Raw genomic sequence first — 107,255 nt, forward strand, 5'->3', positions numbered from 1 at the left:
GTTTATCCATCATGACTGGATTTAGCTACTTCCTCATTTAGAGATGTCAGTTAATCAAAACTGATCATTTTCATTCACTAATAATTAAGCTTGACTTGGGTATATCACAAGCTATGGCTACAGCGTTCTTGTAACAACTGAGCGGATGCAATTGCTTAGCTTAGAAAAAGGTGAACAAACTGTACAGTGACTACAATCAACGGAATTGAACGTAACACTTTAAATCAGCAAAGCATTTGGTAATTTACACCTCTGGAGTGTAGTTACTGCAGCTTGGGTGACAACACAAGAATGCCGTAACTTCACAGACACAGTTTATTTACTGCTATGTAGCTTGATTTTTAGCTGTATGTTGTAGTTACTGCAAATTTAGACATTATACATTTCTATAGCATAATAATTTTTTCTATATTAAATCAGTTGTCAAAAAATCTGAATTCAGGTCTAAACAATTTGCTTTTGTAGAGCAGGTAATAGAAAGATATAGAACAGCTTCCTCTGAAGGATTCACAGGATGCATCATTGTCTCTGAATTTAATAGTTTGTTTTATATGCAACACATTCTATGAGAAATTGTAAAGTTATTGTTATTGTAAACCAGCTTGATTTACACATGGGCAAGGCAGAACCAGGTCTTGGGATGGTAACAATGTGAGTATACTGTAGGTTCCCTTTTGGGAGTGGACGTCATTGTTTTGATAAAACCTTGCAGTCAGAGAAGTTAAATGTTTGGCGCATTGGCCTCTTTATATAATGTGTTTTTCTCCAAGGGGAATTTTACCCGTACTTTATCTGCAACCACCATCCATATAAGACCACAGCCTTGTGCTCTTTAAATAGAGCAGCTTTGTGTACGAGAAATGGCCAGAGCAAAGGTATGAAAATGTTCCCTTCCTGCTGCCCCAATCAAAGAGAGTGAGAGGCCACTTTGGAAAGGGCTGACTTATTTCCTGCCGTGTTGACTCCTCTCACAGTTTTATACAGTGTATAGTTAGAAGAGGTCAACATACAGAAGGAGAAGAAAACCATGAAGGCTTTCACTGTCTGTCTGTCGCATAGCTCTATTTATAGATACATTTACATTTACATTTACTCATTTGGCTTTTATCCAAAGCGACTTACATTTGAGGAACAACATACAAGCATCAACAGAGCATCAAATACAGATCTACAACTGACAATACATACTAGTAAGAGCAGCAATAAGTACTAGTAAGGGCTCATAGTACATATCACATCAATGGGGTAAATACCTAGGGAAGGAAGTAAGAGTTAACAAAAAGTGCAATCAAAACAAAAAAGTGCAATCAATACAAGATAATTGTAGGGGATAGAAGAAGAAGAGCACAGGAAGTGCATGTTAGAGGTTAGGAGTTAGAGGTGTTACAAGAGGAAGTGTTCTCGGAAGAGAAGAGTTTTCAAGAGCTTCTTGAAGTTAGAGAGGGACACTCCTGCTCTGATGGCGTGTGGTAGCTCGTTCCACCATCGTGGTGTCACAGATGAGAATAGCTTGGACTGGGATTGTTTTGTGTGAAGGGATGGCAGAGCCAGGCAGCATTCGTTGGAGCAGCGTAGCGGCCGAGAGGGAACATAAGTTTGTATTATGGAGTTTAGCTGGATGGGTGCAGACCCAGTAGTCACTCTGTATGCAAGCATTAGTGACTTGAATTTGATTCTGGAGGCCACGGGGAGCCATTGAGTAATGGAGTGACATGAGTCTTTTTGGGCTGATCAAAAACCAGATGTGCTGCTGCGTTATGAACCATTTGTAAGGGTTTCACTGCACAAGCTGGATGCATTGTTAGGATTGATTTTGATTGGCTGTCCTGGAAATACCTGCCCAGATTTCTTTTCATCCTCACTTACAACTATTTCAAGGTCATTTTAAGTGAATGTTGGTTTAATTTCGCTTGACAAATGACCATATGATCCTCATTTTGTTCTTTTATAAATTACGTGCTGGCCAGTTGTGGCCTGGCACACAGGACAGGGGTGCCTTAGCACTCTGGTTTATGGTCAAACGTGGGCATGAGCATATCATTAATCCAGCACATTGCTCTATTTTTGTCACTGACCCATATTTAAATGATCACAGTATAGTAAATATAAAAAAATCTATTTAATGTTTGCTATGACAACACCAAATTCTGAATCCCACAACAGGAGGCCACAGTCTATAATTATTGCTCAGCTTACATTCAAAATAAACTGTCTCGGTTCCTTGGTTAGTGGTGCATGATACGCTATGAGTGATATAATGATTAGTTGTTTCTGTAGCTTCTCCTTTTTGAATTAAAGACCAACTTCAAAGTGAGGGGAAAAGGTGGGAATTAAAGCCCACAGTTTAGATTTTTCAAATGACTTTCTCCACCATCATTTCCTACATGTATAAATGGACACTTGCTGCCTGCTTCCGGTGGTCACCCTGGTCTGCTATACAAACATTTTTCAGCATCTATATTGGATCCTTTCATCTGTGGTAACCATGCAACAGCATCACACGGTCACCGCTCACATGGTGTCTGCTACGTCACAAAGGAAAAGGTCTGTCATCGCACTGTTGAGACAGGAGATTCACCCATAATTTGTAAATGCATCAGCACCACATCTTATGGCAAATGAAGACATTCTCTATTGATGCTTAATGTTTCTCACCAGCCATCCTTGCTGCTCCTTTTAGCCTTAAACTGTAATGCCTGTTTTATTGTGAGTAATAGTGACAGTAGAAAGGCACTTACTCTGTATTTGGAGCAAAGCCAGCAGCGTGGGACAAATGGAGCAGCCCATTCAGTAGTTCTAAATTTTTTTTTAGACCCCTTCGCTCTAGCTTGGTGCTGACACAAAAGGAGGTATTGATGTAAGGGAAGACTGAAGCTTTGTGTTATGCCCACCAGAACTGGCTGAGGAAAAAGTTCTTTCTCAAACCTTAATTCAAAATGCAAATGGTGGCACATCTTGTACTCAAGGAACCTACAGTAAGCCTATTTTGTTTGAGCTATGCAGTTGCTTTAGTAACACAACGCACAAATATAAGAAATTATGCTGTTTTGTAGATGATGTTGGCATTTAAGAAAAGTTTGAAGTATACAAAATACATAGCTTCTTTTCTTTAAAATTCTAGTTGTTAGCAGTTGGCAGTGTTTTGTGTATACAGTATGCTGTAATGTTAATGTCCCTATACACTCCTGTTGTCTAACGGGCCCAAAGAACCAAAGAAAATAAACAAAAAGCATAAGAATGTTTCAAATTGTAAATGTGAAGTTTTCTGGCATGGCAGAAATTGAAGGAATGTGTGACTGGGTTTGAAATGTATGCACGGTGAGTGTATTTAGATGTAAAGAAAAATGAAAAGAAAGAAACGGTAAGTAAATATAGGAATGACACCTATTCACCGAGAATCACAGTGGTGCACTGTCATCTTGTTTTCTTTGCACCACCTGCTGACCTGATCCCAAGTCTTTACTTAAACTCTCCCCTCACCCACACAGCCATTGTTTGTACTGCAGAGGGGGTGACTGAAACTAAATGTCATTCTACATAGATAAAAAAAAAAATTGTCACAAAATATAAATAATAATTGTCGCGAAATTCGTTCTCTGCACTTCAACCCGTCCCTCAAGGGAGCAGAGGGCAGCCGCTGTGCAGCGCCGGGGGACCAACTCAAGGTTTTTATCAGTGCCCAGTCAATGGCACTTTGGGTTTTTTTGATGGTGGGGGAAACCGGAGCACCTGGAGGGAACCCACACAGACACAGGGAGAACATACAAACTCCACACAGAAAGGCTGGGATGACCGGGGTTTAAACCCGTGACCTTCTTGCTGAGGCCACAGTGCCATCCACTGGACCACCGTGCCGCTGGTATTTCAAACTAGAATAGATATCTAAATTTAGAGCGGGAGTAATGCTTTATGTTTTCTTGTGGGACTGGGTAAAGTGGTTGGCAGTATTGTGCATAAACACCAAGCTCCTAATCAAAATGAAGTGAAAGATTACACTGTATTTGGTTACAAAGTCCCTGGTGTTAATCACATGTCACATGCCTTCTAATACTTTTAACAGTCCTTTTCTTGGGATGAGGTGACCTTCAACCCTAAAGCATCAACCATATTCAAACAAAAAGTAGTCAAAACATAAATGCGAATAAATTTTGCACGTTTATCTTTGTAAGAGTTGATTATTTTTCTTAAGAGCTAGGATTTAATAGCACATTTTTGCCAATTTTTGGCAAACACCTGACAGAGAACATCCAGACTTTATGGTAAGGACGACAATTCGTAAGTGCATTTTTTAAGCTACCACAGTCATCACACTTACTCTCATTCTGTTTCTTTATGCATTTTGGTGGCTGTGATGGTCAGACAGCTTGGGTCTCTGCCCATGTTTTGGAGGCACTTCTCACATGTTTGGCTGGATCTAAATCCAGAGAAAATGTGCATCCGTTGCCGTTCTGTCAAGGGTTTTTATGGTGCGGTCAGCCGCAATGGACTACTCAAAAAAAAAGTGTCATGTGTCATGTCCAAAGAAATACCAAAGAATTTTAAAAATGTTACTCAATAGGTCAGTGAATCATTTTATTAATCTACTGATATCGTCGGCGCAGAGTTCCCCAATTGTGATTTCAAAAGTCTGCTGTGACACAGCATAATGAAACAGTAGCTGACTTCCTGTTGAGAGATGAATTGACACATACAGTAGATAATGATAAAAAGACAGCAAGGTATGTATATGTAGATGAAGTTTTGACACATTAATGTGTTTATGCTTACAAATTACTGTAATTTGTGTGGGATACTCGGGATACGTTTGTACACTGCTTTGAGGGACCATGTTGACAGTAAACACATCACAGTATAGCTGTGGCAGGGAAACCAAACCACATCAGATCTTTGATGTCTGTCTATGGTTGTATGTGAAAAACAGCTCTCATAAATCCTCAGGTTACCATTTCCTGTTTAAGAAAATTATAAAAATGTCTGGCCTTAATAACAGCTAGACAGCTCATGTGACATTTGATCCCATGTCAATAAATGCCTCTTTTATTGCAAGCATTTTTATTTGAAGCAGCGTGATATTTTTCCAAGAAGTGCTTCCTATGCAAAGTTTGCCACAGAGCTTTATACAACTTCTGTTGATGCACTGGAAAACTGCCCATGTGAACCTTATGTATAGCTCGGAAATGGTCAAAGATGAAAGAAAACTCGATAATAGGGACATTTTCAATTCACCGGTTTTATGTGACAGATGAAAACTGCTTCATTTGTCTCCTCATCACTCATCAGCTGTGTGAAGTGGGTTTTGTGCATTGAAATTCTGTGCCCACTCATCGCATTATCACATGCAACAACCTGAGTTTTATGAATTGCATTCCTCAGTGTGAGCTAATTTACTGTCTATTTAGATTTATGTCTCCTCCTCAGCCATAATTATCGCCTGCAACAGCACGAGTTTTGCTCTGAGACCCGTCTGAATTAACACTGGTTTGTGTCTGTTTATTGCAGATGTTACAGCACAGTATCATTCTGATCCTCTGTTTTGCATATTTCAGACCCCTCATGGTTGATGTGGCAGGGCACCATATAACAGACCAGGAGGGTGGAGTTACCTAAATGCCCTCATTTTACTGCGCAGGGGGGTGGGTTGGGGGGTTGAGAAGGCTTTAATTCACTGGAAAGTGGTTATTCTATATTTGCTCCAACCATACAGTTACTCCACCCTCCACAATTCCCACATAAAGCCGGTCCAATATAAGAGTTTATGAATGCTGAATCTCTCCTCATTAGGTTTAGTCTCAGGCGATGCAGACCTGGGATCACTTTATTAAAATACAACAATCAGCCCAAACTAACCAGATAATGATCTGTTGATATGAGGAAGTACACTTCAAGTGCTCTGAGGGGTTTTGTGTAAGGGTTCAAATAAATGACTTAGTAAAACTTTTTTTAGAGTTGCTTTTTTGTATTTAAAAGAATGACTGAGGCAAGAAGAGAATGACTGCATAAACGACAGCTTCCCTGCATTTCTGTAAGCGGGTGGGGTCAGGTGGACGAAAATGACTTGTACCACATTATATGTAAAGTTGGAATAATTACTAGGTTTGGAGACTTAAATAGCTGGGACCACAGTGGTAAACATACTGGAAGTCAAGGCAGCTGCCTCCACAGGGCCCTTCCTTCTTGCCTCCTGAGAGACAAACCAGTCAGTGTGCAGAAAGCTTAAACATTAGGTTTAGGTAGAACAAAAAAAAGTCAGGGACACTTCAATTATCTTTTCAAACAAAAAGGCTCGGAAAGCAGTGAGTGGTTGTGTTTCACAACTAAAACAATGAAATGAACTGCCAGTGTTTCTTTTAATTATTTCTTTTTTTGCACAAAGCAAAAGAACAGCTCAACAAACTAAATGTGAACCAGCCATCATAAGTCGTACCGGTAACAGACCAAATAGCAGGGATAGCTTGAGGTGCCAGTACTCTATCAGAGAGTCAAATAGCTTCGGAAACCCCACATCCAAACACACAAATGCACGCTTTCCAACCACAGTCCCGAGGAGGGTGGGGACAACACATCATACAAAGTTGTTATTTTCTAGTATAACCCAGCCCTCACAGTCTAATGCAATGTAAGACGACAACAAAAAAAAAAAAGCTACCTTTGTGAACTTTGTTTAGCCACATCGGCACAGCAATGTCATTCTGTTGGTCCACCACTTTGGTCTAGACTGAAATGTCTCAACAAAATTTGGAATTGCCGTGACAGTTCGTACAGATATTCATCTCTCAAGGATGAATGATATCTTTAACTTTTCATTTACGCATCACTACTTCTTCGCCAGTACTGGAACATTGACACAGATGCCAGATTTTAAAACTCTGGTTTCCTGCAAAATACAGGGAGATTAAGCTGGTGGCTTAATCAGCATTGTGTGAACTTGTTTGTCGAGGGCTTGAATGTAACGGACATTCATTTATATGTCCTCCACTGTAGCTTCAAGCAAATAATCGGTGAAGGCTCTTTCAGTGTTGATGGGTCTACTTGTGCCCATTGTTCCTCTTTGCTAATGTCCTGCAATTAGTATATCTAACATCCAAAGACAGGCTGTAGTCATAAGCATACTCCCACTCACACTGATTGAAGGGCACTCCATAAGATGCTTTATGAATGTAATGTGTATTAGAGTCGCAGTCTAACACACTTCTCTGCCCTTCTAATTCAGCAGTTACCCACCCAAACCCTACACAGAGTCGCAGTCTAACACACTTCTCTGCTCCTCCATTTCAGGAGTTACTTAGTGAAAATCCTATAGTGACGGTGTCTGTCCCCCGACCATTGAAATTATTTAAATCAAAGGTAAACAGAAGAGGAGCTGTGCATAACCTCATAAAAATTAAAACCACAAGAGCAATAGCGCAAACTAATAGGAAAATTAAATGTGGACTCTTAAACATCAGATCTCTCTCTTCTAAAGGTGTACTAGTAAATGAACTAATATCAGATTATGATATTGATTTATTTTGTCTTACTGAAACCTGGCTGGGTGATGGAGAATATGTTAGCCTAAATGAATCCACCCCTCCCAGTCATATTAATACTCACATTCCTCCAGGCACAGGCCGAGGAGGTGGAGTTGCAGCTATCTTTGACTCTAGCCTACTAATCAGCTCTAAACCTAAACTAAACTATAACTCATTTGAAAGCCTTGTTCTTGGTCTTTCGCACCCAAGTTGGAAATCACTGCAACCAATTCTTTTCGTTACAGTGTACCGAGCACCCGGTCCGTACTCTTATCTGAATTTGCAGAGTTTTTGTCAACTTTAGTCCTTAAAACGGACAAAGTTATTATTGTAGGGGATTTTAATATTCATGTAGACGTTGAGAATGACAGCTTTAGTACTGCGTTTATCAGTCTGTTAGATTCCGTCGGCTTCTCTCAGAGTGTTCATGAACCGACTCACTGTTTTAACCACACCCTCGACCTTGTTTTGGTGTATGGTATTGAAATTGAACATTTAATAGTGTTCCCACAGAATCCCTCTTTGTCCGACCACTGTTTGATAACTTTTGAGTTTGTATTCCTGAACTACACGCCATTGGGTAAAAATTTCTATACAAGATGTCTGTCTGATAGTGCTGTAGCTAAATTTAAGGATGCGATTCCATCAGCTCTAAATTCATTATCAAGTCACAAAGTAACGGAGGACTCCTATGCTAATTTCAGTCCCTCCCAAATCGATCATCTTGTTGATAGTGCTGCAGACTCACTGCGAATGACACTCGACTCTGTAGCCCCTCCAAAAAAGAAAACGGTTAGCTCCATGGTATAATACTGAAACTCGCAAATTAAAGCAAATATCGTGGAAACTTAAGAGGAATTCGCATTCCATTGTTTAATTTGGCAAGATAGTCTTAAAACTTATAGGAAGGTCCTCCGTAATTAAGTCTCACATTAAGCAAATTTCAAGGACCGCCTTTTTTCACCTACGTAATATTGCGAAAATCAGGAACATCCTGTCTAAAAATGATGCAGAAAAACTAGTCCATGCATTTGTTACTTCTATGCTGGATTACTGCAATTCAGGCTGCTCGAAAAGGCTGCTCGAAAAAGTCCATTAAGACTCTTCAGCTGATCCAGAATGCTGCAGCACGTGTTCTGACAGGAACCAGGAAAAGAGATCGTATTTCTCCTGTTTTAGCTTCTCTGCATTGGCTTCCAGTAAAATCCAGAATAGAATTTAAAATCATTCTTCTTACCTACAAAGCTCTTAATGGTCAGGCACCATCTTATCTTAAAGAGCTCATAGTACCTTACTACCCCACCAGAGCACTGCGCTCCCAGAATGCAGGGTTACTTGTGGTTCCTAGAGTCTCCAAAAGTAGACTAGGAGCCAGAGCGTTCAGCTATCAAGCTCCTCTCCTGTGGAACCAGGTTCCAGTTTGGGTTCAGGAGGCAGACACCATCTCCACATTTAAGAGTAGGCTTAAGACTTTCCTCTTTGATAAAGCTTATAGTTGGGGCTGGCTCAGGTGAGTCCTGAACCATCCCTTAGTTACAGACTGCCAGAGGATTTCCTATGATGCACTGAGCTCCTCTCTCCTCTACTTTCTCTCCCTCTGTATGCAACCTCATCCCATTATTGCATGTTACTAACACAACTTCTCCCCTTTCTGGTAGTCTTGTGCTTTCTCGTCCCTCTCCTCTCTCCTATCACTTCCTGCAGGTGTTTCTGGCTCTGGAGCTGTGGAGTCTGGATCTGTGGCTGCGGGTCACCTGCTGCTCCCGTGTTCCTGCTCGACACCCTCTGCTACAACAATTATTGTTACTAGTCCTATTGTTATTATTGTTATTATAAACATTAACATTACGATTGTTATCATTAACACTACTATAAATATCTGTACCATTTTTCATTTAGTCATTTAGTCTATAGCAACATCACCTTTACTGTCTGTACCTCTGTGTGAATATTGTGTAGGCTGCCTCCCTCCCCTCTCTCTCTCTACTCGAGGTTTCTGCCTCTTAAAAATAAGTTTTTCCTTGCCTCTGTCGCCTAGTGCTTGCTCTTGGTGGGAAATGTTGGGCTTCTGTAAATAACATCATAGAGTACGGTCTAGACCTGCTCTTTCTTCTTCTCTAAAATTGAACTGAATTGTATTGCAGAGGATCCGTTTACTGTATACTGTATTCACAGGTGTATTTATTTTACACCCCATGGGTGTCATTTATACTGTTCTGCCACATTTGCTTCCTTTAATGCTGTTGTTGCTTAACCTCTTTGATCTTTAAAAAAGATAGCTGACTAAGATGACAAAGGGGGAAGTTGTGCTTGAATGTAAAAGTATTTCAGACAGTGATCTACAAACAGTTTTGCCAAAGTGGAGATGTTTTACAGTTAATGTAAAAGAATTTTTATTGCAGCAAACAAAATGCAAAAGAAACAGACTGAAACATCAGTTCTCTGCCAGGCCAGAGTATCAGGGCCTCTTTTTATCACCAGCCAAGAGACTTGTGTCAACAGACAGAGACCTGCCGACAAACCTCACACAATCCTGCAAACCAGCTGCAGTTGGAATGTTTGCATACAGTGGCAGCGTAAACATCTGTTTTTACAGAATGGGTCCTTACAGTCCCGAGGACAACTTCAAACAACTTTTTGCCAATTACAAACATGCATGTACAGCAAACTACAGTATTTGTGTGCAAGAAAGCAAACCTGCAGAGGGGGAAAGAACCTGAGGAGCACATTGAGAGCTGGAGTCATTATGAATTTAAGCAAAGAGAAGAAGTAGCATGGGACATTACATCTAAATCTCTTTAGTCTTTGTTTCAAGTTTTTTTGGTGTAAAAGCAGCTAATGCTGCTAACTCAGAAGTTCTTCGACAAAAATAACTAATGGAAGGTTCTTGGAAGTGTTTGAAACAGCTCATTGTTGGTCACAAACCTTCAACTATTTCCCTTAGAACTTGGGTATATTTGCTAAGGAAATATATTTGGAGAGACTTACAGGACAAGCCAACCATACAGTTTGCTGTGGAGAGAAAACAGTCCGAAACAGTGCAAAAACAAAGAGAGCTTTCTATTTTCACCATGCTATATGTAAGTTTCAGCATTGTTTCGAACATTGTTTCAAATACCCTTGTTTCAATAGCAAAAAGCTTTATATGAATTTTCCACTTAACAATACGTTTTCTTCATAAAACTATTTTAAATAGTAAAAAACTTTAAACAGAAAATAGCAGAAAATACGCCTCTCTGTATCAGAATAAAAGACCCTCATAAACATCAGAATTCCAGAATTTTCCAAAAGGTTAGTTTTTCCAAGGTTCAGAGTTCATGTCCATCAAAGTCTATAAAACGTTGAACACTTTGTCCTCAATCAAACTAATAGATTTATCTTCAAGCATTTCTTTAGTGCTAACAAATTTATACCCAAAAAGCTTCAGGGCTGGCCCGCAGGCCTTTTGTACAACCAGGGCCAATTTGAATGGTAAACTGAACCTCCATTTCTGTACTTGTTCGGCTGAGTTTTTCTGTGTGGAGAAAATGCCACTGGTCTCCTTAGAGGCATGGGTGTTCTTGAGGATCCAGGATTTCACTTGTTTCGTGAACGGGATTCCAGTAAAGTTGTACATCTCCATTGCCTTCATCATGGGGAAGCGAGCAATGTCCTCGTACCGCACCAGCATGTAACGCCTGCGCAGCCATGGTGGCTGGCTAAGGCCGATCTCAGCGGACATCCTGATGTTGTCGCAGTTCCCTTTCAGCTTCCTCACCTCATTTTCATCAATTGCCACATCTACACCCATTGCCCACTGCTTCCAGTTCTTGTAGTTGTCCTCAAAAGCCACTATGCGCGAGGCTAGTACAGCCCGAGGATCCCGAACCAGATGAATGAACTTCAGGTCAAGGCGTGGGTCCTCAGCCAGAAGACGGAGGTTCTCCAGGTGGTGCGCCCTCACTGTCTTGATGACCCTGTTTTTCTTATGGAGGCAGGACTCAGACGCCATGGTCAGGTTCAGGGGCCCACAGCGTCTGGTCCTGCATGCATAACTCTCAAAGACACCTTTAATAAAGGGGCTGCAGACTGACTTCTCACATAGAGAGCTGCTGGACTCCCTGCGGAAGAGGGCTGGAGTGATGTGGTCCACAGGGCGGGGTTTGATGAAGGTCTCCAGCAGGGAGAAGTCACAGAGGAAAAGCTGCTGGAGCACATCACGGTATGCCTTGGCTGCCACTATGGCATTAGTGCCACCGGTCTTCAGCGTCAGCTGCTTCTCCACATGCCAAAGCGGCTCAAACAGGTAAAACATGTTGTCAACCTGCTGGTTGAAAAGCTCCCCCACAAACGAGGAGCCCGTCCTGGTGGTGGCTAACAGGAGGATGTGTTTCCTGCCACTCGCCATTACCTTTTTGTGCTTGCTGTAGGTCTCCAGGCGCTGCTTCTTTATTGAGAAGCGAGAGTCCATCTTGCTGGGTGGTGTTAAAGAGCCATTGTGCTTCAGTGGTATGCGAGAGAAATGACTGGGCTGTAGAGGGGTCTTGAGAATCTCTTTTAAAGTGAGCTTATCTGACACCCTGAAAGTGCGAGAGGAATCATAGAGTTATATTATCTTTCAAAGTTAAGTCAAGTCATAGCCTTGTTATTTTTTCTCAACATTTGCAGCAATTTGTGGCTTTTGGAGTTTTTGTTTTGTATCTTAAAATGTTTAAAGAGATAAATGTATACAAACCTGCTAGAAATCACAAAAGCACACCACTGATCAATGAAATGGACTTACCGTGAGATAATGTTGTTTTCCTTCTCAATGATAACAAGTGTCACAAAAATGGCGACGGGTATTGTGTAGAGGATCCTCATTCTTGGATGTAGCTGTGACTGGATATGCTTTTACAGACTTCGTCTTAATAGGTTCTGCCAATCTTACAAGTCTCCAGTCTCCTTCTTAAAGAGCCTTCCAGTTATTTGTATTCCCTGTTGCAGGCGATGTTTCATCCTGTAAATGAAATGAACATCAACCTGTCAGCTACACATTTTGCGCATTTGAGCACGGCTGTGAGTAACTACTTGGGTCTCAATTCTTTCTGTCGAAACACTTTAAGGTATTTGTTTTAACTACTCGTGGAAATGGGGAAGTTGTCAGTCAATTTTTGCATATGAAAAAATGCACTAAGATGCCAAGTTAGATTAGTGGTTATATAGAGCGCTTCTCCTTCCCATTCCCCTTCTCTTCCTCTATTTGTTAGGCGTGCACAGCACCAATGTTCAGTATAATGCAAAACCAATGATGGAGCCATGTACTTTACACAGGGACAAAAAATATCATATCTTAAAACAGTAAGAGTAGAAAAAAGCTGAGAGTGCTGTACTGGAATCTAAGCCAGTTCTTCCCACACGGAAGACATTGTTATCTTTAAGTGCACCAGAGTATTTCAGGAACATGCCCACCCACCATGCAAGACTGGCTGGTGCACATAGACAAACTGTACTTACAAGTCAGTCTTTGAAGACTTTATTCCAAAAGTGAGCAGAAAAACAACTGAGGGCACAAGTGAAAAATGAGTCACAGACTGCAATCACGCACAATTTTGTAATTAAACTGTAATTTCCACAACTGCATAGCTGCCTGCTTAAAAAACTCAGAGTTGTCTGGGTTAGCGTGATGATCCTACCTCCCACTGATAGTTAGGAAAGCAGCCATACTGGCAGCTGCTCCTCCTTGTCAACACTGGGTGGAGATCTTTTCACCAGAGGCCCTCAGTGACATGGGCTACTGTTACAGTAGACAATCTGGTGGTGGCTACTGGCTAGCTGCTTCCTCATTATATACCTTTATGCTTCCAAAACACTGACTGATGGGGATACATGTCCAAACACTGAGGAATATAACTGCACAGTGCTGAAATTGAAGAGGAAAGCCTGTTTGTCATGGAGCCATAAATTGTGGTGGCCTGAGCCTGCAGGCCATTCTGTGCACCTGTTTTGGGGCAGGCAGTGGGAAGTCAAATGAAATTATTTGATAATGGCAGCTTGGCTTGGATCCCTGACTTTGTATTTTAGCATAATCCTGCCTGACCTGCCTTTGAAAGGGTCAATAACACTGCAAAAGTAAATGAGACAGTCCCACTGTGAGGAAGTTGGGAAAGTGCCCACAAAAATGCTCGAGTTAGACATTTAAGTAAGCAAGCACACAGAGGGTGTACAGTCTGTCTTATTAAATCCTAAATCAGATGTCTGGGATTGTAAAAAAAAACAACATTTGTTTACTGAATATGTCAGGTGCTACATCCTGAGCGTGTCTGATTTCTTATGTATCACAATGTTAAACGATTGCAGGTCTAGCCACGGGGCAGACACATCAGTGAAACTGCTGCAATTAATCAGCAGAGCCACGAGCAACATACCAACCTTTTCACTCACTTAGTAGTTATGTGTTTAACATGACACAAGAAGGACTGTGGAGGAAGTGAAAAGCCTGACACATGACTACGTCTGGAGGTTCAGTTCTCACATCTGAAGCGACCTCTGTCCCGGGCTTTGATCCAACGAAACTTTGACCAAATGACTTCAGTCTAAACACAGGGAATGGCTGGACACTGCTTGTGAAATTCTCTGAGAATAAACAGGAAGTTTACAGCTACTATAGAAAGCACTGCTGACGTGGAACCGTGTGTAATGAAAAGGGGAACAGCCTGTCTACAGAGACACATTTTCACCGGGAGGAAAAATCGGTTCTGTCATCGCCCTGCCGCATGCCACAACCACAAGGATCTCTTTACAGGGGAGTGAATATAAACCTCCTATGGGCCAAGAGTACAGAACATGAACTTCTAGGTAACTCACACATCACAGGGTCAGTGACAGATTAACAAAAACACCAAAATGATTTGGCCTAATAAACCAAGACATGGTGAACAACATGGGTAACAGTGTAGTTCTGTGGGATTGAGTATGTATTTAAGCAGTTTTAGTTCTCTTCCATATGTGATTTAAAATAAACCAAAGAAATGCTACATTAACAATTCATCAAGAAAACAAGTGGTCTGAGATTTTGTCATGTATGTGGTAAATTAGATGAACAATTATCTCAGCTTATTGCATCTGCTGTGTAAAGTTTAAAAAAAGCACACACAGGAGCTGACATTCTTGGATATTCACAAACCACTGAGGCGTATGACACTTTTGATCATCTGCTCATAGCAAAGCCACACTGCACCATTTATCATCTTGCTACAAATGCTTTTAATAACTGCCTATTTATGTAATGTAAATCTTATGTGAAGACAAATGAAACTCCACCCAGCCAAACCTACTTTGCCTGAGATATTGCAAGTGCCCGAGTATTGCACATAAACACTATATATACAGAACATAATTTTCATTAGTTTTATTTTTTTTTCTCTGAAGTGCAGTATGTAGGCACGATAACCTAATTACAGGTTGATGTGTCTCAACGTAATAAAAATAACATATTAATAGCATTATAGAAAAATAATTGCAGAGAAAGACAATATGGCACAAAATTTCTCATGGGGGGGAATTTATCTATACCTATTGTACTAAGGTATCTATCTTTGTAATATTTCTGGGGTGGGGGGGGTGGGGGGGGTTTGAAGTCATTGTGAGCAATGTTATAGATCAATTAAGGAAACACTGTACCTACACTACATTTATTTGATTCTACTGACTTTTCAAATGTAGGATTTTAAATACAAAACACATCATCAACAAATAAAACAGGATACATTGCTATGGATTAAAACTATATGAAATAGGTCCTTTTAGCTACTTCAGATATTCAATTCACTAAAAGTGTCCAGACATTCCCATCTTGTTGTTTTATCTATAAACTGTTTCTGAATTGACTTTTACAATTATCATATTGGCCTACACAATATCATGATTGTAAATAAAACAAGGTGGGCTGTATTCAGTCATTATCCATTTGTCTTTAAAAGCTTGTTCTTGGTCAGATTAACTGGTGGTAGAGGTACCTTTCATTGATGGTTATAAGGCCTCTCTGGTAACATTTTAATGAGTGAACTCATTTAGGAAGTTAAACTTTTGAACAGGTTTTTGTTAGAGATGGTCATAAATACTTACTATATGGATTTCTCATAACATTTTTTTTTTTAAGTGTGACTACATCAACATGGCAAATGATCGCAATACTGAACTGCAATTTATAAATTCAGGAGAACATTTCTGGGCAGGGATGGTGGTGGGGAGAGGAGCAGCTTACGCAGTGGAGCATTACGGAGATGGGAGTATAGCCGAAATTCCTCCCTGTTGATAAAGGGACAATGTGATGTAGGCCTAGCACTTGGACAACAGATGAAGCGCAGCATATTTATAAATTAAAGAAATGAACCACATGTGGTATTTCGCAAAATCCAGGGAAGTGACCTGGCGAGCACATTTGCAGTCATACTTGTTCATGAACAGGTTGGACAGTAGCCTTAATGCAGAAAAAGTTAGACTTCTAAAATGCTGAAGCATGTGCTACATTTAAAGGTCACAAGGACAAACCGGCCAAGTGAACTCACGCGCTTTGTGAGAGAGATTTTGGGGTGAATTCATTGAATTTTATGATGTCACTGATTTTTAAAGTCCTCACTTGTGATATTATTAATTTATAGGTTTTAGTTATTTATAAAGTAGGCTGTCATTCAAATGTATGTGGAACAGTTTGTCCGCTCTCTGTACCCACCCTCATGATGAGCTGCGGTGTCTAAAGGCGTCCTGGCTTCGGTTAACCCGTGAAGTTGCTCAGCCTTTCCTCAAAGAGCGACTCCGGATATAAATTAATTCCATCACTCCCCGAGATCTACTTCACTTGTGTGACGAAAAACAATCCCGTCCAAAAAAAGTAGCTTGACCAGTTTTGGTGAGTAAAACCTGTGGATCAGATGGAGCCATGTTGGAGGAGGCTACAGGTCAGGGTGCCCGGTTAACTGAATGACAAGTCTCAGTGAATCACATGCGAAACTTTGGTCCGAAGGAGCGGAGCTTCGGGCAGGAGGCGCACTGCCACCATCCCTCACATTGACCCTGTTTCAGGTAATAATAGATCGCAAACAAACGTTATAGGCTAAACACTGTAAACGACGGGGTACCGGGCTGATAACGTTATAAATCTCTGCTGTTATTTTTGTATTTTTGTTATCTGCTGTTACTTTTGAAATTTTTAAAAGCCTTATATATTGATGTTGTGGCAAGAAAATAAGAGGCAAGCACTCCACCTAGCGGTTTGGGGAGGGAGGCATGAGAGTCAGTGACAGTGGGGACCCGGGCGTTGTTGAGGAAGCCCACTGAAAGAAACTGCTCTTGTGGTGAGGGGTTTTGGTCCTGATGGACCGCAGTCTCCTGCCAGATGGGAGTCTCTGAAACAGTTTGTGTCCGGGATGGGAGGGATCAGCCGCAATCTTTCCTGCACGTCTCAGAGTCCTGGAGGTGTACAGGTCCTGAAGAGATGGAAGTTGGCAACCAATCAACTCCTCTGCAGACTGAATGATGAGAGATGAGCCCAATTTTTCTCACCCATGTACAATGGAGAGAACTCACCTAATCAAGTTTTATTTTTATCTTCAGAATGTCATACAGTGACATTTTTGCTGCTCTTGCACTTCGACATAGTAGTGTCATGAGATGGCAATGATAAGATTTCTTTTGTTGGTTTATTTTTGTAGATTTGGCCTGAGAGCTACACCTTTCTCACGGGTGTTATCATTAGAAAATCACCTTTTTGCATAGTTAGATGTTTAATTTGAAGTAGCTTTAAACACTGGGCCCATTTAGAAATGCAGGAAGTTTCAACTGCATTAAACAGCCATTGCTTGACAATATTTGCTGTGAATTATAGAAAGCTATGACTATTGTTAACATAACTGTTACATCACATGACAATCATTTCTGTATAACTATCAAGAACACCATCTGGTGAGTCAATTTGAAAATACTTTGTCATTCAACACTTTGAACACTTAACTTGAAGCTTTATGGAGTTGCCTGTCTATGCAAACCTAAAGTGGGGTTTTTTGCAACATATACTGAAGCAGTAAAAAACTGACTGCCGTCACACATTGCAGCTCTTTTCATAAATAATTAAAAACTGACACCTGCAACAAAATCATACTTGACACTAAAACTGAATTCCTAACCTTTTATTTAAGACTGACAGATAAAGGGTATTTTTAACAAAATGTAAATTAAATGAAAACAAACTATACTTTTTTGTCCACATGTGTTATGTAAACAGTAATGTAATTTACAGTACAAATTGTTGTTCAGGGTTTTTGTCAAGTGCAGAAAGGAGACAAAAAAGAGCAGAGTACAGTTAGTGATCTTCATTTTACACTTACGGAAACTTAAGCTGTACGCGAAGTGGTGCAGGTGATATCCAATATCCATACAGTGCAACACATAATACACAGCAGGCAGAGACGCAACAGTAGGAAATACACAAAGGAACAGGACATACGACATAACACAAGGAAATTATCTGCCAAGTCCCTCCCCTGGATTGAACTGAACATAGGCATCCACATGTGTTTGGATGACACTGAAATATGCTGGCTTCAATAAAACCAGTTCCCCAGCATATCTTTTAAGGTGTGTGGCCACACAGCTATGTGCTGCATTCATGGACAGTGGGAACTTCAAGATGTCTTCCATGCGCTTTGGTGTTGTCAAAGGCCAGCCTTTGACAAGTATTTTTCCAATGGCTTGCCACTCATGGGTTTGGCACTCGCATCTGAGGTAGGGGGCCTTTACATTGGCACCCACAGTGCATCTGCTGTAGACCTCATTTCAGAATTTCAGATAAGCACTCTCGGATGACACCTGAGCCTCTTTTCAAAAGCTCCATTAGGGAGTTTCATTTTCACTTTGTTCATAATTTCTGGATGACCAAAAGCAGCCAAGACAGCTTCACTCTTGAGGAATCTGCCAAGTCCCTCCCCTGGATTGAACTGAACATAGGCATTAAATACCACAGCAAATGAGTGGGTCAGGAACACAGAACAGGTATAAGTAAAAGTCATAAAACTGGCCACCACAGACTCATAAAACATCCTCAGCATCGTCCTGCAGATGTTGAAGGACCTCAGCCTCCTTAGAAAATAGAGACAGCCTTCCTGTAAAGGGCTTAAGTGTTCTTGGCCCAGTCCAGTTTATTGTCACTGTGTACTCCCGGGTATTTGTAATCCTCCACAATGTCCACACTGACATTGGAAACAGGGGTCACTGGTGCCTTGGCTCTCCTTAGATCCACAGCCAGCTCCTTAGTCTTCAAAGTCCCCCACTACAGCTCTGTCCTCAGCCTCGTCACCCTTGCTCATACATCCAACCACAGCAGAGTCATCAGAAAACTTCTGAAGATGGCAGGACTCTGTGTGGTAGTTGAAGTCTGTGGTGTAGATGGTGAAGAGGAAGGCAGAGAGAGGACAATCCCCTGCGGGGTCCCGGTGTTGCTGACCACGCTGTCTGACCCACAGTGTTACCAGCGCACATACTGTGGTCTGCCAGTCAGGTAGTCAACAATCCAGGACACGAGGGGGGCATCCACCTGCTTCGCTGTCAGCTTCTCACCCAGCAGGGCCGGCTGGATGGTTTTGAAAGCATTGGAAAAAAACATGACCCTCACAGTGCTCGCCAGCTTATCCAGGTGGGCGTTGGTGCTGTTGAGCTGGAAGATGATGGTGTCCTCAACTCCCAGTCAGGGTTGGTAGGTGAACTGGAGTGGGTCCAGGAGAGGTCTGACCATGGGCCGCAGCTGATCCAGAACCAGTCTCTCCATGATATTCATGATGTGGGAGGTCAGTGCCACAGGTCTGTAGTCCTTGGAGTCACTGGGACGTGGCGTCTTTGGCACAGGCACGAGGCAAGATGTCTTCCACAGCACAGGGAACCTTTGGAGACTCAGGCTCAGGTTGAAGACATGGTGGACTCCACATAGCTCTTGCAAATTATTGCATCAGTAGGAATAAACAACAATATAGTGTGTAATTAATTCACACTCAAAGTTGCCATTGAGCATTTTGAGTGTCATACTTTTACTTTAGCTTATATATAGGTAAATAGCTTTACCTATTTTAAAAAACTTTTGCTGATTAATCCATTAAACATCTGTACTATTACGTTACTGAATGCAGGACTTGTAAAGGAGTATTTTTGTTGGTATTGTTATTTGCTAGGATATCTGTATATTTCTTCAACCACTTATTACAGTAGCCTATCAAAGGATTATAAAACGCAGCCCGACTCAGAACGACAATTCCCATCAAACCTGTCGCTTAATGATGACGCACTAACAGAGAATTTTCACGAAGGTTGCAAAACAATTGCGTCAGAAAGCTGCGCACTTGTTTCTAGAAAGGTGAACGACGAACGTTGCTGTCTCGGTATGTAACATCTAAGCTTCTTGAAAAGAGTAGTCGTGTATCAGAAAGTGCATTTAATGGTGATATTTAATTTAGTTGGCTATACTAAATACAGCTAACGTAATGTTAGTCCCCAATGACTTTTTAGTGAAATAAGTCTAACGTTACGCAGTTGTGTCGTGCTAGCTAATGTTAGCCTGCTAAGTTAACTAACCTGAAATATTATTATATCGATTATTTGTGTAACTAACTGGACAGTATTATTGCTTAAGTACTTTTACGTTGTTGCTTTGTGACTCTCATCGTAACATATACTTGTGTTCAAACACTGTGTTACATGACTGTCTCTCAGTTACTGTAACGTCAACGTTAACGTTACATGACGATCATTTTATGTTTCAGACTGCTAAAGTTACAGGATAATATATTGTTACCATGTTGGTGGCGAGGCTAACGTGTCTGAGGGGTCTTCCTCTCACCGGGCTCCGTCCTGTGCTGTCACAGGGCTCCCCAGCCCTGAGAACACCCACCCTGAAAGCCTGTCCACCTCTGCTCAGGCCGCACCAGGTACCATAAAGTTACTGGCATCCTTGGCTCTCTCACATTTCTCTAAGCTTAGATACATTCACGCTTCATTATGACCCTACCAGTGCCACACACATCCTACTTGCTTTTTACCACTCTTACTAATAGTAGGCTATGTTAAAAAAAAACAACTCTCATTAATCTTTGGTAACAGAAGCAGATATTGAAATACAAATAAGCTACATAGTTTTAAAGGTTCAATTTGTAAGTTTTTTTTATGGCATCTAGTGGTGAGAGTTGCTAATTGCACCCCCCTCCCCTATCCAAGCGAGTTGTATAGCTATGGTGCCTGAGACAGGACAAAATATGGCCTATGTGAGATAGCGGAGAGCTGCCAGTCAAGAAAACAGGTTTCTTTACATTGATATATTAAGAAATTATATTTACTTGATTATTCAGTAAAACCATTAGTATTGTAATATTATTGTTACTTGTTCATTAAACAACAGAGACATCAAGAAATGAAGTGTTACATGAAGTTTCATTCTCTTGTAATACATTATTTTACTGTACTGTAATCATACTTATTGGCTCACCTGGACTAACAAACCAAAGTAAATGAAGAACATCTCAAAAACTATCACATCTTGTACATCGAGTATGACCACTGACAGATAACAGGAAAATGGAAGCCTCACTGTTTCTGCAACACAGTCCATTATAAACCACATAATACATGAAGTTTACAAATGCATTGTTAGGTGAGGATTAAGGCTCTTCTCGTTTTGCTTAATTAATAACATAAGCAATCTGCAAATCTTACCAAAATGTCTATTTTAATTTTTTTAAATACAACAGAAACACAAAGCAGTATTGACAGCCATAATTTCTGCTTGTGGTAAAATGGTGCTATGTTTTTAATGGACATTTAGCATGTGAAAGTACAAATTACGCATTTGTGTGCACAGTGGCAAAGCACTATCCAAAAAAACATTTTTTTTTTAATGCAAATTCGGGAAAGTATTCATTATTGGTCACTTGATAGGCACACGGTCATGTTATGTGTCACTATTAGCAGTAAAATAAATATATGTTTTCCACCAGGGCAGAAGAAGAACGCCGTAATGACGAAACACGCTCTGTAGCGCTGTTTGTCCGTTGTCGGCTATTGTAGAAACATGACGACACAATACTGCGACCTCCATAGAAGGGGGTGACCGCGGTTATGTAGATAAAAATGTCTCATTCTAAGGTAATAAAAGCATAATGGTTCATTATGTAAGGTCTTTATACACCACTGAAAACATAGTGATAGATATTATATTGCATTTCTGTCAATAAATACTCAGAAATATTACACACTGAACCTTTAACTACAAAATACATCACATAGTGAACACTGAATGTAAACACCCCAAAAAATTTTGTATTATACACTAACCCTAAAATCCCTTTGATATTTTAATAAATCCAATTCTGTGTTTCCTTGACAAGAGATATTAGGAATTAATCATGCATATTTTTATTGTTTATGTATCTTTTACTGGTGAAGGCAGGACACACCATCTATAAATTGGACAGAAACATCCTAAATGCCAGAAAAGCCCTCATCTCCATTTTGTTATGTAAACTTACTTACAGAATTAGATTAGATTAGAATTAGATATTTTGGCAGCAATTTAAATGTCTGACATAAGTCAAGACAAAAAAGTGTCCTGTTGTTGATGGGTCACAAATTTGAACCTTATTGCAAGCGTCTTGTCCCATCAGTCCCTTTAATTAATCTGAACACCTTTTGTTCTCAGTTGAAGTTTGTCTCAATAAAAAGGCAAGCAAAACACTTTGACTGTGAAATGGTAAAAGAAATTAAGTTCAATAAAATTGTGCATTTAGTTTGTAGGCAAATTGACATTGGTCAAATGCATGTTCACTCCCTGATTGTTTTCAGTTTTGATTAATAAGGTTGTGTATAAAATACTATCCACCAAATCAACAATTTTAGTTTTGTGTAAAATTTATTTTTCTTTCACCAGGGTTATTCCTCTAAGGCCAGATTTGGTTTCCGCCGTGGGAAGATGGCTAGAGACCAGCTCCAAGAAGCAGCTTTTGAGCCAGCAACAGATACCGCCATTAGAAGTAATGTACTATTACATACTATTTTAAACAATCCGCAACATATATTTTATTTAGTTTGGAGCCTTATTTGATGGTTACCTAAATTGTCATAATGCCAAAATGTCTTTGAAGCACAAATCAAAACTTGTACAGGTGACAGCCACTGTCACATTATTAGTACGATTTTTTGAGTGTTTAGGTTTATTACATATTGAAGTGTATCTAAAAAAAAAAAAATGCATCCACAGTTGACAGCATGGGAAGAATTTTTCTGGCCGGAGGTGCTGCAGTTGGCCTTGGAGCTCTGTGCTACTATGGACTCGGCATGTCCAATGAAATTGGTGCCATTGAGAAAGCAGTGTGAGTAACAGCTTTTTGTTCTGGCAGCTCTTTGCCACAGGTTTATGGAAAGTGTTTGTTACCTTTCAAGAGCGTCATAGTCAACTGGGTCTTCCCTCTCTGTGCAGCATCTGGCCTCAGTATGTGAAGGACAGGATCCATTCCACGTACATGTACTTTGCAGGCAGTGTTGGACTGACAGCTTTGTCAGCTGTAGCAGTGAGCAGGACCCCGGCACTTATGGGTCTGATGATGAGAGGATCCTGGCTGGTAAGCTTTATAACTCAAGTGGAGCCAACAGAGATAGATGTGGGGTTTTTTTTAGTTCTCACTGCAATGGAACATTTATTTGATTAAATTGAAAGTGGTTTACTAATATCAGTACACTTCAATAGCTACTCAAGTGTATTTACATTTTTAGGTGCATTTACAGGTTATTAACCTGAATGTCTGTTTTAACTCAGGCTATTGGAGCAACCTTCGCGGCTATGATTGGTGCCGGCATGCTGGTCAGGTCCGTTTCATATGAGCACAGTCCAGTGCCCAAACACCTTGCTTGGATGCTCCACGCAGGTTTGTAGGACAATGTCTCGTGGGAAACAATTATTCTGTTACGTTCTCCCACATGTACTTGCCTAAACTGAACACTGGAGGGCAGTCATGTAAAGGCTGTCTATTTGAAATCTCTGTCTAAATGTAGACATAAGGCACAGGTCTGTTTTGTTACTGTTATTGTTTGTTTTGAATGTAGTATTCAGTTGTCTTTTTGCTTTGTTTATTGATAAGGTGTGATGGGCGCTGTCATCGCTCCACTCACTCTCCTGGGAGGGCCTCTGATGATTAGGGCTGCCTGGTACACAGCAGGTATTGTGGGAGGTCTGTCTACTGTGGCCATGTGTGCCCCAAGTGAGAAGTTCCTCAATATGGGTGGACCATTGGCTGTCGGCTTTGGAGTTGTCTTCGCTTCCTCTATTGGTTAGTATAATACACTAACTTACACATCACAAACCCTGTCTCAGATGCACTACAGACAGTTTAAATAAGATGATAAAATATGATTGAGAGACGCCACATTGAATGAGATGTCGATGAGGATGAATGACACTCATGACACTTAAACCCTCCACAGTACCACAAGCCTGTTTTATTTGAGACTGACTTGGCCTATAATACAGTCAGACCTTGTGCTACTGCTAAATGCTGCCGAGTTATTAGCCCCTCCACTGCTGTTAAATTCTCATCCGCCTTTAGCCAAAAACGCGTCCTACTGGACTCTGAGAAGTGATCCAGAGGGCTTCAGCAAATGGTTTGACTCCACCTGTCAAATGGTAAAGGACAGTCGCTCCACTAAAATTTAGACAGCCCAATGGAAAAAAAGAGCCCTGGTTAGATGACAAGGCTCGCACTGTCAGATGTGAATGCCGCAGGGCTGAGCGGAAATGGAAGAAGGACAAATTACATGTCTCTCTCAAAATATTAAGGGACTGCTGGCGCCTATATCAAACAACCCTGAAAGAGGCTAAAAGAAAGTACTTTTTTGAAATCATCATGGCAAACTATAGCAAACCTCATGTTTTATTTAAAACCATTGATTCTGTTCTTAACGTCCAGCAAATTCCTAAATTTCTTTACTGACAAAGTCAATACTATCAGAGCTCATATCACACCCTCAGCTTACGGTCAGTCTTTCTTTGCTGAATGCCCTGCCCCTTTTTCTTTTACAAAATTTGAACCTGTTACGCTGTCTGCATTACAAGAAATTGTTGGGCAGTTGAAACCCTCATAATTCTGGTTTCTCGTTTAGAGGGCATTACAGGCATAGCCCTAAAATGGTTTCGATCCTACTTTAAAGGTAGGACATTCAGTGTCAACTGTGGTGACTCTGCGTCTACCAGGGCCCATCTCTCCTGTGGCATCCCGCAAGGCTCTATTCTGGGTCCTCTTCTCTTTTCCCTTTATCTCATCCTTAGCTTTGCTAAATAGGAAACATTAGAATCAGAAGACTCATAATCAGAAGGAGCTTTATTGCCAAGTAGTGTTTTACACATACAAGGAATTTGCTTTGGTGATGCTACACGCAGACAGACATATAGCTGACATAAATAAATGTAGAAATATGTAATAAACAAATGCAAGTTATTTAAGAATAACAGAAGAATAGAGAAAAATAATACAACAATATACTGAAAAATAATGATGATTTATAAACGATTTACAAATAACAACAAATATGTGCAATGTGCCAGGTTTGTGCATGGTATGACATGAAGTGATATTTACATGTGCAGAGACGATTGTATTATTTCAAAGGGGGGAGTGTTAGTGGGGAGCCCGGGCCTTGTTGATGAGGCTAGCTGCAGACGGGTAGAAGCTGTTTTTGTGGTGAGAGGTTTTGGTCCTGATGGAACGCAGCCTCTTGCCAGAGGGGAGAGTCTGAAACAGTTTGTGACCTGGATGGGAGGCGTCAGCTGACATCTTTCCTGCTCGCCTCAAAGTCCTGGAGGCATACAGGTCCTGGGCTCTTCCTGAAGTCCACGACCATCTCCACTGTCTTCAGAGCGTTGAGCACCAGGACACCAGATGGTCGGTCTCCCACCTGTAGGCGGACTCGTCCCCACCAGATGAGCCCAATGAGGGTGGTGTCGTCCGCAAACTTCAGGAGTTTGAGAGACTGGTGACTGGAGGTGCAGCTGTTGGTATACAGGGAGAAGAGCTGAGGGGAAAGAACGCAGCCTTGAGGGGAACTGGTGCTGATGGTCCTGGAATCTGAGACCTTGTTTTCCCATCTTCACGTGCTGCTTCCTGTCTGTCAGGAAGTCAGTGATCCACCTGCAGGTGGAGTCAGGCATGTTCAGCTGGGATAGCTTGTCCTGCAGCAGGGCCGGGATTATGGTGTTGAAAGCAGAGCTGAAATCCACAAACAGGGTCCTGGCGTAGGTTCCTGGGGAGTCCAGGTGCTGGAGGATGTAGTGAAGGGCCATGTTAACCGCATCATCTATAGAACTGTTGGCTCTGTAGGCAAAATGCAGGGGTTTGTGGTGGATTTAAGGTGGGACAACACAAGGCGCTCAAAAGACTTCGTTATCACAGAGGTCAGGGCGACGAGTGTGTAGTTGTTTAGTCCAGTGGTCCTTGGTTTTTTGGGGACAGGGATGATGGTGTATGCTTTGAAGCAGGCTGGCACATGGCATGACTCCAGTGAGGTGTTAAAAATGTCTGTGAACACCGGAGACAGCTGATCAGCACAGTGCTTCAGGGTGGATGGGGAGACAGAGTCTGGCCCAGATGCTTTGCGCGGTTTCTGCCTCCTGAACAGTCTGTTGACGTCCCTCTCCAGGATGGTAAGAGAGGGGGAGGGGTTGGGGGATGAGATGGTGGACTGTGGTTGGTCAGTGGTGTGACAGGGGATGGTGTCAGGTCTGTCCCATTGTCTTTCAAAGCGACAGTAAAACTAGTTCAACTCGTTGGCAAGGCGTGAGTCTTTATGGAGTGGGGGGATTTAGGTTTGTAGCTGGTGATCTGTCTGAATCCTCTCCAGACAGAAGCAGAGTCATTCCTTGAGAACTGGTGTTGTAGTCTCTCTGCATACAGCTGTTAGCATCTCGCACTGCCTTGCTAAACCTGTTCTTTGACTCCTTAAACCTGGCCCGGTCACCACTCATAAATGCCTCTTTCTTTTCCAACCTCAGCTGCCTGAGATTAGCTGTGAACCAGGGTTTGTCATTGTTATAACTCACACTGGTGCGTGTTGGAATGCAGCTGTCCTCACAGAAGCTAATGTAGGACGTCAAAGCCTCTGTAAACTCATCCAGATTATTTGTAGCAGTCCTGAAAACATCCCAGTCAGTACAGTCCAAACATGCCTGAAGTTCCTCTACAGCTTCACTGGTCCATTTCTTTGATGTCCTCACTACAGGTTTACAGAGTTTTATGACATGATCAGAGTGTCCCAGTGGAGCGCGTGTAACGGCATGATAGGCACTGCTAACTGTGGTGTAACAGTGATCCAAAGTGTTCCCGTCTCTGGTTGAACACTTTATAAACTGTCTGTATTTGGGGAGTTCTTGGCTGAGGTTTACTTTGTTAAAGTCACCAAGAACAAAAACAAGGGAGTCCGGGTTTGTCTGCTCCACACACAGTATTTGGTCAGCAAGCATACGCTGTGTGTCGTGCACGTTGACGTGCGGCAGAATGTAAGCACCGATTATGATTAAAAATTCCGGATTAGGAGAACAGTGTTGCTGAATCACTGTCACGTCGGTACACCAGCCATTGTTGATATAAAAATGGATACCTCCACCTTTTGTTTTGCCGGAGAGCTCTGTGTCGTGATCCACTCTGTAGAGTTGGAAGCCAGCCAGCTGCAGCTGCAGTACGGTATTGATCCACACAGCCACATCTCAGTGAAGCACAGTAGATGAATAAAAGTCTCTGTTTTTCCCCACCTGAAGTTTTTCCAGTTTGTTGCACAGTGAGCGCACGTTGGAGAGAAATATTGCCGGTAGCAGTGTGTGGAGTCCCTGCTGGCAGAGGTGCACGAGCGACGCGGCTCGTTTCCCTCTCTTACGGCGCTTCACTCGGCAAACAATAACGAGAGAGCCCTTCACCAAAATGTCCAATAATTCCACTGATGACGTGATAAAAGTGGGAAATAAATACACTGGAGTTGTTCCCCTGATGTTTATTAGCTCTTCTCTGGTGAAAGAGCTCCGGGAATCACAACCGAACACACAAAAACAAAACAAAACAAACTGCACCTAACACTGAGGCAGCAATAGACAGCGCCATCTTGGGTAGACCATACCAAACATGGCATCTCTTTCCACTGTTATGCAGATGATAGCCAGATCTATGTACCTTTGAGTAAGGATGACACTCTGACCATTGTTTGCATGTCTAGAGAACATAAAGGCTTGGATGGCCCTTAACTTCTTAAGTTTTAATAAAAACAAGACGGAGGTGTTGATGGTGTGATAGAGGTCTCACCTCGATCTAGGCCCCCTAGCTCAGTATGTCATGCCGACCATTACTGACCTAGAAGTCAAAATTGATGCTGATATGAAACTGAATAAACACGTTGGGTTAGTGGTTAAATCTAGTTTCTTTCAATTAAGACAGCTGTCGAAGTTGAAACCTATTCTTTCTAAGCAGAATTTTGAGACCGTTATGCACGCCTTTGTGACTACTAGACTAGATTACTGCAATGCACTTTTTTTTGGGGATGAATGGATTGTCTCTCGCCGTCTCCAGATGGTGCAAAACACTGCAGCTTGTCTTCTAACGGGAACACGTAAATATGAACACATCTCCCCAGTTCTACGTTCACTCCATTGGCTACCCATTCAATTTAGGATCGATTTTAAACTTCCTTTACTCACTTTTAAATCCTTGAATGGCCTTGCCACCCCTTACTTATCTGAGCTGCTTCATCCAAACTTCTCCTGAGAGTGCCAAAAACTCATCGCAAACTTAAAGGGGAACGTGTTTTTGCGGTGGCAGCTCCGAAACTGTGAAATGCCCTTCCTCTTACCATTAGACAGGCTTCCTAACTGTCTGATTTTAAAACTTTGTCTTAAAACCCATCTCTTCCATCTGCCTTTTGACCCTTGAGGATGATGACACCTGGAACTCATTTGTTAGTGTTTTTAACTGTATACATTATGTGATAACCTGTAAACCTGTACAGCACTTTGTGCTACTTCATGGTTGCTGTTAGTGCTCTATAAATAAATTGTGATTGATTGATTGACAGTATTACATTATGGTTTGAGACAAGATTTAATACCTCTGAAAAGTTACCGCAATGTCGGTAACTATATCCTCCAGTTCCACAGTCATGAGGTAAACCATAGAAACACACTGACGTTCACGTTACAAAGTAATTCTCCAGGATTGTCTGCACTCAATATTCAGACTAAACGTTGAATGTGTAAACCAGATGCGTTTCATTTGCGTTACAGTGGCTCTGTGTTGTGGTGTTATTTCTTGTGAGTTTAAATCTTGACTTTCAATATTGAAGAAACTAGATGGTTAATTGTGGTTTTAAACTATTCTTTATGGTCAGAACATGACAAACACTTGGTAGAACATTTATGATAAAATCTTTTCAGTCTCTTTTCCTTAACAAAATAAATATCTTGATGGAACGATTAAGTGCTAATTTGTTAATTATTCAAATGAACATTTGTTGAACTTTTGTTATATTGTTATTGAGGAAAATTATATTGCAATCATTATTGTTTTATTGCTCAGCTCTAAGCCCAAGCCTAAAATACAACTCTCAGCGAATGTTCCTTTCTTCTTCAGGCTCAATGTTCCTCCCACCCACTTCAGCGTTTGGAGCAGGCCTGTACTCAGTGGCCATCTATGGAGGCCTGGTGCTGTTTAGCATGTTCCTCCTCTATGATACACAGAAGGTCATCAAGAGGGCAGAGACACACCCACTCTATGGCGTACAGAAATACGACCCCATTAATGCGTAAGTCACTCAAGGAAGTATTCAAGTAGAATTGAAATGCAGGTTTCTGCAAATTAATGTTAGTGATTTACTTACAAGGTATAGAGCTCATATCCATTTTAATCTTACAGGTGTATGGGGATCTACATGGACACATTGAACATCTTCATGAGACTGGTGATGATTCTGGCCAACGGCGGCGCCGGCAGAAAGAAGTGAACCGCAACATTCTGACTTCAGCTTCAGTATTACCTTCCACAGAGTTGAACAAAGTCATGTTTTATTACTAGCAGCATATGCCAGGTATTAGGGACACTTCTTATATAACTGGTAAATAAACATGAATGCTTTGCAAGTGTGCGAAGAAGAAGATTGCACTCTGGTACAAAGAAGAAAGACAGATTGTTGTACATTGAGAACACAGTGAGTGGTCTTACCTTGATTGTGTAAGTATCTGGTTTATCCTGAGGATTACAGACGCGTTAAATCGGTCTGCATAATTTCATTTGCACCAGATGTCCTATGTATCCTTTATGGTTTCTATTTATTTGCACTTAGTTGTGTTTCTGTTTCTAATAAGACAGTTCAAGAATATTTGGGAAATGCAACACATGATGTATGTCAACCATAGACTGTTCCAGACTCAGTACAGTAAATGAGTGTGCTGTATGCACTTCCTCCAGAATACACTGATATTGCACTTCTTCTACAACAATTTCAACAATGGAATCATTCAATAAACAACTCAAAAGTGTGATGTTGCAGTTGTCTTTTTGGGGGGGGGGGGTTACTTGTCTGGACTTATTGGGACAACACCATTGTTAATATTAGTAACACCTGTGCTTTTGCTACTTTACCTTTATTCATTTAGCTGACGCTTTTATCCAAAGTGACTTACAATTGCTATATATCAGAGGTCGCACACCTCTGGAGCTCTTTATACAGGCCTACAGTCTATGCTCTGGAGCAACTAGGGGTTAAATGTCTTGCTCAGGGACACATTGGTGGATGTGTCACAGCAGGGAATTGAAACTGGGTCTCTCACACCAAAGGCATTATGTGTCTTATCCATTGCGCCATCGCCACCCTTACTACTACGGCAAGTCAAAATAATGTGGAAAAATCCTATTGCCATTTATAAACAGTTACAAGAAAAAGCATGTGAAACCACTGGAATACCTGGATTTCTGTATAAATTGTTCATAAAATTTGACCTGATCTTCATCTAAGTCACAACCAGTGCTTGAAGTGGGCCGGAATGCCCCGGTAAGCAGTGCCGGCTTTGTGACATTTTCTTGCGTACCGGGACTACTCCCAATCTTCCGGTACTCTCCTCTGCTCTCTCCATATCAGGTTCTCTGGGGGCTACGTTATGCTCACCTGTTCCCGTTCTCGCCTGCCTGCTAATCTCTGTCGAAGGAGAGAGACGAGGGAGATTGAGAAGCTCTGGTGCCTCTCAAGCAGCCGTGTGCTGAATGTACAGTGAGGAAAATAAGTATTTGAACACCCTGCTATTTTGCAAGTTCTCCCACTTAGAAATCATGGAGGGGTCTGAAATTGTCATCACAGGTGCATGTCCACTGTGAGAGACATAATCTAAAAAAGAAAAAAAATCCAGAAATCACAACGTATGATTTTTTAACTATTTATTTGTATGATACAGCTGCAAATAAGTATTTGAACACCTGAGAAAATCAATGTCAATATTTGGTACAGTAGCCTTTGTTTGCAATTACAGAGGTCAAATGTTTCCTGTAGTTTTTCCACCAGGTTTGCACACACTGCAGGAGGGATTTTGGCCCACTCCTCCACATAGATCTTCTCTAGATCAGTCAGGTTTCTGGGCCGTCGCTGAGAAAGACAGAGTTTGAGCTTCCTCCAAAGATTCTCTATTGGTTTTAGGTCTGGAGACTGGCTAGGCCACGCCAGAACCTTGATATGCTTCTTACAGAGCCACTCCTTGGTTATCCTGGCTGTGTGCTTCGGGTCATTGTCATGTTGGAAGACCCAGCCTCGACCCATCTTCAATGCTCTAACTGAGGGAAGGAGGTTGTTCCCCAGAATCTCGCAATACATGGCCCCGGTCATCCTCTCCTTAATACAGTGCAGTCGCCCTGTCCCATGTGCAGAAAAACACCCCCAAAGCATGATGCTACCACCCCCATGCTTCACAGTAGGGATGGTGTTCTTGGGATGGTACTCATCATTCTTCTTCCTCCAAACACGGTTAGTGGAATTATGACCAAAGAGTTCTATTTTGGTCTCATCTGACCACATGACTTTCTCCCATGACTCCTCTGGATCATCCAAATGGTCATTGGCAAATTTAAGACGGGCCTTGACATGTGCTGGTTTAAGCAGGGGAACCTTCCGTGCCATGCGTGATTTCAAACCATGATGTCTTAGTGTATTACCAACAGTAACCTTGGAAACGGTGGTCCCAGCTCTTTTCAGGTCATTCACCAGCTCCTCCCGTGTAGTTCTGGGCTGATTTCTCACCTTTCTTAGGATCATTCGAGACCCCACGAGGTGAGATCTTGCATGGAGCCCCAGTCCGAGGGAGATTGACAGTCATGTTTAGCTTCTTCCATTTTTTAATGATTGCTCCAACAGTGGAACCTTTTTTCACCAAGCTGCTTGGCAATTTCCCCGTAGCCCTTTCCAGCCTTGTGAAGGTGTACAACTTTGTCTCTACTGTCTTTGGACAGCTCTTTGGTCTCGGCCATGTTAGTAGTTGGATTCTTACTGATTGTATGGGGTGGACAGGTGTCTTTATGCAGCTAACGACCTCAAACAGGTGCATCTAATTTAGGATAAATGGAGTGGAGGTGGACATTTTGAAGGCAGACTAACAGGTCTTTGAGAGTCAGAATTCTAGCTGATAGACAGGTGTTCAAATACTTATTTGCAGCTGTATCATACAAAAAAATTGTTAAAAAATCATACATTGTGATTTCTGGATTTTTTTTTTAGATTATGTCTCTCACAGTGGACATGCACCTACGATGACAATTTCAGACCCCTCCATGATTTCTAAGTGGGAGAACTTGCAAAATAGCAGGGTGTTCAAATACTTATTTTCCTCACTGTAGCTTGTCAATCACAGCCTGGATGGGGTGGGACATTTAAAAATATTGACTGATAGATGTCATTTTTGCTGGGGACAGGTCAGAATCAGAATGTCTCCATCACTTATTGAAAGCTTTTGTTAAAAATGTTCCGAACAACAGCAACTAGAAATGTTAAATAACAAATGAAACAATGCACAATAAGAAAACATGCAATGCAATTGAATAGGATAGTGCGGTTCAAGCACTGGTTACAACAATAGACAAACACAGTTTGCTTAAACTAATACCACACAAACAATTGTATGTTTTTACACCATGTAAACATTCACAGTGCAGGGTGGGTAAAGTATGTGACCCCTTGGATTTAATAACTGGTCGACCCTCTTTTGGCAGCAATAACCTCAAACAAACGTTTACTGTAGTTGCAGATCAGACCTGAAACACGGTCAGGAGGAATTTTGGACCACTCCTCTTTACAAACTGTTTCAGTTCAGCAATTTTCTTGGGATGTCTGGTGTGAATTGCTCTCTTGAGGTCATGCCACAGCATCTCAATCAGACTGAGGTCAGGACTCTCTCTGGGCCACTCCAGAATGCATATTTTGTTCTGCTGAAGCCAATTTGTTGTTGATTTACTTCTGTGCTTTGGGTCGTTGTCCTGTTGCATCACTCATCTTCTGTTGAGCTTCAATTGGTGGACAGATAACCTTACATTCTCCTGCAAAATGTCTTTATAAACTTAGGAATTCATTTTTCCATCAATGAGATCAACCCGTCCAGGCCCTGGGTCAGCAAAGCAGCCCCAAACCATGTTGCCCCCTCCCCCATACTTTCTTACATTTGGACAGCAGTGGCTTCTTCCGTAGTGTCCTCCCATGAACTCCATTCTTTTTTAGTGTTAGCAAAAATGTCAGCATATTCCAGAGATTTCTGTAAGTCTTCAGCTGACACTCTTGGTTTATTCTTAACCTCATCGAGCATTCTGCACTATGCTCGTGCAATCATCTTTGCAGGACGGCCAATCCTAGGGAGGGTAGCAAAGGTGCTGAACTTTCTGCATTTATAGACAATTTGTCTTACCCTGGACTGATGAACATCATAGCTTTTAGAGATACTTTTGTAACCCTTTCCAGCTTCATGCAAGTCAACAATTCTTAATTTTAGGCATGATTCACCTCAGACAATGCTTCTTAATAAAAGCAAAATTAAAATTGCTGTGTTTTTATAAGGCAGTGCAGCTCTAACAAACACCTCTAATCTCATCTCATGAATTGGACTCAAGGTTGGCTGACTCTTAGCTTAACTCTTTTTTTTTACTTAGTTTAGCTTTTCGAGTCAGTCATTAGCCTTGGTGTTCACATGCTGTTTCCACCCTACACTGTGAATGTTTCTGTGGTGTGTTATAGGCCTCATCATTAGGTGAATGCGTATTTATATTTGTGGGCTCTATAATAAGAATATAATACATAGTAATAAATCATATTCTCACCCTGTGGTTTATTTTGTTAGAATCCTTTTACAGAGGAGTTTTGGTTCTCCTAATTTCTTCTTAAATCAATTATTAAACTGCTTTCATTTTCTAGTCAGTGAACTTCTTGGAAAGGCACATGATGAACATTTAAAACAGAACATTACTTCATAAAATTACAATGACCCTGGTTGAACATCAAATATAAGTATGCCGTTGACGTGATTGTAGACTGTTTTAATATGATAATTTTGGGCAAACAATGTTTGGAAAGAATGTAGTATTCCAAACAATGGGATAATCTATTGAATTAGTTGAAAAACTTCTAATAGTAACAATAATTGAGTTTAAGATGTCTACTATAAGAAATGTATTTGCTAGACTTTGCATGAACATTACAAAAAAGTTCAGTTACCTGCAAAAACAACCAATGCATAAGCAACTCAAGCAGCAGCTGACATTAATTGTGAGCGGTGTCTAAAATCAATGCCAGGGAATGTTGGTGTTAAGTTTTCCTACAAAATAAGCCAAAACCTGGTGAACATATTTCACCATTGGTCATCCACATTCGCTCTGACCAGACTATGAGGGACCGGTGGGAGTCCACCTTGTATTTGCCTGTAAACAGCCAGTGTGTAGCAGCAGATGACAAAGGCTTAGCGTAGTAATCCTCTTGTCCACCATCTGGCTGCTCCTCTAAAATTAAACCTCCAAACCAGAGCACTTGCAACAGATGCTAACATCTGTAAATATGCAGGTGCTTCATTAAAGCATGAACACGTGGCGCACACAGCTCCCAGTCAGTGTTTCAATCTCTCAGATCATGCTCACGTTTAGGACATGTATGATTCATATATACTGTGGACTGAAAAACCCTGCAGATGGGAGGGATAAAGAGGGCAGTATTGGATGAGATTGGGGAAAGCTTCAGCACGTGGAGATCTGCCATTACTGGGGATAAAAGTTCTTTGTCAGTCATTTTCAGATTGATGACTAATATTTGGTTATGGTCCAAGGTTTTTACTGCTTAATGTAGGTTTTACGTGATATGTGTGTGTGTAAGGCTTGAAACTAGTTCAAATGACAATAAATAATGGTATGGGTAGCCTATATTAGTTATTGCTTCATCGCTTTAACCCACAATACCTGAAAAACTCATCCTTCTCAAGCACTTTGACATGCATAAGAGATTCAGGTTCATATGTGCCTGAAACCGTTACTTTCCATGCTTAAAGATTATGCTCATTTTCAGGTTCAAAATCTTAATTATGGTTTTAGCAGAACAGGTTTACATGGTTTAATTTTCAAAAAACACCATATTTTTCTCATACTGCACATTGCTGTAGCTCAACTCCTTTTGGGCTAGACTTTTGGGCTTTTTCCCTTTGCAAACCTGTTACATGCACAAAAAGGAGGGAAAAAGCCAAAAAGCATAATACCACCTCTTTAAGATTATTTTCACATTTTGAATGGATTACCTTGAAATTTTGAACAGACATTCATGGTGAAAGTTTTCACTCATCCTGTGAAATATCTTGTCGACTAGATGGACTGGCACAAACGTTTTTACAACATTCATGGTGCCCAAAGGATAAATCCTACAGAGTTTGGCGATCCCATGACTTTTCATCTAGTGCCACTGTGAGTTTTTTTTTCATTTTTGTTTTTGTAGGGAAATGTTTCAACAACTACAGATGTTTGTATGTGTGACTGGACACTCACACTTAAGTTAGCTCAGTGTGTTATGTTCAGTGCTAGTTAGCAAATGTTAGCATGTAAACCCACTACATTTTTTAAAGCTATAGTGTGGGACTTACATATTAATGAACGTCCGTTACATTGAAGTCTTTGCCAAAAGAGGTCACACAATGCTGAGCCTCTTGTTGCCAGGTCTCTCTATTTCGCAGTATACCAGAGTTTTCAAATCTGGTGTCTGTAGTGAATTTCCCACGCTGGCGAGTGATGTGTTTTATGGTTTTATGTAAACCAGTAGTGACTATGCATGTGTAAACAGTGTTTATTTATTAAAATGTTTACACTGTTAACAGTGTATTTGTTTACAAGCAACTTTACAGTTTTAAAAATCTGTCATCCATCTCCATCCTGCTGTTGCCCATAGCTGACCCACAGTTTACACACACACTAAACTAAGATGGTGAATATGGTAAACAGTCTACTAGAATGCTAAAGTTATCATTTAGCTGAAAGCACCACTGTGCCTAAGTAACTTACAGCTGCTAGCATGGACTCAGTCTTGTTCTGCTAACTTACCTACTTCCTAAACTATTGTTTTTCCAATATCAACTTTAAATAGCAGCTAAGTACATTATTTAAGTATTTAAGTACATTTTGAAGTAGCCTACTTGTAATGCTACTTTACACTTACCTTAACTCACTACAACATTAAAAGTTTGCTTACATGTTAATGAATCAGTAGTAATATTCCAGTTGTAAAATGTATATTTTTCATACAAATGTACTTTTACTTCTTGTGAAAGTGAAGTGTTTATTTTTGTGAGTAGAGCAGATTTTATCATTGGCTGCCAACCGGTATGATGTATGAGTGTGTCAATGAACGGCAGACTCTATTTTTATACTTGTGAATATAGGAATAGCACAAGTGTGCACCTCAAAGTGAGTAAGTCAGTACAGTTAACACACCTCACTGTACCGGCAGGCAAACATGCACTCGCATGACACCTGCATGTAAGATTATCTGATTAAAAAAAAAAAAAGGTGAAAAACTCTCCCAGGGAAATTATGTGTGGAAGTGGGAATTATGTTCAAAAATAGAAAGCATGGTGTTTCGGGCTCTTGGCTCTCATCAGATATGGGCAAGGTTGCAAGGTCAAAATGGAATATTCCATTTTCCATTTCGGCCTTCACAGAGTGTCTCTTTTTTATCAAATCAGCTGTTTTTTAAGGCTATATCTAAATTTGAGAGCAGAATTTTGGTTTTGAGTAAGTAAGTAAGTAAGTAAGTAATTCATATGGGAGTTTTATTTTAATTTAGATATATATATATATATATATATATATATATATATAGATAGATATATATATATAGATAGATATATATATATATATATATATATAGATATATATATATATAGATAGATAGATAGATAGATAGATTTTAACAATTTAACATGACATACTTACATTAAGCTGAACTAAAAATGTAAAGTAGGCTTGCAGCTTGAACATTTTTAATCACACACTGTGACTGTATTGACTATTTGTAAAACCTTTGTTTTGTATCTTGTGATTGACAGATCATGGGGTTTCCTGAGGAAAGTGGACTGCAAAGGCCAAAGAAAGCCTCTTGGCTATAAGCGCATCACAGATCTAGAAGTGCTGCTCAGTCTTGTGTTGGTCAGCGAGCTGCCAAGGACAGCAGCCACGGGAAACTTAAGCCAATGGGACTCGCTACATGTGACTAATGAGTTTGTTGATACACTTTAAAACTCCAGCAAGAGGAGCCAAATGTGCCATGTGTCCATACAAATAAACAAAGAGAAACAAATGTGCAGCACATGACAGAAAGGATGTTTGTTTGCAGTTCCCACTGTGTAAGCTTGAGTAAATTTACATAAGCCTCATAGATTTCAAAAGTCTTAGGAAGTATATTATGTTACAAAGTCTTTGATTTAACATTTATCATGGCTGCAGTGCCTAATGTGTGCACTGTCACATGTGTGCAAAGGTGTGATCACACCATATTGTGTGAAACCTGAACTCGCTTCCCCTTGGGTAGTTTTTCAGGAAAATTTGGAGCTAGAGCAGTGTGGTAGAAGATGTCTGCGGAGGGAAGGGATGCGTCACTGGATTAGTGCCTGAGAATCTGTCCCAGCCTCCTGATCTGCTGAGACGCCTCGAGAAGGGCACAACACTCGCTGCTCGCTTTCCCCTCCATCAAGCCTTCCACATGAGCCAGCCAAGCCTTACCTCCCCACCAGGATGAAGAAAGAAAAGAAAACGCATGCTTTACTGTTTCTCCTCCTGCTTCACTTCACCTTGGGTAAGGCACTGCTTTTCTTTTTTTGTTCTTTGTGTGTGTGGTCAAGGCTTCTTCCTTGCTGCCTTGCTCTTATCTGGTTAATCTTCTAACACACCGAGGGCATGTCCATCTTAGCGTAGACTGTTAATGCTGCCTGTACTTCATTGTTGAATGTGTGATTATTTGTTTGTGTCATCCTTCTCCTCCTTGCTTTCGGTTCCTGCCCTTTTTAGCAAGTGAGTGCAACAGTTCACTTAGTTAAATAAGCATTTAAATTAGAAATAGAACAAAAAATACAAAAAATAGACAAGCCTGTATGATTTATGTGATATTTTTTACAAAGAGTAGCTAATCAAGATGTTATGTTATTATTTTATAATTTCTTCTCTGCTAAAATAACTTGGAACATGTTTATTTGTTTTCCTGTAAAGGACAATCAGATTATGCTCCACATTTTTACGATAAAGGACCCACCAGTACAAATGGGAATATGGCCTTGTTCAGCATCTCAGAGGATACACCAGTTGGTAAGTCTCAATTGCAATCTAATGATGATTTGAACAATCAAAGATCCAGGTGATTTCAGTATGAGATAATGTTTAGTGTAGTTTAAAGGTTTTTTATTTCACATGTGTAGGTGTAACAATGAAATTATTACACTGGTGTTGAGGCTCCAGCTAATCACTGTAATACCTTTTGGATTGTGACGTACATCAAGACTTACGGGAAGAAAACAATATGGGTGGTGGCTCATCTGACCTGATTATTAAATGTACCATTCACGCTGAATAACAAACCACGGCACTTGTACCTCCCCTGTATGATTTTAATGAACATAGCAAAGTTTTGTGCATTTGACAGTTTGACACTATTGTTTCTTGTCATTTTTACCCATTAGGGACACAGATATACATTCTTAACGGTACAGACCCAGAGGGAGATCCGGTACGATATGGTCTGACTTTTGAAAAGGGCTCCAAAGAATATTTTATGGTGGACCCCAAAACAGGGAACGTGACTCTAATTCAGGAGCTTGACAGAGAGGTGAGCCTCTTCGCGAGACTCTTGTTATGAAGAAACCTGCTATGGCTCAAAGTGACATTTACCTTTTCTTTGTAGAAACAACATGAAATTTCAGTGCTTGTAAGCATCACAGATGGTCGCAATAAAGTAAGTATTTACTTTATTTTGTACTTTATTGTCAATACACTGCAATAATCACACTAGTGCTGGTTTCATAACCTCCAATTCATTATATTTTTACAGTGGTGACTATAACACTACAATCTAATTGTGAAGTACAACCAAAAATAATGTGACGATAGAAAATATGATATCTACTCCTACAAAATAAGTGCTGTGATAGAATGTAAACAGCAGAAAACCTACAGAAAACAATGTATTTAAATGCACAGAATAATTTTTTTCTGGTCACTTTCAGTTTATTATTTCTCCAAAAAAGGATATAGCCTTAAAATCCAACTTCCAATTTGTGCAGTTGTTTTTATTTGCTATTGAGAATTTTTTTCTTGTTGCTTTCAGGTGGTTGAGACCGTGAGAGTGTTTGTCACTGATGCCAATGATGAACCACCTGAATTTCAAAACCTACCTTTCATCATTGATATCCCAGAGGTACATTATAGAGAATAAATATACTTCTGTGCCACAAACAACTTATAAATCTGCTGTCAGTCAAGCAATTAATTGAGAATGAAGTGGGTTTTAGGGTTAAAACATCTCTTGTCTCTTCACTAGGACACTGCTCCTGGAAGTAGCATCTACAGAGTTCAAGCAGTGGATAAAGATATGGGCTCAGGAGGCAGCGTCTCATATTATCTACAGGTAACCCCACAGTTTCATTATTACGCAGATGATGCACAGTTGTGACCCTGGAATCTCTGAAGCTCTGTCTTGGTGAAATTGAGTACTGATCTTTTCGCAACTGAATTAAAACAAGGCTGTCCAATGCTGTTCTGTTTTGTTTGCCCAAGTGTACCACTAGATTTCAGGAATACATTGGAGGATTGGTGTTAAAGTTTAAGCACTACATCTCAGTGTTTAATTTGACACAAGTGAAAAGAGCTATCAAGATGTGTCTCAAACATGTCCTAAAATGCAATCCAGGCTTTTATTTTGTCTTGCTCAGACTTCTGTATCTATCTTAAGTCTGTTTATTAGGCGGAAAACTCTTTCTCCAAAATACAGCAGCCAGACTTTTATAGTAACCCTATCTGGAATAAGTGACCAAAAGTGACTAAGGCCAACGTTTTTTTTGCGTCCTTGCACATGGCATGCAGTTGAATTCAGAGTTGACTCAAAGGTTTTACAAGGTTTATCAAACATAGAGCTGTTTATAGCCTGGCTCCAGCCTACATCTCCAGCCCTATTTACTCGTACACCCTGGAATATAACCTGAAGTCTGCCAAGAAGTTTATCCTCTCAGCTCTCAAAACCTTATTTGAAAACCGGCACATTTCTGTTTACAATTTCTTAACATTTTTTTAAATTTTGTTTACCGTTTCACACTTTTTATTGATGCTTTTCTGTTGCTTGGTTCAATTTCCACTTTGTGATTCATGCAAAAAACATGTTATTTTTATTATTGGCACTGTACCATTCTTATCTACATAGTGACACTGCTAACAGTTTTAGGGCCATACCGATATGGCCCAAATACTCGGGGGGTAAGACCAGAGGTCGTGCTGACATCATGAGATCTGTGCTGTTGTGTGGAGGGAGGAAAAGGGCATTCGAGGGATGGGACAGTGTGTGGAGGGAAAGATTAATCTCATACCAGAGCGCAGTCTGGAAATGGTGTTACTTTAGTGGATTAAATTTCAATTACATTTGAGCAAGGCACTGAAGGCTTAATAGGGGCTTAGGTTTGGTCTGGGCTGACAGCACAGTAGTTGTCACTGTTCATGTATCAACAGAGAGGTAAAAACAACCCTAATGGAAAATATCAAGGTTTAAGGGAGGGAGGTGAGCGTTATTATCCATTGGAAGCATCTTTGAAGATGTTAAATTCAAGTATATATAAAACCTGTGTCTGCTGTTACCCTAAACACTGCTAACTCTGTGGCTTTTTACATTATCAGACCTCACCGTTTGCCAAGTTTACCATCGATGGGCACAGCGGTATCCTTAGAGTTAAACCTGGTGAGACTTTGGACTACGAGACCACGCCCACCCACTTTGTGACAGTCGTTGCAAAGGTGAGAGGTCGCTATTGCCTTTTGCCCCTTGATTTGTCTTCTCAGGTGCCCTAAACAAACAATTACACTGCAAGCAGTTCGGCTAGCAGGTTTCTCCTCCCTGACCAAGTGCTCAGACTCATCCATGTTGTGGTCTTGTAGTTTTCAACATTAAGTTTAAGTAATGTATTTGTGCTATCTTTTGGAGTTCATTAGATTATTTCTGAGAGTTAGCATGGTTAGAGAGGAAGTAAAATTAGAAGGATTAGTCAAATCCAAGCAGAGAAAATGTATGACATTACTAGAGTTAATCAATAACCTCACCAACCTGAGCGTGTGTTTTTGACATGTTTATTCTGGTGGTCAAAAAAAGCAAATCTGTCTGTGACACTGTCAGCAGAGCAAAGTGGCACAGGCCAAAGGTCAAATTCAACTATGACTAAGCTTTCTGAACACCAACACTGTTGCTCCAAGTGTTAACCTGAAGTGTAATCCCTACAGTAAGTCTGTGGAATAATGTACATGCACATACAGCTTCTTAAAAACCTGATTTAAATGACAAATCGAATGTTGATTAGTTAAATCTGTGATAAAATATATGAAGTTGTAATATTTTTGGTGCAACCAGTTCCATCAATATGATAGTAGTAGTACATGTAGTAAAATAACATCTCTGTATCGGGATTTGGTAACTGTCCTTTACCAAGACTGTTATATCATAACTGATGGATGGAATGAAGTATAATCCAAAGCTAGATAAAACCTTATAAAATGTGGTAACTCTGCCTTCTGCCTCACAATTCATTTCCTCAGGATGGAGGTGGAAAGTACAAGGGGAAGCACCAGGTGTTGACCTCCACAGCAACCATAACAATCAATGTAATTGATTCTCAAGACATGCCTCCATCCTTCATAGGAACCCCTTACTTTGGCTACGTCTACGAAGTCTCAGTTCCTGTAAGTCCTCCTGTTATTCTTACACACCAATGGAGGTGATCAAGGCACTGATTTTGCTTACATGCAGGAAATATGTAGGAGATTAATAGTATTTGTTTTTCTTCCAGGGTTCTGAAATATTCACTGTGTACGCTAAAGATGGAGATCAAGGCAATCCCAACCTAATACATTATTCCATAATAAATGGTAAGAACAATACATCAGGAAATATATTCCATCTTGTTAAATCTTTTCTGCTTGTTTATGAGTTACATTTACAACATTTCCTTTATCACCTTTTAGGTAGTGATGGTGTCTTTGACATAAACAGCACCAGTGGATGCATCATCCTGACAACTTATCCATCTCTGCTGAAAAATGAATTATATGAAATTAAAGTCAAGGTAAGTTTTTTTTTTTGCTTTGTGTCTCCTCCTTGTTATTTCTTAGGAATTGCACTAATCTCTTATAAATTGAAGTGACTATAACTATTGAATGTGTAAATTAGTGTTTTAATTTTTCAACCCAGGCGTCAGAGTTAGGACCGAACGATCAGCTACTGGACTTTGACGTTACCACTGTGACGATCCGGGTGGTGGATCTCAACAACCATCCGCCGACCTTTTACGGAGAGAACGGTCCACAGAGCAAGTTTGAGGTCACCATGTATGAGCATCCTCCTGCAGGGGAGATCCTCCGAGGCTTTAAGATCACCGTCAATGACTCTGATCAGGTACATTTATTCCAAAATTTCACTCTTGTCTCAGTGACCTCTACGCATTCTTTGCTTCTTTGCACAGGGTGTATACTAACTTTTATTCATCAAGACATTCACTTTTGACATACAGTAGTGTGCTGTTACCTGTCAATAAGTGTGACAAAAGCGTGTTTTCAGAATTGATGTTTCTCTCATGTTGAGTTTGTTCCTCTGCTGACGGATACACTAATACCTCTGGGTACAACGTTGCATAAATATCTGCCAACCAGACTCAAAGTATGTGCAGTTATGCAATACCATTTCAAAATGTCAGATTATTTCCCTTTTTTTTATCCATAGTGGATAAAATATTTGCTTTATATTTGCAGAAGTCATCTTGAGTCTGATGAACCTTCAATTTCCTTGTTTCTCTGGGCAGCTACATTCTTATTTCCTTTACTAATTCACTGTATCTACATTCTGCTGTTTATTTGTCTTTGTAGGGAGCAAACGCTAAATTTAAACTCAGACTTGTGGGGCCGAGTCGAGTGCTGCGAGTTGTTCCCCAGACAGTACTCAATGAAGCGCAGGTGACCGTCATTGTGGAAGACACATCTGGCATCGACTTTGAAAAGGGACCAACACTTTCTTTTAAGGTTAGACTTTAATTATTAATTTGTTGTTTTTTTGTTATTATTTGTTTTAATTATTGAAATGACACCAATATATAATATAGGGCTGCAACTACTTATTTTTTACTTAGTTATCTTTTTCTCTTGGTTATCTTTTTGATTGATGCTTTATTTACTTTGCTCAGAGCCCGACATAATACAACAACAACATAAAACCTAAAATGTTCAGTTTACAATGATATGAAACAGATGTTTTCTAAGTAACTAAGTGAGATGATAAGCTGGGACTAGCAAATGTTCATCATTTTTTTCTTGATAAATTAGAAACAATTAATCGATTATCAAAATAGCAACATAGCTTTGAAGATGGCAAAGGCAGTCTGTGTGTCCATTACTTTGGTCTAGAATGAAATATCTCAAAAACCTTTCGATGGATAGTTATGATATTTTGTACAAACATGCATGGTCCCAAAAGGATGAATCCTACTGACATGACATGATCTCCTTTTTTTCCTCTAGTACATTTGGTCCAATCACCTATTATTGATTATAATAAAATACTTTCAAAACAAACATGCCCATTAATATCTGCTGTGTTTGTATAGTGCTAATTTGCATGTTAGAAAAAACTAACTTGCCAGCACACTAAAATGAAATCCTAATAATAAATAATATATGAACAATAAAAAAAACAACATTTCATTTCATTACTTGAATTACCGTTTATAAGAATTCACTAACAGGGACTGTATTTTGAGGTTAAAAAAAGGGTATATATTTTAAGATTTATTCATGAGATCTGAACAATTTGTGTTGGTGCCATTATTTGCAAATTATTTTTGTGTGACTTTTAACAAATTATTGCTAAATATCAAAAACTAATTTTGATATCAGTCTGGTTTTCTATCGAACAGTTTGTTTTACAATGAGCAATACAACCTCATAGATCTGCTAGTGTGACTGTAGACTCCTACTCTTGTTTGTCAATAAACTCAACTTAATTAATGGACTAAAGGTTTCAGCACTAATTCCATCACACTATTCATGTGTCTCTCGACAGCTCCTGGCGGTGGAGATTGACACTCCTGAGAGGTTCAGCGCCACAGCTGACATAGTCATCAACCTGCTGGACACAAACGACAACATCCCCAAATTCACGGCCGAGTATTACATCACCAGGATCCCTGAGAACTCTCCTGGAGGCTCCAGCGTTGTGTCTGTAACAGTGAGTCAATCAAGATTAATCTCGAGATTTAACCTGACCAAAGTGATTATATAATCCATCAATCCTCAAATAAATGCATATTACTCAGTGCAGTTCATTAGATGAAAGCAGATTGTCGCCAGACAAAAAAAAGCTCAGCGGTCCCTGGCTTTGTTTTTGTTGGTCCTTGTTGTGAAATTCATGTCTCCATGTGACATTCTGGCATTTTATCTCAGAAACATTGGCAGAAATATTTGTCTCTTCCTTTCAATTGAACAGTATGTATCCTGCAACCAGGCAACATGTACAAGCTACACAGTGTGGAATAAAAAGCTTAATATTGCCTCAAGGTTAATCATGCTGGCCTATACCTCTATCCCCACACACCACAGGAAGACTTAAAGCCTGCCCCATCCACTGTGCATAAGCTTAAGACCCTAGCTGGTTATCCCCAACCAGCACCAGTAAAAAATAAAAAACATCTAAATGGACCACCTATAGTCCCCTTGGTTTCATTTTTTAGCTTAACTAAACTAAACTAAACTAAACTAATAACTACATTTAATTGTTGGCTTCTTATCGCTATACTGTTTTTTTCTCCAGGCAAATGATCCAGATTCAGGGCCTTGGGGTGAAGTCAAATACACGATTTATGGATCAGGATCCGATTTGTAAGTAAAAACCTTTCACTCCTGCCAGTTTGGGTTTGGTCTAATCAGATACTTAACTCTTGCACTTCCACAAAACAAATTTAATACTTAAAATATTATTTTATATGTACATATATGACTGAACACTGCTCAGAGGCTCAGGGTGTTCAGTAAAGAAGGACACCAGTCTTGATTCATCTTTGTCTCTTTGATAGAAGCGGTAAGCAAGAAACCAGTTTGATTGCACAAACAGCTCGCTCTAAAATGGCTGCAAGAAGCTGGCTAATCTCCTAATTGGATTGGAGGGTTAAAAATAGACAGCCTGGTTTCACGTAGAGAGAGCCAATTAACATGCAATGTGACAGCTGGAGCCCCAGAAATGGCAGCTTTGAAAAGCAAGGCAGCATGCAGTGCAGGAAAAGTGAGAATTTATGCTCGTCTTCAGGCAGCAACCTTAGTGAATTGTGTGAAAGTTATCAGTTTCAAGGCAACTGTGAAATTTCACAGTGAAAAACGAGACAGAAAAGATGTCTGAATAAAATGGCAGTAAGCTTGATGTTGAACGAGAAAGTACTCAGGAAGCACAAGGCAGTGTCAATGCTGTAAATTAATTTTGTATGTGTAATACTTGTGTGATTAAAACATCTTTGAAGTTATTCTGATGGCAAATGTTTCTGCTTGTAGAAAAATGACACAATCTTGAAAATTGCCACAGTGTTTGTTTTAATACCACCACTGGAAAGTCACAAAATCTTTAATAATCTGTTGTTCCTTGGCCTAACCTACTACCTACCTAATGTCATCTGTTAAGTAGTTTTTGAATTATCAGACAAAGAATAATACACAGTATGTAGAAATGAACCTGAATTAGAAATGTACATAGCTGACAAGGGTAAAGTAGAGTAGAGTAGAATGATAATTTTAGTAAAGGCAATACAATTTAAAGTTAATCATAATCAACAGGTAAACATACAAACAAATACACAAATATTCAGGACAAAACACACATTATGATTGGCGGAGATAACTTCATTGATCTTGAGAGAGGAAAATCACAAATCTTACAGTAGAACAAGAGGCAAAGACAAAGGATGTAGGAAACTCAAGAACTCATTCAAATGAAACAAATAAAATTAAGATATTAAAGAAATTTATTAGAACAGCTAGAGGACATATTCATTTATCTTTGTGATTTCTGAGACAAATGCTACATTAACATAAGCTTTTTATAGACAACTATTTGTGTGAGTCATGGAGAAATTCACAGGATGTGATGTAAATGTCACAGCTGTGAATTAGGAGGCCAATATTAGAAACACCTGGTTGTTGGGACAGACTGTTTGACACATGGACAGCTGTAGTGATGACTCACACGCTGCCTGAACTGTTCTGAACTTGCAGGTTTACCATCCACCCGTCATCAGGCCTGATCTCCACGCAGCCCTGGACCAGCCTGGACGCAGAGGTCAGGTCTAAATACAACTTTTATGTCAAAGCTGAAGATTCGGAAGGGAAGTACAGCCTGGCTGAAGTCTTTGTCACTGTTCTTGACATGAATGACCATTCTCCGGAATTTGATGAAAACCTCCTGGAAAAGACCATGATTATTGGGACACCTGTCAGAATAGAGGTACATAATGTCAAATCCTTTACAAACAAAATCTAAAATTTAAATCAATATTAGCTGTTTGTGATCACACTGACATTTAGAGAGTACTGTATGGAAGCCCAGGACTGCAGGTATTAAAATAATGCAAAATGATTAGAATTTCAATTTGTGTGCACAACATAACCCTAACCCTAACTAATCTACTGCCAAAACTAGAGGATACGGCTAGTGATATTCTATATTTTTCATTACTAAGATTAAATCTCATGAGAAACCAGGGGTGGCCAGATGGGGCCACTGAAAATCCTGGGGTGGCACACTAAACCAAAAGCCATAACTGAATTTCAGGAATTCTATTATGCAGTAGACTAGTTGAATTATTATTCTTGAAATATCCCAGTTTTTAACAACCGATTTGACCCATGTCATATTTATATGTGAAAATGGTGGGGCACCAACTATTTCAAAACATAAATACCAGTAAAACTACAATACTTTCTCTTGCTTCTGTGTTTTTTAACATGTCAACAAACAGCATGGCTCCACAAAACACTTAATATGAGAGAGCGAGAGAGAGAAAGAGAGAGAGAGTGCTTTGACACAAGTTACAGTACCACTGTCACAAACCTAGATTAAGAATGCAATATTTAAGCAGACACAACCAAGCTCAAAACAAATGAGCCTATAGGACCATAAGCAAAGATCAGTGAGCTCAACACCACTGAAGTCAATGACGCGCACAGACAACGTTTTAGGGATCCAGAGATCCTGCGATCATAATGGAAAGAATGTCCGCCAATATATATCCCATTCCCAGCTCCGTACCTTTCATACAGCGCAGCGACCCAGCATATTGGCCTAATAACCACAAATAATAAGGCAGTATGAAAGTGGCTGTATGACAACAACATCATGACAACTGAAATCCGTAGCCTAGTCTCAACTAATCCAGCACAATAATTTACCCATGCAGGGACCAGCAGCAGAGTCAGGATGATAAAAGATGCTTTCACTCACCACAGAAAGGCGGCCCGGCGGTTTTTCCTCTGGGCAAACTTCTGGGTGACTGAAGTTTTTCAGACAGCCCGCCAACTTGTCATGGCGGCCCTGCAGTGTTTGTTGTGCTGCTCACTGGACCGCCTGTTGGGCGCAAGTAACGTTGAGCCCAGTTTCACAGGATCGTCCAGATGACTCCCGTTCTCATGTTTTCCAATCCGCTCAGAAAGATGGAGATGAAAACAGGCACAGGACGGTCTCCCTCGAAGCAGCACGTTAACAGCACATGGCGCTGTCAGGGCTCCAGTGTTCATACGCTTAGCTAACGATGGTGCTAACCTGTTGCTACCTGCCGACTATTAGCTCTCACACACAGTACAATACACAAACTATGTAGCAGTTTGACAAACTTATTATAAACTAGCCAGGCTACTAACTGTCTCTGTACATTATTTAAATTAGACTTTTCTTTCTTCTGCAGCTTATTGCTGCCTCCACAGAAAACACACACACCGGTGTACTGCGCTCTGCTCTGCCTGTTAGTCCCTTAACCAATCACAATTTTAGAAACGTGATTGCCATCTACATGGACGAATCGGAGGCCTCTCCTAAAATAATCATCACAGTCTGTCACAGCTCAGGGTCAGAGGTTACCCTCTTAAAGTGACAGAGCCTAATATGAGAACACCTTTTAACTCAAACAGGGTTACATAATATAAACATTATATAGCATTTCATGCATATGCTCCTTGCCAGGGGGGGCCACTGGGGTGGCCACCCATTTTCTTAGGGTGACTGTGGCCCCTCCTAGCCCCCCTGGCGGTGCCATTGACCTGAAGTAGTATAACCCTCCATAATCCATCCATCCATCCATCATCAACCGCTTATCCGGGTCTGGGTAGCGTTGGCAGCAGCTCCAGCAGAGGACCCCAAACCTCCCCTTCCCGAGTCACATTAACCAGCTCTGACTGGGGGATCCTGCTTTCGACGCAAAAGGAGCAGCAGCTCTAGTCTGAGGTGAGGGTAGGAACGAAAATTGACCGGTAGATTGAGAGCTTTGCCTTCTGGCTCAACTCTCTTTACGTCAAGTGCGGTATAGCGAATACCATACCCCTCCTCTGCACCTGCCATAATTGTAATGTAAAATACAGATTATACAGACAATATGCCATCTGAACTGGAAAACAAAAATGAAAACTGGTAAAGTTAAGTCATAATGTTAGCAAACATACAATGAATCACTGCAGCATTCTACCAGGGGTTCTTTTGTGGGTACAATATAACAGCTTGAAACACACTAGTCAAGGGACACTGCTCCACTGCTTGCCATCTGGCAGTTATTTTGGCCAAGGTTGCTACATTTGCTATTGTCTTTGGGCCTTTTTGTGTTAAGTTGAAATATAGTGTACTATCCAGTTCACTATACATAATCTCCATGGCCATTTATTTGTGCGCTTATGTTATAGAGCAAATACTAGGCTTTCGGTTAAATAAACTGACTCAAAGATAGTGGCCCAGTATGCAGGTTCTTAAACTGATCAAAATATGCAACATTTAATATTATTCTGCTAATTTTTACAGGCAGTAGATGAAGATGCAGAATCTCCAAACAACGTCATCGAGTACTCCATTATGACAGCCGATCCTGACAACGCATTTGATATCGACGCTGACACTGGGGAGATCAAGCTGAAGCCGTACATCAAGTCCATGGAGATTGTGCAGAACATCACCAAGGAGAAGGACTGCAAGTGGTCTCTGGTGGTCCAAGCCAGGGACAGAGGCTCTCCATCCTTCAGCACAACAGCCGTGGTCAATATCGATATCACTGAGGCGGTAAGACCTGCTCTGATTCTCAGCATTCTTGCAGCGCTTTCTATTTCAAGCCTGAGCTTTAGGCAGCACCAGCCGTTAGATATGATATATGGCATTGTTGTGCCACTGCTAATTCAACATCCTTGTTTCAGCCACATTTCATTGATGACATCTTAAGGATAATGCTGGTCATTTTTATGCTTTTATCAGTATAACAAGTCATATGAAGAGACCACAATCAGTGATGGATTTATCCTACAAACAAAGTGATATCTGTGTCTTCACAGTCTGATATAGCTATGCCTCCTTAAACTATTAAAGCTGCATTAACTGATTTGGAATACTTATTATGGCTAAGAAATAGCTAGCAAAGTTTATTTACACATTCAGTAGGAACAACAGAATAAAATATCCATATGTATTATTTGAAGAGTTTCACTCTGGCAACACAAGAACAACCACACAACTGTGTAAACAAAAAAATGTTAAATAAAATCTTCAGACTTTGGTAGAAAATTGTGTGTGTATCTTGAACCACATTGCACACACTGAGAACGTGATAGTCATCTAGTTTGCAACTATACATGTTAAGAAGTCATTAAAAAGGGATCTTAATCCATCAAGTCCACAGTTGTTCATGTTGTTAATAAATGGATTTTTGTCCAACCAAACTGTCCAACTAATCAAAGGGATTTTTTGAGTATTTGAGTTATTTTTAGTGACTTTCAGTTATAATGGATCTATAAAACATTAGTAAATTATATATTAACCTCTGGACAAAAGCATTGATCACAACCCTTTATAAAGGATGTCTTTTTAGAAAACCATACTGCTTTCCTTCATTACAATGAAAGCTGACAGTATTCAGTATTTTATTCATCTTAGCTTTTCTGATAACATAAACACGTAAACACTAAACTTCCCAAACACAGCTGCATCTTTTTTATATAAATTACGGGGGCCATGTTCATCATAATGAATGGTTTGGTCTTCTAGATGTTTTTGGAAAATAATGGAGTTCTATAGCACAAAGGAATAAATTATATGGCTGTGTCTATACAGATACACAGACTTGTTAGTATATATAAATTCATGCTGTTTGTCTCTTAATTAGATAGTTAATTAGATTAGCTGAGACATAAAAATATAAAATATAAAATAACACACTACATTATCCTTTAAAGTGTTCAGTCATTTACATTAAACATTTTTCTGACATGTTTTCACCATGTATTCATTCCTTCACGCTACATGATGAGATGACTCCATGTTTTTGGTGTTGTTTCTGTGTTGTGTATCGTGCATTTCAGGTCAAAGGTCGAATTATTACATACTTCATGGGCCTCAGCAAGCGTCCTCTGACTGTTTTTGGAATTTGTCTCAGCATTGTCACTTCCCTCATTTTACTAACAATATGCATATCCACAATCCTTTACTGCAACGCAGTGAAAAAGTCCCGAATCCATCCTGAGAGTAACTATGTAAAAGTGATCCGCAGAATCAAGTGAGAAGTATTTGACATCTTCATTGTTCATAGAAAATTTTTTACTGATTAGCTATTGTCTGTAAAAGAGTCCTGGAGCACATCTGAAGGAATAACAATAAAATGACTTGTCCTTTTTTGATTGGAACATATTCTAAATGCAATATTTTTCTAAAAATGTTGTCTGGATTTTTACACTACCAATGATTTGATCACCTAAAATACTTTTAAAGTGACTGAGAGGGAGCCTTTTACTTTGGATTTTCTCACATAATCTAAAACTTTTCTCACACAAACATGCACTTCACTCCATTTTGGTCTCATGAACCATCATCCTTCTTCTTCAGTCCTCATCAGTTAAATGCCAAAGAGAAATCCTAATGCACTGCACTGCCAGACGCATTCCCAACAACTAGTGTTGTGCATAGTTCTTAGCTTTGCATCAGCAGACCTGTACTGTAGGACAGAGGAAGACAGATGACTGAGTGTGAGTGTGGGAGCGTCGCAATGTTGTTAGACATGTTGTTTGGGCCTCCTCTGTCAGTGCTTTGCGCATCCATCTCTCATGCTTGCATGCTTCAGAGAAATGCTGCATTGACGCTTGGATTCAGTCCCTTGGACTTGATTTAAACTATTTTATTTGTGCTCTTTTACAGACTCCTCTCAAGGGGCCTATGGCGGCCTTTTTAATGAAAAGTAGGGACAATCCAATGAGAGCTCTAGGCATGGTCACTGTTATCGTTAGCGTATTGGTAGGGGTGACTGTCTTGATCTCTACGGCTTTGTACATGCGCAACTCCAAGTCAAACAGGATCATGCCGGCTCGTCGCATCATTAAGAGGCGACCCAGGGACCAGCGGCCCTGGACCTTCAGGGTGCCTGTAATAAAATTCAGCGACCCTGCAGATAAGTTCCTCGTCGGCAACCCAGAGAGCGGCCTGCAGCAGAACACCAACAAACCCCGGCCAAAGCCTCCTCCTCCCAGTGCTCCTTGTCCCCCTCCACCCCCTTCTAACACGCGGCCCATTGAGAGGCTCCGGGCAGTCCCGACAATATCTGGTGCACTGGCCTCCAAAGGCTCCAAGAAAGCTAAATCTAGTCGCCGCAAAGAGGGGAATGTCAGCTCTGCTTTAGTGTCAGAGCTTAAAATGAAGCTGGAGCAGAAAATCATTGAGAGCAACAAAGGTTATTATTAGCTCGGTTCCTCGGCCCATTCTTTGACGACTGTATTGCTCTTAGCTCATCTACTGTCTAAGAGTTCTCACCTGAACTTTATGTGAGGATGTAGTCTGTAGACCTTTAGATTATTCATGAGTAAAGGGTAAGGTTTACAGATATTTATGTCTTAAGACGAGATATTAAACGAGTGGGGCCCATTGCATCCTCAGCTGACCTGGCTTAGGTAAAGAGAGGAGAGAGCCCGAGTCTATCACTGGTGCAGTTTAAGATAATTCCCCACACTGCCATCTTGAGGAAGATTACGTCATCTTAACAGTAAGAAGCACCAGTGTTGTCCAGGGAGAGGATTAGTAAGACTTACTGTGTATACATAAGTCGCATCATTTCCTGAAAAGTGTAAAGTTCATGACCATGTAATGTTTTCAACTCAGAATAAGGATGTCACTCAATAAATCCTACTAAAAAACAACACGTCTTCTTGCTCACTGGAGCATGCAGCTTAATGACGCGGTCATGAAAAAACAACACTGCTTCTTATAAAGTGCTAAAGGGCCTGTGTGTTAATACTTTTATTGTGTTACATCAGCCACTTGAAAGCTGAGAAGTTGCTCTTTTGTATGATTACAATGTGCCACTGTAGGTTTTCACAGTAACACAAGCTAACAGAGTTGCTTTTATTTATTTGAGTGTGTCATTCTAGAAACAATGCTTTTATATAAATAATATGATTCCATTTTAAATGTACAGCGTTGTGTTATGTTCATTATTTTGAGTATATGACAAGATATGAACATTTCCCAGTTGTATCTTGTGGCACCATAATCAAATGCTTCGGATTTTCACACACAGATCACCATGTATATAGCCTGCTTGGTCATTTGTTTTAGAGATATAGATACAAAGAGTCTGTGAGTCTGTGTCTACGCACACCTTCCATGTTATTCTTCAATGCCTTCAAATATAGGCAAATAAAATTTAATTTAATTGCTGTAATACGTATCTTGTATTTGACTATATCTTAACTTACAACTATCTTAAATACTTTGACATCAACTATATATCTTAACTATAAATTACACTTGCCTGGTCCTTCGAAGTAACATATTTGTATCGTCTTTGTACTGTTTTGATTTTGAATAAATATTTGAAACTCATTTGGTTTGTGCTCCATTTTTTCGAGAGGCTTTATTGATTGGTATTAGTTTAGTTTAGTTTGTTTGAAACATGGGTGATGCATTAAAGGGAGAAACAACAGCATACACTGTTTTGTAAACAACATGGTAAATCAAAGCCAACATTTATGAATAAATATTACAACCAAACAAAATGTGATGATGTGCAAAACATTGAAACCACGTATATTTCATTGACAATAACACAAATACAACTTTCAAATGTTATAACCGAGAAATTTTAATTGTTTTTGAGAATGATATGCTTATTTGAATTTGATGCCAGCAACACATTTTTAAAAAGTTGTGACTGGAGAAGTTGTGCAATACTAAAAGAAATCCCTTAGTGGAACATCTCGCAATGAAATAGGTTAACTGGCAAAAGGTTTGATTGAGCATCCCAGAAAGGCTGAGTCTTTCTGAAATAAAGATGGGGAGTCTGTGCTGGCAAATAGTGCAACAAAGAAAGTGGGTATTTCATTGTCTACAGTACATATTATCATTAAAAGATTCAGAGAATCAGAATAAATCTCTGTACATTTAGGGTCAAGGCTGGAAACCAAAATTATATAATAACAAAAGTTGAAACTCTATCATGCAAAGAGGAAACCATATATAAACCAGATCTAGTAATGCTGCAGCCTTCTGTGGGCCCCAAGCTCATTTAAGATAGACTGAGATTATTGCTCAGAGTTAAAGCCAGGATCTGTGATGGTATGGGGTTGCATTAGTGCCTAGTGCACATGGCATGGTTAACCTGCATATTTGTGAAGGCACTATTAATGCTGAACAATAACCAGGGGTTGTCCAGGGACGGCTTTGCTTATTACAGCAAGACAATGCCAAACCACATTCTGCATGTATTACAACAGCACGGCTTCGTAGTGAAAGAGTCCGGGCGCTAAACAGGCCGGCCTGCAATCCAGACTTGTCATCCATTGAAAATGTTTGCCGCATTATAAAACCTAAAATTCAACATACGAGACCTCGAAGTGTTGAGCAGCTGAAGTATGGCAAAACATTCTACTAAGATTACAGCAGCTGGTCTCCTCAGTTCCCAGACGCTTATAGTGTTGTTAAAAGCAGACGTGATGCAACAGAGTGGTGAAGACAATTTTTCCGAAATGTGTTGTTGGCATAAAATTCAAAATAGGCATATAATTTTCTAAAAACAATAAAATTTCTCAGTTTCAACATTTGAGAAATGGTATTGGTTATCTTTGTGCTATTTTCAATTAAAAATGGGGTTTCATTGTTTTGCACATTATTGCATATTGTTTCTATTTATATTTTACACAGTGTGCCAACCATTTATGTAAAACATATTAACTGGAAAATCTCACTGTGGGGGAAAGTAAGTACATATACTCAAGTACTGTACTTGTGTTTTACTTGAGTAATTCTAATTTATGCTACTTTATACTTCTACTCTACTACATTTAAGAGAGCAGTATTGTATTTTTTAATATTATCATTAATTACATTTATTTAACAGCTATGGTTACTAATTACTTTGCAAATTAAGATTTTACATAAAAACATATGATACATTTATAAAATGCAATGCATTATTAAAGAATGTCACATAACATAATATATCATTTACAAGGGCAGAGTGAGTGATTTTACTTTAAGTTCATTTTGCAGATAATATTTCTTTACTTTTTGTAAATGCAGGATGTTTTTCTTGTAATGGAATATTTTGTGTTATTTGCACTTTTGCTTAAGTAAAGGATCTGAGTACTACTTCCACCATTGCTCAAAATATATACATAATGCAGAATCATTCTAATTATTTATATAGTTTACATAATCATAGTTAACAATAACTAACACCTTATTATTTATCTGTTAAACAAATCACAAATTATATATATATGTGATAACAGATGCAGTGATTCCTTTGTGGATGTGATCTGACTAAACATTTATGTAACACTATCAAATTAGTATTATTATTACTATCACAATTTCTTTATATTCATAGAGTCAAATATCTGTTGAAGTGTGCGTTTAACTAGATAAAAAGGAACTAAATGTTTTCAATTACACTGAAAAAAACAATTGAAAATGTACACATACCCTTTATTTGCCTGTACAATTGATGTACAGACAGAGTGAGCTTGGAGCTGTCATTAAATGGAAATATCATGTCCTGCTGACTACGATAGAAAATCACTTTAATCTGCTTAAGAGTGTATGTATAAATGCATGCATGAACACAGCTTATGTAACAAATCCTCTGAGCGATTGTGCTAAAAAAAAAAATCAGAGTATGTCTCAGCATTCGTCTTTGACGTCTCTTTAATCCACATCAAACATCATTTTATTCAGTTACAAGATTGTAAATCTGGAGTCAGTAAAAGGAAAGACAATAAAAAATACATATTTTTCAACATAAAGTGGATTCAAATTATCTCAGCAATGAATCAACACACAATTTAGTTTAGCGAAGTTAAAAACAAAGAAATTTATAAAGTATTAATTATTTACATTTTTCAATGTTCATTTAGGATTGTAGAAAAAATAAAAAGACCCAAAAATATCAAATGCATTTTAGCACAAACTTTTTCTACATGTATATTAACACTTGTAACAAAAGGCCCTCCTTATAATAAGGAAGAAAGGCATCTCCACTTTGAGCTGATAGCTTGAAATTTACAGGATATACTCAAAATAACAAAAGTTTGTGTCTCTCATGTATTAGTATTAAATGTGATCAAAAAAACTAGAAGGCCATTTAACAAAATGGTCTTTTGGTTTCCAGGATTCTTTGAGGACTCCTCAAGACTCTTCTGATCTTCTGGATGTCAAAATATTCAGTTTGCTGCACGATAAAAAATAAGATGCTACTGTTGTCCACAGCGGTGACTCTTTCCTAATCTAAACAAAGATGGTAGCCAGAAATGACATATGTGGTTGCTTGGTTTGTAAACTGAACCAACATTTTTTAAATATATATTTGTCTGTAATGATTTTACTTTCTGTCCTTTAACAGTTTAAAAAAAAACAATGGGTTAATATTTTTCCTGTGTTGTACAAAAAGAGTTCATTTCCATAACAAATAGAGTCAAAACTTGGGAAACAAGTTAAAAAAATACAAAAAGAAATCCTGCACCAGTAAGAATATTTTGTCACCGAGATGGCGTCTTTGAGAATCTGAGAAATAGCATCTTAATAGCGTTTTGTTAATGATCCTTAGTTTTTTAAAGATCAAATATTTTATTTTTCAGAAAATGAGATTCTTACTGTAGCTCTTTGACTGAAATGTTATTACTATATTATTATTATTATTATAACACATGAGAAGCACAAACTGGGGCTACACTCAAAACTGACAATATTTACAAAAACGCATGCATGTACATTTCTTAACTTTAATGCTAGTACAGATGAGCTGCATTTCCTCCCTTGCTCCTGTCCTCAGACTTCCGCCTCTTTTTCATCTTTTCCTCTGAGACCCTGCACAGGCCCTCATCGCTGGCTGACTGCAGGCTGTCGAAGGTGCCCTGCCTCTCCGTCCTCTGCAGGTTCTCTTCACGCAGCCTGCGCATCTTCCACAGATCCATGCAGCGCTCCACGCAGCTGAACCTGGCCTCTGTGGTACAGGCGTACATGCCAGCCGGCACTGCCAGCATCATGGCGCACACAATGACAATAATGTGGATGAGCCTCTCTCTTTGCTCAAGCTCACTGATGTCACTTCCCGTCACGAATACGATGCACTGGCCTTCCCTCGGCTGATGGTTCTTCAGGGTCACACACACCTCGTATTTGGTGACAGGAAGCAGGTCGCTGACAGAGTAGCTGTTGATGCCTGGGCCAATGTAGATCATCTCCTTTTTGGGTGAATCATATTTGCCAAAGTGGATGGTGAACCAGGTTTCTGCTGGGTTGTTCCTTGCTGCATACCACTCAAGGGTGATACCATAAACTGTCTGCTTAGCTATGCGGATGTCAATGTAGGGATTCTCGTCGGTTGACAACATGGGGACATGTGGAGGGAGAGGAACAGAGGAACTGGAGGAGCTGATGTTAACCTTGATGCTGACAGAAGAGTTGCCAATGAAGTTGTTGGCTATGCAGGTGTAGAGTCCTCGGTCTGCCAGCTGAAGAGAGGGAATCACCAGCTGGGAGGTGACTGTGTCCCCGTCTATGTAAGTCTCTTTAGCTGCAAGGAGAAAACAGAGCGCACTGTATTTAAATCAGTGGCTTGTTCACATCTGATAAAAACTTGGGAAGGTAACCCTAAAGGGGGCATTGTTCCTGTATGTTTTCATAAAACAGATGCAGAGAGTTCAGCATATACAACACTAAGTACTCCCAGAGCAGGTTCACAACAGTTTAATGGATGGTAGTAATAAAAAAGAAAATCTTACCAGCAAATCCTCTTATAATCTTCAGACTGTACATCCACTGAATGGTTGGGCCTGGCCTGGCCTTGACTAAGCATGTGAGTGTTGCATTTGCTCCGAGAGGTAAAGTGATGTTAGTCTCTGGGGCAGAGGCTACCGGCTTCATGCATGTTTTTAACTGGATCTCATTGAAAAACTTGCCTGCTTTGGAGGCGGGGCTTGAGCATGTCAAATAAGAGTTCATCAGAATGATGGGAGGGCTCACCGCCCTGATGAACTCAACAAAGCCTTTGAGGCGGCAATCGCACAACCAGGGGTTGTCATGCAACGCCAGAACCACATTGGAAACCAGCCCTTCCTTCTCCCACTCTTTCTCTGCTGTACGATAACGAGGCCAATTAATGAAAACATCTTTTGATATGACAGTAAGCTGATTGAAAGATAAATCTAAGTAAGTCAGTGCAGGTAAGTGTCTCAGAGCGTGTTCAGGCAGGACGTCCAGTCTATTGTGCTTCAGGTCCAAAATCTTCAGTTTCGGTGTGTCCTGAAACACCATCCATGGTACTGAAGTCAGCTTGTTCCCTTGTAGCCTGAGCTCAGTTAGGTTGGCCAGCCCCTCCAGGCTTTTTATGTTCATCAGGGAGATCTCATTGAAATTCAGCCAGAGGAACTCCAAGGCACTAACTTTAGACAAAGATCCCTGAGGTAACTCAGTCAGGCGGCTGTTTTCAATTCGAATTTTAGTGAAATCATGTGGAATGTCCTCTGGGATTCGTCTCATGGAGGTTTCCATACACAGCAAAGACCTAAGGTGAGATTAGATATGCTCAGACAAGACAAGTCAAAGGCGAGTGTATATTTTATCTTCACAACTAGTCATGTACATGCACCATTTGCACACATTTTTGGAGTAGTGTTTGTCTTTATATTTCACAACAATTTAGTTAGCAGGTTACATTTTAAAAAGGGTTAAGGCTACCATAACCTACTTTTTTAGTTTGTAAGTTGGTCACTTACCTTTCCAAGTTATCATCTGTGCAGGAGCAACCGATCAGACAAGTTGATTTCCCAGGGGTGATGAGATAAAATACCAAAGCGATATGTAATGTGACATAAAAGGTGTCCATATTGCTGGAGGAGCTTGTGAAATAGGCCTGTGAGGGCAGGACATGCACCGTGGGCTGCATGAAAGAAAGCCTATTACCTTAATCTTCCTTGATGTAACACTTAAGACAAAGTGACATGTGAGACACTCTTAGTAGAGGTGTATTTATACCAATGGTCTTGAAATGTCAGATCTCCTCAAAAGCATGAAAACGCCACAAATGCTGTTCAGTCAAGATTCAGTGATTATGTTGCAGTTCGACATTCAGGTATGACCCCAAACTGGTTTGCATCTATCTAATTTAATTTATTTGTCCCGAGCCAAAGCACAGGCGTTGACATAACAGGAGGCCCTTCTGTATTAAATGGGCCGAAGCCCGTCGGGCTTAGCAGCACAGAGTGGGAGGGCTGCAGAAAGAGACAGATGTCCGAAGAGGAATGTAATCTGACCTCAATAAACTAAACGCTGATTGTCTCACAGGTTGTTAGGCCAACTCAGCAATAAAGCAAGTGTGAAAAAAGACAGCACTGTAGATTCAATCTTCAGTTTTGAGGAAATGTTCCTATAATGTCCAAGCTTTTTATGGTTATCAGTGATCATACAAGTTTTAAGTTAAAGATATAGATACTGGTGATTTCTTATTGTTAGTTTGCTTACAAGGCACTACATATCAACCAGAGATATTTTGCCAAATGTCTTTTATAAATGCCTTTTAACGTCTTTAGTTTAGTGTACCTAACCTGCGTATATTTGTCCTAACAGGATTAAACATTTAGCATTTTCATTGACTGGAATTTTTGAGGATGAATTAGTCCACACATCTATTCTAGGCTTCTCTGAATTGTGTCATTAAATCTTTGAGAGAACACTGGTGTTATTGATGCTTCAACTTATGTGTTCACAAAACAAAAAAAATACGGTAGCTGCTGTGTGAGGCTACATTTAAAGTAGGCACAGAAGTGCTTTGAGCAAATTGCTTAGGTTAGCATGCTACCACGGTCAAAATAACAATGCCAATGTCCATGTTTAGCAAGCACAATATTTACCATGTTGACCATCTAAGTTTAGTATGTTGCTAACAACAGCGCATGCTAACAGTTGCTACTTGGTCATACATAGAAAGTGTAGCAGAAGCTGATGGGAATGTCAGTAGTTTTGCAGTTTATTTGGTCATAATCCAAAGAATTGGTCAACATTTCATTTTGAGCTGATGGTGACACGGAATAAAAAGTTAGGGGATCACCAAAATCTATAGGAAACATCCTCTGGGGACTATGGATATCTTTCCCAAATGTCATGGCAATACATCTAATAGTTGCTAATGTGTCAAAGTCTTGATCGAACAAAGTGGTGGACTAACCAACAAACATAACATTGCCATACACAAGGCCACACTGCTAGCATGGCTAAAATTGAAAATTTTACTGGCACTTTTTGTTAAGAAAATAACTATTGTGTAATTTATCCTGATAGGGCTCACCCATCTAGCCTAATACTTCAAGCAGATTTTACAAAGCATTATTAGTTTTAAGTGCTTCTCGACCTGGCTCAGATTAGCTCATAGGTGTCATTTACACTGGGAACACATTTTGAAATGGCTGATTTTGTCCCCATCACTTTTTGAAAGCATTTGATAAAAATGTTCTGAAATGTAGCACCAAGAAAAGTTAACAAATGAAAATGATTTTAGAAAAGGTTTATTTGCACAATAAGAAAACATGCAATGCAATATAGTTTCCCTCATATAAGAACAGACATTTCCACCGTAAATTGAAGCAGAAAATATCTCCAGAATGCAGGAAATTACGACCCCCCACACATATATTTCACCATCACAGTTTCATCTAAATAGTGTTAAAAATGTTTTTGTCTTGTTCTCGTGCATCGTCACATCTTATGACCCAAATGTATCATCACACCCCTAATCTGAGCCCTTATGTCCCCGCCACTTTTCAACACAAAGTGATGCCATTGGATTAGCTGTATGTTTCCCTACAGCAGTGTGACTTTTTCAGTGAAATAGTTATCTGCATCTATTCAAAAATCAATATGCTGAGATATAAGAAAAAAGCTTGAGAGCATATGTAAATATAAAAAAATATTTATTCTTATACAGTACATTCATACATACACATGTATTTCAGGTCACAAATATTTACACGTTATAAAATGTACTGTATTAGTGTAAACAGTAAGCCCGGCACGTTAACATCATACTGACATAGAAAATAGACTAATAACTGCTGGTTCATATTTTCTCTAAATACTTTGTTTTAAATAAAGACAGAGGTTGCAGAGGTTACATCTTGGAAAAAAATTAATTAATTGTTTTTTTTGACAGTTATGGGCAACATTTCATGACTTTTCCTCTGCAAAATATGACCTTTAAAAGTGCATTATGAATTAGAAAACCCTTATTTTTACACATTTACACCACATGTAAAATATTAAAACCGTGTCTGTATATTTTCCCTTTTTTGCTGTCCACCAAATGAATGGTGGATTAATTCCCACAAGGCTGTAAAACAATTTCATACATCCAATGCTGACAGAGCAATCGGTGTCCTCTGAAGATCCCTAAAAGGGAATAGTTTGACTCTTTTGAGTCTCTGAGCACAGTGGTTTATCTATTCACATCACAGGCTGTTAGAAAACAAAGTGCATCCTCTGGAGGTTGTGGTATATGTTTGGTTTTAGCAGAAGTACTCATTAGGTGGCCCCTCAGTCCTGGCTATGGCCTCTGAGTCAACACTGGACCTCGCTGAGAGCAGCCTGTTGGATTCATCAGGATTTAGCCTGGTCAGATACTCACCCTCCATCCCTTTAGTTTTTGTCCCGGGGGCGAGGGTCTCAAACGTGACATACGAGTCCTGCATTTCCTTGGACTGCCGCCCCAGTAGCTTTTGGCAGCGCTTCTTTAGCGCCCCGCAGCACACGATCAGTGTCAGGGGGACAGCAATCACACACGCCACAGTTATCACCACCACATTAATAAGCTTCTGAGTACCACTGGCACTGGCCGCCTCATCTGTTGAGAAGATCACACACTGCTCCTTTTTCGGGATCAGGCCCTTGACGCAAACACAAGCAATGTACTTTGTCTTTGGCACAAGGCCGTCAATTGTGATCCGGTTCTTTCCAGCGCCTACATTGATCCGGCGCATGTCTCTCTCACCAAATATAGCGTATAGAACACTGAATTCTGTGGTGTTTGTGGCTGTAGGGGCTCGCCAGTTGAGAGAGACAGTATGGTCAGTGTCACCAATCACCTTCACCGAACGCACTATCCTTTTCTCCGGAGCTTGCTGCAAGGATGAGGCATTTGCTGCTAAATTACTCAGAGCATCCTGTTCCACCTCCACCGGCTTCTGAGGGTCTGACGCCTTGCCTCGTCCCTGAGAAGCACCATCGGAGATGCTGTAGCTCTCTATCTCATACTTGCCGGTTACGCCTTTGCCATTGAGAGGTTCGATGATGGGGCGGGCAGCAGCACTGGTTGGTGGAGGAACATATCTGGCAATAAGTTTTTCCTGGTATGCCGCTCTACCAATGCCACCAGGTTTCTTCCCTCTGGTTCTCTTAGAAACACTGCCACCTGTTTCCTCTGACCGAAAGGAATCTGTGATCACCAAAGAGATGATTGCGTCAGCAGTGCCCACAAAGTTGGTTGCTTTGCACACATATTTCCCAGAATCTCGGTAGGCGACCGCAGGCACACTCAGAATTGACCAAATGATGCCCTCCTTTGAAATCTCTTCCTGAACTGAAAAATAAAAAAGCAGACATCCACAGAGTTAAGCTGATTGCCACAAAGAGAATAACTTTAATCTCATTGACACTTTGACTTGGACAGAAATAGATACTGTTCTAATCCAAGCACATCTGGAATTAGTTCAGCAGAACTCACTGGTGCCGTTCATTTTCTTGCCATCAGCGCGACTCCAGGACAGCTCGGGGATAGGGACTCCAACTGTGCCACAACGCAGCAGGACATTGTTGCCCAGTGAGCTTCTCACACGAGCCACGGCCGTGTGCACCCGAGGACCCTGGCACCTCTGCAGCTCCGCTTCAGTAAAAAGAACTCCTGACAAGCTTTCTGGATCAGCGCACCTCAGCCTGGTGTCAATGAGAGCCACAGATGAGGATGGGGATTTCTGAAACTGGACCAGATCGTACAGCCGGCAGTCACAAAGCCACGGGTTGTCATGAAGACCTGCAGAGGAAACCAAGTGTGACAAAATGCACCAGCAAGACATATAAGACTAAGAATGTGTGGCTATGAGTTAAAATGAATAGAATTAGTCTGACAGCTTGACACAAAATAACTATAATTAGACTAATCCCAAGCTTTAAATACTTCTGATGTCAAAGAAGCAGTCGTCATGCACAGCAGCTTAAAAAGAATATGTTCTGGGATCCTAATATGGCACAGCTTGATCCTCACCGAGAATTAGTTTGGAATCGGTGTCCTGGGAAAGTTTCACACTGAGCCACATTGTTAGAACGTCTGCAGGTATGGTAGTCAGACTGTTGCTGGATAAGTCCAGATAGGTTATATTCTTAATGTACATGGTGGCTTCAGCAGGGATGGTGGAGATCTTGTTGTTGTGTAGGTCGAGAAGCCTCAGGCTTGGCATGTCAGTCAGAGACTCCCAGGGAAAGGAGGTGAGGGAGTTCCCTTCCAGCCGGAGCTCATCCAGGTTGGAAAGACCCCGGAAACTGTCAACATTCAGTGAATTCAGTGAATTGAAAGACATCCACAGAAACTCCAGGTTGTTGAGGTAATGGAAGTTGTCACTTAAAATCTGCGTGATTGCTGTCTTTTCAATGCGTAGCTTCGATGTGTCAACTGGAAAATTTGGAGGAACCACACTGATCTCCGGATCATTGCAAAGTACACTCCTGCAAGAAAAACAGAATAGAAATATGATTAATAATAACATGACATTTAAGAGGAAACTTGTTAAACCTTCAAATTGTAGGGGTCTGAATATGTTGATTTAATAACAAACAAAATACATGTACTGACTCCATTTTACAGTAAAAAATAAAAAAAAAATACAGTTCGGGTCTTATTTGAGAAACACATAATAGCCTGTTGTTCAGTAACAAGCAAAGGAGATTAAAGGCCAACTCCAAGTTAATCCTCCACTACACAGAGCGACTGAAAAGAAAGAAGCTGCAGTGAAAATCTCTTTTGCACGCTAGAAAAAATAAAACACATGTACCGAGAAGGAAATTCAGAGAGAACTTAATAATTGCCATATTTACCTTGCTTTTGATCCGTCGCTTAATTTGTGGAAGAAGCAGCTGCATTGTGCAGGACACGAACTGCTCAGCAGAGGAAGAAAAAATAAAGCCAAAAAAAAAGCAGCAGTAAAATGTCGACTCATTTTTTCTCCTACAAGCTACTACACGCTATGCAGCTAAACTACTTGTAAAAAATAGGCGCTACAGCTCATTCTAACGGGACATCGGATGCATGGTGGTGGTGGTCAGGCTCACAGCTCCATTCTGCTCCGGCTGGTCTGAATCCTGAGATAAAAAGGATGGGCAGGGATTAGCAAGGACTTGGGTTATTTTCATTCACACGATTAGGCTATTGCTTCCTGGACGCTCATAGGCTGCATCCTCTTTACTTTCATTCTCGGGAATTACTTTCCAATAGCTGTTTAGATGGTTAATTGTGGACACAAACTGTACAGCACTTAAATGAAGCGAGAGGCTGCAGGTAGACACAGCAGAAACCCAAATCTACCAACATGTAGTTCCATGTATTATTTTTCAAATAGTAGAACAAATTTGTGTCAATACTTTCCTGTAACGTCGCATCACATACTGCCAAATGCTGGAGTAAACACTATAAGAGTGATATGCCAAAATTCAAGGACAATTAGTCACCAAAAAAACAGATTACAACTCTGGTATGAACGCACATGGATGGCCTTTAGTTTTAGAATATTTTAACAAACTCCTGCTCTTGTTAGGTTTGCCTGTCCTTAAATTGTGGTAATTCTTTAACATAATCTCTGAAATACTGTATGTAAAACATTGACAGGCTGTAGTTTGCATGGTGGACTGAATTTAGCAACAAAAGACCACTAGATGGCAGTGTAAAGTTGCTAAGTGTATTGACGGTGTGTTACTCACCCTCTTGTTAAACCCAAACTTCAAACCAGATAAAAACATCATGTAACCCCATGCAGTTGATCACTGGGTTTAAATTACAAATAAAGACTATTTTAAAAATATATATTTTATGAGATTATTGAGATTATTCTCATCTTCGTAAATGCAAAGTAGAAGAACAAAGAAAGAGAAATAATTTTTTAACTTAATAGTATACTATAATTCTGTATCATGTAGCTATAATTTAGTATCCTGCAGAACATGTTCATATTTTGTGTGTGACGCACTTTGCGGATGACAGACGTGTTGTCACAGTCTGAGGGTTTTTCACAGGAGCAGAGGTTTAAAGAGACGGCTGTCCAGTGAGATTTCAAATCCTTTAATCCAGCTATCTCTGTCTCTTATTAATACATCTTTGTTCTATTTCTTCCTGAAAGCAGGGGTGGGGAAGGAAATGATATAATGTCTCAAGGTCCTACATTCACAAATGTCTTTGTGGTAAAAGTTTAAAAAAATGTAAGAATAAATATTCTCCTAATTAAGAATACCCCCTGTCAGTGTTTAGTTAGTGACATGTTGTCTAAAATTTTGCATATCTATTCTAAGAAATGTTAACTTATAGAACACTTTGCATTATGTAAAGAAATTCTAAACAGGGCTGTGTTTTCATTCCTGCAGTGGTGGAAGAACAATTCAGATCCTTCAGGCAAAGTAGAAATACCATAGCAAAAATACTAAAAGTTCTTCATTCAAAATGTTAACCAGTACAAAAGTATTACCAGCTAAATGCTGGCTACTTAAAGTATCAAAGTAAACGTACTCATCATACAGAAACACTCCTTTCTGAGTGTTAGTATTACATAGGCTAATAGGCTAATTGTATCTGACACTAAAAGAGAAGCACAACATCCATTTTAGGATTTTAGGATCATATATCGAAAATCTTAATCTGAAAAGCAACTAAAGCTGTGAAATAGATGTAGTAAAGTAAAAAGTACATTTCCCTCTGAAACAGAGAAGTAGAATATAAAGTAGCATACAATGAAAATATTCAAGTAAAAGTACCTAATAATTGTAGTAAGTACAGTAGTTACTTTCCACCACTGCATTTAGCTGTATCATATGTAAAATGTGAATGTAGTATCTAGCATCACATAAATGCATATCCCTAAAACACAGCACAGTAATTAAGTAAATGTACTTAATTACTTCTTATTTCTAATGTTATCACTTATTACTTCAACAGGGATAAATACAATTTTTCATCTTTGCTCCTGATCTTCAGATTCTGTCGGTACAAATGCAATTTTAACACTGAGACCTTTGTTTCATTGCGAAACCAGCAGATTATGATGGTGTAATTAACTGTTAGCCAGTGCATTTATGTGCAACCACTACAAGAGTGTAAGCACTTTGGAAAAAAAATATTACAGACAGGGCATTTAGGTCAGTTACAGTCATGGGTTTTATTCACAAATTTTCATTTGTAGCTAGCCTGCCACTGACATAATATTAATTAAGAGGAACTGCTGCATCCATCCAATAAGCAAAGGCTTTATGGTGTTGACTCTTGTATGAAAGATTACAGCTTTTTGGTCCACTGTCTCTCAATTAATACTGCAGAAAAAGAGTAAACATCTGCTGCACAGTGGTCCCATCTGCAAATGTTGTTGGGCTAAAAGGTATTTAAATTAATTTTTTTTAGCATTTCATTGCATTGTTTAACTTTTGTTTCACCCTTGATCAAAAATGGTGACATATCGATAAACCAGAGAGTTAATAGCAACACACAACAAACCTCCTGAACAAATATCCCAATTCATCAAGTCACTGCATTCATGTTCTAGGCTCTTGTTTCACCACACTCAGCTGCAGTAGATTAACAGATTGTTTTATTGAATCCTTTGCGTTGTGAAATTGGCACTTTACATTCCTGTATGGCGTCATGCTGCACTTTGATAGGCCTCCTGTTGGATATTTAAGGCAGCAGGCATACATCAGATGCTGAAAATTAACACTTTATCTGAAAGACATCAACAGATCTACTGCCACATTTGAACCACATGTATCAAAGCAGGAGATACAATGATACGCATCAACACCGCAGTTGTTTTGGGTGTTTTTTATGAGGAAGTCTGTAACTGGATGGGCCGCTGAGCTTACAGTCAGTACAATATGGGCAGTTTGAGAAAAGGTTATTATAAGTCTATTGGGACACATCATTACTTCATAGTTAATGAGTTTGTGGTAATCTGTGAACAGATTAGTGGTGCAATCAGATTCAGCCCAAATGTTACATTTTAAAAGGTTCAGACCGCTGCGACTCACTTTTCTGCTGTCCTTGTTTTTTTATGGGGCATTTTGGTCAACAGTTCAAGACAGATAAATGAGTAAATGAACAAGGTCCTGACTCTTTCACAGACTTTTTAAATTACGCTTAATGTGGCTACCCCTTTTTGAGTTTCTGTTTCTGTTTGACTGCATGTTCAAAATAAAATAATTATAGATTACATTTGTTTAACCATTGAATTGAATGTGTAACCTCATCTGTAAGTTTTGTTAAAAGATAAAAAATTGATTTCTTCATTAAACAATAACTAAAGTTATTAGTGTTTGCACTTTTGTCACTGCAGCTAAGCATGTTTAATCCCCAAACTTCTGATTCAGATTGGGAAAAGCTTTGTCTGTCCATCACAAGGCAATGGAAATTTCTCTTTGAGATGGTTTATAAGTAAAATAATACAGTACACATATAAAAAAAATAAACAAGGTAAGTACTGTGTGGCTGTAGAAGAAGAAGAAGCAATGTACAAATATGTGCAAAGTCCTTCTCTGCTTGTTTATAATGGCAGTTGTAATCTAAAGAAGGAAAAATGGAGGAAACTTCAGGAAGAGCAACAGGGAGTAATTCCTCTTCCAGGAGGATAAGACATGCATGTGCTACAGCACTCCCTGTTGAGTGAAAAACACGTTTAAATGACAAAAGCAGTTATTATTCCATCATTGCCTTTTAATTTCAGAAATGCCAATTAGCTAAGCATGTTATATAGGAAAATGTGACATAGCCTAAATAAACTGAATTTAAGATACATTATAGCTAAATACCCACTGACTGTGTGCAGTAAATTTTACAGTTATGTGTGGTTTGCTTTTTGTTTGTGTGTGTGTGTGTGTGTGTGTGTGTGTGTGTGTGTGTGTGTGTGTGTGTGTGTGTGTGTGTGTGTGTGCTCAGCTCAGAATGATCACATCTAACATTCAGTCTATCAAACAACTTTAGTTAAGAACAACATTTCCCATGTGTCCATGCTCTGTTCTTATCACCCACATCAGCATAAACACAGTCAGCTGAATTATGTAAACCAGCTGAGAGGAAAGTTTGTCTGTCCAGATGTTTTCTTGCAGAAGCCTTACTCAGTTTTACAAGAACTGGCCCTGAATCGATAAACTTCAGATCAAAGAGTTCCCGCAGCAGAAGCACAAACTTTTGGCGATTCCAAACTTCCAGGGAGTTTGAAGGAAGTTGCTCGTTAGGACATTCTTCGAGGGATTGCAGAAAGGGGGTTTGTTAAGATTAGTCTCTTTGTGCTTTTTCACGTGAAAGAGCCTTTATAAGGCGTCATTTTGTTGGTGACGGTGGTGCGCTACACAACACGAAACGGACTGCAAAGTTTCATTTGTGCATTTCAACATGGCAGCGTATACTTTACCTGAGGGATTCACGGACTTTGATATGTTTACATTCGGCTCAGCGCTTCTTGTTGGGGGTAAGTGGGCCATAAGGCAAGCCGTTTGGCCGAGCTCACAGGAAGACATGTTTCTGCAAGAATTAACAGTATATTAAGAAAGCGATTCTTTACACAATAAAAGCACCTTCAATTGTGTAAATCCCAACTATGCATCCTGCTGTTTATTTGTTTCTCACTGTGATGTTTGAAATTTAGCAGTTTTTGAGTCCCAAGCTTAGCCTACTCCACTTTACTTGCTGACTTATCATAGTAAAGCTATAAATAAAATGAAACAAGATTTTAAACTATTCTAGGCACTTGATGTTTAGAAACTTGTGATGTATGAGTGTGAGATCAGGGTGATATGACTGTGCTGATAAATTCCGGTGTTATCAGAAATTAAAGGGACATTTAGCCTATCTCTTCTTCTTTTATTTAATTATTTTTTACACTTGCAGGCGTGCTTGGATTCTTCCTCAATGCCATCAGCATTGTGTCTTTCCTCACAGTGAAGGAGATGAGGAATCCCAGTAACTTCTTTGTGTTCAATCTCGCTGTGGCCGACATCTGTTTGAATATTAATGGGCTCACAGCTGCATATGCCAGCTATATCAGGTATCAAACAGAGTGGACAGTTATTTTCCTTATGCAGGCACTTTTTTATCACTGTGATGCTTTGAGCAATCAAACAAAAAATTATATTGTTAGTATATAATATTAGCCAGTGGGAAGCACAAGCATCATAAGCCTTTGGGTTTCGTAATCCAATCCACATTCAACTTTATTCAGTGTGTAAAGTTCACAGTTTTCAAGCAAGCCTATTGGAAGTGACCTAACAGGCTCTTAATTGGAATGTAGCAACATTTAACTCAGATTTCTATGTCCTTTTTTAACTTGCATGTTAGAAGGATCAGATTTACCCAATAGGGGGGGGGGGGGGGCTGTTGACCCCCCTTTATTTCTCCCATGCTCTGTGCATGGTGCATGTATTGTGTGTATTAAGCATAACACCCTAAATCTAGATTTTAAAACAGGTCCTCACGATCAGGTGATGTTACAGGTGTCATTTTGATAATACAGCCTTGTGCTTTGGGAAAATAAATCTCAGGGGTTGCAAAATGATTAAATTTAATTTGTTTTGGTGAAACACTGGAGAGGTTTACCTCTTCAGGACGTTGACAATCTGAGAAGGGCATATCACTCTTTGGATTACCTGCTCACAGCTTGTGAGTAGGCATTGTTTGGATATAAAAGGTCACACTCAAGAAAGGTTGGAAAAGGTGAAGTTTTTCAAAAATGTAACCAACAGGCTTTTACAGCCTTATGTAGTTTTATAATAACACAGCTTGTGATAGTGGGTATAGGCTACATTCCTCTGCATGCTGGAGTATGATTCAAATTTTGTTGTCTTTTCTAGATATTGGCCATTTGGTCAAGATGGATGTGCCTATCACGGTTTTCAGGGGATGATAGCCGTCCTGGCGTCCATCAGTTTCATGGCTGCCATCGCTTGGGACAGATATCACCAGTACTGCACGAGTGAGTGCAGTAAACTCACTCTCTTAGAGGAGCAAAATAAAGTCCATTAAAAATTAGTAATACTCCCTTTAAAAATGGTTAAAGTCAAATATTAAAAAAACAGTTTTAAACATAGTGGTAATATCCACACAAAACTAAAGTTATTTTTAATCCGAGGGCTAGCAACACAACTCCAAATGAAAGCAAATGTTGCTCTGTGTCTGCTATATGACAAACTGAATGCCTTAGAATCAGTCACACCTGCTTTTGTTTCTGGAGAAAAGCAGACAAACATAACAGAAATAGCAGACACATGTCAACACACGGCATTAGATTTAGAATTAATATTATTTATTTATTGACTTATTCTCTTTAAATCATAATTAAATGGCTACTCACATCCAAATGACATTATGCATATTTTAATTCTGTAGAACAGAAGCTCTTCTGGACCACTACTCTGACAATGAGTGGCATCATCTGGATCCTTTCCATCTTCTGGGCTGCTGTTCCTCTCATGGGATGGGGCGTCTATGACTTTGAGCCTATGAGGACCTGCTGCACACTGGACTACACTAGAGGGGACAGGTAAATAAATAAATAATATAGGAATGACACTAAAATGGGAATGGACAGTCTATTGTTGTTTTCATCACTATCAAATGGTAAATGGCTGCATTTATAATTTATATAGCCATTCCACCCATAGCCCTTTTTTTCATTCACTCATTCACACACACACACACACACACACACACACCCACTCATATACCGATGGCAGCAAGCTACCATGCAAGGAGCTGGTCTGACCACCTCTATAGTCAGCAATGAATGATGACTTATTTTGACAAAACAACATCTACACTAACAAATACAGCTATCCATATCATTTTTACACATATATTTACCATATTACATATTATTTCTTACTATTTCTCTCTTTCCAACAGGGACTATATGACTTACATGCTAGCTTTGGTGCTGCTCTACCTGATGTTCCCAGCTTACACCATGTGGTCATGTTACGATTGCGTCCACAAGCACTTCAAGAAGATCCATCACCACAAGGTGAATGTGCTGCAGTAGCCCCTTAAAATCCCTTTCAAAGAAACACTCCATTTCTTTTTGTTTTGTTTTGGTGTTACAAAATGCACTTTTCTACTTAGCCTGAACATAACTGACTTGTTTCAGCCTTTTCCTCATATACACAGCGTCCATTGTGACTGTTATATTTGGACACACAGACACATAGTGATGCCTCCAACATGTCACCAGCTACCTTACTGACATCAGTGATCAGTGGCAATGTATAATGTAACATATAAATAAATAAATTGTCCACAACGAATTCTTTAGATAATCCCGAAAAAGGACACACAAAATTTAATGCATCTATTGTATAGCAAGTTTGACCTCAACTGTTACCACACCTACTGTCAATATATTTGATTCAAGCCCTGTGTGTTCTGCACAACTTTGTCCACAAAATTGGAGAAAGTGGATGCCACTCCCTCTGCTCTCTTACAATACTTACTTACAACTACTTGCTACTATATAATGATTCCCATTATTTGACTAAACTTCAACATGTCACCTTTCACTGTTTTATCTTGCCTTCCTCAGTCTCTTAACATTAGGTTAAAACTTCTGACTTCAGTGTAACCTATCAAGCTCTAACTGACAAAAGTTAAATGTTGTCTTATTTCCAACTGATTATTGTTAATAATAATAAGTTATACATCCACTATATTACATGTGTAAAATCGACAGTAACACAATGAAGTTTGTTTTCCAGTTTAACACCAGTTTGCCGTTGAGGGTATTGCTGATGTGCTGGGGCCCCTACGTCCTCATGTGTGTCTACGCCTGCTTCGAGAACGTCAAGGTCGTATCTCCAAAGCTGAGAATGGTGAGCACTTATTAAGATTAATTCAGTCCAACAGTCTGTGGGAAAATACAGTCACAATTATGAAAAAAGGAAGGAAAGAAGTAATGTCACTGCTGATTTAAATATAAAGTGGGTGGGATAATCTGGCTAAACTGTTTGCTTGTTTACAATCTGTCTGATAATTTGACCGCTTATGTTTCTTACTCTGTTGGGACTCTGTTGCTGTCTTCTTACATCAGCAATTACTTTGTTGAATACAGTGTTTTCATAACCGACATCATGGCCAAAACTGTAAATTGTAATAATCTCAAATCGCCCTTTAATCAAGTATTTAGAAAAATTATTAAATGAGGAAATACTTGTTTCTGCTCACAGGTTCTTCCAATTGTTGCAAAGACAAATCCCATCTTCAATGCTCTCCTCTACTCGTTTGGAAATGAGTTCTACCGAGGCGGCGTGTGGCACTTCCTCACCGGACAGAAGATTGTTGATCCGGTTGTTAAGAAGTCAAAATAAAAGGAAATTCAAAATGTTCTAGCTCTTCTCTCCAAAACCAACATTTCCTCTCAAGATAGGTTCCTCGTGCTATTGGTAAGGTGTTGTAAACATCAATGAGCCATTTAGATGTGTGTACAGTTATATTTTCAGACAGGGACAGTAGCTAAAACTTAGGACACTCTCTGCATTTGGAGCCACCAGAGCACCACTGTGCTGGATTTGTGTAAATCTACAAAATGTGTGTGGCAGGTAATTTATTCATTTTCAAATGATTGCATTCTTTCTACAGGAATTTGTGTTTAACCTGCACTGCTCCTCTGTCCATGTTAGACCACTTACAATAAACATGTTGCGTTGCTGCTCTTTCTCTGTATGCTCTATCTACTTTAAAGTGGTTTTTAACCTGAATAATTGACCTGCTGTAAGTAAGAAGCCCAATGTCAACAGTTGGCCAGCGTCCAGAGATGTCTTCTAATGACATGGCTGTCTGAAGCTAAGCAGATCAGTCTTTGTCTTGTTGTTAAGAAGGCAGTTTCATGATGTAACTTCTACATATAGAAAGTAAGCATTCACTGTGTTAAGACTGTATTATGCAATTATACTATAGTCAACACCTGCGCAAACATTTCTAAGTAGCTTAAATGCAGAAAGAGGTAGATATTTTTTTTTACCTCATATTCCTTATCTCAAGCTCACTCATATTAAAATACTATGGCGTATTCTACTCCAGATTACTCTTAAAGAGCTTATTAAGCAGTTTTTATACTTTTTACATTGTGTTGAGTGCATACGTACATATACATAGAAAATTCTGGTAAGACAAATTGCAGATGATAGTTGATGAATTAAGATGAATCTTAGGAATATAGGCAAGTTGAATGACATAAAGAGTTATGCAGGTAAACTGAGTAATTTGAGGAATTCAGTCTCTGCTGTTACTGACTAGTCATGGCAGCTACATTAATAATACCAGCATTTAAATGTATTTTGCCCTGTTGCACCCATTTCCATGCATGCCATTCAGTCTTTCCTAAATATAAGCCACATTTTAAGGCAAGAAAACACTGCAGCACTCTGATCTCTGAGCTGCTAAATCAATTGCCTCAGTAAGACAAAGTCTGCCACACTAACCTCAGAGGCGCCTCACACTGCTAGTCAATCGTCAGCAGGTGAAATCCTCTCACTGTGGATGGCAGCCCGTCTTAACCGAGGAGTCTGGCCCTAATGAGCAACAGTCACGCAGCTTCAGAGCCATCCACAAATCCATACATTACACTTTGTGTTCAACTCAACTGAATTGCAGTGTTATCAGCATACAGGAGCCATAATACATTATCTAATTAAGGAATCACTTAAAATGACCATAGCACAGAGAAAAACAAAGAATGGGACAAAAGACCCAGAACCAAACTCAATACCAATTAAACTAGAAGCCATTCATTGTAATTTAAAGTAACTCTTCTTTCATTGTAAAGTTTTTATTACGTATGCTAGCAGTCGGTCCACCGCTTTGGTACAGACTGAAATATCTCAACAACTATAAGAATGATTCCCATGGAATTTTGACATTCATGATCAGAGGATGAATCAGACTCACTTTGCTGGCCCCCCTTTCCCTGTTTCTGAGTGAAATGTCTCAAGTTATATTGAAAAGATTGCTATGAAATGTGCTTCACATGTTGATGTTACTCTCATTTGTCCAAGACATTGGTTTATGACCGAATACCTGCAAATTTAGCACCAACACATTATGCTAATTAGCAAACATTAGCATGCTAACAGCTAAACTAAAATGGTGAACGTGCAAAACATTATACCTGTTTAGCATGTTAGCAGTGCTCATTTAGCCCAAAGCACTGCTGTAAAGTACAGCCTCACAGAGCCATTAGCATGGCTGTAGACTCTTAGTCTTTTTTGTGTGTGTGATGCAACATCTATATTCTTTTAATGTTTCCCAGAGTATCTTATGTAACTTTTATCATTTGTTTATTAAAAGTCTTTTAACATTTTCTTTTATCTGCTGGTTTTATGGATTGTTTGTGAAGGACAAGAATAGCCTCAGCAGCATTGTTAAAATATGCTCCAAGATCACTGGAGTTCAACTGACAGACCAGAGCTCCTTATGGGAAAAACTTTGCTCTGGTGCCCAAATGCTATATGATGTCATTGACAGGGTTTCTGAATGCTTTAGTTGTTGTTTTTGTCTTGTTTGATAGACTGGCACGCTAAAACTCAATTTCCCTACAGGAATAAATAAAGTTGTTTGAATTGAATAATTATTACTTACTTTTACAAATTCTGTCACAAAGTGAGGGTAAACTGAAAAGTTGAACGAAACACTGTTATGCTGCAGACTCTGTCAGATGTCCTTTTAACACATGAACAAGCTCTTGTCATTAGCAGGTTTTAAATATGTGCTTCCTCATAAACTCTACTGATCAGGGTTTTTCTCAGGGAATCCAACAGATTAGCAACAAATTCTTGGAAACAGTTGTCCCTTTGACAACTGATTACAACAGTGTGTGTGGACTAGTGATCTAATTCAGTCAGAGCTGTAGAAAGAAGCAGCAGTAATAGCAACAAGATCACAGGTAGAAATTAGAACAGCTTGTGACAGACAGATATAGTGTCGCATGCAACACATAGTATAAATAACTAAATCTAACTACAGCCCTTTTCATTTGGGAGGGTCAGGATTTAGATCACCATCTACCCACAAGGTGAGGTGAAGGTGTTCCTGGCTGTGCTTAAATGGTAAGAATGGTAAAAACAGTGTCAGACAGATGGTGTCAAAAAGAAAAACATCTGTGATGAAAAACCTTATGCATCACAAACAGCAGCCCCACCACACATGGGTGTATACACGTGACATTTAGAGAGATTAGAAGTTAATCACAGACAGATTTTGACCTTAAGAGCAACAGATCGCCAGGGCCAGAGCCAGAAATTTAGAAGTTCTAAGGCCATGAGGTCTCTCAGAGCAACCCCAACTCACTAAGAAAGTGCTGAAATAGGGTCCAAATGTTTCCAATCTTTTAATTATCTTATTACCAGTTCTCTCAAATATTCTCCTCTCTTCTTACCCCCACCCATGTCACAGCAAATATCACCTGACCATAATAGTTTAGTAGCAAAATTGTCAAACCTCAAGAAGCACTCTCTGAACCTCCAGCGGCATTTGAAGCTTCGGACGTCATCAGTCAAGCTCTGATGTAACATACCTAAATAGTGCACTCTGCAGGTTGATGCAAGCTTCGGTGCCTTGGTATGGTCCAGTCATCACTAATAAACACCAAGCACTGTAAATGTGAAAAATGTCTGACCATTTCACATTTTTCTTTTAAATTTTATTTAAAGCTGGGGTAGGCTATTTATTTCAAAAGCATTGTTTAAAATATCAAATCAAATTCTCTGACTTCAAAAATGAAAACTATCAGTCTATCTACTAGGTTCACTCTGCTTGTGCACTCATTGTGCATGAAAATGTGTTTTGAGGGAGGCTTGAGGGGACATGGTGGGATTTATTTGGTTGGATACTTTCAAAATCTAGCTGTCTCTTGCCATTTTCTCCAATGTTGCTTACCGTAGCTTTAATTCAGCTGTCCAATCATACAGTTATTTCTGTAAATTTCATCTGCCCTACATGATGGCCTAAAAGCTGTTTCCAGGAATTTGGCACACAGCTAGTAATATAACTCAGGTGTAGAAATATTGAAATTCAAATATATATAGTTTTTTTGCCTAAAATATTCAAATTTCAAGATAAAAAATCGGCAATGTGTAATTTGTGTATGACCGTAGAAGATAAATTCTTCTTCAGAGTGTTAACCCCTCCTCAAATTACTAGATTCCTGATATTGAGGACATGACTTCCTCGGTGTTTGCTAATGCCCCAAAACACACAAAATAAATTTTCTTCTTTTTTTGTAAGTACAGCTTTATCATTCTGAAACTCTAACTAAAGTTATAGCTTTTGTATTAGGCATAAGGGTGTAGGACAGGGGAGGGAAAGGGGTCTCATGGGAGGATGTGGATGCTGCAGCTAGAACAGATTTCTACAAAAGTCAAAATGCATAAGGACTTTTAAAACAAGGATTATGTTTGAAGAGCACTTTATCTTATGACAACTGATGATCTGTTTAAGTGCACAAGATCCACTGCTGAGTTCAAATTTGGGAAAGAAAAACATAAACAGAGAATAACTACTACTACTACTGAGTAAAAGTTGAAGCACAGGGGTCAATTGAGGGGAACATTGTTTGCATAAACTCCAAAGTTAATGATCAACTTTGTATTGGCCAAATAAGCGCAATGGTGGATGTTTATGTGAAATATTACTTTCAGAATCATGATGACTGCATCCTCTCAAACTCATGTAAAAGACAATCCAGGTGAGAGCTACTTATCAGAAAAGAAAAGTAATGGTGAGTAGATCCTACATTAAACGTTACACATTATACAGTCCAGATGTCAGATTAGAAGACAGACATGACAAAACAAAGCTCTTAAATAATACTGTCTAATTATAAGCCATAATACTTTCTTAGTTATAACTTATTTTAACTTAACTTACTTATTTTGATTTTAACAAAACCACAAATGGTGGTAAAAGATATGACATATTATCTCCTGTTTGATTTTTCTTAAAATCATTTACAAAGGACTGTTGTGAGAGTATAATCTGGATTAGATGACATTTGCGTCACTAGCCTTTAGACAGCCTTTCTTCTGGTCTCATTTATTTAAGGTCTCTCATATGGTCTTCACAAAATAGGCCAAGCCACCATTATCTCAACCTAGAGGACAAAGCTGATACAGATTATCCACACAGTCACATGTCTGCATTTTGTATAAAATCTGTATATTTAAAAACAAGCCAAAAAACTGTAGCCTGGTTGCAGCATAAGACTAAACTATAAAAGTGTTTTGATGTCTGCTGCTTTGCAAAGCCTCACTCATTAGTGAAATTGGACAGTTATTTCCTGTGGTGTGTTAATCCTCCTGTTGGTGTATTTTCTGCATCAAATTATCCACTGAGCACGCTGGAAACACCCCTCCACTGTCACTGTAATCATCATCAAGTGCTGATATCAACAACTACACACAAAAGCTCTCTTGCTGTTACACATACAGTACCAACATGTAAACTAAGGTCACATAAAGTAAATAGCATGCAGGGCATCATTGAGTGTGGTGATCTATTTGAATCTTAAACTCCCAAACTTTTTTTTAAAAATGTCTTTATTTTTAGGGGAGAAATATAAACAATAGTAAGGTTTATACACTCTCCATCCATCCATCGTCAACCGCTTATCCTGCGTACAGGGTCGCGGGGGGCTGGAGCCAATCACAGCTGACATCGGGCGAAAGGCGGGGTACACACTGGACAGGTCGCCAGTCCACCGCAGGGCCACACATAGACAAACAACCACTCACGCTCGTTTAGGGTCAGCATGTCTGCATGTCTTTTGACGGTTGGAGGAAGCCGGAGCACCCACGCAGACGCTGGGAGAACATGCAAACTCCACATCAGGGCCGAGGAAACCGGGGTTTAAACCCACAACCTCCAAATTCAATTTACAGTGTCCTAAAAATAAGAGTTACCCCAGTTAATCATGATTAAATTGCTGTTTGCTCAAATATTACTAATGTTAACAAACATTTTATAGCATTTGCCACAAAAAAAACATGATTTATTCATTTCTAAAGGTAGGTCAGATCAATTAGATTAATTTTAGATTTCATTACTCTGTCGTTGTCTAGTGTCAGAGAAAGTCAGTCCTGTGTTTTGAATATGGGTGGGTGCAACCATTTGCTTCACAGTTGGATCATGGATTACACATTCGCTATTATTTGAAAGTCTTCGTCGCCCTCTACTGGCAAATAATAATAGAGATAGTTCCGAAATGACACAAATAAATAAACAGCTCTTTCATACGTTTAACATGATTCTGATTTTATTATGGAGATTTTTACATCATAACCTCATATAATAAACTCATCCAAAATTGGAATGTAACTATAAGAGACAAAAACAATAATAAAAAGTAAATAAAAAATACTTTTTATCTTAATGTAAAAAAACACTAATTGTAAGCAGTGGGATGATTGAATGTGTATTTTTCTTTTGTGTATACTTGTAGATTTTCACCACAAGGTGTCACCAGTGTCTCGTGTTAAATCATAAAGCGACCCCACATTCTCCGTGCTTGTCTGGCACGATTCTATCTCAGGGCGTAACATGAGTTGCCTGCAATCATTTTCATATCAATACAATGTTTTATCCATCCATCCATCGTCAACCGCTTATCCTGCGTACGGGGTCGCGGGGACACCGTTTTATCATTGTTTTGTGTGTGTGTGTGTGTGTGTGTGACGGAAGCCTCGTCATGCTGTAATCGCTTCGTGTCCCGTACACAGATTTGTGGAAATTCAAAAATTTAAAAAGCTCATATTGTCATTTACAACCTTCAGCGGCTAATACTTGCACTTACTTGAATATTTGTATTAAGCTTTAACACCATGTGACTAATATTTGAATATCCAAAAACATCTAGAGCTGTGGAGACTGGATGAAGAGTAGTGACTTTATAGTTTTTAAAGTCGTACCTAGATGTATATAGGCTAAGGACGTGTGCACGCATGCCTATTTATGAATGCTGTTTGTGTTTGGTATATGTATCCTATTTGGAGATTAATATTGGATAGAATTTCTTCAGTAAAGTTTTATTACTGCAGATATCTCAGTCGTGCGTAAAAATGTCTCTGAATGTATATAAGAACACTGAAGAATGTCTCCCTTAACACCCTTAAATCAAGAGGCACACACTGGACATTAAGAATGTCTTTTTTTCTTCCAGGCTCTTGTAGAGGGGTCGAGATGTTGTGCTCACTGGCTCTTATTGGTTGAAGTGACTGCTGCCATAGTTGGAAATTAACATAAAAGAGGCATGTGGCAAAGGGATCCACTTGGGGGCAAGCTGGTGGTGCGTCATAGCTCTTGGTAAAAAGAGGAGACAAAAAAGAGACTAAAATAGCGCCGAACCTGCGGGTTAATGTGAACCAATGGCAACGAAGTCACTCGCGGTCTCAGAGCGAGCGCAAAAGTGCCACAGGTGATAGGAGGTATGGACAGCAGAGAGAGTTTGAGCGTCCCAGGTGTTGCAAATAAGTAGCAAATAATCACTCCAAACTAACTTTGCCATGTGAGATCAGCGGCCGAAACCTCTGCACGGTGCAGAAATCCTACGATTTCACCACGTCACTTCTCGGGAGATCATGAAACAACATCGGATGTGGCTGAGGCGAGGACAAGTTGAGGAAGCTGAGAAAAGCCATCTTCACCGATGAAGCAGCCAAGTTCCTCTTCGCCTCTCCCTTTACGCACAGGCGAGGTGAGGACGGAGAGCGCCACATCAATGTAGAGAAAACACCTATGAGTCATCCGAGGTGTTGAATAGTCGGAAGCAGACGGGAGAAGCACAACTACAATTTTTAAATCGAAAATCTTTTTTAAAGCACACCATGGATGGGGAAGGAGGATCGTCCGGGCTGGTCAAATCAGCCGCCGTAAAACTGTCCGAGATGGGCCAAAGAACCAAACAGTTAGGAACCGCGATGAAGGATCCTCACCAGCAAAGACGGATCATATTAGTGATTGTTTGCGTGGCTCTCCTGCTGGACAATATGCTCTACATGGTAATCGTGCCAATTATTCCAGACTATCTTGCCGAGCTGGAAAGTGAGCAGTCAGAGCACGTCCATTTAGTGATGCACCCCAACTCTTCAGCCAACAGCACAAGCCAAGACAAAAGCATCAGGGACAATTTAGATGTCCAGATAGGAGTACTTTTTGCATCTAAAGCCATCCTGCAGCTGTTAGTTAACCCGCTGTCGGGAACTTTCATAGACCGGGTTGGATATGACATTCCACTTTTAATAGGACTGACTGTTATGTTCGTGTCCACCTGCATATTTGCTTTTGCGGAGAACTATGCCACGCTCTTCGTGGCTAGAAGTTTGCAGGGTCTGGGGTCTGCTTTCGCGGACACCTCTGGAATCGCGATGATAGCTGACAAATACACGGAGGAGTCAGAGAGAAGCACGGCGCTGGGCATCGCTCTGGCGTTTATCTCTTTCGGGAGTCTGGTGGCGCCTCCTTTCGGGGGCATCTTGTACGAGTTTGCGGGCAAGAAAGTGCCCTTCATCGTGCTCGCCTGCATTTGCCTGGCGGACGGCTTTCTGCTGCTGACAGTGATCAAGCCGTTCTCCAACAGGACTAGAGAGAACATGCCAGTCGGCACCCCCATATACAGACTCATGATTGACCCGTACATAGCTGTGGTGGCCGGGGCGCTGACAGTGTGCAACATCCCCCTGGCCTTTCTAGAGCCCACCATAGCCAACTGGATGGAGACCACCATGCACTCCACTCAGTGGGAGATGGGACTCACCTGGCTCCCAGCCTTCTTCCCTCATGTCCTCGGTGTGTACATAACAGTTAAATTGGCAGCAAAGCATCCGAATTTACAGTGGTTCTACGGAGCTTTGGGTATGGTTATCATAGGAGCGAGCTCCTGCACAGTCCCTGCATGCAAAACTTTTGGGCAGCTCATCGCCCCATTATGCGGCATTTGTTTTGGCATTGCACTGGTAGACACTGCCCTCCTGCCGACACTTGCGTTTTTAGTTGATGTGCGTCATGCTTCAGTGTATGGTAGTGTTTATGCTATAGCAGATATTTCCTATTCTGTCGCATATGCTATGGGTCCTATAGTAGCCGGCCAGATAGTGCACACTCATGGGTTTGTACAACTTAATCTGGGTATGGGCCTTGTCAATGTGCTTTACGCACCAGCCCTACTGCTACTGCGCAACGTGTGCCAAATGAAACCGTCCTACTCAGAGAGAGATAACCTGTTAGAGGAGGCTCCGCAGGGGCTGTACGATACTATCAAGATGGAGGAGAGGAGAGCTAAAAAGAAGGGCTACAGTTCGGCAGGGAATTGCTTGTCGGTAGATGAAAATGGGTTTGAACCCTTCGGAGCACAGCGGTCCTTGTCAGAAGAGTCGTCCGGTCCTGAATACACTTAGACCGACCACACTCTGACCGCCCCCCAAAACATTCCCCTTGGAGAGATGAGACAGGCAGGTTATAGTCTAGTAATTTAAACTTTTATGTAAGTACCGACGTGCAATATAAACACCCAATCATCAAACTCAAGATCGCGTGATTCGTTTTCCAAAGTTTATCTTTTCTTTTTGACTGTGATTTCATTGTGTCGAACAAGTCTATGTAGCGTTTGTCATGGACGTGTAACTGGAGTTTTGTGAGAGATTTATCAGCTACTGTTGAATTTGTGTGTATCACTGAGTATTGTAAAAAGATATAAATAGATAAATGTGCGTACAAGATTATATGGGACCAACTATAAGCAGCACATTTCCCCACCTTACACAAAAATAGCCTATATTTTTAGTCTGAGGAAACTTTTTTTACTTGCACATCAAAGGCCTGATTTCCTTTTTTTTGTTGTTAAAGATTTCGTGAATTTCAATTTTGTAACACGTGGGCCTGTTTGTTATTTGTTTTTCTTTCAGGCGTATTTTTGTTGTTTGAAAATTAAATGTATCATAAATATATGGATTTTGTACATATGTGGATACATGCACAATGTAAATTGTTAAAACATACGTGGACCTCTTCAAAGTGTGTGTGTTTGTGCGTGTGCGCGCGTGTATGTCTGAAACATTTTGTCAAGACGTAGCCAATGAAGTCAGTCTCCTACAGAAGAACAAATATGTATTCATTTATCAATTGTGGTTTTAATAAATCTCTGTTTGGATCTGTGTGACGGTGGTAATTTCATTCTTATTTCAAGCTTCAAACGAATACAAACACATTAAGTGTGGAACTTCTTTCGTTGTAAATATAATAAATTCAGAACATAAAAGGGATTAAAATTCCACACTGCTCTTCAAGGAGTAATTAAACCACATTTTAGGAAAAGACTAATCTAATTTTACTCTACATGTAAGGTAAAAACGTTATAAAAAACACTGATTAATGAAAAAGAATGATTCCAAACTGTAATTCATACTTTTGATTTCCAGGTTGCCACTCTCTTACGCTGCAAAATCAAGCACACCCGGAAAGGACAGAGCACATTAGCCACAATATGAAAACGATATGTGAATGAACAGATTCAATGCGCAATACTTAGGCCACAGCTGCAAAACATATTGATTTCCTGCGCAAAGGCATCCTGTTTTGTGCAAAGTCAGTCTGACAAACTCTGCAGAAAGCGTAAGACTTCAACCTGAACAGCAACTGTTATCCCCGTCGACCTGCAGGACCACCACAGGACCCATGTGACCCACCAAAAACCGACTCTCACTCCTTTTTTATATATGAAAATTATTATCAGATGTGGGCGGCGGGGGAGGGGACGGGGAGCAAGCTGTTAGATAATATGTTCCTCGAATGGATTTCGATGGGAGGAGTTTCTTGCCTCAAGGGGGTAGGTGGACGCAAACACCTTCAGCATCTTTTCCAAAGCGCATGTGGAGTCACAGCCTTATGGCGAGGCGAGGGGACGGGGGAGCGGTCCGGCGCCTGCACGGAACTTTACAGTAATATGGGATCTGACGGCGCGAACGTGGGAGGACTTCCATGTGAACTTCCACAGACTTCTCTGACCTCCTGAGTGGTGCACTGATCAGGTAAGGTAACTTTTTTCACTTTCAAATAATACAATTGCCAACGTAGAACTTGTTTTTACCAACTTGCATTCAATAGTACAGATTTATCTACAATTTTATATCTATTTTTTGTTTCAAGATATTGGCACTATTTTATTAAAATGCCTTTAAAAATCTAAACCGAAACCGAAAAATAAGTACATTTTCTTCTTTTACTGGCTAAAATGTTTATTTGTTTAAGGTGCAATTGAGCATTTAAGACTGAACCAGATGTTGAATGAGTTTTTAAGATGCATGTCTATTTGCAGTGGTGAGCGATGAGGCGCAACTGGAATCCAAGGACATGCAGGAAATTGCATTAGGCTTCAAAATGATGAAGAATGGAAGCCTGTTGGTTCACTTTCAGAAAGCACGTTGTAGCTCCATTGCTCAGTAGGCTTACCTCTATTTACTGTATTTATTTTTCTTTCTCACATTTCCTAACATGCTCTGTGCAGGGGAGGCAGAACTCAGACCATATCTAAAGGGTTTCTACACTGGAATGCAAACATGCCAATCTTGGAGAAAGAGACGGCCACAGACCGAGACCGCCAAGTAGGAAAACATATCATTGCTTCTATGATGAAAGGGTTTTTCTTCACTTTTAGGGTTGCCCATGGTCCTGAAGTTGACTAAGTAATTGTGCTGAATTTCAGCACCACGGACAGCGGCAGATTCACTTACGCTAACTGACCGCTAGGGGTGGAAATTATAGCAGGCCGTTTATCTTTCAGAGGTGTAAAACCTCATGCCAAACATTGACATAGTCAGTAGTTAAATTCATGTACAGTAAATGTACTCAAACACTTTACTTAAGTACAAGTTTGAGGTACTTGTATTTGTATACTACTTTATACTTCTAGAACTACTACTCCACTACATCTCTTAGACAAAATACTTTACAGCCAGTTACTAGTTACTTTGCATATTACCTACTCTTTACTCTTTTTCTACTATTACCTACCAGTAAAAGCATATATTTCCAAATTTGGTGATTTTGAATCAGAATTTTTCTTTTTATGTGTTAAGAAATAAACAATTGAAACAATATATAAATCTAACTTGGTCTAGCTGAAAAATGCACAAACTCACAAAGCTGAAAACAGGGCTGTTTTTCTGAGCTCATGAAAAGTTGACTTTTTAGAGATACTATAGAATATGATGCGTGTCTGTAGATTAAACGACCAAACAAAATGAACATTAAACATTTACAGCATTAAAATGTAGCATAGGCTACGCATGAATGCACCAGTAATATGAAAAAAAAACAACATATATGATAGTGAAACACTGACAAGGAGAATGTTTCTGCATTGAATTATTATTGGTACTTTAAGTGCATTTTACTGATAATACTTGCATATTTTTACTTAAGTAAGGCCTTGAATGCAGGACTTTTACCTGTGGAAGAGTATTTTCACAGTGTGGTATTAGTACATTTACTTAATCATAACACTTATTCCACAACATAGTACATGTCTTTTTTGTGTGCGGTCATTTAATCAACATTAAACTAGTGGTGGATTATACTGCAGTATGCATTTTGTTAACTAGGGTTTGATCATTTCTGAACTGAATATTATTTTTTGTTTGTTTGTTTTTCCGGGGCAACATTTTATATAACTTGAAAAAAAAAATGGAAAAAAGAAATTCTGCACAGTCCCCATTTCCAGGAATCCGCCATCAGACAACTTATTTTACAATTCCTATATACTGGTCAATATTAACATCTTGGGTTACTAAGTACCATTATGCAAATGATCAAACATCAGATAGAAAAGATAATCAATTAGAATTTTCCATCTTTCAAAAGCAAGAGTGTTTTCAAGTCCCACGAGGCTGTGGGACTTGAAAACACTCGAAGCATTTAAGATGAATTATTAACTGAGGTTCTAATAATATGAGCATAAAGAAAAGATGTGAGGGAATTATCCCGTTAACTAATGAACCCTCAGTGAATTGGGGGGAAGGACATAAAAAACAGATGCTGTTCTTTTATTACTTGTAAATCGTTACGAGGATTTTTACCACATCAGGTGCGTTTTTTATGACATCAGGTGTTGCCAAAGGTCCCTGTGCCACCACTGAAACAAACCCTCGACACATACTTGAAGTGTGTCCAACACCTGGTGAAAGAGGAGCAGTTTAAGAAAACAAAGGCCATCGTGGAGAAGTTTGGGGCTCCCGGAGGTGTGGGAGAGGTTCTCCAGAAAAAGCTTCTAGAGAGGAGGGACAAGACGACCAACTGGGTAAAGAAAAAAAACACTGCTGCTCTTTGCCATACATGCATTAACCGGGGAAAAGAAAAAAAAACACATATCCTACTCAATTTCCCCCTGTGTCTAAGTGTCTAATGAATTTTTCTTCAAGCAATATACTTTTCGTATCATTCATTATCATTTTAATCTAATTTATTAAATTTGACCTTTTACGATACAGTATTTTCACTCTGTATCTGCTCTATTTAGGTACCTCAGATTTAGTCTCAGAGACCATAAAGTAATACGTAACCCGTAAGAGCTGGAAAAAGTGAAACACCTGGCGATAAAGATTTATTGGAGACTCTGCTCGTCCTTTGTTGCTTCAATCTCTCCTCCTGCGCCTGGGTGATTGGTCAGTCCACAACTCATCCAGCTCTGTGAAATCTATCACGCTCCCACTCTTACACCAACTCTCTCCTTTTTCATCTGGCAGTGATACAATGTAATGGTTCTTTACCCCACTGCACACCAGTCTCAACTCTGAGAGTAATAACTTGAGTCCAAAACGCTTAACAAAGCACCATTTCTCAAAAACCATCCCTGTGCTTTTGTTTAGGTCTATGACTACTGGCTGGAGGACATGTACTTGAACAACAGGTTAGCTCTACCGGTCAACTCCAGTCCTGTCATGGTGTTTCCGAAGCAGACATTCAGAGATCATAAAGACGCCCTCAGGTATGTGCTGGACTTTTGGTTCTGCTATTGTTCATCCTGTAAAACGTTCACAGTTTTTCCCGTTCCCTCGTTAGCTGTGATGCACCAGAGACTGTGATGAAGGTGTTTCTCTTATAGACACTACTCAATGAAAAGTAAATTAAAAAGAAAACTATATCCTAAATCACTTTCTACTGAAAAAAACAGCTATTGCAATATGAAAGATAATATGAAAAAGATGTATATACAACAGAACATCTAGATTTAAGCAGAAATTCTTTCAGCTGTGGAAACTTTAGAGGGAAAATCAGGTTTTGGATTGAGACACTTTTTTTTGAGACATCAAAGTGAAATGGCTTCCTTCTCAAGTTTTCATTATTGATTCATCTCATGATCCAGGCTGACGTGCTCAAGCTGCTTTTGATTTTGTCTGATCAACAGTCCAAAATCCAAAGATAATGAATTTACTTTCATGTAAGACAAAGAAAAGAAGCAAATCTTCACAACTGAGGAAACTATAACTGGTTTGCCTTCACTTAAACAATTACTTGATTATCAAAATAGTTGCAGATTAAATATCTGTGGGTCTCCTAATTGTTTCAACACTGTTGGAAACCCTTCTCCTCCAATACTGCTGTTACTCTGCACCCGGAATTTAAAATCAATAAACAAAATGGTTATGGCAACTTTGAAGCAATTTCGGGAAAATGTAGAACATCTCAAACTTCAGAAGAAAGACATAATAGTAACAAGGTTCTACTGAAAAAGTTAATCACAATACCAATAGTATCACATAACTCCCAGAATGCACTGCAGAACGCAGATTATTGGTTGCAGATTGCTTGAGAGCATCTGACAATCTGTCAAGTTCTCAAAGCCGCTTTAAGTGAAAACATTAAACACTAAATGCCAACAGTCAAAAAGGTTGAATACATATTAGTGTTCCGTCCACAATGCAACACCATCATTAACAATACAAAGTAGTACATAGTACACTATGCAGTTCTGCAGTCACTGACAGGGTTTATATATCTTCTTAGCAGGCACGGACCCAGATAAAGATCTGAACAACAGACATGAAGTAAATCACTGGCGTCATCATCTGGTCAAATCTCTGCCTGTTATTAAATGAACCGTGGCCCACCAGACATTACACCAGTGCATCCAGCCTTGTAACTCAACATTAGCTTTTGTCAGATCGTGTCACACTAACTGAATATTTCCAGAGCACCCCAAGCTGGTAATCTACTGACACAGACAGTTATTAGATTGGGAGTGACAGGACCAAGCTCTCCGCAGAGACTGCTAGTCAGGACTCATTTAGGGGTGTGGTGCACTGCGGCTGCCTCCTTTGTATTGATCTGGCTTTGAACGTAATAACACCAAGACAAATGACATACAACATAAGACCTGACAGGGCTCTGTGTTTTCCCTATTTGCCCACACCGCCCACTCACACATACAGACTGGCTCTCTATCACTAACACAGATAAACACACACAGCTTGCCCGCTGTATCCTAGTAATTTACCATAAAGTGATTACTGTTAGTCCTTTGAGAGATGAGAGTACATGTAATTATAATCACTGGTCAGTCCACTGTGCATGTTCAGTGTTTTATAGCAAACTGTGTGGCCTGTTTTTTAATGTACCTTCTCACTCTTTTAAGATTTGCAGGTCGTCTCATCAGAGGAGTGCTGGACTATAAGGCTCTCATTGATGCGTAAGTGTAACTTGTAATGGATTACCTGTCACCCTGCATGTACCACACCTCATGTATGTTATCTCCGCAATGGAAAGTCAGTGGATTTAAGATTGAAAATAAATATAATAAGTGATAAAGTGAGTCTTCAGAGATAATCTGATGAGCGTAATAATGTCTCTCAGGCGAGCGCTGCCAGTGGATTTTGCTCGAGGCCAGCTAGCTGGGACCCCTCTGTGCATGGAGCAGTACTACCGCCTCTTCACCTCCTACCGCTACCCGGGGTTAAAGACAGACACACTGAAGGTCCAGATGAATGTAGCCTCCTCAGCGCCGGAGCACATCATCGTGGCGTGCAAGAACCAGGTCAGGACCCCGGTCTCTGAGAAGATTTTTCACACTCCATCACACTTCTAACTGGAGACAGTGTCCCGTCTATTTGAGAGAAAATATAAGTAAATGTAAGTTTTAATAGTATATTCAGCTTCTAGACAGATGCTGAAAGGTGAGAGTCAGTACGTCAGACAAAAGCATGACTTGTTTTTTGTTTGAATGCCTTTTTCTTAACACCAGAGATATGGGTGATTTATTCATGCAGCAATACTGGCCTCTAGTGCAGATAAACTATTCCTTCATCAGATTTCAAAGTACAGGACTATTCTGAGCATCTAAACTGTCTACAATAAACATATTAGCATCTAGTCTGTCTAGGTGCCGTCTGTGAATGTAATGTATTACTGATATATCATGACCATTGCTTTCAACCCTTTTGAAGCTTATCTGTCCTGAATATAAGGTTTGTTTTCCTGTAACAGACAGTAAGAAATGTAAGGACATTAAATGTATGAAACGCTTAACTATAAACACGTCTCACTTTGAAGAGATGAGAGATGTCTACATTAAATAAATAAGCATATAATCACAAAACAAATAGTTGTAATACAGTTTGCAAAAAGGGGGAGAAACCATACTGGAAGACACAAAATACTACACTGAAAAAGTATAGAAACAATATGACTTATATTAGTGAATAATTAGTTGACTGATTTTATCTATAATTTACATTTTTAAAGTGACAAGAAAGCAAAACCAGAGTATGCATGGCTGCATTTTGTAGTTCAATTTGAAAACACTGTTCCTTTATGAAACTGCACAAATAATATAATATGTAGGACGTTAGCGTGTCTATTTGAATATTAAAATAAAAAATAAAAAAACAGATAGTGTACAATGGCCATGTTTTTGTCTTTTCTGTCTTTCTGAGCCACAGTGAAGCTGTACAAGCACAGCAGGAGCTGAGAGAGAGAGAGAGAGAGAGAGAGAGAGAGAGAGAGAGAGAGAGAGAGAGAGTCTTCTTTCCAACCAGACTCTCCCAGCTGCTTTGTGAATTTAAGTTGTAGTACCCCAAACATAATAGGATGAAGACTATGTTGCTTTGGTCTGAACATAGTTGCTTTTCTGACAGACCAAATCAGACAAAAGACACCAATATACTGTTTTATTAATTTGACAAAGCAAAGTAGCAAAGCTAAAGATTGCAAATTGCTGACCTTATATTTTTAAGGTACATCCATATACAGTCCTAATCCTAGTTATAGATACAAAATCTGAATTTTGTGTGTTTCTAAACTGATGCATCATTAAAAATTGTGGTTGTCTAGTTTGGTCTTGTGTTAGTTTGTTTCTTTAAGACCACACTAGCCGCTCCCAAATTCACTAGTACCAAACCAGCCAGTCTACAATCTGTAGTCTTTGATTATCTTTGAGTCCTGACTGCTAATGTACATTTATCTCACAAATTGTGCCTTTCAATTACCATGGAAAAAGGCACAGTAGGAGCTCTCACCTGGAAATGGTTCAGGGAACTATCAATCTGTAGCATTTGAGGGCATGTCCCTATGGAGATACAGGCAGTTAACTAAATTACTGTTAATTGAATCTCTCTCTTTGAGAGCTTCCTTGAGGCGCATGTTTAACTGATCGCAGTGGAGGAGCCATATTTTAAGTCGCAATTGGCCATATTTAGTCCCTACTATTATTAATAGCCTCCTGTTTATCTCAGATGTTCAAATACTATACCACCGTAACAATAAGCTCAGATATAAAGGACTGTTATCGAGCAAAAATACCATCTAAACACAAGTTTTCACTATAACAGTACATACTGGAATAGTTAAGAAACACATCTGTAATTTGTTTTTCTCATTAGTTTTTCGTGTTGGATGTAGTCGCAAACAGCAAGCAGCTCAACGAGACGGAGATCTTATCCCAGCTGGAGAAAATATGGAAAATGGCAGAAAATGCTGAAGAGAGATTCCCTCCCTTCGGTATCCTGACATCTGACGGGAGAACAGAATGGGCACAAGCTAGAGATGCACTAACAAAAGGTCAAATTTTTGAGCTCTCTTTAAACAACTGTAAACAACTTTCAGACATATAAACCAAGACATTTCTTACCTCCTTCCCTGCTCTACCCAGATCAAACAAACAAGGACTCTCTTGCCCTGATTGAGAGCTGTCTGTGTGTGGTGTGTCTGGATGAGCCCAGTGGCCTGGGGCCTAGTGATACCAACAGGGCTCTGCTGATGCTGCATGGTGGAGGCCGTGAGAAGAATGGGGCAAACCGCTGGTACGACAAGTCAATGCAGGTAGGACTACGGTAAAGGCACTTCCATCCTCCATGAATGCAGAGGTTTGCTCTATTAGCTAATCCACCTTCTCTCAGTTTGTTGTAGGAATGGACGGGATATGTGGAGTTGTGTGCGAGCATTCAGCATTTGAGGGAATAGTTCTTGTGCAGTGCTCTGAATATGTGATGAAATACATGTAAGTCAGCCCATCGCAGCAAGATATAACCATACACTGAATATTGTTGTCTCTGAGAGTTCTGCTGAGGCCAAAAGTGAAGGAAGTGCTGTTGTTGTCCTGAACAGAACAGGGAGTCCCTCCAAGATGGCGAGAGCGTCCAGTATCAGAGAGCTTCCCCCTCCGAGAAGGCTGCTCTGGAAATGTAACTCACACATGCAAGGACTCTTAGCAGCATCCGGAGACAGACTCCAGAGGCAAGACCAACACAAACTAACACATAAACATATCAACAAATAATTACAGGTCTTTCATAGCCTCTGTGCTTTCTCCTTCAGGTTGGTGAATAATCTTGACATGGACGTTTTCAACTTCAAAGTTTATGGGAAAGAATTTATCAAAAACCAGAAGATGAGTCCAGATGCGTTTATACAAGTTGCCTTACAACTTGCATTTTACAAGTAAAGTGTATTCATGATCTATATCTTAAAATTTCATGAAAGAACTTTTGGCCATTAAAATGCATTTTGAAATATGCTGATATTGCCGTGATCATGTCTGTCATATTCTCAGATGCGGTGGAAGGCTCGTGTCCACTTACGAGAGTGCGTCCATTCGGCGTTTCCAAGATGGTCGGGTTGATAACATTCGCTCTGCCACCCCTGAGGCCCTGGCCTTTGTGAAATCCATGACTGATGAGAGGGCCACTTTCACCGTGAGTCATTTTTCTCACTTTGACCCCAATTACTGAGTAACTCCCACATTGCTGTTCATCACGCCTGCTTAAATGAAACAGGTGCAACCAGCCACATCGGCCGGCCAAGTCTAGTGTCCCCATTCAAACAGATGATCTCCCTGCAGATTTAACGGGTCTATAAAAAATGAATTTACTGGCTGTACTGCTCTATTTTTGTACATTGTGAAAAATGCCTTGTATTTAATTTTTTGTTATTTACTTTTCTCCAACAGGATTCAGAAAAAATTAAACGACTGAGGGATGCAATTAATGCCCAGACAAATTATACAATTGCAGTAAGTATTCTAAAACTGTTTATAATATGACAATCATAATTTAAATGTGTAAAATAAATAACTAAACATAATGGTAAAATGTTGCATTGTCAATTGTCAATGTTGGGGCGGCTGTGGCTCAGGAGGTAGCGCGGGTTGGCCGTTAATCGGAAGGTCTGGCTCCCCCTGGTTGCGTGTCGAAGTGTCCTTGGGCAAGATACTGAACCCTGAATTGCCCCTGGCAGCTATTCCGCCAGTGTATGAGTGAGTGTGAATGTTAGTTTCTGTTGGAGCACTTAGGCTCAGTGTATGAATGTGTGTGACTGGTGAATGCAGATGTAGTGTAAAAGCGCTTTGAGTGGTCGAAAAGACTAGAAAGGCGCTATACAAGTACGGAGCATTTACATTGTCTAAAATGTATCTTTTGAGTATCAAACACTTAACTCCCTGGAGACTTAAAGGAATAGTTTGACATTCAGGGAAATGCACTTACTCACTTCAGAGTTTGATGAAAAGATTGATACCACTCTCATACCAGGAGACAGTTAGCTTAGCTTAGCACAAAGACTGGAAGTAGATGGAAACTGCTCACTAAGCCAAAAGGGTACAAACATCAATTTGTGGTTTTATAGACAACTTCTTGGCCAGCTGCAAGGACAGTGGAGTATTGCTCTCACTGTGACCTTGCCAGGCCAAAAAGGAGACTCCAGGAAGTCACTGCAAGACCAAGAGAGGGTCTAGTATACAAGCCCCCCACCCACACAGTCTTTATGCTAAGCTAAGCTAAATGTCTTCATATTTAACAATATAAGTTTGTTATCGATCTTCTCATCTAACTCTCAGCAAGAAAGACACTAAACTAACTAAACTTTTTTCCCAAAATGGCTGTACAAAGTTTGTTTCATCATCCTTCACAGAGGGAAGCAGCTGCGGTCAGCTTGAATTGATATTTGTAACAATAGATTCCAATAGTGACCACATGTAATGGCAGGAAAAAAATGTATATGTTGTCCACAATAGGTGTCGTATTTCTATTCCAACCATCAACAGTTTCTACTAATCTACTGTACACAAAACAAGTATGTACTCATACTGAGGTCCTAATTGAAAATACTTTTAACACTAAGCAAAAACATAATTTTCAGGCCATTACAGGAATGGCAATAGACAATCACCTCCTCGGGCTTCTAAGGATGGCACAGGAGCTCAACATGGAGAAGCCAGAGATCTTCTGTGATGTGACATATTTGACCAGTAACCAGTTCATCCTCTCCACCAGTCAGGTAACATGTAATCTCATTATATTCTAATATATAGTGTTTTCTCACTTGAAATTATTGCTTTAATTTCTGTGCCCATAACTGACAAATATTAGAAAGTACAGTATATGTACACATACATATACACATACATATACACATTTTTCTTGCCTCAGGAAAGATGCTGTGATGAAACAAAGGTAGATTCTTCCACAGGGATGAAAAGAGAAATTGGCTTCAGAGATATTGTTTGAAGATGGAGAATACAGAGATACTGTTGAGAAAATGCTGGTGCTATTTTGCTGCTTTTTAATATTCCATCCTAACCTCCTCCTCTTGTGATCAGAGATACAGAAATGGGAAACACCGTTAGTCACTGCAACAGAAATAGATACATACTGTACATACAGAGATTAGAATTTGAGGCTGATTAGGCTATGAAGAGAGATATCTTGGAGCTCATGAACATCAACTTCCTCTGCTTTTTCACTACCTGACCTTGAATTTCAAGAAGGTGGTGATCAACCAAGTTCTCTTGAAAGTCCACACTGACCTTTAAACTGTTCTAATTGTACATGTTGAGAAAGATAACCTGACCGCCATCTGCAAATGTGTTTCTACCTAGCCTACTAATGTTGTGTTTCCTTCAAATTTAACACAGTTGTGTGTATATATTTTGAAGGTGAGAAAACACAAACCAGTGCAACAAAACTCCACAAAATGCAGAAGACGACAAAATTTTGTCAACAAAAATTTTTGTTTATGCTGATGTTTGGGATCCTCACTAAGGGCGCTGTGCTTCCTGTGAGAGTCTTTTTAATTGGAGACCCTACCACACTCTCACTTACTGCCCTCAGCAGTTTATTCACTTAGACCATCTCTGTATTTAGCTTTAACGTTCCCGACAGCACTTGAACCCCACACTTAAAGTAATTTAAATTTGCCACACGTCATATGGAGTACATACAGTCACTGCACTTCACATTCACAGAACTTGACAGCTGCATTGATATTCAACTGACTAAGAAGTACATAGAATTACTATAGTATGATATGAGATTCCCTCCCTTCCTAACATAGTTCAACAGCACTTTGACCAAGTGAAAGATTTTTACCTCTGTAACACCTGCAGGGTTAAACCAGTAGTCGCTGCATGTGTTGGGAGGTAAACTGATAAGAGTGATAAAAATCTTACTTACTGGGTAGAAAATCTAAGTTAGAGCTTAGTTAATCAGTCAACATATGATGTATATTTTGGGTAACTTCTCAACAAAAAATGGCAACCATTTGCTCGTCTGAACTTGTCAGTTTGGGGATTTGCTGTGTTTTCTGTTTAATATCATTGCAAATGCAATATTGTTGTGTTATGTCTGAGCTCTGGGAACTTGTAATGAGAATTTGTCTCTATTATTTGTCAGTTTATAGACTAAATTATTCATTAGAAAAAGATTCAACAGACTGAACAATAACAAAGTGTTAGTTGAAGCCCTTTTATGATAGATTTTTCTCAGATTCTAAACTGCTCATTCTCATGACTAGCTAAACTGGTCTAACCCAGACTGTGTCTTCTTGTTTCCAGGTCCCTACCACAGTGGAAATGTTCTGCTGCTACGGCCCCGTGGTGCCCAACGGCTATGGCGCCTGTTACAACCCGCAGTCAGATCACATCATCTTCTGTGTGTCTAGTTTCTGGGAGACCACAGAGACGAGCTCAGCCGTTTTCGTCAAAGCCCTGAACGAGGGCCTGCTGGAAATCAGGGACCTGTGCAATAGAGGCAACACTGCAGCTACCAAACTGGCTTGTAGCAGCCAGAGTGCTGGCCAGCCTCATAAATCAGGGAAGTAAGCAATACTGAGAGAGCACGCCCACTCAGCTGCTCCACTCAACACTCTTAGACTTAGACTTTAGCTTTAGACTTAGTAGTTGAGATGCCTTTGTGTGTCTTTGTTGTCAGTGCAATAGTGTTAGTCTTTAACAACAAAGTGCAAAGCCTTAAAATTGTATGTAAATATAAAAAAATGTGAATTAAAACTGGAAAACATTTTTTGACGCTGAATCATTTGGATGTGTGTACACATCAGAATGATTTCGGGTCCTACTATGACCTCGCTCGACTCAGTAGACAGAGACTAACTGGTCTGCTGCCTTTAGGAAACTAAAGCCATGCCTGCTTTGTAGCACTGATGTGGGTGGTAACTCCTCAGTCATAGTGAATCAAATGAGTGATCCCAATGTATATCTTACACATATAGAGTTGTCATGTAATCTACATAATAGGATTCTGTAAAAATACCTGCAGTATATTGAGGTGACTTATAAGAATCATGACATCCTGTAAATGTGATCCTGCCAAACTGTTTCACTTGGTGTATCCTATTACGTTAACAACAACAACAAAAATGGATCATTCATACTATAAGATCCATTTTATTGTGCTTAAGCTATTTTTACTTGATTCCATTGACACCATATGGTTGCCAAAGAGGTTGTGTGTATGCAAAGTCTGTCTGATGAGGCACTTTAAGATATTTATTTAAAGATATGAATGAATTACTGCATTGTAAATGTAGAGGACTGCTTATAAATAATGTGTTTAGAGGGAAAACATAGGTGATATGGTTTCAGTGACACATTTGAAGTCGTCTAGTTGTACTGTATGTATGTTGTTTTCTAATAGGTTAATAAGTGTAGGGTGTAATAAACAGTGCTACTTTACTATATAAGCAAAATATAGTCCAGTGGTGACTGAGGCAAACCACTGTGTTCATGTGTACATAAGTGCTTAGATAGGTAGAATTCATTGTGCAATAACAAAATAGTAAGTGCAGTGAGGGTACATGTGCAATTTACCACCTCATTTCATTAGATGCATGGCACTTATTTAATATTAAATTAACTATGGTTACTATTTTTGATACTCAAAAATATTGTAAATTATTGGTAACATTAGAATGGCTTACGCAAATCTACAACATGCATGCCAGTTTGGTCAAAAAATGTCCATTCAAAGATTACGGTCTTGTTAGGGCAAATCGAATCAGTGGTCTTTAGCTGTGAAAATGTGAGGATACTTGTTCTCCTGTGTCCAAATCTCTTTGTTATGTATCTATCTATCATCAGCCAAAGTGAACGTGAACCATGTGATTTCAGAATCCATGTCAAGAAACAAGTAGGAAACATACATGCATGTTTATTCTTACATACTTACTGTATTTTTATATGTTTAGATGAAAAGCTTATAAAATTACATAGTGAAATACTAGTGAAGGGTACACATATAAATGCCTTAAAATAAAGTGATGCAAACTGTTTTCCACCATTCCTGCCAGATGTTATATTCTATAAATGTTTAATGTTTTACCTCTGATGTTAATATTTCTACTTGGTGTTTGCTGTCTAATCTCAGTGATACATGTAGAAGAATGTAATATTTGTCATGTTTTATTCAGTCAGTTTTCTCTTCATCTCATTCATAAAAAGTAACTAATAATAATCCCTGTGAGTAAATCCAGCTGCTATATGTATTGTACCATGATTGTACCATGATAAATTAATGTTACACTCATCCATGATAATATTTTTGTGAACTGTAATTAATGTGTAACACGTCATTGATAGGGAGAATAAATATGTTTTAAGGCATTTAATATTCAATGAATGTTCAATGAAAACTATTACGTTTATAATTATAAAAAAGAAAAGAAAATGCTCATTTATTTTTTTAAGGCTACAGTAATATTTTGTTGGTAGAAGACATTGTAAACTGTAGTTGTAATGAAAATGAAAATGTCGTGTGGCAAAAACTGACACAATTACAGAAATAAAATGAACTTAACACCATTATATCTATTAGTGTCTGTGTTTTCTTTTCAAATCAAAGCCTTGCCTAGCTAATTTTCTAGCTAATATATTATTCTCAAATTAGTTTGGTGGCACAAAAAAAGAGGACATCACAGTAAAAATGAAATGCTGTGTTGTTGTCTGGGTGTTTAATCAATTTGTGCCATTTGGTGGTTTACAGCACATAGAGCCTCAACTAAAACAAAACGAAGTTGATATGCTCTACTTATGCTGGAAACAATTCAACACAACAATTTCAATACAGTATGGCCTGATGGTACCTTCCACCTTCCTGGATTTAGTTTAGTTTTGTTGTTAACAATTGTAAAAAGTCACATCCAGAATTAGGATATCATAAACACAAGAACAAACTTACTCTCTTTAAAGCAACATTGGTATTCTCAGTATGGATATTAAGGCAGAGGTTGTGAAGTGACCGGAGAAGACGTCAGAAGAAGCAAGGAAGAGAAAAAGTGAGAGTAACTGAGCAAGAGACCGGACAAGAGTAAACATTGGACTGGTTTTTCCTCATTGGCATGAGCTAAAAGAGCTGATAGAATGCAAGATAGAAGCCGAGCTGGCCTTCTTGCTGTGGACTAGTCAGTAACAACTTGTTAGCCGGCTTGCTATGTCTTATGTTGTTGCACTTGCTTGATGTGTTAGCAAAGGTGTCGACTTGGCACCGGCGTCGAGCAGGCACTTACAGTAACATTACCAATATCAAGTGTGATATCTAGTAAGTTTGCTAACATCAACTCGAGATTTATAGCTAGCGGCAAGTGATCGAGCAATATTATGTAACTTTTCTACCATAAAATAACAGCTGGTGGAGAGCAGCGCCAGTGTTGTGCCGGAGCAGGGCAAGTGGCCAACATAACCAGCAGCCTCTTTGGACAAAACACTAGCTAATGGCAGAGGTGAAGAGACCAAAGAGTGCATTGACGGGAAAAGCTAAGAAGAGAAAAGGACAGTGACCAACCAAGAGGCTTCTGGACATTGGCGAGAGCTTCATGAAATAAAATGCTGCAAGACTGATGCCGAATTGGCATTTTTCTGTGTACACAGTTGAATAAGTAAGTAATATTGCTATGTCTTGTGTTGTCGCAATGTCTTAATGTTTGGATGTGTTAGCAAAGTTGGCAACTTGCTAGCTTTTGATCATAAATGTAATCATAACAAACACACATATACAGCTGTCCTTATATACAACAGCATTGAATCACGGGGGGCACCAAATCGCACAAAAAAAAAAAAAAATATTAATAATAATAATAATTTTAAAAAGGTTGCTTTATTTATGTTTTCAAACATAATGCTAAGCTAAAATGGTTGTGAAGTAAACCCTAACCATGATGAACAGTCTCAAGCACAACTGTAAATGGAGAAACAACTGGACTCATTTGCACAGTGTTGTCTGTTTTTAGCATGGCCACTTCACTAACACAGTCCCCAACAGATGGCCTCAATTCACTGGCATCTGATGAGGTCTTCAGGGAGAACCCCGCATTTATTTCTCCATTGGTTAAACCACTGAACTAGGTTGACCAAGTGGCCAAAAAACACTAACATTTAGTCAAGCTTCTGGGAACTGGTCCAATTAAATTTGGATCACAAATTTGTCTGCCAAATGAGTGAATGTAAATGTAAATGTAAATTGGGATGAAACCATGAATCATGCAGACTCATCTGGATTAAAGTGTGTTGGTGGTAACATGCAAAAACTGTTCCATGATATTGCTTATCATAGTCTCACAAAGAGTCTAGCTGAACTAGATTTGCACAAACTATATTTGCATTAAAGCACACAAGTAGGCAATACACGTCAATACATCAGCAAATTAATTTGCAAGCAAATATGATAAACAGCAAGCATGCAGTTATACGCTCACCATGAAGCATGTAGCAGACTCTAATCCATTTGTATACAGTCGTAGGGGCAGCAAGCTAAGTAAAGCAAACAAAGTAGCAAATGGGACATGTCTCCAGCTCCTTCTGTGGGATTGAAGGCCTTTTCAGAATAAGTGCAATCGATCTTCGCCAGGATTTTCTCCCACCTGGACATGCCCAGAAAACTTTCACAGGAAAGCGTCTAAGAGGCATCCTGATCAGATTCCCAAGGAACCTCAACTGGCTTCTTTTAATTCAAAGCAGCAGCATTTCTCATTCTAGGCTCCTTTCTACAGTGGGTACGGAAAGTATTCAGACCCCTTTAAATTTTTCACTCTTTGTTTCATTGCAGCCATTTTCCAAAAATCAAAAAAGTTCATTTTAGTTCTCAGTAATATACACTCAGCACCCCATCTTGACAGAAAAAAACAGAAATGTAGAAATTTTTGCAAATTTATTAAAAAAGAAAAACTGAAATATCACATGGTCATAAGTATTCAGACCCTTTGCTCAGTATTTAGTAGAAGCACCCTTTTGATCTAATACAGCCATGAGTCGTTTTGGGAAAGATGCAACAAGTTTTTCACATCTGGATTTGGGTATCCTCTGCCATTCCTCCTTGCAGATCCTCTCCAGTTCTGTCAGGTTGGATGGTAAACGTTGGACAGCCATTTTCAGGTCTCTCCAGAGATGCTCAATTGGGTTTAAGTCAGGGCTCTGGCTGGGCCATTCAAGAACAGCCACGGAGTTGTTGTGAAGCCACTCCTTCGTTATTTTAGCGGTGTGCTTAGGGTCATTGTCTTGTTGGAAGGTAAACCTTCGGCCCAGTCTGAGGTCCAGAGCACTCTGGAAAAGGTTTTCGTCCAGGATATCCCTGTACTTGGCCGCATTCATCTTTCCCTCGATTGCAAACAGTCGTCCTGTCCCTGCAGCTGAAAAACACCCCCACAGCATGATGCTGCCACCACCATGCTTCACTGTTGAGACTGTATTGGACAGGTGATGAGCAGTGCCTGGTTTTCTCCACACATACCGCTTAGAATTAAGGCCAAAAAGTTCTATCTTGGTCTCATCAGACCAGAGGATCTTATTTATCACCATCTTGGAGTCCTTCAGGTGTTTTTTTAGCAAACTCCATGCGGGCTTTCATGTGTCTTGCACTGAGGAGAGGCTTCCGTCGGGCCACTCTGCCATAAAGCCCCGACTGGTGGATTGCTGCAGTGATGGTTGACTTACTACAACTTTCTCCCATCTCCCGACTGCATCTCTGGAGCTCAGCCACAGTGACCTTTGGGTTCTTCTTTACCTCTCTCACCAAGGCTCTTCTCCCCCGATAGCTCAGTTTGGCCGGACGGCCAGCTCTAGGAAGGGTTCTGGTCGTCCCAAACGTCTTCCATTTGAGGATTATGGAGGCCACTGTGCTCTTAGAAACCTTAAGTGCAGCAGAAATTTTTTTGTAACCTTGGCCAGATCTGTGCCTTGCCACAATTCTGTCTCTGAGCTCTTCAGGCAGTTCCTTTGACCTCATGATTCTCATTTGCTCTGACATGCACTGTGAGCTGTAAGGTCTTATATAGACAGGTGTGTGGCTTTCCTAATCAAGTCCAATCAGTATAATCAAACACAGCTGGACTCAAATGAAGGTGTAGAACCATCTCAAGGATGATCAGAAGAAATAGACAGCACCTGAGTTAAATATGAGTGTCACGGCAAAGGGTCTGAATACTTATGACCATGTGATATTTCAGTTTTTCTTTTTTAATAAATTTGCAAAAATTTCTGTCTTTCTGTCTTTTTCTGTCAAGATGGGGTGCTGAGTGTACATTACTGAGAAATAAAATGAACTTTTTTGATTTTTGGAAAATGGCTGCAATGAAACAAAGAGTGAAAAATTTAAAGGGGTCTGAATACTTTCTGTACCCACTGTATATGTCTATGTTACTCACACCTTCTCCCTAGGGGAGAGCCCATACACCCTGCCAAGGAAACTCATTTCAGCCACTTCACATCATATGTCATAAGGCCTCCCCAATTATACAAAAGTTAGATAAATGAGAGAAGGTTTTTTTCACGCAGAAATACTTTGTTTGAACATGGCCTTAGAATCACAGAAAGATTTGTCCCATTTCACTGTATTACATGGGTCCATACTAACTAACTGAAATATTATATAGATGTTAATTCTCCTACTGAGTGATGTCATGTGAATTCACTTGCTAAATGAATACAATTACAGGAGATTAATATCTTAGTTTCATAAACCTATGTGTCTTATTCTGTTTGTCCAGGCTGAGTTTAGGCATTGAAGACTACTGCACGGAAAACATGTCACACTGCTGTGCAAGTCAACTCACAGTTCTAATGCTGGCTGCCCAGCTGCGAGTCTATTGACAGAACATTAAGCTGGGTCATCTGAAGCCAGTGCTAGCGGCGACTCATGCTTTCACTGCGTGAGGAGCAGCTAGTGACAAGCCTTGGCGTTGAGATCAATGGCGGAAGCCCACCTGGAGATGGATGATGGGAGTACATTACCTCTAATAAGTGTCTGCCATGCTGCAGACAGAGACAGAGCCTTACCTGCTGGCTGCTATCGACTTAAGAGGGGAGCAGAGCTGTCGATCCAGATTACCTCCTCCCTGGTTAGGGGTCTGCCAGAGTCCAAGAGAAATGAAAGGCCACTGAGGCTGGGTTTTTACCTCAGCTGAGAATGACAAAAGCAAAGCAGAGGCAGTGGCTATGCACGTTAAGACCCTTGTACATAGAAACATTCCCCTCAATAGGTAGAATCCCTAGGAAGGGTGAGTTACAAAGAGATCCACTGCCATACAATGAGACCTTTAAGATGATCACAGCAGGAACAAGGCCATGATTTGAGTTGGTATACTCATTCAGAAGTGTAATTTGCTTTTAATCATGAAATATGGAAACAGCAAATACCTTTAAACAATGATAATAGTTCTGAAAGAGAATTTACAAGGCAACAATTAGTAAAAAAGTAGCTTACTACGCTTACAGCTGACCAAAGAACATGCTCCAAAACCCATAAGCACGTCAGCTCTCACAAATCACCTCATGTGCTATAATCACTAATTGTAGTGAGACTCTGTAATTGTACATGTGCACATTAATCAAAGAAAAAAACTGCTACATGATTACAATCTGACTCCATTTAAAAAGCAAATTAGTTACAGTGAACCTGTCATCTAAATGTGTCCCTCACATTATTAATATTTTAAGTAATTCAGAAGCCATGTTGCAGCCATCTTTGAACATGAAACTGAGGTGACAATTTTTCTCTAAAATGGAACAGGAAAAATGTCTCATTATCTTGTGTTTCAAATGTTGACATTTAAGAGGAAATTCAAAGATAGCACTGTCATTCTTACAATCTTTCAATTAAAGCTGAATCTTTATTATAACTGTCTGTTTTCACTCATAAAGGCGTTCTGATAATGGCCATTCTGGCATTTATGAGGAAACTGCTCCCAGGGCAGAAGTTACATTTACACACCATCTTGGAGCCTAATTGGCCAAGAAGCAAAGCCCCATTAAATAATACGCCTCAAAGCAGTATATGCCAAGAGCTGAAATGAAGTACTTCCATAGAGCCTGTCCTATTTAAGTCAGGTGTAGATAAAAGCACTGGTACGGCCATGACAGAATCTTGTGCATTTCAGTGTCATATAGTGACTGAGTGTCTTTTTAAATGAGTCAGAATTAAGAGGTATGTGAAGAATTTGTTTCCATCACATAAGAGAAGAATTGCCAAAATACAGCATGAACTGGTCATACCTTCTGAAGAACTGCAGTATAATAATTTCATAGGAACTGGAATTATTCTCAAATGAAAATATTAAAATGACTGCAGTCATAATCACACATTATTGCTTATCACCACAGTAGAATAGCCAACTTCAAGCTCTTCACTTTAGCGACTGTCAACTGTTTCTTCAGCTGTTTTGAAATCGTATAATGAGGCTCTGCTGTATGACAACATGACACCTACTTATCTCAAAGTCGACTGCTTCTAATTTTTTTTCCTATTTACTCCCTGTTCAGCGCAGGTACTGTTTTCTCATGGTTTCTAAACAATAATCCATCCCCGGGCCGCATATCAGCAGTGGAACAAGCTACACTACTGTAAACATAGTACCTAAACAGTGTTGGCAACGTATGATTCATTTTCTGATTGGAAGATCAATAACCAATTTGAAGATGACCTGGTGGAGAGGATCCAGATTGCGGGGCTGTGTTTCAATGTGCAGTGTAAATCTCGGGTGGTGGATGTGCGTCTAGGCCTGCCACAGCTCCTGCTTTGGCGAATGATTTATGCCCCCTTCCTGCGACATGTTCTGTAGCGGTTGGGCTCTCACCGAACGGCCAGAGCTAATTGGAGTGGCCTCAGTGTGAATAGTGGGGATGGTAAGCGAAAGGGTCAGGGTGTTACACATAGATAAAGCGCAGAAAGTCATGATTGGTATGGAGGACAAAAATCTCAACATTAATCATTAGATTTATCAAGCATTATCATAAGCACACTGTTCATCTGAAAGCTGTAAAAAAGCCTCAACTTCTCTTAGGCACACACATGCACTTACTTGATCTGAGCGGAGTCAAACAAAGAGAAAAGGAGGGAGAAAGTGAGAAGTCATGGCTGGATGTGAGTTGAGAAGGTAAATGGTTGTGCCAGGCAATCATCTTAAGACCAGAGTCAATCATCCACAAAAGCACTGCGAAGAGACAATCGCTTAAATTCTCTCCTCACATCGGAGTAACAACCCCTCGTCCGCCTGCACGGCCTCCCAGTTCACATTGAGAGCAGCTCTGAGAGCCAGTTGCATAAGTGCCAAATTTGAATGGATTCAAGGCGACAGGAAGGATAAAAGTTAGATGGAAGGAACTCATTAAGAGCGCTGCACTCTCCTCTCAAACCCCATCTTGGTAATGCAGAGAAATTTGTCAAATGGCCATGAGTTCTGAAGGGTATCTCATAACGCTTGACAAGTAAAAACAACCACCAGGTAGCTAATAGCTACACAAGGCAAATAAAAAGGAATGAGTTTGCATGCATGTAGGCTTCATGGCTCTGGTCATGTGAGACACATACTTTGCAGAAGGCAATTCTCTCACCCCCTAAGTTCCCCAAACAGATATGTTCTGCTGCCAGGCCAGATGTGAGATGGAGGGATTGTTGGTGCTAGGAAAAGGGGTTGATTGAAGAGAAGATGAGTGAAAAAAAAAGGTGTGCTTCATTAAGTGCTCAGTTCCCAGGTGGCCATCTGTCCCAGTAGCGTTGTCCCTGTGGAGCAGAGCTGTGTGGGGTGGAAAGGAGATGAACAGAGGCCTGCAGTGAGCAGCAACAGCATCCGCGAGCCCACAGCTGCCACAGACTCCATCACTCTCAGGACTCCAGTAACTAAACCACACGCCATGGAGGAGTGCCCGCTGCCTTTGGTCTCCTTACGGTTACCAATTAAGAGGAACGAACACAGCTTCAACAGAAGGGAGAGCTGAGGTGTATTTATTCACTTGTTTGGTGAAAGAAGAGACAAAGGCTATTTTGATGCTGATGGGCTTTTTTTGCTTCTGCTCTAAAGGAACAAAAAGAGACTTTTTAAAGTTTTATATGGTTATTTTGCCAGAGTGTGGTTCACAGCTTTTCCATCCTTGTACCACATTTGACTGACCAGAGCCACCACAATCTGGCCTATGTGAAAGTCGTCCAAATCCTGCCGCTCGCAAATTTTTCCTGCTTCTAACATTTCAGCTATGAGGACACTGTTGACGGTCACAAGTGAGCTTTACTTGTGTTATGGCTGTAATATATATAATGTTCACTTGCTGCCTAAGAAATCCCACCCACATAAAGGTGCAATGATAATGAGATAATCAGTGTTATTCACATTCCCTGTCAGTGGTCATAATGTTATGGTAGTAATGTTATTTCAGGAGAGTTAAAGGGCATTATGCATTCCCTCATACAGAACATTCAAATCATACACTATTTCAATATCAGAAACAATAAGACAACAACCTACCCCTACTGGTGAAGCACAGTCGAAATACAAACATCATCATGGGGACCGCACACACTATGATCAGCAAACGCATTATGCTGCATAGTTCACAGAGGAGTTTCTTCTGAAATAAACTTACTCTGACATGATATGATAAGAGGCATTATGAACTTAATGGGCCACACAGCTGTGAAGTAATATGGTATGGCCACATTTCGCGGGTTTGGCTCATGTGCTTTCTGTGCATTCCTGAGCTCATTTGTGTTTATATACTTCCAGGGGACTGTAAAGGTAGACAAAAAAAGGAGCAGAGGAGAACGCTGGAACTGTAAAGTAATGGTCCATCTTTAATGAGCGGCTGGGGACCGCAATATCTGGTGATTGAGAGGGACCCTCTGCTGAGTTTCTGTCACAGTGGAAAGGCTCATCCTAAATCTCGCTCTTATTGCTTCGAGCAGTGCAACAGTATTTCACTTCAGAGACAGAACTTCAGGTTTTTATGGGTGTCTGGGTAATTGAACAGCAGGAGGAAAAAGGTCTAATCCACTTATCCTCAAAGGAAGTGCATCCAGAATAAATGACTGGTGAATTAATACTGGTATTCTCTCTTTACCCCCGCTCTGTTGACTTTCACTCGTAGCAGTTTCTCAGTAAGATATGTTTGTGGACCAGCAATGTTAGGCACTAGAGCAATGGTATAATCAAAGATACATGTGTCCTGGTGCAAATAAGCCTGTCAGTTTGGCTACAAGATCATATCAGAGGACAGGACTGAGGAATGTTGGCACTGCCGCTTTATGGCCCCTGAAACCACACTTGTCAGGGAAACTGGCACACAAGACAGTGCTGATGGGCACGACAAATAGGCTTTGTCTCTGTAGTTTACAATTCCCCAACAAAGAGACAGACTTTCTATCATTACAGTCTCTAAACTGACTCGCAATATATCAGCTGACAAAGACTCACTATTGCTTTTGCCAGTGGGAAGGCAAAAATACAGCATAACATAATACAACTGCAAAATCAAACAAAAGTTTTAGCAGGTGTATGAAGCAACATAATTATTCAGATTGTGGCAGAGATCACAATATGGACATCAAGGTGCTTGGGCCACAACATGATCCTACTGGACACATAGCATAATATTACCAGATTTTCATCTGAATACAAAAAAAGTCTAAATTGCTATCCCAGGGAGGTGTAAAAAAACAAAGCAGTTATTCCTCTAAATGCAAATATGTTCAGTTTGGAATTATCAATGTGCATTTTCACACAGGCCCTAGCACCAAATCACTTACTTTTTTTCTTTCTTAATATATCCTCTTTATTCAAAATTAAGTACTCGATCACAAGTAAGTGCAAAGATAAAAGAATCTATCTATGCACTTCTCATCTCAATTAGAAATCACAAACCCCCCAGAGTAATGATACTTGCAATCACTTTAGCATGTCTCGTGTATGTTTTGATTAAAAAGGATGTCTCTATAAGGACTGGAGGGCTCTGACAGATGAAATCCAATTAACATTCAGTAAAAAAATGGCCCTGCAGGGATTCCCTTTCTAACCAGGAAATCCTCAACCCCCTGTGCAGCCTTGCTGACGAATCAACTGTGCTTTCAACACACTGTAATAACAGTTTTGTCACAGAAAAACAGACAAATATTAATAGATTGGTTCCTTAATTCATCTGTGAGTAACAGTCAAGGACACACAAACAGCGGTCTTAAAAGAACTCATTTGCTCGTGCCTTTCTTTAATGCTCCACATACATCCTGTCCAACTTCTAGGAAAGGGGCCGTAGCATTGTGTGCTGCCACCCTAACAGTGACAGCTCCATAACAAACCTCAATGCACGACAGAGCCTAGAGGTCCACTCTGCCAAAGCTACTCAGAAAAGCACTAAAGGCACATGCAGACAGCTCCCTCCTCTCTATGGACAGACACACACAGAGTCGACCTGCGACACGTGACAGGCCCTTCCCTCAAGCCGCTCGGTTCTGCTATTCCCAACAGTCCACTGTCACAAAGTCCTCACATACATGAAGCAAACAACATATCAAGTGCTTTGAGACTTCAGACTTCAGGGAAAGATCCTGGTTGAGCGTGACCACAAAAGCATTGATTAATCCCTTTTTTTACATTTACATTTATTCATTTAGCTGACACTTTTATCCAAAACGACTTACAATTGCTATTTATGTCAGAGGTCACACGCCTCTGGAGCAACTAGGGGCTAAGTGTCTTGCTTAAGTCGTGTGTCAAGTTAATGTCAGAATAATGAAGAAAAAAGTCCAGTGCCAACAGTTGTTTAACCAACAGTCCAAAACCAAAAAGATATTCAATTTACAATGATAAAAAAGAAAGGAGGTTTGGAACAAGTCACTGGCATTTCTGCTTGATAAACAACTACTCCATCATCAAAATAGTTTCCAACACCTGACTAATAAATT

General features: G+C 39.8%; 8 protein-coding genes across 15 annotated transcripts; 5 read left to right on the forward strand and 3 right to left on the reverse strand.

The window, feature by feature from the left end:
* Positions 1-9,857: 9,857 nt before the first annotated feature.
* Positions 9,858-18,008, reverse strand: LOC119915820 (carbohydrate sulfotransferase 3-like). 4 transcript variants are annotated; one of them, XM_038735572.1, is made up of 4 exons: positions 17,852-18,006; positions 16,733-16,954; positions 12,271-12,486; positions 9,858-12,067 (listed from the first exon to the last, which is right to left on the reverse strand). In XM_038735572.1, exons 3-4 carry the CDS (start codon positions 12,348-12,350, stop codon positions 10,840-10,842), a joined length of 1,308 nt encoding a protein of 435 aa, XP_038591500.1. In that variant the 5' UTR covers positions 12,351-12,486; positions 16,733-16,954; positions 17,852-18,006; the 3' UTR covers positions 9,858-10,839. The 4 variants fall into 4 exon arrangements, with proteins under 4 accessions (XP_038591500.1, XP_038591499.1, XP_038591498.1 ...); XM_038735571.1 differs by lacking the exon at positions 16,733-16,954 and having other exon boundaries at positions 17,852-18,008; XM_038735570.1 differs by lacking the exons at positions 16,733-16,954; positions 17,852-18,006 and adding an exon at positions 16,201-16,700.
* Positions 18,009-19,783: 1,775 nt separating this feature from the next.
* On the forward strand, positions 19,784-30,060 carry ghitm (growth hormone inducible transmembrane protein). Its single transcript, XM_038735574.1, has 9 exons — positions 19,784-19,891; positions 20,273-20,437; positions 22,429-22,531; positions 22,759-22,870; positions 22,978-23,119; positions 23,314-23,422; positions 23,636-23,824; positions 29,156-29,327; positions 29,438-30,060. The coding sequence occupies exons 2-9, from the start codon at positions 20,306-20,308 to the stop codon at positions 29,523-29,525; spliced, it is 1,047 nt and encodes a 348-aa protein (XP_038591502.1). The 5' UTR covers positions 19,784-19,891; positions 20,273-20,305; the 3' UTR covers positions 29,526-30,060.
* A 7,523-nt stretch (positions 30,061-37,583) lies between these two features.
* LOC119916394 (cadherin-related family member 1) lies at positions 37,584-53,390 on the forward strand. 2 transcript variants are annotated; one of them, XM_038736392.1, is made up of 18 exons: positions 37,584-37,865; positions 38,078-38,080; positions 38,276-38,371; positions 38,743-38,888; positions 38,964-39,014; positions 39,387-39,476; positions 39,600-39,686; positions 40,943-41,059; positions 41,852-41,995; positions 42,103-42,181; positions 42,278-42,378; positions 42,504-42,707; positions 43,175-43,327; positions 44,364-44,528; positions 45,111-45,178; positions 46,559-46,787; positions 49,344-49,598; positions 50,888-51,208. In XM_038736392.1, the coding sequence occupies exons 1-18, from the start codon at positions 37,805-37,807 to the stop codon at positions 51,083-51,085; spliced, it is 2,247 nt and encodes a 748-aa protein (XP_038592320.1). In that variant the 5' UTR covers positions 37,584-37,804; the 3' UTR covers positions 51,086-51,208. The 2 variants fall into 2 exon arrangements, with proteins under 2 accessions (XP_038592320.1, XP_038592319.1); XM_038736391.1 differs by lacking the exon at positions 50,888-51,208 and adding an exon at positions 51,717-53,390 and having other exon boundaries at positions 37,605-37,865.
* Positions 53,391-55,808: 2,418 nt separating this feature from the next.
* On the reverse strand, positions 55,809-58,565 carry LOC119916396 (leucine-rich repeat, immunoglobulin-like domain and transmembrane domain-containing protein 2). The gene is made up of 2 exons (XM_038736393.1): positions 57,791-58,565; positions 55,809-57,582 (listed from the first exon to the last, which is right to left on the reverse strand). The coding sequence occupies exons 1-2, from the start codon at positions 58,557-58,559 to the stop codon at positions 56,795-56,797; spliced, it is 1,557 nt and encodes a 518-aa protein (XP_038592321.1). The 5' UTR covers positions 58,560-58,565; the 3' UTR covers positions 55,809-56,794.
* A 2,400-nt stretch (positions 58,566-60,965) lies between these two features.
* On the reverse strand, positions 60,966-65,328 carry lrit1b (leucine-rich repeat, immunoglobulin-like and transmembrane domains 1b). The gene is made up of 4 exons (XM_038734963.1): positions 64,143-65,328; positions 63,316-63,773; positions 62,779-63,084; positions 60,966-62,634 (listed from the first exon to the last, which is right to left on the reverse strand). The coding sequence occupies exons 1-4, from the start codon at positions 64,262-64,264 to the stop codon at positions 61,565-61,567; spliced, it is 1,956 nt and encodes a 651-aa protein (XP_038590891.1). The 5' UTR covers positions 64,265-65,328; the 3' UTR covers positions 60,966-61,564.
* Positions 65,329-68,336: 3,008 nt separating this feature from the next.
* On the forward strand, positions 68,337-73,000 carry rgrb (retinal G protein coupled receptor b). The gene is made up of 7 exons (XM_038735936.1): positions 68,337-68,764; positions 69,184-69,340; positions 70,143-70,264; positions 70,678-70,831; positions 71,194-71,311; positions 72,039-72,152; positions 72,507-73,000. Exons 1-7 carry the CDS (start codon positions 68,689-68,691, stop codon positions 72,645-72,647), a joined length of 882 nt encoding a protein of 293 aa, XP_038591864.1. The 5' UTR covers positions 68,337-68,688; the 3' UTR covers positions 72,648-73,000.
* A 3,978-nt stretch (positions 73,001-76,978) lies between these two features.
* On the forward strand, positions 76,979-82,747 carry slc18a3b (solute carrier family 18 member 3b). The gene is made up of 2 exons (XM_038736179.1): positions 76,979-77,053; positions 79,490-82,747. The coding sequence occupies exon 2, from the start codon at positions 80,154-80,156 to the stop codon at positions 81,720-81,722; it is 1,569 nt and encodes a 522-aa protein (XP_038592107.1). The 5' UTR covers positions 76,979-77,053; positions 79,490-80,153; the 3' UTR covers positions 81,723-82,747.
* A 466-nt stretch (positions 82,748-83,213) lies between these two features.
* LOC119916239 (choline O-acetyltransferase-like) lies at positions 83,214-96,904 on the forward strand. 4 transcript variants are annotated; one of them, XM_038736175.1, is made up of 16 exons: positions 83,293-83,351; positions 83,639-83,720; positions 83,828-83,924; positions 85,427-85,618; positions 86,187-86,305; positions 87,953-88,006; positions 88,171-88,351; positions 90,195-90,372; positions 90,464-90,633; positions 90,711-90,811; positions 90,919-91,047; positions 91,129-91,251; positions 91,364-91,505; positions 91,760-91,822; positions 92,947-93,084; positions 94,640-96,904. In XM_038736175.1, exons 2-16 carry the CDS (start codon positions 83,674-83,676, stop codon positions 94,904-94,906), a joined length of 2,001 nt encoding a protein of 666 aa, XP_038592103.1. In that variant the 5' UTR covers positions 83,293-83,351; positions 83,639-83,673; the 3' UTR covers positions 94,907-96,904. The 4 variants fall into 4 exon arrangements, with proteins under 4 accessions (XP_038592104.1, XP_038592103.1, XP_038592105.1 ...); XM_038736176.1 differs by lacking the exon at positions 83,639-83,720 and having other exon boundaries at positions 83,214-83,351; XM_038736177.1 differs by lacking the exons at positions 83,293-83,351; positions 83,639-83,720; positions 83,828-83,924 and adding an exon at positions 85,838-85,982 and having other exon boundaries at positions 85,505-85,618.
* Positions 96,905-107,255: the final 10,351 nt, after the last annotated feature.

This window comes from Micropterus salmoides, unplaced genomic scaffold (assembly GCF_014851395.1).
Source record: "Micropterus salmoides isolate LMB-PRFRI ecotype aquatic unplaced genomic scaffold, ASM1485139v1 Ms_hic_scaffold_21, whole genome shotgun sequence".
Lineage (NCBI taxonomy): Eukaryota > Metazoa > Chordata > Actinopteri > Centrarchiformes > Centrarchidae > Micropterus > Micropterus salmoides.

What these genes read in the sequence shown, in the direction of transcription:
- LOC119915820 (XM_038735571.1), bottom strand. Translation starts at nt 12,350, where the DNA reads ATGAGGATCCTCTACACAATACCCGTCGCCATTTTTGTGACACTTGTT. An exon ending in GAAAACAACATTATCTCACG is followed by an intron (nt 12,068 to 12,270) that starts GTAAGTCCATTT and finishes TCGCACTTTCAG; the next exon opens with GGTGTCAGATAAGCTCACTT.
- ghitm (XM_038735574.1), top strand. Translation starts at nt 20,306, where the DNA reads ATGTTGGTGGCGAGGCTAACGTGTCTGAGGGGTCTTCCTCTCACCGGG. An exon ending in GGTGCCATTGAGAAAGCAGT is followed by an intron (nt 22,871 to 22,977) that starts GTGAGTAACAGC and finishes CTCTCTGTGCAG; the next exon opens with CATCTGGCCTCAGTATGTGA. An exon ending in TGATGAGAGGATCCTGGCTG is followed by an intron (nt 23,120 to 23,313) that starts GTAAGCTTTATA and finishes GTTTTAACTCAG; the next exon opens with GCTATTGGAGCAACCTTCGC.
- LOC119916394 (XM_038736391.1), top strand. Translation starts at nt 37,805, where the DNA reads ATGAAGAAAGAAAAGAAAACGCATGCTTTACTGTTTCTCCTCCTGCTT. An exon ending in GACCAACACTTTCTTTTAAG is followed by an intron (nt 43,328 to 44,363) that starts GTTAGACTTTAA and finishes GTCTCTCGACAG; the next exon opens with CTCCTGGCGGTGGAGATTGA. An exon ending in CCAGCGTTGTGTCTGTAACA is followed by an intron (nt 44,529 to 45,110) that starts GTGAGTCAATCA and finishes TTTTTTCTCCAG; the next exon opens with GCAAATGATCCAGATTCAGG.
- LOC119916396 (XM_038736393.1), bottom strand. Translation starts at nt 58,559, where the DNA reads ATGGAAACCTCCATGAGACGAATCCCAGAGGACATTCCACATGATTTC. An exon ending in GATTATAAGAGGATTTGCTG is followed by an intron (nt 57,583 to 57,790) that starts GTAAGATTTTCT and finishes TTCTCCTTGCAG; the next exon opens with CTAAAGAGACTTACATAGAC.
- lrit1b (XM_038734963.1), bottom strand. Translation starts at nt 64,264, where the DNA reads ATGAGTCGACATTTTACTGCTGCTTTTTTTTTGGCTTTATTTTTTCTT. An exon ending in CGATTCCAAACTAATTCTCG is followed by an intron (nt 63,085 to 63,315) that starts GTGAGGATCAAG and finishes TTTCCTCTGCAG; the next exon opens with GTCTTCATGACAACCCGTGG. An exon ending in CAAGAAAATGAACGGCACCA is followed by an intron (nt 62,635 to 62,778) that starts GTGAGTTCTGCT and finishes TTTATTTTTCAG; the next exon opens with TTCAGGAAGAGATTTCAAAG.
- rgrb (XM_038735936.1), top strand. Translation starts at nt 68,689, where the DNA reads ATGGCAGCGTATACTTTACCTGAGGGATTCACGGACTTTGATATGTTT. An exon ending in CTCAGCGCTTCTTGTTGGGG is followed by an intron (nt 68,765 to 69,183) that starts GTAAGTGGGCCA and finishes TTACACTTGCAG; the next exon opens with GCGTGCTTGGATTCTTCCTC. An exon ending in ATATCACCAGTACTGCACGA is followed by an intron (nt 70,265 to 70,677) that starts GTGAGTGCAGTA and finishes TTAATTCTGTAG; the next exon opens with AACAGAAGCTCTTCTGGACC.
- slc18a3b (XM_038736179.1), top strand. Translation starts at nt 80,154, where the DNA reads ATGGATGGGGAAGGAGGATCGTCCGGGCTGGTCAAATCAGCCGCCGTA.
- LOC119916239 (XM_038736175.1), top strand. Translation starts at nt 83,674, where the DNA reads ATGCAGGAAATTGCATTAGGCTTCAAAATGATGAAGAATGGAAGCCT. An exon ending in ATGATGAAGAATGGAAGCCT is followed by an intron (nt 83,721 to 83,827) that starts GTTGGTTCACTT and finishes TGCTCTGTGCAG; the next exon opens with GGGAGGCAGAACTCAGACCA. An exon ending in ATGAGAGGGCCACTTTCACC is followed by an intron (nt 91,506 to 91,759) that starts GTGAGTCATTTT and finishes TTTCTCCAACAG; the next exon opens with GATTCAGAAAAAATTAAACG.